General features: G+C 51.8%; 1 protein-coding gene across 10 annotated transcripts; it reads right to left on the minus strand.

Moving 5' to 3' along the window:
• Positions 1 to 15657: 15657 nt before the first annotated feature.
• Positions 15658 to 117571, minus strand: BCL11B (BCL11 transcription factor B). 10 transcript variants are annotated; one of them, XM_042235467.2, is made up of 4 exons: positions 116564 to 117571; positions 102839 to 103204; positions 75867 to 76082; positions 15658 to 22621 (listed from the first exon to the last, which is right to left on the minus strand). In XM_042235467.2, the coding sequence occupies exons 1-4, from the start codon at positions 116619 to 116621 to the stop codon at positions 20547 to 20549; spliced, it is 2715 nt and encodes a 904-aa protein (XP_042091401.1). In that variant the 5' UTR covers positions 116622 to 117571; the 3' UTR covers positions 15658 to 20546. The 10 variants fall into 10 exon arrangements, with proteins under 10 accessions (XP_042091401.1, XP_042091400.1, XP_060257457.1 ...); XM_042235466.2 differs by having other exon boundaries at positions 102839 to 103207; XM_060401474.1 differs by lacking the exon at positions 116564 to 117571 and adding an exon at positions 114932 to 115007 and having other exon boundaries at positions 102839 to 103207.
• Between the last annotated feature and the right edge of the window lie 25864 nt (positions 117572 to 143435).

Here is a 143435-nt window from a genome sequence, read left to right on the forward strand (position 1 = left end):
CTTCTCTCCTTTTCCTAATGAGTCTAGCTAGAGACGTACCAATTTTATTGATCACACAAAGAACTAGATTTTGGTTTTCTTGCTTTTTCTCTATTGCTTTTCTGTTTTCTATTTCAGTGCTTTCTGCTCTTAACTTTATTTTCTTTTTTCTGATTATTTTTTGTTTAGTTTGGTATGCTTTTTCAAGTTTCTTAAAGTGGAAGATTAAGTTGCTGATCTGAGAAATTTTTCCTCAAATAAATATTTAACATTGTAAATTTCTCTTTAAGCACTGCTTTAGCCGTGTCTCACTAATTTTTATGTTTTGCTTACAATTTTATTCATAGCAAAATATTTTTTAAATTTCTTTGTGATTTCTTCTTTGATGTATGATGCCTGAAGTGTGAGATCTACTTTCTATGTATTTAGGGAATATTCCAAATCTCCTTTTGTTATTAACTTAAATTTAATCTTATTGTATTTATAAAACATATTATTATGTTTTATAATCACTAAAGTTTATTGAGACTTGTTATTACAACCCAAGATATCTTCTATCTTGATGAATATTCCTTATGTTCTAAAAAAGAACATGTACTTTGCTTTTGTTGTTGACATGTTCTACAAACGTCAGTTAGGTTGAGGCGATATTATTTGTTAGTAGTAAAGTCTTCTTCATCCTTTCTCACCTTCTATTTGTTCTATCCAGTATCAAGAGAGAAGTATTAAGTTTCCATTGTGATTATAGATTTGTGTATCTTTTTAATTGTTTCAGGTTTTCTGCACATAAAACTCTACTGTTAAATACATATGCATTTAGAATTATTACACCCTCTTCATAAATTCCACTGCTGTGGGTACACTGCCGGGAACTTCTCTGGTAGCTCAGTTGATAAAGAATCTGCCTGCAGTGCAGGAGACCCAGATTCGATCCCTAGGTTGGGAAGATCCCCTGGAGAAGGAAACTGCAAACCACTCCATTGTTGCCTGGAAAAGCCCATGGACAGAGGAGCCTAGCAGGCTGCAGTCCTTGGAATCGCAAGAGCTGGACATGACTAAGCGACTAAACCACCACCACCGCAGTGTTGAGGGTTATCATGGACACTTTTATAGGTGATAGTCAACTTTTGTCTGACGCCCACTTAGATGGAATAAATGATCTTGAAGTTTATTACCCTTCCAATTGCCATTTTCCAAAGCAATCACCAAGAAAAAAAGATTAACACAATGAAAACTCTAAAAGCTATTCTACCAATATATTTACCAATGTGAAACTAGAAACCACAGAAAGCAGCATAATTTAAGACCACACTGATCATTCACTAATAAAAAATGTATTCTGCTTGCTTAGTCACCAAGTCCTGTCCGACTCTTTGCAATCCCATGGACTACTGCCCACCAGGCCCCTCTGTCCATGGGATTTTCCAAGCAAGAATACTGGAGTGGGGTGCCATTCCCTTCTCCAGGGGATCTTCCCAGACCAGGGATCAAACCCTTGTCTCCTGCATTGGAAGGCAGATTCTTGGCCACTGAGCCATCTGGGAAGCCCAAATTAAGGAAATTTCAACTCTTTACCTAAGTTTGTTCTACAGGAATTTGGAATATTAGTGGGAAGTCAGGCTCCTTGATGGAATGCTAAGCTCTTAGTCAACTCCAGTAATGTACTAAATCCAATTTATAAGGACTACATTTGGTAAACTTTCAAGAACTCAATGCATTACTGATAAGTAAACATCAGCCATGCATAACAACAGAAATAAATGGGCTTGTGCATCACTCACGACTAAGAACTGGACTGGAATGTGCATTTCAAATTAGTTTGAGACATTCCAGGAGCCCCTTGCTTCCCACCAGTGGACAGTGGACCACACATTGAGAAACACAACTCCATTCCAGGATTCATTAGAGAGATTGTTTTCAGGTTAAAGTACAGGAAACACTCTGCTTACCTTGAAACACTACAACGGCTCTTCTCACACCAGCAACACCAATCAAGATACTGCTTTTCCCTTTGGGAGCCAGGAAGCTCAGAGACAAACTTGCCAATCAAACTTTAGAACCCTGTGTCTTGAGAGTTTTTATTCTCACTTCCTCTTTTTAAAGCAGCATTTGCCCTAATTTCATTACTCATATTATTCTAGTCTACTAAATGTCTTTCTTATCAGCCATCTCTTTATCTTTTTTCTTATGTGTGTGTGTGGAACAGTGCACTGGAATGAATAAATCAATGCATGACTGTCTGTCGGTTGCATCAGATATTCCCACTAACCTTCCATGTGAAATTCCTGACCTCAGCTTTGCATTCTGTTTATCCACTCAGGCCCCTTGCAAGCTGCTGAAAATACCATTGAGTATTTAACAAGCCTAACTCTTTTAAGTTAGAGGAGCAACAAAGTCAGCTCCCTGCCAGCCATCCCCGAATTGCAGACTTGGCCAGCACCTGGTGGGCATGAAAGTGAAAGTGCCAACCCGTCAGTCATATCTAACTCTTTGTGACCCCATGGACTGCATGCAGCCCACCAGGCTTCTCTGACCATGGAATTCTCCAGGCAAGAATAATGGAGTATTCTTAGTAGCCATTCCCCTCTCCAGGGGATCTTCCCCATCCAGGGATCAAACTTGGGCCTCCTGCATTGGCAGGCAGATTCTTTACCATCTACCCCACCAGGGAAGCATGGTGGGCATGAGACAATGGAGAAATGAGAACCTGTCCTGGCCCCACCGCATGGCAGTGGAAGCCGGCTGCTGGGGGAATGCCTGCTGTGTTGTGCTAGAACGGTTACCAGGGTCTGGAGTCCCAGCAAACATGACATTGTAATCTCAGTTATGTTTTATTTATGGGAAGTGGTGGCACAGCGAGGGTGTGTTAACAAACAAAGATGATTGCTTCTGAGCCACTCTCGTCCTGAGGTAATTAACACACAGCAATGCACCAGTTGGGGGATTCAAAGAGCCCACAACCTTTTCCATAGGAAAATGATCTGCAACACCCAGGCCGAAAGGGTGGAATCTGGAGGAAGAAGGACGTGTTTTATCTTTGGCTAAAGGTGCCTCATTAAAAAGCACTGGCATAAATTACCCTTCCTTTAAAAAAAAAAAATCCATATAACATTAAGAAAACTACAGAGTATAAAATGTCAGAGGCAGAGATGTGTGGATTTGCAGCTGTTGGTAAAGTGGGCTGGGGGCTCCCTGTGTATCTTGCAGGGCATAAATTAAAAATATTGACTGCAACCCAAATAGCATTTGCAATCAGCTCAATGTGGCAATGTGTTATACAGACCATTTGCTTTTAAAAAAATTAAAATATGAATCAAACTTGGATGACAAAGAAGTTCAACTTCTCGGGAAAAATCAAATACATCATCAAAAGGTCACAATTCGTAGACAAATTGCTGTTAAAATTTATGACTTGTTTGCAAAATGTACTGTTGATCGTTGGTAACTGCTAAATGCTTGGGCGCCTTCTGACAAAATAAATAAATAAATAAGGCACTCTGCATTCATTAGGGAGAGAAATATGAAAAACTACCTGGGATGCTAATACCTAGCTGAGGGAGGGTAGCGGACGAGGCTGCTAGTCTGCGCAGAGGAGGAGGAAGGAATCCAAAAGCAAAGGGGAAGGAGCCACGGTCACGCGAACACAGGATCGCCCCTGGGGAAAATCTGAGATGGCCAATTGTCTACAAAGCACAAAAGTCAGAGCATCCAAACATTAAGCAGCAAGGTTCCTTAGGCCCCAAGGGACGTGCTTAGAGATTCTGTGCCGTTCCACCCTTCCCAAGGGTGCCCCCGCTGACCCTCCTCTGGGCCTGGTTCTCCAACATCATTCTCTGCAAATCTCCAAAGTCACTGGTGGCAGAGACCATGCCCAGGCCAGAGGGACTCCCCCCCACCCCAGCCCAGTGCCCAGCAGAGGACCCAGCACGGAGCAGGGCACACCAGAAGGCTGTGGGCTTTCTCGCCAGTGTCTTCCACCCTTCCCTCATTGGGTGGCAGCTATAATCTGGGGCAGGGGTAGAAACGGCCCCCCTCCATTCCCATCCTAGCCTGCCCCGCACCTTGCCATCCTGATTGATTTAGGAAACCAGGATTAACCAGCACCTGACTTTCTTCTGGCCCAGGAACTGATTCAAGAACAGCCACGCAGACCAATGGCTCTGCCTTCTCTCTCAGGCCAATGAGAAGGGAGGGAAAGGCGGCTGGGGAATTCTAGGAAAGAGGGTTCCTTCCTCTTCTGAGAGAGTCCCTGGGAATCTGTGCCCTCCCTCCTGGGGACCACGTGAGGTGAGGCTGAGAAACGAAAGGGAAGGGGGTGGAATGGGGCAGGTACACGGAACCCAGCGGTGACGGAGAACGCCTCAGTGAAGCCTCCTCAGTGCCCTCTGAAGTTAGGTTGAGGCCATGTCATTTGGCCTGCTCAAGGGGATGGGGACAGAAGTGATCGTCTCCAACCCCAGCCCTGACCCAGCGAGGCACCTGCCTGTGACTTCCATTATCTCCCAATGCTGACGGCTCAATGCCGAGGATCCAGCAGAGGCCCCCGAGGAGACTCTAATCGGCAGAGGTGGACATGTCCTGTGTAGGCTGCCCGGTTTGATGGCCACAGGTCACCTGTGGCTACTGAGCCCTCAAAAGGTAGCCAGTGCAACTGAGGAACTGAGTCTTTAATTTTATTGATTTTAAAAATTAATTTGGATTTAAGCAGTTGCCGGTGGCTACCCCAGTTCTAGAACATGTCAGCAAAGCAAGAAAGAACGGGCTGGAATCCCTGAATCTCTCCATAGGAAGCTGCCCAGCAGCCACTTTATGGGACTGTGACATTAACAAGAAGTCAACCTTAATTATCATGGAATGAGTCACTGGGATTTTGAGATCGTGTCAGCAGTGAGTGGTCCTGACTGACGCACTGGTGCTTATTGAGTGCTGACTCAGTGCGCCGTGTGAGCACATCGCATGCCATATCTTATTCACCCATGAGGCTCCCCTAGAGGCTCAGCTGGTAAAGAATCTGCCTGCAATGCAGGAGACTCCGGTTCTATCCCTGGGTTGGGAAGATCTGCTGGAGAAAGGAAAGGCTACCCATTCCAGCATTCTTGGGCTTCCCTTGTGGCTCAGCTGGTAAAGAAGCCGCCTGCAATGGGGAAGACCTGGGCTCGATCCCTGGGTTGGAAAGACCCCCTGGAGAAGGGAAAGGCTACTCACTCAGTATTCTGGCCTGGAGAATTCCATGGACTGTATAGCCCGTGGAGTCGCAAAGAGTCAGACACAACTGAGCAACTCTCACAGCTCACAGCAACAACTGGAGGACATCGGTAGCATTATTATCCACATGTTACAGATGAGGAAACTGAGGCCCCAGGTTGTCACTCGTATAGAAAGAAGCTGAATGAGATCCCCACCCAAGCCATCCAGCCTCAGAACTAAAATCAAGGGACCTATGATGGATGCTCTAGTCGAGGCCCAGAAGGAAGGCAGTGGCTACAATGGAGATGATCCCCAAAAGGTTCTATCATCTAAGGGGGGTTAGAGAAGAAGGCTAATGGCATAAGAGGTGCCAGGGACCTGGTGGTCTCATCCCCGGCTTTGACCTCCTCCCTGGCTGCTGCCTGGGAGGGACAGGCAGCTGGTTCCTGGGGTTTTGCACTCCCCCCTACATCAGGTGGGTGTCCCTCCACCGAGGACAGTGGGACACCTCCTCCTTCCCGAACCCATAGCCCTTCAGGACTTAGGGTGTTAAACACCACAAGGGACCACGCCAGGGCTTAAGTGTCCATAGGTGAGAAAGCATCAGGTTGTCTGCCAAGCAGGAGGTCCAGGAGGGGACCCTGAGCCACGTGTCCCACAGGACACGGGAGGGAGGAGGGGACAAGAGGAGGCAGGGACATCAGGGGGAAGACTGGATGTCTGGGAAGAGCCTGCGGTGTTCCCAGGGGCAGGAGGCTTCCTCTGAGGGAGGCACAGAGGCCAGCGAGGTGGACTTGGGGTTGTCATTCGGTTGCTAAGTGATGTCCAACTGTTTGCAACCCCACAGACTACAGCATGCCAGGCTTCCCTGTCCTTCACTACCTCCCAGAACTTGCTCAAACTCATGTCCATTGAGTCAGTGATGCCATCCAATCATCTCATCCTCTGTCGTCCCCTTTTTCTCCTGCCTTCAATCGTTCCCAGCATTAGGGTCTTTTCCAGTGAGTCAGTTCTTCGCATCAAGGGGCCAAAGGATTGGAACATCAGCATCTGTCCTCCCAATGAATATTGAGGGTTGATTTCCGGGACTTGGGGTGGCCATCTTTTTTGTGGTTGTTTATTTAATACATCTGGGCTTCCCAGATGACTCAGTGCTAAAGAATCCACCTGCCAATGCAGGAGCCCTAGGAGATACGGGTTTGATCCCTGGGTCAGGAGGCTCTCCTAGAAGAGGGCATGGCAACTCACTCCAATATTCTTGCCTGGAGAATCCCATGGACAGAAGGGCCTGATGGGCTACAACCATGGGGTCGTAGAGTCGGGCTTGACTGAGCACACACATTTATCATATCCATTGCTTCCTACCATATGTCTAGGAATGTAAATTCTTCAGAGCCTTTCCTCAAGCATCCATTCATCAATCCTTCAACCATGCTGTAGGGGGAGGGGACACACATCCACCCAGTTTGCACAGAAGGAAACGGGCTGATGGGACTGGCTGGGGCGAAACCTGGGAGAAAACATAGATGAGGAGCCAGGAGGCGTGAGCTGGCGGGGTGGGGGGGTGGTCTGGGGAGAGGTCAGCTCTGAGGATGAGCACTCATTTGACCCACACGGGGCTTCTCACCTGTGAACTCCCCCAAATATCCTGCATCAGAATCTCTCAGGATTTATATTTAAAATGCACATTCCAGGCCCTAGACCTGCTGGCCGAGAATCTCCAAGCAGCGTGAGCTGGGAATGTGTATTTTAAGTGCAAGCTTCACGGGTTTCATGTGGATGCTTTCCAGGTGGCACAGTGGTAAAGAACCGCCTGACAGTACAGGAGACGCAAGAGTCACAGGTTCGATCCCTGGGTCTGGAAGATCCCCTGGAGGAGAAAATGGCTATCCACCACAGTCTTCTCGCCTGGAAAATTCCATGGACAGAGGAGCGTGGCAGGCTGCAGGCCCTGGGGTCACAAACAGCTGGACACAACTGAGCGACCGAGCCCCATGGGTCATCCTCCTACAAGAAAGAGTGTGAGAACTGGCATGCGGACCAAGTCTGGGGGCTCCACGTCCTCAGGGAGCCTGTGGGGCTTTTTCCAGGGAGGAGCAGGCTTCTGGACAGGGTCACCAGTCCCTAGAGCCCTCAGGATGACCCAGATGGGTGTTGCCCAGAGGGACGGTCCCTGAGGTGTATGTACTCAGGGTGTGCAGCGCAGGGGAGGGAGGAAAGGAGCAGAGACGCAAGAACAGAAGGAGAGACGGAGGCAACTCAGCGATGACAGACAGACAGCGAGAAAGCGGAGGGCGAGGGAGGCGGGGGAGCAGGAGAGAGACAGGAAGACAGAGGGAGACTGCAAAGTGATGGCTCCCATCTGCCAAGCCCCGGCCCTTCCCACGAGCAAGGGCAGGCCAGGCGGACCCGCACCCCTCCCGCAGAGCAGCCCCCACCCCACATGCCAGCCACCCCCTGCCCAGCTGCCAGGCGCTCAGGACTGGGCCACGTGGGTGTCTCCATGACTATGCCCGGCAAGGCGCCCCCAGACACACACATGGTGGGGGCGGGGCAGGAGGGGGCAAACCTTCCCAGAGCCCAGGAGCCCAGGGTGGGAGACTGCGGATTCTCTGCAGACGGAGGGGTATGGGCAGGGGTGGGAGGCAGGAGGCAAAGAGGCTGGGGTGACAAGGGGCACGGTCGAGGACTTGCTGGGAAGCTGAGACCACGACCCAAAAATGAAAGGGACAGCAAGTGGAATTTTGTTGGGCACTTTCAGGTACCGGGGGCCTTGGCTACCTTATGCTGTTCAACCCTCGCAGTTCTGTGGTGAGGAGACCTTGTCCCCAGAGTACAGATATGAAACTGAGGCCAAGAGATCACAGACCCCAGAGCCGAGACCCCTGCTCAGTCTCAAGTGCATCCAATTCTAAATCCCGTAGTCTTTCCACTGCATCCAAGTTTCCAAGTTCACAGACAACAAAGAACAGTACAGGGGACTTTGAAAACAGCTCAGATTGACAATACCAGGGCTATCACAAGGTAGCCAGGACCAACCGCAGACAGAGAAGTTCAGGGGTCTGGGGAAGCAAAGCAGTTTCAGCAGAATGTCTTGGGACAGCCCCAGGGGTGGAGGGAGTTATCTATTTATTTATTTACAATTCTCTATCTCACCATCTTCTAGAAAGTATTGAGGAGGTTACAGTAAGATCACATGTCCACTGTGCGTGCTTAGGCATCAGTCGTGTCTGACTCTTTACGACCCCATGGACTGTAGCCCACCAGGCTCCTCTGTCCATGGGATTCTCCAGGCAAGAACACTGGAGTGGGTTGCCATTTCCTCCTCCAGGGGATCTTTCTGACTCAGGGATGGAACCTGCATCCCCTGCACTGGCACTTTGATTCTTTACCACTGAGTCACCTGGGAAGCCACCTCATGTCCAATGAGGCTGTCAAAATAGAAACTCAAAAATAATATTGAAGGAAGGATAGGTTTTTACATCACCACATGGATCAAAGGAGGACTATCTTTTTAATCTCAACCTAACACCGATTCTGTGACTGAATATTGAATTTACAGGGAGCTTCCTGGCAGCTGTGGCATGAAAGGAAACGCAGCAAGACACATGATTCAAATACTAATGAACTCTATGGACTTATCAAAAGAGATATTTATTTCCCAATGCTAAGTCCTAGAATCAGGGATGAGGGTTCCAGATGAATAAAATGTCACAAACACGTGTTTTCCTGTTATATTGTTATACACACAGACCTACAGATACATAACTACTTACATAAAAGATGTGTATATAACAATAGAGTAGCTATATACTTGTATATATAACTCTATATACGCTTATAGTTTCATATATATGATCGTGCAGACCTATATAGCTTTATATACAACTGTAGTTGTAGAATTATACAGTATGTAGTTAAATGGTACATAGTTTTATATAGCATATGCATGCATCTGTGTGTGTATGTATCTAAACTCGAAAGAAAGGGAATCCTTTCATAACAAAACATAATAGAAAAGAATATGAAATGAATATATGTGTGCTGTGCTTAGTTGCTAAGTTGTGTCTGACTCTTTGTGACCCCACGGACTGTGGCCCATCAGGCTCCTCTGTCCATGGGATTCTCCAGGCAAGAAGTCTGGAGTGGGTTGCCATAGCCTCCCCCAGGGGATCTTCCCAACCCAGGAACTGAACCCAGGGCTCCCTCATTGCAGGTGGATTCTTTACCATCTGAGCCACCAGTGTGTTAGTTTCTAGTGTGTATATATAAATCACCATGCTATACACCAGAAACTAACACAATAAAATCACCTGTAATTTAAAAAAAAAAAAATGAAGTTGGATGTAATTTGCCTTCCCTTGTGGCTCAGTGGTAAAAACTCCGTCTTCCATGCAGGAGATGCAAGTTGGATCCCTGGGTCAGGAAGAGCCCTTGGAGGAGGCTATGGCAACCCACTCCAGTATTCTTGCCTGGAGAATCCCATGGACAGAGAGAGGAGCCTGGCGAGCTACGGTCCATAGGGTCTCGGAAGAATGGGACATGACTGAGCGACTAAACAACAGCAATAAAAAGGGGGAATCCTGGAAAGCAAACGGGATCACAGCCAAAGCAGAGAGCGCGGACTCCACAGTGTGTGGGTTGCCAGTCCAGGAACAGAACCTGAGCTACGGGACGAGAGCTCTAGCATCCGTCCCTGTGACGCTGGGCAGCTAGAATGGATCCTTCTTCACAAAGCCTGGATTCTGAAGGACTGCTCTGCCGACAAAAGCCGGACAAGAAATGCTACACCCTCTGGAACACGAGGAAGAAGTGGACCTTGGGTGGAAGAAGTCACTGGGGCCATGTGTATGTGGCATCCAGGGTTACACTCCCTTTCCAGACCAACTGAAGACACTGGGGCCCTTCAGAAGCAGCCATGAATGTGTTCTAAAGAAGTTTTTATAGCAGAAGTCATCAGATTCACCCAGAGGGGAACTCACAATCAGAAACCACAGTCACCGTGGAGTCAGACCCAAACCTGCACTTAGCTAGACCATTTGGAATCACAGCATATGAATATTTTCTCTTCTTCTAAAAGTTAACATCAACTAGACTATTACCAGAGTCTTCAACCCCCTCATTTCCAATGGATATAAATATTCCATTTGAACAAACTCTTTTTCATTCATTCACTCCTTTTTTGTTGAATACAGAGGCCATTTCTAACATCTTGCTGTCATGTACGCCATTCACAGGAATGCTTTCTCCTCATGAATAATAAGCAATGTGTCTCTGTTTCTTTTTTCCCTTTAGGTACCAAGAAATGCGGACTCAGGTCTATGATTTAAGTGTAGCAACATATAGCCTGCTACTCTAGGCTGTAATTTTACATAGGTGTATATGCCTAGCTCATCGTTTCATCTCTTATTTATTTATAACCCTGCTGCTTATTTATATTTTATTATGCTTCCTATTGGCCTCCTCAGAAGTTTGTGGAACTGTTACAAAAGAATTTAATGAAATGTCAAAGTGACCATCTGTAGGCGTATAACTCTTCCTCTCTCTAGGAATTGTTTGGTGGTTCAGATCGTAAAACAATCTGCCTGTAATGTGGGAGACCTGGTTTCAGTCCCTGGGTTGGGAAGATCCCCTGGCGGAGGGCATGGCAACCCACTTCTGAATTTTTGCCTGGAGAATCCCATGGAGAGAGGAGCCTGGCGGGCTGTAGTCCACAGGGTCGCAGACAGTCAGACCCAACTGAGAGACTAAGCACAGCACAGCACATACTTAGTACAGTTGCTGAGGATAACATGAGCAGATCAAATGAGCACAGTATCGTTTAGCTCTTAATACACACTACCCCAGAGCTTGCAAAAGAAGATAGGGGAACGTGGTTGAAACATGATAGAGGCAACAAAAAGGAACCCTCAATTACACCACCAAATGCAGGGCCAAAGACTGAGTCAGGCTGGCGTCAAAGATGAGGTTGGAGGGCTGGGAGTGTCACCTGTGGCCTACCTCTGACTTTCTCCCTTTCACTCACTAGCTCCTCGTTGTACCATAGGGCGTGCAGTAGATGCTTTGTACAATCTTGTCAATGGAAGGAAGGAAGAAGAGCTAGGAAGAAAGAAGGGGCGGGAGATACCATCTCTGAGCCTGAGTAGCTCCTGGCTTTCCTGCACAACCTGCCTACCCTGCCTACCCTGCCTACCCTTTGGAAATTTCAGCCTGCAATGCATTTTGAGCCAAAGACATTTCACACGGCCTGTCCCATGAGCGACATGTCAGGCTCTTTATAGCATCGTGGGGCTTGGACAGAGAGAGTGACCACCCACTTCTAGACAGGACCTCTGGGTTCACATCCTGGGACATGTCCCACACTAGACGTTTCTCAATTTCATAGTTACACATTAAACCTCTCTTAGCTCCAGAGAAATGGCAACCCACTCCAGTACTCTTGCCTGGGAAATCCCATGGACGGAGGAGCCTGGGAGGCTACAGTCCAAGGGGTTGCGAAGAGTCGGACATGACTGAGCTACTTAACTTTCACTTTTCTCTTTCATGCACTGGAGAAGGAAATGGTAACCCACTCCAGTGTTCTTGCCTGGAGAATCCTAGGGATGGGAGCCTGGTGGGCTGCGTTCTATGGGGTCACACAGAGTCAGACACAACTGATGTGACTTAGCAGCAGGAGACGTTTCTCATTTTTTACATCTTTGATTATAAAAGGTCATGGGAACACAGGTATATTCTGATCATGGCCTATGAGAAGGAAACCACAGTAAGGGGAAACAGTTTGGATGGTGGTAAGACACATGGATGCCTGGGACAAGGACTGGGTTTCCTAATCTGTAACAAAGGACACGTCTCCTCCAGCCTCCTGTTGGACTCCGTGCTCCCATCTGAAAGACAGAACTCTGACTGTCGGTTCACTCACTGCCTCCCCAGCTAATTGGGAGTCATCTAAGCCCTGGACTGCATCTTCAGGGCCTAGGAGTATGGGGCACTCAGGAGGAACTCTGGGATCATTAAGGTAATACATAACTGAATAGATGGGTGGATGTCCCTTTCTGCCCACTAAAAGGTAAACCCCAGGAACTCAGAGGTGAGTCTTAATGATCAGTAACTTCCGAGCAGAGTCTGACACAGCATAAATCTTTGATAAATGTTCGTTAATGAACAAGTTGTAGATGGTTGGCTGGATGGATAAATAAATGGATGGATGATGGATAGAATGGATGGATAGATGGATGGATAAAAGGATAAGAGGGTAGATGGATGGATGGATGGACAGGTAGATGGGTGGATGGATAGATAGACAGATGGGTGGATAAACAGGTAGACAGACAGATGGATGGCTGGATAAACGAACAGAGGGATGTACTATATTTAGAGGGGAGAAGATTCCCATATGAGACGAATTTGTACTAGATGCTTTTCAGAGTCCAACTAACTATCTGACTGCTTCTCCGTGGGCTTTACTGTGCTTTCCCAACAACCATGCGTTTTCCTGCGCCATACCTTCTGCAAGACAGGCCATTTCTCCTCACCTGTCCTCATCTTCCTGGTGAATCCTTACACATTTTTCAAAGAGCAGCACAATTTCCCGAATCCTCCCTCTCCACAGCCGATTACCGCCTCCCTCTTCCAGGCTCCTCTCACTGCCCACGTTGCCCCACAGAGCCTTGTTACATAAGGCATTTCTCTCATTAAACAAGGAAGCCCCCAAGAGCAAAGACCAGGCCTGACTTCCCTGTGTGCCCAGGCCTGACCTCCAGCTCAGTCTTGGCTTCGGGAACTAAATAGACTTTTAAGCTCGCTCTGCTTTGACTTCTTTAGCACATCCTGAATGGTCTTTAACCAGAATCCTATAAAATTGTTTTGAAGGTTAGGCAGAGCAGGCAATTAGTGACTAAGATTTTACCAGCACATAAGAAAGTCAGAATTTCATCTTCCCTGGCTTGAAAGTTACAAGTTTCATTATCTGTTTCATCACATTAGCGTTTTTTATAAAAGCTCTATTCATTTTATTTTACCTCCGAAGTAGAAGAGGATGTTTTCCAGCTTTAATTGCTGAACTTACAGCTCAAGAATGAGTTGTTTAGCAGCCTGCTCTGAGGTCCCAGCCATGCTTGGGACCACTTGGAAAAAGAGGAAACGAGACTCTATGACTTGAGACTGGCGACTCCAAGGTACAGCCACCAAAAACACGGGATTTTCTGTTCTTGAGAACCCATTCTCACCCTGATTTTCACTAGCTAAATATGAAACATTTCTGACTTTAACTTTCCCATCAAATTTTGTTCCTCCCTGTGCACACGACATGCTGATCTGAAGGCTAAATGTGTCCTTCCAGATGACCTTAACCCTCCATTTTACAGATAGGGAAACTGAGGCCCAGAAAAGGGAAAGGATTGGCCCGAGGTCACAGAGGCCCTGGTGAGATAACGAAGACTGAGGGGAGCTTTTCCTTTGTTTGCCCTGCTGGTGATCTCTAAACTGGGCCTTCTTAGAAGGGCTGGGCTGGAAGGGACCGGCTGAATGTGAATGACACGTCATCCCAAGTGCTGTTTGCGCGCAGTTTAGGGGTTTGTTCCTCAACCTTCAGATGCAGGTTCGTCCCCAGATGAGCACATTCCCCTGTGCTCTAATCAAAAAGCAGCTGAGCATTTCAATTCTGCTATTTGCTCAGTTTTCTAGGCAGGAAAAGTCACACGGCTCAGACACGGGCATCCTAAAGCCGGTGAGAGAGAGACCTGGAGCCCAGGACCTACAGAAAAGAACGTAACTCTTCGCAGGGAGTTTTTATTCTCTACACCCTAGAAATTTTGTTCATTGGAGCAACTGATGCTGAGGCTGAAGCTCCAATACTTCGGCCACCTGAGGCAAAAAGCCGACTCCCTGGAAAAGACTCTGATGCTGGGAAAGATTGAAGGCAGGAGAAGGGGATGACGGAGGACAAGATGGTTAGATGGCATCACCAACTCACCAACGTGAGTTTGAGCAAGCTCCAGGAGATGGTGAAGAACAGGGAAGCCTGGCATGCTGCCATCCATGGGGTCACAAAGAGTCTGACACAGCTGAGCGACTGGACAAACAAACCAAACAAAAAACAGCCTAGAAATCAGGGCAGGGCTTCTCCTGAATGGTCACCCATTCCATCTTTGGTGCTGGACTTTAAATCCAGCACCTGTATCTTTAAACCCGCATCTACCCAGTGCTTACATACGTTGGGAGAACGGTGACTTTCTGGAGACAGGACACAGAGGCACACATGGCCCTCACTCCTGCCACCACCTCTGTGGGCAGAACCCGAACAGCATCTTCATAAACACAGCTCGGTGCTGCTTTCATTTTTTGCAAAGCCTCCTTGGGAAGATTCCCAGGCTGCCTACCTGGTTTGTGGATGGTGCCCAGAGAGGTGGTGGAAAAGTGACTTGAGTGGAACATTTTTTGTGTCTTATAGAGCCAGAAGCATGAGAAGAGTGGTCAAAGGGGACCTCCCTGACAGTCCAGTGGTTAAGACTTCATGCTTTCACTGCAGAGGGCGCAGGTTCCCTCCCTGGTCGGGCAACTAGGATCCCACATGCCTTGGGATGTGACTAGGAAAAAAAAAAAGAATAGTCGAGAACTCAGTGGGTCTTTGATCCCTTTTCACTCAGTGGTGGGCTCTGCCTCTCACTCATAGAAGGAAAACAGTGGTTTATTAAGTGGCTGAAACCCATCTTCCCCTTCCATCTTGCTGACTGCTCCAAGCCCAGCACTGGGAAAAGCCCAGTGAAAGGCTATTTCCTTCCAAAAGACCATGCCTCTTCCTCTGGATCTGTGATATTATTCCCAAGGAAAGCATGCTCCGATCTATCAACCTCTCACACGGGACGGGGAGAAGGTGGTGCTCCTGTGTGATTCCATTCAAACTCATGGATGGGTGGGGATGCTCTCTACTCGAACAGCCTCCTTCATGATGGGGACCCAAGGGTACCAGACCAAGGACACAGGGCAGCCAGACCTCTGTCCCACTGATTTCTGACCCCTCAAGGCCTCACCCAGTGGCTCTCCCTGGGAATTCAGAAAATGTTAGCTGAAAGAAACTAGACCCAAGTCTTGTCATTCCCAGACGAGGGCTTTTACTTCTAACCCACTTGGTCTCAAACTTGGCTGTTTGCGAGTCACCTGGGTCATTTTCAAAAATACCAGTGCCGAGATCTCTCCTCGAAAGAGTCTGATAGAAATTGGTCTGGGGTGGGGCCTGGACACGGATTTTGAAAAACTCTCACGTGATTCCAGTGTGTAACCAGGAGTGAGAACCACTTTTCCACATCACAGTGCTTCACAGAGGTAAAGAAAAAGCACTGCCGGCCTCTCATGCCATTATTTCCTGTCCTCTCAGATACAAGAGTAACGGCTTTGCGTCAGGAGAAAAATGGAGAAAGACCTTTAATTCACCCTTGGAAATAAGCTGTCCATCCCCTACCCTGGAAAGACACAGAAAAGGACAAGGTTTGGAGATCAAGTTAAATGTCCAATTTATTTTTATAACTTGAAACCAGAACAAACTTGGTTTTGAACAAGCGTACAAATGAAATGGCAGACACATGCTGAACTGAACATCGTGACATTAAGGGGAAAAAAAGAGGCCCAAAATCTTGTACAGAGAATAAAAGGAACAATAAATATTTTACTAAGCCATATTGAAATGACCTCCTGTCATCTCAACATTTTATCCACAATAAAAAAAAAGTGCCCGTTTCTTAAACAGAGCACAAATACCAAGCAATAATAAATAGTTCCAAACTTGTAGTAAAAGACAGAACCTCCAAGTAAACAACAAAAGCTCATACAATAAGTAATAGAAAAGGTAATAAAAATATTTCGCCTTGCCAGTACAAATGCAAGCAATTTGACTCAATGTAACTTTGCTTCGCAGAGCTGATACAAGGAGCACCAAAATTCATGGGTTTGCCTGTGTTCCACGAAAATCCTTGACCGTCACTTAGGACCGGAACGAAAGGCTGACTTCCCTACTTTTCACATTTTTGCTTAGAGGAAGTCAGCCTCCTCCTCCCCCATGAAAGACCCTCAAATGGCAAGTGGCAGGTTCCAATTGGGGGCAACTTTGAACCAAGTTGTGGCAGTGTGGAAAACCGGCCTGGGGTCAGCTGGGTCCCCCCGGGGCCCGGGGCTTCTCTCACTGGGTCATCTGCTTCAGTGTTGGCTTTTTAAACACAAAAAAAGGGAAGCAAAAATGCTCATTTCTCTGCAGTCGTCAGAGACACACTCTTTGTGCTTTGGGATGGCTTGATTCTGGCATCGTGGTGACTTTGCGGAAGCTGGTGAGAGCTGGCTAGCTTTTGTAACTACAGGAGGATTGCCTTGGAGGCTGCTCAAGGACCTCCCCAGGGCACCCAGAGAAAAGCGCAGCCCGTGGGGCTTCAGGTCAAACAGGTAGGAAACAAACATCTCAGCTTGATCTTCTGCCTCCTCCCCCCTTCTTTTCACTTTGCAAAGGTAAGTGGCAAGGAGGAAAAGCGTATCAAACAGAAAAGCGCCCAGAAGAGAGATTTCTGCATTTGGTAAAGAAATTGCCCAAAAGGATGCTTGCTTATACTTTCATAACCTGAAATATAATGGTTTCTTAGAGTTCCTGAAATAAAAAATGGCTTCCTGATATAGGTATTTTTTTTTAAACGTATTATTCCCTCATCCAAAAAACCACCACTTTATTATCTTAAAGCTACTTGGCTTTACAAAAACAAAGGGGGGGGCGGGGGGGACAGAGAGGGAGAAATAAATCAGATAAACATGAGCACACCGAGGACCGACAGGGGTGGGAAGATGGAGAGGAAACACGTGGGAAGGAAAGAGAAAGAACTACGGAAAGGCACCGAATTCGTCCCAGGCCCTAGGCATTTGGAGACTGACGGAATGTAGGTTCCGGAGAGAAAGCAGCAGAGCAGGTAAGAAAGACAGCAGGCCACCACTCTCCACGATGAAAAGGTCCTGGCTGTGATGGGGACCCCTTCCTGAAATTCAATTTGCGCTGGTCCCAGCCGCAGACCACGTCTGAGCTGATACGCCAGCTCCCTTTATCACATTTTGTTTTGTTTTGCTTTGCTTGCTTGTTTGATGTTCTCTCAAGGACTAGAGAAAGCTCGGTTTGCGTTTCTTTCTGCTCTGAAGGGTGGGAGAGGTGGTGGTGGTGGTGGGTGGTGAAGAGAAGGCCTGCGCTCTCTCCTCCACGTCTGACATCTTTACAGATGCCTCGCAGAGAAGGGAGGGCTCTGTGAAATGGTACCGACATCTTGACAAAAAAACTGATTTCTCCACTCAACGCGAATAAAGAATTTCCCATCCGATCTGCTGTGGCCACACCAGGGAGCCTTGATGCAAGGTTCAGGGCACTCAGACTGAAGCCCTATTTCGAACAGTCCTTGGTAGAGGCCAATTCTGACAAAAATATATACAACTAAAATGATTTGTGAACCAAAGCATTTAGCTATTTCCTTTTGTTTCTTTTCCTCGAAGGTTGTCAAACAACCCTTTTTTTTTTTTCCTCCTGTACAATAGGTCTTAACATACAAATTTTTTTTTGCAATATTTTATCCTGCCAAATTAAAAAAATATATTATGGCAGCCTGCTTGTTTTTGTTTTTTTTTTTCTTTTTATTTCCAAATTCACTAACAAAAAGGTACATTAAATCCCTTTAAAAGGACAAGCTTACAGTTAAAAAATTACAAGCTCCAGTAAAAATACAGCAAGTGCCTACATCATATGAACCAACCAATATATCCATTCCAGAGGGAGGTGGGAGGAGAGAATTAAGCACAGATCAGAAATGTGGGGGTTTTTTTCTGCAAAGCAATAACAATATTAAGCACTTTTTTTTCTACATACTTTTTCTACATGGTGTAGCAATCCCCTTTTAATCCCCAAATACAAGTTTCTATACATTTTTTGAAATAAAAATTCAACACCCAAGGCAGAAAAAAATTTACTAAAACTCCGACTTTACAGTTACTGTGACAAGAACAAATTATTATAGACCCACCATTTAAATTTTACTGCAACATTTTCAAGGAAAAGAAAAGGGTTTTTTTTTCTTGTTTTGTCAAATGCCCAGGCATTCTCGATTATTACAAATACTGGTCCACTTTTACAGTAATCAAGAAATTTTCATATATATAATATATACTAAAACCCCGTCACCAAAAGAAAACAATATACACGCAGCCACTGTGGCATTTTTTTTTAATAACCTATTAAGCAAACTTTGAAAAAAACGATCGCTCCAACACACATACACACAATTTTTTTTTTACCCTTGTATGTATCCAATACTGTAAACGTATTTTTAAGACAGAGTGCACTAAATTTAACTTTAGAAAAAAATTAGCCATTGTTCCTGAATTGTTTTTTCATTCAACAATATCAACTTGTACCTTGTGTCACTTGAGTTTTAATTCAGCAGTAAGTCACCTCCACTCCACATCTAAGCAGCGTTGTCCCACAGGCAAAAGGGGCTGAGGTTAATTCAGCTAATGGATATCCAGGGTTGTGCTGGGTTTATTTCTTCATTTGATTGGGTCTTATGGCATTTTCACGTCTTCAACCAGGATTTTTGAAAATTTATTTAAAGTAAATGTGGCTTTGTTTCTAAAGAAATGTACTTTTCTCATTTTATTTTTTTTAAAAAGTCTTTCATTGCAAAAGAAAAAAAAAGTTTTGCATTTGTCTCAAGAGACTCAAATAGGAAGATCAGTTTTCAAGGCACTCACATCAAATTGAATGGCAGTAGAAACACTGTCCAATAAATTATTATTTTATTTTGTTCTTTATAGTGCCAGTACTGTGAATGCCATGCTTAGCAATACTGACACTCAATCTCAGCCATCCCTTACAGTTTAACCCACCTCTGGGCCAAAAAGAAGAAGATGCTGCAATTTCTTGTTGAGAAGCCATTTAATTTAAATGCAAACAAAAGCTTTAAAGTGCGGGTCAACAGAATTCAAATGTCTAATCTGAACAGTCCAATGCTTAGTACCTTCCAACCTAATGGGATAGAAAAAAAAAAAAAAACGGAAGTAGCTCTGGGCACCTTCGGATGGAACTCTTCCCGCTTTGCAGTAAAAGGGAACTGAAATTGGCAAGATTCCGCCCACCCCATCCGTACAATGTCATCAGTGTGCAGAGAGAATACTAACTTCCCTCCAGTCACCATCAGGACACTTGTCTGCTTGAGAAACGGTCTGTTGTCACTGGTAGCAACGTATGACTTAGGATTTCTGTATTGAGGGTGATAAAAAGAGAGAGAAACTGTCAAGCCAGAAGAAGCCTGAAAGAACACGGCTGGTTTCTTTCCTTTCTGTGTTACTGCAGGCCACCACCATCTATCTACCCCCCAAAGTACCCTCAGCCTATTTTATTTCGTCTAATCTATGGCAAATAGCAGAGATGGCATTCCAGGGCACACCAACATTCCAAGAAACGGATGGGATCTGCTGGGAATGCACTATTTTAGAATGCTCTTGGGCCGTTTTCTGGGGCAAAGTCCTCAAAAACTCCTGTTTCTCTGGCAGTGCTGAGTATTTGGGGGGGAGGGGAGGGAAAGCCCACCATTCAAAGGTTTCCTTATGTATGGCAAGGTTGAAGTCAACACAGAAAAGGCCTCCCTTACTCAGGACATCATCAGTGCTACAGCTCCATTTCAATTCTGAAACAAAGTGCTACAACTTTAAAGATTGTTATCGCTGTACATCCACCCCCCTCCCCCCCCCAAAAAAAAACGCATGCCACTTTTTATTTCAGGACAAAAAAAAAAACAGAATAAAAAAGTAAACAACTTTAAAAGTCATTTAAGTGTTGGCTTCTTCACAAGAAATTACACATGCTTAGCTTAGATTTCAAAAAAGCAGCGCCCTCCCCCCCCCAAAAAATTATAATTTAAAAGATAGCTTCCCCTCTACAGAGCTCAGGAGTCATCGCTCAGGCTACTACTGGGTTAAAGAAAAAAAAAAAAAAACTAAAGAAGGGATGGATACCCAACAAAATCTCTTAAAGGAATTTCAACAGAAAGAATAACAATAAAAAGTACCTGCACATGCCAAAAAAATTACAAAACCCAATAAATACAGAAATTATTGCACAGTTAAAAGGCTCCACAATTTTTTTTGTTTGTTTTTACTGCCTTAATCAACCCTCGGGTTTCCATAGGACTTCGCAGACACAGGTTAGGTTGGAGGGCCGCCTCCCCTGGGCCCCGGGGACCCGCGGGGGGCGCCGAGCGGCGGTGACGCGGAGGCAAGTGTCAGGTCAGCATTCTCTCGCTTGGCGACGGGGCGACTGTACAGGTGCGCGGGGTGGGGCCCGGGCCCGCGCGCGCACACACGCGCACACGCGCTTAGCTCCTCTCCGCCTGCTCGATTTTGACGTCGTTAGTCAGCAAGTGCTCGCCGTGCCACTTTTTCATGTGTTTCTCCAGGGTGCTATAGACGCTGAAGGGCATTTGGCAGATGTCGCAGCGGTACACCTCCTTGCCGATCTGCCCGTGCGTCTTCATGTGGCGCGTGAGCTTGCTGCTCTGCGCGCACGCGTAGTTGCACAGCTCGCACTTGTAAGGCCGCTCGCCGGTGTGGCTCCGTCGGTGCACCGTCAGGTTGCTGCAGTTCTTGAACACTTTGCCGCAGTACTCGCACGTGTCGCTGCGCCGGCCCTCCTTGGAGCTCGGCCGCCCGGGGCCCGGGCCGCCCAGGTGCGGCGTGCTGCCCCCGCTGGCCGTGCCGCTGCGGCCCGACAACCCGCCGTCCAGCAGGTCCCCGGGCGGCGTGGAGAAGCGTAGGCTGCCGTTCTCGGACGAGTGCTCGGACGACGTGGCGAAGGGCGACTGGCGCGCGTCCGTGAAGCCCAGGAAGGGGTCCTTCATGAAGTGCCGCGACGCCGCGTAGCCCACCAGCCACTGCGAGTACACATTCTCGGACGGGATGAGCGCGGCAGGCGGCAGCTCTAGGTCCTTCTCCACCTTGATGCGCTTGGCCGCGCTGTTGAGGCCGGGGCTGGGCAGCGGCGCCGGCTTGCGCGGGAAGAGGCCGGGGAAAGGCTCGGCGCCCGGCGCGAAGCCGCCGCCGCGCCCGTTGACCGCACCCCCGGGGCCCGCGTCGCCGCAGCCCCCGGCGTCGTCGTCGTCGCCCGGGTCCCCGCCACCCCCGCCACCGCCGGCCGCGCGCTTCAGGAAGGCGCCGCGCTTCTGCTTGTCGGCCAGCAGGTCGCCGTACGGCGGCAGCGCGCCCAGGCCCACGTTCTCCATGACCTTGCCCAGCACCAGCGCCTTCTCGTCAGCCAGCGCCTTGGCCGCGGCGCCGCCGCCCGCGCCCGGCACGCCGGCCACCCCGCCGCCACCGCCACCGCCGGCGCCGTTCTCCCGGTTGCGGCTGAGCTCCGAGTCCATGCTGAAGCTCGACTCGGGCCGGCTCTCGTTCTCCAGCAGCAGCTCCTCCTCCTCCTCCTCCTCCTCTTCGTCCTCCTCCTCGGGCTCATGGCCCAGGGAAGGGTCGCTCTCGTGGTGGCGGAAGTCACCGTCGGCCGCCTTGAGGCCCTCCCCGGTCAGCTCGCTGGTGCCGGGCTCCGGGGAGCTGGCAGCCGAGAGCCCGTCATCGGAGCGGCCTGCCAGCGAGCCGGCCTTGTGCATGTGCGTCTTCATGTGGCGCTTGAGCTTGCTCGCCTGCGAGCACGCGTGGTCGCACAGCTGGCACTTGTAGGGCTTCTCGCCGGTGTGGCTGCGCCGGTGCACAATGAGATTGCTCTGGAACTTGAAGGTCTTGCCGCAGAACTCACACGACTTGCTCTTGGCCGGCGGCTGCGGTGGCGGCGTGCCACCGGGGGGCATGGGCGGCAGCGGCGGCGTGCTCAGGAACGGGGACTTGGGGCTGGGCTGGAAGGGGTTCAGGAGCCGGTGCATAGGGTTGCCGCGGCCCGGGGACACAGGCGGCGGCGTGGAGCTGTTGCCCGCCAGCTCGCGGAGCCGCCGCGAGAAGTCCATGGCGGGCGAGTCGATGGCCATGGGGTTCAGGCGCATGACTCTGTCGAAGGCACTGGGGTGCTGGGCGACGAGCCCCATCTCCTCGGCGCTGAGGCGGTGCGGGTCCAGGTGGTGGCGTGGCGGCGGGCTGAAGAGCGGCGGCGTGCCGGGCAGGCGGCCCTCGCCAAAGCCCGGGTGGTCCCGCAGGATGGGGCCCGTCATGCGCAGCAGGTTGAAGGGGTTGCTGTCGCCCAGGAAATTCATGAGCGGGGACTGGGCCACGGCCTCGGGCCCCAGCGGCGGCGGGATGGTGAGCCGTGGCGTGAGCGAGCTGCTGGCCGGCCCGGGCTCCAGGTAGATGCGGAAGCCATGCGTGTTCTGCGCGTGCTGCAGCAGGAACCACGCGCTGTTGAAGGGCTGCTTGCATGTGGTGCAAATGTAGCTGGAAGGCTCATCTTTACCTGCGGAGACACACGGACAGAAAGAGGCAGGAGAGACGTGAGATGCGGGCGGCGGCGCGGCTCTCGGGGGCGGCAGCAGACCACTGCCGAGCAGGCCCAGGCCAGCGACCCCCGGCAGACCTCCTGGCGCACAGGCTAAAGAAGCCTCTGTGTGGCTGTTACTCCAATTGGTAGACCTCGCTCTGTGCCCTTGTAACATGGTGTCTTTAAACCCATCATCTCAGAAGCCAAAGGAGATATTTGTGAGAAAGCCTGATTCCAACAATGGCAAGTATACCAAGGCTGGGCTGCCTAAAAGACAGCGGGGCAAAGTTCAGCCATCCTGTAGATCCTGGTAGTTCTTTGAGGGTGGGGTGGGGAGTGGGAGGGGTACTGTCCTGCGCCTTGTAGGATGTTTGGAGGCATACCCACTAGAAGCCAGTCGCACTCCCTCCCCTCCCAGTCATGAGGATCAAAAATCTCTCCAGGCATTGCCAAACCTCTCTGGGGGACAAAACAACTCCCCCCACCTCCCCACCCAGTCATAACTAGGCAAATCTTCAATCCAAGGATGTTCTAAGAAACACAAATCAAACTGAATCACCTCGCAAACATTTTAACAGAACTGGCTGATAACCTCTGCATCATTTGGGAGTGGAACTACTGGAAATCATAGGGTTTCATACACCAGTGCCTGTGCAGAAAGCACCATCCAAGTTAAACAGGGATTCTCGTATGAATAGGACTTCAGCATCGTAAGAACATCACCGCAGCTGCCCACCCCACCCCCCATCACTGCCCTTGCGGCCTCATACACACACACACATACACCCCTAACCACAGCATGGAATCTGGCCTTGAAACCCCCCAGGGCGGGGCACTGGCCTATATGAGGCCCCTTGCCAGAAGGCTGAATGAAAGAGTGTCACCTCTGACAGGGCGATCAGGATGATCAGTGCAAGTGTGAGTTTGTGACAAACTGGGCTCTGGCATCAGGAGCCAGTGTTAGTGGACGTTGGTGGCATGGAGCCAAAACATCCTTGTCTTTGTCCATCGTTGGGGGCGGTCACAAAATGGGAGCCTGGACCTTCCAACCAGCACCTATTTCGTGGCCGACATCCTCAACCTGCGGGTGATACTGGCTATTTCTCCAGCCTGAAGCTCTCCTAACACTCTGTGAAACGGGACAGGTGTGGGCAGGCCCTGCCCTGCCCCCTCACACTCGCTCACTGGCTGGAGAACGGAAAGGGAACATGGCATCACAGCCGAGGTCGTGGAAAAAAAAAAAAAAAACAACCCTTTTTGTTTTTTCAGACTTCCTTGTACCTGGAAGATTTTAACACTGATAAAGTACAGTAGCTGCAAACTCCCCAGTGAAGCCAAAGGTGTCTGTTAGTTTCCAAACCCGGGATCAGGAAGGGAAGGGGAAGTACAGCCCCTCCTCAAAAGAGGAGGGACTTCTGAAATCCCATATAGAGATGGAGTTTTTGTTTCTTTGATTCCCACCCAAGAAGTATGTTTCTTGGGGGCTTCACCCTTAGCAGTCAAAACTCTGTGGACTCTGAGAACAAATACCCCAAGTTCCTTATGGGTTAGACTTGATAGCTTCAAAGGAGCCTGGACCTCGCTGAGCCATGCAGTGTGTGGGGGGTCCTCCAGGAGTCAGGGGTCAGCGTGGAGATTCTCCACAACACAGAACCAACTGGGCCAGATCACCCACCGCTGGGAACTAAGACATGCCTTCCAAGTCTGGTGGTCCACGGTCATTACTGCACACTCGTATCCAACAGGACACGTGTCTCCAGATTTGGTAGTGAGGAGACCAGTGGGTGGGTGATGGGGGAACGGACAGAAAGGGAAAAAGGATTCCAAAGCTCAGCTTCCCCTCATTTTTAAACCCAGCTCCAGGAGAACTTCTGAGGCCATTTTCTTTCTCCGGGGTGTCTGGGAAACTTCCTTCTCCCAGCATGTCTGCATTAATTCAGTTCCCCATGCTGGAGCCCCTCAGGAGAATCCCCCCCACCAGAAACGGGCAGGGAGGCCTTCCCAAGGCCCTGGGCAGCTGTGTTCCTCGCTTTGGGAGCGGTAAGGCCACACTGACACTTCAACCTTCCCTTCCTGTGTGCCTACCCACTATTGCAACAAAAGGCCATTTTTTGGGGGGGTGCATTTCATCGTCACATGACCGCCGAAGGAGGCCAGGCCAGGACCACATCCCTACTGGCACATGACGATGCTACAGCCCAGAGATGCACAGTCTTCTTGGAGGTGCCATCTCCTGTCCTGGCTTATTAGGTGATATATGTGGGGAACGACAGAACAGTTCACCTCAGTCTCACGGGAGAGCTGGCCAGACGCCATAGTGTTTGCTGCTGCTGCTAAGTTGCTTCAGTCTCTGTGCGACCCCATAGATGGCAGCCCACCAGGCTCCCCCATCCCTGGGATTCTCCAGGCAAGAACACTGGAGTGGGTTGCCATTTCCTTCTCCAATGCATGAAAGTGAAAAGTGAAAGTGAAGTCACTCAGTTGTGTCCAACTCTTCGAGACCCCATGGACTGCAGCCTACCAGGCTCCTCCGTCCATGGGATTTTCCAGGCAAGAGTACTGGAGTGGGGTGCCATCGCCCTCCTCAAATCCTTTTCTGAAACAAGGCAGAATAAATATGTAATAAATAAGAAGATAAAGAAAACATCCTTCTCTGGCACCAGGAGCTAATAACACAAATGAGTGCCACCTCCCACAAGGCCATAGATCTTCCAGTTAAAGAGCGCTGGACTCCCTGGTGGCTGGATGGTAATGAAGCCGCCTGCCGGTGCAGGAGACTCGAGTTCGATCCCTGATCCGGGAAGAGCCCACTTGTGGCAGAGCAACTCAGCCCGTGCACCTCAACTACTGCGCCTGTGCTCTGGAGCCCAGGACCCACAAATACCTACCGAGCCCACACGCCCTAGAGACGTGGTCTGCAGCAAGAGAAGCCACCACAGTGAGAACTCGGAGCACCGCAACTAGAAAAAGCGCACACAGCAGCAAAGACCCGGCACAGCCAATAAAACAATTTTAAAAATCCGTTGCTTTCAACTGTAAATCAATAAAAATAAATTTAAAAAAAAAAGAGAGAGAGAGAGCACTCTGGACTCTGCACCTGGACTCCAGCCACTCTCAGTAACCGAGTTCCACACACACAGCAGCTCTGGTTCCTTGTGTTTTCAACTTGGGCCACCTCCTTTCCCCTAATCTCTTTTTTCATCATCTTCATTTCCTTGGGTCTCTCTGGAGCACTTCCTGTTTCTTGTTCTGATGGCCACACACTTTCTGGAAAGTTCTATTGCCCCTGAGGAATGCGGGTATCAGAAGACAGTGCAAAACTCTGGGGCAGGCCAGGAATGAAATGGCCGATTTACATATATTTTTTTAAACTCAAGCAGCAGCTGCTGAGAAGCGTGTAGCTGCACGTTCTAAAGAACTCAGAGGTTTCCATTTCTTGTTTTTTGGTTTTTTTTTTTTTTTAAAGACAAAACAAAAAGAGTGAAAGACATTTATAAGATTCTAACTTAGAGAAGTCTAAGGAGGAAGTTTTGCTTGCTGTAGTCTCATCCTTCAGTCCTGTCCAACTCTTTCGCGACCCCAAGGACTGTAGCCAGCCAGGCTCCTCTGTCCATGAGATTTCCCAGGCAAGAATACTGGAGTGGGTAGCTATTTCCTCCTCCAAGAGTTTCTTTCCCACCCAGGGATCAAACCTGTGTCTCCTGCGTTGGCAGGCAGATTCTTTACCTCTGGGCCACCAGGGAAGCCAGAAGGAGGACGTTAACCTGTTCGGAATTTATCATCAGGTGGGGGAAGAGCTCTGTGCATGCACCCACCAAATCAGATTCCAGGGTCCCAGATCATGCCAGGGTAAGCGCTTTTCCTTGCCTTTGAACAATCTGGTCCCCTCACTTCCCTCCACGCCATGGCAAGATTCACAGCAGGGGACAGTCTATCCCAGGATCTGACAGCTTCCAATGTTTTTAAATCTCCCAGTCCTCAAAGCCCCTTCCTAAACAATGCTCTTTCCACTCTCCCCTTAACTTTTTTTTTTTAATAAAATGTTCATTTCCATACTTCCACTTCACGGTTATCTGTTGCCTAGAAGTAGCCTTGAGCACTGGGACTGCTCACTTTTGAAAACTGAACAATGTCAGAAAGGCTTTGAAGAGCCACTCAGAACATTCTTCTATTCAAAAACTCACTAAATATTTTAAAAGGCAGCACACAGTCACAGACGGCTCATTTTTAAATGTGGCAGAAGCCCCTCGGTGAGAGGGCTGCTTCGGACGCAGGGCTGTCCCTGCTCCTGGAGCTCAGGGCCACTTGCCCAGAGATGAGTTGGAAGCTCCAGCTGGTGCCAGCTTTGCTGATGGCCCAGACAGGGGCCATGCCCCAACACGCTGCCACTGTGGCTGCCACCAAGGTTCCCACCGAGAGGTCAACACCTAGATTATTTTGAAGCGACCTGGAAGTTGAAAAGTGTTAGTTGCTCGGTCGTGTAGGACTCTTTGCAACCCCTTGGGGTGTAGCCCACCAGCCTCCTCTGTCCATAGATTTCTCCAGGCAAGAATACTGGAGTGGGTTGCCATTCCCTTCTCCAGGGGATCCTTCTGACCCATGGATCGAACCCACATCTCCCGCAATGCAGGCAGATTCTTTACCATCTGAGCCACCAGGGAAGCCCTGAAGCAACTTACCCAGCAACATTAAGCCTGGCCTACAGACCTAGAAATGTCAGCTGCATTGGGATCACTACATCGGGCCTGGCAACTCAGAACCCAAGGCCAGCGTGTTTCCTTGTCTGCTTCCGTCCCTTTTCCTTCCTCAGACGCTTTTGGTATCTGTTGGCAGAAACCCACACCGGACCTTCTTCGCTGTACTGGCTTTCAAGAGAGACCCTTGTGTTTTTCTGTAATTCAAAACCCTCCCTGAGATCACTGTTACAAGAACCCTGAACAGCGACACAAGTTCATACCTCGCCATTCCCTGCAGGAAGATGTCAATCAAGGGGCTTCCCAGGTGGCTCAGTGGTAAAGAATCTGCCTACAATGCAGGAAACATGGGTTCAATCCCTGGGTCAGGAGAAGGAAGTGGCAACACACTCCAGTATTCTTGCCTGGGAAATCCCATGGACAGAAGAGCCTGGCAGGCTATGTGTGTTGTGTGTGTTAATTGCTTAGTTGTGTTCGACTCTTTGCAACCCACAGTCTGTAGCCCACCAAGGCTCCCCTGTCCATGGGATTCTCCAGGCAAGAACAGTAAAGTGGGTTGTCATTTCCTTCTCCAAAAGGAACCACAGAAAGAAAGAAAGTGAATTCGCTCAGTCGTGTCCGACTCTTTTTGACCCCATGGACTGCAGCCTACCAGGCTCCTCCATCCATGGAATTTTCCAGGCGAGAGTACTGGAGTGGGTTGCCATTTTCTTAGTCCATGGGGTCACAAAGAGTCGGACATACTTAGCAATTAAACAACAAGGTCAACCAAGTCACTTTACCCCTCTGAGCTTCATTTCCTCATCAGTAGAATGGGAATAACATGCCAGCTTCCGAAGAGGGCTGGGGGAGCAAATGAGATCCCACGCGATCCCTATAAAATCCACACATCACCACACATGCACGTATTATGGTTGGGCTTTGTATGTTTCGTGTTTTATTATCCATCTTGTACCTGGCAGTGGATGTTTCAGGCGGTGCCCTTCTGTGTAACTCTGGCTGTAATAAAACCCTGGAGGAATTTTAATGCAGCCGGCCTAATGCATTAGAGGTTCCAGGGAAATAGAAACTTGCAAACGTTGAGGAAACATCATTTTTTATTGTGACTCTTGGGAACCAACACGCAACTGGGCTCCTGCAATGAAATGCTGCTCTCCCTCCGCCAGTGTGTGTGTGTGTGTGTGTGTGTGTGTGTGTGTGTGCGCGCGCGTGTTTTAATGAGCACTGAAATAATTGTTCCTCCCTATTATGCTGGTTACTCTAATAATACCAATAAAGGTATCAGGGATGTTCAATAAAAAGCACACCTTTAATTGAGTTATTATTCAATAAAAAGGCCGTAATTGAGAGCAATAGTTTAAAAGGGCTCTCCTAAGGCCGAGTGATACCAACTAGAAGGGTATTGCTGCCTGCGGGGGATTTAGTGGTTCAGGGCTTCTCCAGAGCCACAAGCGGACACCGCCACCCAGCTCAAGCAGGGCCTGCGGTGATCCCCAGCCAGGGCCTTCCTCCACCCAAAGGTGGAGGCAAAAGTGAGAGTCCTGACACTTGGATGCTGAAGAACGAACTGAGTCTTGGCTTCACGTGTCCCTCTGTGGCTTGCGAAGCACTTGACAGGTGGTTTGGCATTTTCATAGCGATCAAGGCATTTCGCTCAAATATGACCTCTGAGGGGGCCAGGCCAGGTCCACATCCCTGCTGGCACACAAGGATGCTGCAACTGAGAGAAGCAAGAGCCCTGCCTCCCCTCGAGAGCAAGGGGAGGGCCACACCCCTGCACAGGTTTCCCCACCCCTGGCTCCATCCCGCTGCCCCCCAGCAGCACCTGAGAGATGGACCATTCTCTCCCTTGTCGGGGCCTGTTTCACAATGAAAAGGTCCTCCTGCCACACTGTGTGTGCCCTCCCAGTGAAGGACATTGATTACCCTTTGATGGAAGCCAGTCAGGTCCACCATGGGCTTGTCCCGGGAGTGAAGATGTTTCACAAGAGCAGGCGAGTCCCCGAGACAACAGGTCACTCAGGACCTGGAGAAGGGGTGATGAGATGCTGGGCAGTCAGATGGAAGGGTAGGCCGCTTTCCCTCTCTGGGTTTTATGATGCCCAGTGCCCAAGGAGAGGGCTGGACCCACTGGCCGGCCACCTAGTCCTCCAACAGAATCTATGCCTACTAACAGTGCTGTCTTTTCAGTCCCAAAATGATAATAATTATTATCAATATTATCAGATCCCCTGGATGAGGTCATGGCAATCCACTCTAGTATTCTTGCCTGGAGAATCTCATGGACAGAGAAGCCTACTAGGCTACAGTCCATGGGGTTGCAAAGAGTTGGACACAACTGAAGCAACTAAGGACATTATCTCTAGATATGTGTAGACCCCTTATTAAAGAGTATCTCCCCTTTCATGATCCCAGAAAGAAAACTTTCAATTGGTTTCCTTGGGTGGGGGGGAACCTTTGTAAGTTTCATATTCATATCATTTCTGAGCATAGTCATCTATGAAATCTACAAGCACCCCTGCTTGTTCTGATGTCCCTGTCCATCACCAATTCCCAGAGCTTGCTCAAACTCATGTCCATTGAGCCAGTGATGCCATCCAACCATCTCATCCTCCGTCATCCTCTTCTCCTCCTGCCTTCAATTTTTCCCAGCATCAGGATCTTTTCCAATGAGTCAGTTTTTAGCATCAGGTGGCCAAAGTACTGGAGTTGCAGCTTCAGCATCAGTACTTCCAACACAAGCTACCAAACAAACCTCAGCCTCTCCGAGAGAGGTGGTGGAGCTGGGGGCGGGGGGGGGGGGGGGGAGGGGAAATAATGGCAGCAGTAACAGTCAACTGTCTTTAAAGCCTTCCATGAGCCTCACGCAATTAAGGCGGACTGTCTTCACAACAACCCCCAAGGTCAAGGACTGTCATCAGCACCATTTCACAGATGAGGAAACTGAGGACTAGAAGAGAGAAGGTGATCCGCCCAAAGCCACACAGCCAGCTGTGGTCTGGATAGAAGCCTGGTCAAAAGAGGAAAGGGTGCAGACCCAGGCCCCTCCCAAGTCAAGGGACCCGGGGCAGGAGACGGGGCAGTCGTGTACACCTTGGGATCGCTTACCTTTCCTCCCAGCCACGTGCTAGGCAATGTGCAGACGCGTTGTTCTTGGCGAGAACTGCAACAACTCAGTGAAACCGTGCTGACTATCTCGTGCAGAAGCGGTGGGTGTGCTCTGTTGGGTATTGGTGCCGGTTGGTAGTAACGGCAGTAACAAGACTACTGTGTGTGCCAAGTTGCCCAGCTGCGTCCCACTCTTTGCGACCTGTGGACAGTAGCCCCCAGGCTCCTCTGTCCATGGGATTCTCCAGGCAAGAAGACTGGAGTGGGTTGCCATGCCCTTCTCCAGGGGAACTTCCCAACGCAGGGAGGGAACCTGAGTCTCCTGCCTCTCCTGCCTCTCCTGCTTTGGCAGGCAGGTCCTTTCCCACTAGCACCACCTGGGAAACACTACTGCTACTAAGTGGTCTCCCTGCTGCTGAAGTTGCAGAGCCAGCCTCAGTCCAACACAGCCAAGGCCCCTCTGCCAGCGGCTGTGGCAGACATCAATCGGTCCACCCGCACTTGCCCTGCCAGCCTCGGAATCCTCTTGAACCCAGAGCTCTGGACAGCTGCAACTGCCATCCCTGGACCTCAGCTCATACAAGCCCAGGAAGTGGGGAACCAGGATACAGGGCTGAATGGGCAGGTAGCAGGCTGTGTCCTATACTTGCCTTGCATTCACTCACTGAACAAGCAGGAGCTGGCCACCCTTGATCCACCAGCTATTCTGCTGGTCTCCAGGGATGCAGCTCTCGAATCCCAGAGGAGACAAGAGCACCTGGTAACCCTCTCGATTATTTCATGAAAAAATGAGTGCTAGGGTCAAGTTCAAGGTGCTGGGAGAGAGAAGCATACAAGGGCTTGGCTGACTTGGGGGCTTAGAACCTGCATCACTCCATGTAGTCTGCTAACTCTATGCCTGTGACCATTTGCGACAGAGGCGGCTCAGAGAGCGCAAGCAGGTTGTACGAGACCACCCGACTGGCCTTGGGTTATTTATTTAAAATCCATCATCGGAACAGGAGTCCAGGCTGCCTGAGGACCAAGCTGACCCTCCACTGCCAGGACTCTGGCCACGCACAGGGTGACAAACGCACACGTGCTTCAGAGTCAGGCGTGCCTGTGTTAGCTGAGTTCTGGCTGCTTGCTACCCTGCAGTCGGGGTCCCTGGAATCATCACAGGTAGGAGAAGGGCGTCTGCCCGGGTCTGCGTGAACCTGCCCTCCAGGTGAGGCCCTCCGGGCGAGGCCGCCTGGGGAGCAGGGCTCAGCTCAGCGTTCAACAACACGCCGCTCCCCCGGCTCACTGGGCAGGGCCCCACCCAGCACGCCCACGCCTCCCTGCTGGCTGTGTTCCACCCACCAGAGCACGCTGGGATCCAGGTGACTCTAAAGAATCTAGACACTCTTCCACCGCCCCGACCCACCTCTGAGCCACCCCGGCAGAGTGGGCAAGTAGGCGGGCCAGCGACCCTCCTGAGTCACAGCCTTGATGGTCCTGCTGCCCAGACGAAGCGCCAAGCACTCAGCCTTCAGCATCTGGCTGGACTCACTGCCCACCAGTGCCCTGGCCCCCTGCAACCCTCCTGGTCCTTGCCTTGCCCATGCAACTCACAGCTCCACGCACCTGCCATTCCTGCGACCTGGAAGACCTGCCCTTCCTTCTCACCCCGCAAGCATCTTCTGAGACCTGGTCCCAGGACAGCCCCCTCTGTATCCCCACGGCCTTGCAGGTTTAGCTGCTCAGTCGTGTCCAACTCTTTGCAACCCTATTGACTGTAGCCTGCCAGACTCCTCTGTCCATAAGATTTCTCAAGCGAGAATACTGGAGTGGGGTGCCATTTCCTCCTCCAGGAGATCTTCCCAACCCAGGGATCGAACCAGGGTCTCCTGCCTCTCCTACGCTGGCAGGCAGATTCTTCACTGCTGAGCCACCTGGGACGCCCCTACAGCCTTGGGGGATTGCTACTTGACGTTCATCACTGCCTGTCATCACCTTTCCTTGACTTTGCTGGGCTTGACACACATACAACCTGCACGAGCCAGTGGTGGCTTTGTGCTCTCCAAAGGGCACTCACAGAGACTCTGAAAAGTGGGTTCTAATCCAGGTTCTGCATCAGAAAGAAACTCAGTCTCATCACAGTTAAGTGAGGGGCCCCAGATCAGACAGCTGGGTCACAGAGCCCAGATTCACACCTGGGTCTGAGCCCCAGGCCTGGGTTGTATCCGACACACACCTGGCTGCCCCTCCACCGGGCCTGCAGACTCTGCTGTAACCGGCCTTGAGGTGGGGCCTGAACCCACCACAGCAAACCATTCCACCGGCTTCCGTGCACCCCAGCGAGCTGACCGGTGCCGCAAGCTGTAGGCTGTGTGCAGGAAATGCCACACGGAGCTTGGCTGAGAACAGAGCGGCCTAACACGTGAGAAACCTCACTCCACCACAGTCCACTCACTCTGAGAGCATCCTGCGGTAGAGGTCACCTCTGTGCTCCAGGTGCCCGGAGTTACCCCGGGCTGGGGGACTGGGCCCCCAGCCTCCACCACAGCCTCACACTGAGGCCCCGCCGTCCCCCGAGACAGCCCAGGTGCACAGAAACACGAGCGGAGCGAGAGTGGCATCTTTGGAAGTTACTCCACCCAAGGAGTAATCTTGTCCCAAACGGTCTAGGGACAGGCCTTTCTCATTCATTCATTCGCTCATCCATCCAGTCGACATGTGCTGGGTGCTAGGACCCACAGCAGGACCTACTTGGAGGGATCAGCCAAGACCCCTCCCCACCCCCAGGAGACCACAGGTGGGGACCGGGGAGCAGGAGTGGGCTAAGCTGTGACACAAAGGATTCTGAGGCACACCAGGGCCTGCCGAGTGACCTCAGAGCATCCAGGGAGCAGGCAGGCAGGAAACACCACATGGAGGTGAGTTCCAGACAGAAGGAAAGCAGCACCTGCCCAGATCCAGGGTGGGGGGGCCGTGCATGAGCACCTTTGGGTGAACTGAACAGAAAGCAGCTCTGGTGGCTGCAGATGGAGGCAAGGGGAAGCAGGAAGGGAGAGGCGATGAGGAAGGCCAGGCTCTGCGGAAAATTCTGCAGGCGTTTTCATCCGAGGCTGAAACCTGCTGGCTCTGCAGGGTTCCAGCACAGGGAACATGCACACGCCATCCAAAGCCAGGGCTAACCGGTCAGTGTGAAGAAGGTTCCCAGCTTTCAGTAGTCTTAGTCTCCTCCTAGAAAGCCAGGAGCCCTTCAGGACAACACCCAAGGTCACACTCCACCTCTACCCAGAGACCATACTGAGGAAGCAACAGCCAGGAGGCTTTTCTCAGCACGTCTATACCTTTGTCCCTTCCTCCTTTCTTTCCTTCACACAGGCAGGCAGTGTTGTTCTGCGTGCCAGGCCGACGCTGAGCAGAAGGACACCCACGTGGAGCCTGCAGTCCAGAGCAAGAGGCTACTGACTCCACAAGTGTCCACTAAGGCTCAGGCCACTAGGTCACTAAGAAAGCATGTGCCAGGACCCAGAGGAGGAGAGGGTGACAGGCTGGGAGGACGAGGGGGACTTCTCCCGAGAGGAGACCCTGGGGCTGATCTCGGAAGGAAACGTGAGTCCACGTTGCAGAGAAAGGAAAGAAAGGATGTGCCCTGCAGAGGAAACTGCAGGCCTGAAGGCTTGGAGGTGGGACCCTGGATTGACGGAGGGTAGGGCCTGGATGTGGAACTGAAGAGCGGACGTGGGATCCATCTGCGGAGGCTCTGAAAACAGGCAAGACACTGAGCCGCAGACAGACCACATTCCACTGCTGCGAATTCCATCACAAGGAAAACTTTTTTTTTTTTTTTAATGAAGATTTTCAAGCCCATACTAGAGGCCTTACTCGAATCACAAACTGTTCAGTATAACAAAATCTCAGGACAACGAAAGGATGGAGGTGGACCTCTGGGAGAGTTTGGTTTCAGACCAGACCTGCCCAAAGTATGAAACCATAAGGCATAAAGACATGAAACGGGCGGGGTGGGGGGGGAGGCCAGGTAGAAAACACAAAGAGAGAATTCCAAACCCCATCTATGAGGATCACTAGCCTAGGAAGCGAGGAGGCTTCTAAATCGGCCTCCCCAGCGTAAGTTCTGTTATGCCAGCCAGCCGCTTATCCAAGCACCAAAGTCTGTGAAGCCACCTTCAGGAATGGCTCGGTCCAGATTCTCAGCGGAACAGGGAAGGATGAAAATTGAACCACAGCTGCAAGCACCATGCACCCTAGATTTCCCCGCAAACAGTCTCAATTTCAACTGCTCGATTCTGTGGTCACACCAGGTGTGCAGTTCAGGCTCAGGAAGCAGCCAGCCAGCCCCGAAACAAAGCGACACCGCTAACAGTGGGGACATCTTGGGGCTGGGTGAGAACTGTGGTGTTTGCGAGTCAGATGGAAGAGCCAGAGGCAGGACACACACAGTCAGTTTGTATGCGGCAACTCACTTACGGCATTCTCAGAAACCTGCGGCCCATTCCCCCAGACCATCTTTATATAGTACCCACGCCCCACGTTGCACAGGCATTGGGAATAACATGCCTGCCCTGAGACAGACGAATACACCATCAGAAATCTGCTTTCTGTAGACTTCACTGCAAAGAACCTATACTTTTCCAGTGGGTGCTGGTGAGCTGACAGATGTATATATTCTTCCCCCCACCCCAATGTAAGGCTTTCTGAAAGGATTCTAGAATGCTAGGGACAGGAATTTAGCAGAGAACATGAAGAGGAAGCATAGAGCAGATCATCCTTATCACTTAATGGAAAAATACAGAGCAAATTAAGAAATTAAGGGGCAAAACCAATCATGCGGTAAGCTGCTCGCATGCGTGAATGCTGGCGTGTACACACGGGCGTGTAGCACATCTCACGCACACGTTCTGGCTGACACAGGAAGTCTCCCCTCTCTGAATTCACAACTTCCTTCATGCAGCAGGCCTCCATCCTCTGTTTCCTTAAATCCACAAAAATCTCCACATTTCACCCCAAGAAGTATTACAGGGGCAGTAAATCTCGTTTTAATGGAGTGTACGTTTAGCTCGGAGGAGATAATTGACGTTATGGAGAGCCTCGACGCTGAGCTATATAGGTTAGCTAACGCAGAGGGGACTCATAGCCACACACCACAAACAAGCAGTAATATATGTATATTGTTCTGAGTGGCGTTACAGCAAAAGTGTTCGGGTCCGCAGGGATTGATAAAACACAAGAAAACAGCAGACGCACACTTGTAAATTTGCCTCATTTGTCTCTGAAGTTAAAGGTTATTCCCTTGTTCTGAATCTGTAATAAAAACACGCTAGCCCAAGGTTTGTGGAGAATGTTTGAATATTTAAATTGTGTATAATGATGGGCAATTATAGGGTAAAAACTGGACCTTATGAATGGGGCAGCGCTGTCTGGATCACCAAGTGTTTCCCCAACCAACGACTCATTTATATTTAATGCATAAGCACTTCCAACCCTCCCCCTCCACCCCCACCCGCCTCCCCCACGCCCACCCTGCCAAAGAGCTGGAGGGGCTGTTAACAGATCTCACCGCCACTAACCGGTAACCAACCAAGCTGGGCTTTGCCTGAGTGAACAGATTCCTTTCTTTCTCTTTCCTTTTCTCTTTTTAGTTCTGTTTTCTTAAGTACGCCTAGTATGTCCCTGCAACCAAGAGCTGAGACCGAGGTCGTGACTCTCCAGGACAACTTCTGAGGCATCATCTTTCCCCATGGCCGGTCATTGCCTCTGTGTTGCCTGGGAGCTGAGGCCAGGAGGGTGGGGGTGGGGTGGGGGTCTCCACCCTGAAGGGGGCGCCTGCTCCCCGGCGCCCTCCCTGGAAGACAGCAGAGGGCCCTGCAGGGAGCCCCAGCTGTGCTGCCCTCTGAGGTGGCACCTTGGCTTCTGGGCTGGAACCGAGGTGCCCGGCTGGCCCCAACCAGGTTAACCAACTGCAGTGTTAGAGTAACTGCAGCCAGCTTGTCACCGAGCACAAAAGTCATCAGCAAGTGAATGTTCTTTTCTGCACCACAATTAAGACGAATCAATACGACGTGCCACAAATGGTATTTTACTCTCAATAAGAACTCGAGCTGAGTTTATTCAGAATATTTTAGCGCTTCCCCGGGGGATTTTGGGCCGACGCAGATGGCAAATAAAGTACTCAGCCTAAGGCTACAGCACATTATGGTAATTCTAATGTCAGATGTACTTTAATATACAGCTCTATTTAATCACCCCATTATTTCACATTTCCATATGAAAACCTGCGGCACTTCTGCGACGCCTCGCCTCTGCCACAGCGCCAGCTCCCTCCAACCTGCGGGCAGCGGGGAGATGGCCATCCTCGCCAGGCCCGGCTCCCAGCGCCAGGGTTTCCGGATGCCCTCCGCACAGCAGAGCTGCCCGGCGTGATCGGGAAGTCAGAGGGTTCGGAGAGGCGCCAGACACCTCAGGAGGTGAGGGAAAAGAGGAGGCCAGCTATACACCTGCTGCACACAGGTTCATGCAAAAATGCAGGTGTACACACACACACACCCTCAGATCGGGGAGAGAATTATACCAGGCTCACCCCTCCGCTACTCTCCAAACACCAGCATCGAGGCTGGATGGCCCAGTGGCTAGACCCAACCAAGGATTTAGCAAGGAGGCTGGCAAGACGTGCTTCCTGCCCCGTGGCTGGCACAGCACCACCCACCCACCAGCCCCACGAGGGCAAAGGGAGGCAGCGGCAAGGCCAAGGGTGAGAGGATGTATGCAGGGTGAGCTGAGGCTGTCTGGTGACAAAGGAGATGGGGAGAGCGAGCATTAGGCAGGCATGTGGGGCAAAGGGGCTGCCGCTCAAGCTGCCCATGCGCCTGCAGGCACGAAGCCCCCAGAACGGTCCTGTGGGCTTTGCACCGGACAGTCTGAAGGGGAGGAGCCCGGGCCCCAGGGGAGGTGGAGCCACATGGATTCCAAGTGGCTCGGCACCTCAAGGGCTGGCGCGGGCGGCCAGCTGGCGGGGAGAAGCCGCCGGAAGCCGAGGCTTTGGCTGAGCCCAGGAAATCGCTCACACGCTGTCACATGCAGACTTGGCCACACGGCTGCAGAGAGGCCCAGCACTAAACCCGCTGCCGGCCCAACACGAGATTTCTCAAAGATGGGCTGCTGATGGGCGAAAGGAAACCCGGCACCTGACCCTATTGGGTGCCCTGTGAACGAGTCAACATTTAAAGGCACAGCACAGGATTCCTGGAGACCTTACAGCAGATGTATCCACATGAGACTCCAGCCTGCAAGCAGGCGAGGTTCCACTGCTGACAGGTGCATGGGAGCGGGGGTGGGGCGGGAGGACCACCTCTCAGGGAAGCAGGGAGGCGAGCCGAGAGGAAGGGCTGGGGGGACAGAAGAAAGAAAGAGAAGCAATATAACTGAGACGGTCCTAGCACGTATCTCCAGAAACGCTAGCAAATTCCTCAGAACTGTCCGTTTACCAATAATGCGATCAGATACCTAATTCTAGCAGATATGCCTCGTAAGTGCAGTCAGTGAAAACTTTTTTTTTTTTTTTTAGGAAAACTGCTCGATGACTTGAACGTGCAGATTCTGGCTATTCCAGATCCTGCAGGTACCGCTGTGACCACAGCTCACCACCCACCGTCCACCACCTACCATCCACCACCCCTCAGAGTGGGGTCATCCTGTGACTTCTTTATAAAACACACTTCAGGGGGTAAATTCAACAGTGGGAACTCACTCTTGATATCCAAGGCCTTTGATTCCACCCTATTATTATTGGTGATTCGTGAACCTAAAAATAGATACTAATATTCCCCAGTTCTCTTCCTGGCTGCAGCAACTGCCAGTTTGGCAGCGGGAGGGGGGGTTGGGAAGAGCTAGAACAGTGGTTCTAACTGACGACTATTCTGCACCTCTCTGGGATTTTGGCAATGTCTGGAGATATTTTCAACTGCCGTGATTAGGAGGCTGGGGGTGCTACCAGCATCTAACAGGCAGAGGCAAGGATGCTGCTAAACATCCTGTGGCAAAGAGTGGTCCAGCTCCAAAGGACAGCGGTGCTGGGGTGGCCAGTCCTGAGCGAGATGCTCTGCCTAAGTTAACAGGGCTTCCCAGGAGCACCGTGGCTGCACCCAGCAAAACTGACTGCAAGAGGAAAGTGGGAATCAGGGTGAGGCAGAGTGAGGAGGAGAGGAGAGAGAGGGTGGACAGAAAATCTGAGACCAGAGGGGAGAGAGAGGAGGGGCTCGCATCACTGGCTTTTGGCAGTAAGCAGACTTGTGGAATCCCAGTCAATTTCATCATTATAGAAATCATGTGAATTCCAGAACTGCCTGGAGATGCAAATATCCGGGGCTCCTAGGGAGCTCTGTGCCTCAAAAAGGGGAAACGCCACCCTGCACAGGCAGAGGAGCAAGCAGCCAGTGTGTTAGCACCCTCTCTCCCCGGCCCACCACCAAAAAAAAAAAAAAAAAAATCCATCCATGACGGACACCTCCCCTCCAGAACAGGGCTCAGCCACCAATGCCAGGGACGGCAGGGGCTGCCCTAGATTCAGCTGCTCAGACATGAGCCTTGCAACAGCGGCTGCAGGAGATGAAAACCCAAATATACTTCCTGAAGTCAAAGAGATAAAAATACAATTTCTGCTGCGTACACCACTGTTTAACTCCGGCAGCAATCCTGACACGTGGGGAGCAGGGGGAGGGGGAGTGGGGAGGATGACCACGCAAGCTTAAGTCCATTTAAACACAGACACACACACGTACGATCTGGAGAGATTAAATAAAAAGTACAATTAAGGACCACTCAGAATCCCAAGGCCTTGGAGGACGTGCTGCCTCCGGAATATTTTTAGAACAATCACTAGAGTGATTCTTCTTAGTTGCAGAAACACTCCAAATCAGAAAGTCAATTTTTCCTCTATTTGCAGAAGTGAGCTGGCTCCACTGGACAGAATGTGTGTGTTTTGCTTGGCGGCTGTTCACAACGCTGTCTTGGCAGCGTTTCCTTGGAGCGCGCACGGCGAACCTGGCGCTCACACAGTAGCACTTTCATCTGAAGCGCCCGGGCCACGCTTCCCTAATAACAGCCTGGGAGCTGCAAAACCCCTGCAAGCCCAGCCCTTCACACGGGGAACAGAGCAGGGCTTTCGGGCCCCCTCTCGCCACAATAGGGACTGTAAACTGGGGCTGGTGCTTTGAACAAAACTACTAAAAGGCGGAAAAGAAAACAATGCCAGCGCCTGCTGGCCACCTTTCGCCTCGCCCCCTGCCACACACACACACACACACACACACCCAAGCCCAGTGGTTTCTCCCTCCCTCCCGCTGCCCACACAGGCACCAGATTATCTTCGGATGGGTAGGGACGCGGCCGCTGCAGAGCCACACTGAGGCTGGGTCCCAGGGCCTGACAGATCTGGTTCTCCTGCTTGGTGGCCTTGGCTGAACATGAATGCGTGAACTCAACCCTGAGCTCTGGTTTCCTTCTCCACCAGTGGGGTTAATACCTGTCTTGAGTATCTAGAGCAGGCGTGTCAAGAATCTTAGCATTGGGTCAGTGCCCAAGGGAGGAAGCTCTTCGAGGGTAAGGATGTGAATGGGTGAGTCGGGGAATGAGTGGAAGGATGCACGAGTGAATATATGAGGGAAAGAATGAGTGGGTGAAAGAATGCCCCAGTGGATAGCTGAGTGACTGGGTGAGGGAGTGAACTGAGTGAGCAGTGAATAAATGAGTGAGTGAATGAAGGACTCAGCAGGATGGGGCCAGGGGGAGGAGCAGGAGGAGAGGGAGCTCTCATGAGCCCACCCTGCTCCATCACTGATCAGGAGCCAGCGTCCCGCCCTCCCCATCAGAGGAGCTGTCACTCAAAAAAGGGACTTCCAGGTACCATTTCCGCCCCGCCCTGGCTTCAAGAAACGTAGTTATTTTGGCCTCTTGGAACTGGCTCATCACCACTGTCTCTGCTTCACGCGTTCCTCTTTCTTTCTCTCTGTGTTGTTTACAAAGGTTTCATTATGTTTTCAACTAATCAGAAAGGCCCCGCTAATACACAATTAACATGTGATTATAAAAAAAAATTAAAATAGCTTCCAGAAGAAGGAAATGTAATTAAGTAGAGAATGCTTTTCAATAAGTGCTTGCTTTAACCCATTGTCAGAACACAGTCTGCATTCGTCCACAATGCCTGGAACAGATGCCAAGGGCAGAATGTTAAAAGCAAGTTTAAAAAAAAAAAAAAGGTCATTATTTTCTGGGGGAATAATAACCATCAACTTGGCACACCATGCTAGAAAACTCAGATTCCGGCTGCAGAGGGCTGACCTCCCCCACCCCAAATCCTCTCAGCACCGTTTTCTGCAAAAACACTTCCCTTCTAAAATATAAAATAAATGATTAGACCCAAATCTAACATAATAAGTGAAACAAAAGTGAAGAAACAACAGCCAAACACACACATTTACAAACTCCACCATTAACAGAAGTTCTGGTCCAGACCCTGAAGAGAGCTTGACATCACCACTTTTTAATCATGTCTGGGATCATTTTATTTCAATTATTTCGGCCAAGTTTCAGAAGGAATCTGTCTTTTAAAAGAAAAAAAAAAAACAAATCTAAAATGGATTTTTAACCTCACATTCGAGAAGCAATCTGACAAATCAAAGGGTTTTGTCTTCTCCTCCTTTTCCTGCAGCCACCCCAAATAAATTCTTTATGTCAATTTATGGGCCCTGTTGGAAAACACCCTGATGCTGGGAAAGACTGAAGCCAGGAGGAGAAGGGGATGACAGAGGATGAGATGGTTGGATGGCATCACTGACTTGATGGACATGAGTTTGAGCAGGCTCCGGGAGTTGGTGATGGACACGCAGGCCTAGCGTGCTGCAGTCCATGGGGTCACAAAGAGCTGGACATGACTGAGGGACCAAACTGGCTGACTGATGGGCCCCTATGTTGATGGTTTCTGCCAACCAAGTGGTGCCCCAGTAAACTGGAAGTTCAAGGAGTTCCCTTTTCCTTGAGAGGTCTGAGAAATGTGCGTGTCCCTACACATGAAACGCCTAGTCCTCACCATAATTTTCCCAAAATAATGGAGAAGAAGCAATATTGGAAAGCCCAGGGCTGGTGGCAAGGCCACCACACAAGTCACCTGCCTCCCTCCTTCAAACCTGAGCACAGAGCAAACGCTCCCAGCCCCAGACTATCCCCAGCTGCGGGCGGGCAGGCAGTGAACAGCCCACACCAACCTGGCTGGCCAAGGGGCTGGGGCTTCTGGACACACATCCCACCACGGAGGTCGCCTCTGGGCCCTTCTGGGCACCGTCCAGTGCTGCCCCCAGTACCCTGAGCCAAGCACGAGGCACCAGGCTTCTGCTAATGGCATGGCAGCGGTTAGCTGGGCGATCCTGGGCAAGGTGCTTGACTTCTCTGGATCCAGCGTCTGGTGTGACATTCCCCATCTGTGAAATGGCCCCAAGAGGAAGCAAATTTCTCTTACATGAAGAAAAGTGAGCGTCAAAAGGTTTAGGTGTTTGACCTGAGGTCCTGTAGGAAGTGCGAGCCTGGACGATAGGGCCCAAGAGCCTGTCTTCCTAACTAGGGGGCCAACTGCAGCCCCCTGGAGCCGACAAGACCCTCGGGGGCACTGGGCACCCATGGGCACTGCGTCAGCAGAACCTCACGTCATCCCACAAGGTCTGTGCTCTCACTACAACCCATGGGTGAGGAGCCTGCCCCTGAGGGTTTATTTGTGTCTGCCCAGGGGCCACCCGAAGTGTACAAGTAAGGCAGGTGACCACAAGGTCACTCAGCCCTCCCCACAGTACCAGGTGGGGAAACTGAGGCTGTCCGGTGGAAGAAAGACTTCCCAAGTCACAAGTGGGTTCAGCGAGTCAAGCCCTGGTTCCTAACTCGGGCTTCTAAATCCCTCGGCAAACTCACCCCAGCACCAACAGGCTGGTCCACTCTGACCCAGGGCTCCTTTAGAAGAAAAGGAGGTGAGGTCACCGATGGCTCCCCTCAGCACTCCCATTTCACAGGTGAGACAAGAGAGGAGAAGGCACACAACAGGCCCACAGCCAACGCTTCCCAGCCCAGCACCCTGTCACCACCCCACCCCACACCCACCGAGACTCAGGACTCTTCCCTGGAACCCCTGAGACTATGACCTGCATTATCTTTATGTCTCTTCACTAACTCCTATTGGGGTCATTGCCTTGGGTTCAGATGGAGAATTCCAAGGCTCAGAGAGGTAAAGCAACCTGCCTGAGGTCACACAGCTGGAACCCATCCTGGGGCCAACAGCCCGGATGACCCTCAAAACTAACTGCAAATACGTTTCCCAATAACAGCACCCCAACTCTCCCCTAAAGAACAACAGGTCTCTCCAGAGTGGGAACCTCGATCTATCCATTCCTGAATCCCTTCATCACTCAGCACCGTCTGACACATAGTAGGTGCTCTTTCAACACTGGCTGGACCGAATCCTGCCCGCTGTCCAGAAGAGCCGTTAAAATTCTGCAGCCGGCGCCTGCCCTGCGCGTCTGCACGGCGCAGCAAGAACTGACAATTCTTCCTAGATAAATATCTGGAAAGAAGTCGGGAAACAATTAAAACTAGAAGCTAATAAATGATGGAGAAGCCCAGGAGCCAAGTCCTGGCCCACATCCCAGTCTTCATTCATGCATCAAAAATACCCCAGCAGTCCGAGCCTTCGAGAGGGCAGCTGGGCAGTGGGGCTGTCCAGCGTAATATAAATGGGAATTAGATATGATCGAACGTACTCATTGCATTCCCAACGGCAGACACTATCTCCCAACTCCCCCTCCTGTGTCTCCCCAGCCAAGCCCCCTCCTCAGGAACTCGTGACAGATGATCTTGTAACCAGGCAACCAGGAGGAGGAAAGGGCCCCGAGTTCCTCCACGGGATGTGGACGGCTGCGTTCTGCTGAGGGCGCTCCTGGGATGCAGGGCCATGACACCCCCTTGTGAACTTTAAAAAGTCGCGGGGAGAGGGGTGCACGAGCTATCCCCCCACCAAGAAAACTTTAGCGCTCTGGCTTCCTCCTTCACCTCCTGAGCCAGGCCAGCTTTGCAGGGAAACAGGTTTCCATGTCCCCCACCCAATGACAAGTATAGCTACAGACGAACCGGCAACAGAAGGTCCCAGGCCACGGTCTTTCCAGAAAAGACTCTTGCTCTGCAGCGGCCCATCCTCCTTGACTGTGTGCCACCTGCAGCTGTCTTGACAAATGCTCCCAAGGATTCCAGGGAGCCTCAGAGGCTCAACCCAGTCAGCTGCACTCTGGGCAAATATGTGACTGCAAAGAGAGCGCTCTGTATTCATGGGAGCGCGCGTGCTTAGTCCCTCAGTCGTGTCCAACTCTTTGCGACCCTATGGACTATAGCCCACCAGGCTCCTCTGTCCATGGCATTCTCCAGGCAAGAATACTGGAGTGGACTGCCATACTCTTCTCCAGGATTCATGGGAGGAGACAGAAAAAGGCTCTCAGGGTTCTAGACGGATGAAACGGAAGCTCTGTGAGCAGGGCGCACATATGCCCATCCACTCTGACAAGTCAAAGTACTTTTGAGGCTGTGTTAGACACCTCGAGAGCTCCTTCGCTGGGCATGAGCCAGGTGTCTTCACATCCAAGGTGATGTTGGTCCTCACGGGTTAGGTGGGTGTCACGGTTATCACGCTGATGGTGCTAACAGCGAGGATCGGGGCTAGAGAGCGGAGAAGGAACATGTACCAGGAGCTAGGAAATGGCTAGGAACCTGGCTGGAGGGATTTGCATACATGACGTCGTGAACTTTATTCTCAGCCTGGGACAATGCAGAGACCCAAGATCTACAACCAGGAGGCAACTGCATGGCTTCCTGCCTTCCTCACCTGTGCCCTTCCCACGGTTCAGGACAGAGCTTTTTGCTACCAGTCATCTTGTTTTAGGGAACTGTGCAGGTTTATTGTTGGTGGCACTGAGCAGACGAGTGAGAAGAGGACCACAGGCAGGGGAGCACGTGTACAGAAAGCCCAGCGCCCGCCAGGCACCACCCCAGGGTCTAAAGAACCCTCAGCCCCTTCCTGCCAGCTAGCTGAAGTCGGTATGCAAAGCAGGGTCCAGATGCTCGGAATTCAGGGCAGAGCTGTCAGTTCCTTTCTTTCTCTCCAATAACCATAGTGCACTTAATAAAGAAAAGGAGTGAAGTCGGAAAATTGAAAATTGGAAAAAGAATAATTCTTTTCCGGGAGGCAAGCCTGTAGGAGGTTCCTGTGGGTATCAGAGGGTAAGGGGCACTCAGGGAGGAAATGAAGACCCTGTCTGGGGGGTGGATACGATCCAAGTATCTAATAAGGCTCTTCTGACGATGCTAAGATACACACACAGCCCCGCACGCTCCCTCTTCTGAGCTGCATGAACAGACGCGAATCTTGCTAACATCTCTATCAAAATGGAAATGACCACCGCCAAAGACAGGGCAGACATGGAGCAGAGGAGACGCAGAGACTTGAGTCCATCAGCTCAACAGAGGTCCTCACGATACACGCCCCACCACCTCTGGACCAGGCAGCCCCAGAGGAGGAGGCCCTCTGACTCCCACGTTGGGGCCACAAGAAGGGAATGGAAATCATGGCAATAAAAAGAAGATACCTTCCAAAAGCACAGGTCTCCAAGCCTTTCGTGTTGGTGAGCCATCCATCACCATGGGGGTGACACAGTGTTTTCAGCTCATATCCCCCTGTTTCATCTAAGGGCCGGAAGGTTTTCCAGGAAGTGGGAGGAGCTAATAAAGCCACAAGCTTTGCAGAGCCTGAGGCAGGGTGCCGGGCTAAAAACTTCTCTTTCCAATCAGCCAAAGCCACCACAACTTTAAATCAATGTCACTGCATCTTCTGATTTTTAAAGGGACACTTTCTTCTTGTATTAATAGAAAACTTTACAAATACAGACCAGATACGGAAGAAAAATAGAAACCATCACAGTAAACTGCCGTTAACAATTTGGCTGTCCCTACAGGTCCATTTTCAGTGGACTCACACACACGGACGTCTACCGATTGAGCGCTTGCTGTGTACATTTTTGGTCTGTGCTTTTCTCTCTTGATATTACACTGGATGCATTCCCCCACATCTCTGGAAACACTGTGATATCATTATTTTTCATTGCTATGGGATGTCCTGTTGTATGGCTGGAATGCCGTTCATGGAGTTATTCTCCTCCTGGAATCCACTTGCTTCCAAAACTTTCCACTATGCCAGGTGGCGCAAGTGGTAAAGAAGCCGCCTGCCAATGCAGGAGACACAAGGGATGCGACTTCAATCCCTGGGGTTGGGACGATCCCTTGAAGAAGGAAATGGCAACTCACTCCAGTATTTCTTATCTGGAAAATTCCATGGACAGAGGCACCTGGAAGGCTACAGTCCACAGGGTCCCAGAGTTGGACACGACAAGGACACAGCAGGGGCACGTCCACGTTATCAGGCATATCCCCTGTGAGTCCTCAGGATGGGGACCCTGAAGTGATAATAGAATTCCTGGCTCCAGGGGTTTACAGGATCTCGTTTCTTATTCCCAGTTATGCCTCTGACCCTCCAAATACTGCCCTGCTTGACAACTCACCCTTAAAGGGCACAGGAATACCTACATGTTCTCAAGTCAAGAAAACTTTCCATTTTTTAGTGTCTTTTTGTTTTATGGCTGTGAGATATGTGCGATCTTCATTCCCTGATCAGGGATTGAACCGGCAACCCCTGCATTGGAAGGCGAACTCTTAACCACGGGACCACCAGGAAATCCCTGAAAGCTTTCCATCTGATGGAAAATTTGGGAGAAAAAGCTTTCCCAGCAGGGCTGGCAGGCATGCACGCACGCTCCTGGTCCCTGCCAGTCTGACAACATCTATGGTGCAGTTGGACGGCATCACCAATTCAATGGACATGAGTTTGAGCAAACTCCAGGAGATGGTGAGGGACAAGGAAGCCCAGTTGCAAAGAGTTGGACTCGACTTGGCGACTGAACACCACCACCACCACCATTGTGCAGGACAGCTGTCTTCCCCAGGGCACCCCGGAAGTATGCCAGGGCACCCCGGAAGTATGCCAGGGCACCCTGGAAGCATGCCTAGCCCCAATGACCCACCAGTGTGCCTCTCTGGACACCCTGGACACCACCTCCCTCCCCACGGAATGATACCATTGTCCACAAACAATCACTTTTCAAAAAACAAACAGAAGGAGCATGTCGGCCGGATACTTTTGCGAGATAACTCGTCCGCTTCCTGAAAATGCGAGATAATGAATAAAAATGTTCATTACGGAATTATTCACTTTCCTCCCCGATTCACGTCTTGGTAATTACCGTGACCAGCCTAATAAAAACTGCTACAAACCGAAGGTCAACTGGCAGTTAGAAGTGTTCATTTTCATTTCAATGTATTCATCTCTGGCTCCTAATGGCCTCATTTTCTCCCATGCTCCTTAATAAATACCACTGAATTACAGGTTAAATAGCTAAATTAAATTATTGCAATTACAGCGTGCAGAGCCCTGAATCTGGGTTTACCTTTCCCAGTTCAATTAGAGGCGAAGTTTCAACAGCCGCGGAATTCTGATTGCTGTCAATATTCTCAATTGCTGAGAATCCGCGCGGATGCCCAGATATTTGGTGAGAGGGGCTTTCCCCCCCGCCCCGTTGTTTCCAAGGGGCTGACTGGAGCGCTCTAGACTGAAACAAAATCACACCATCAAAAGTGGTTTTTGGAAAGAGACCACAAGGCGTAATTGATTCTTTTCGACTGAAAAGGGAAAAAACTTAGCAGGGTTCTGGCTAAATGTTCTGTGTGTGTGTGTGTGTGCTTGTGTGTGTGTGTGTGTGTGTGTGTGTGTGTGTGTGTGTACACACAAAAGAAAACCCCATCTTCTGAAGAGGAAAAGTACATTTCAATAAATCCTGACCCCCCCATCCACTGGCCCACAGTGATTTTACGGGTCCACATTAAAGAGCCTCCTCATTATTTAAATATATTTGAACGCTTGTTGCTATTGTCTTGCCACAGGATTAATTATCCAACATTCCTTATAAGACAGAGTGTCTTAATAATACAGAGTGCCTGGGAAGGGAAAAAAACACCCTCGCCAGCTCCGTTTCCCCAAATCCCAAGATATGAGTGTCTATTTCTTGTGAAACAGCTCCCCCTTACTTCTCCATCCCTCTGCTTCGGAAGGCACCACATTCCACCACAGACAGGGACTCTCATCTCAGTGGATTTGGTTTTGTTTTTGAACAATCTTATTAACACACAGCACGGGTGAGCTCAGAAACCCGCTAGCCCCACCCACGAGTGTTTAGAAACCTGCGACATTGCGGGGGTCCATGTCACGGAGAAGAAAGCCCACCCACTTCCCTGCCCCCTGCCCGGAGCCCAGGGATGGTCAGACCTAAAGGGAGGACCAATCCCCCTTGGGTGGGCAGGTGGGCAGGGGAGTTGGGGATGCAGGACGGCTGAAATACCATTTGGAGCTTTCCTGTCCCCGTTCCGAAAGCCCACAGCTGAGCGGGTGCCAAGCACCGCCAGGGCCAGGGGGCGTGGGTGGCAACCGAGACCCCGCCCGCATCGGCTACCAGGGCCAGGGGTCTGCTCCCCGAACTTGGCTTGAGAGCCCACATCTGGAAGCCCTCCCACCACGACAGACGTCCTCCAGAGGCCTGGGCACTTGACGGAGGAAGCTCTGCCCAGGGCCCCAGGAAGACACATTGTCCATGAAGCTGGCATTGGGGGTGGGGGTGGAATCTGTGTTCACACCACGAGGCCCACCCCTCCACCCACGATCGTGGCCAGGACTCTGCCCTGCAAAGGCCTGGGCCTCAGCCCACTGGGGCCCCATGCCCCAGGACACAGGGCAGGAGGCTGGCATGACCGTTTCCAGGTCAACCCAGAAAAGAATCAGAAGCAAGGAGTCCAGACAGGGAGCTCCCCAACGGTGAGGCCTGCATGCAGGTCACCTCTGGGGCCTTCCCCTAGGCCTGGCACAGAGAGGCCCTCAGTCAATATTTGCTGACCCATACTGAATGGGAAGCAGCCTCCCAGCTGTCCACGGGCCGGCCAGACGGAGCCAGGCCTCCCTGCCCACAGCCAGCTGCCTCGGGCAGGCCCTCCACCCACACCAAGCTTTGCTGACATAGAGAAGTGGGCACAGCCAGGCCCGGCGTGGTGAGGAGAGGCCTGGGCACTGAGACAGATCAGAGAATGGACATACATGGTCCCAACTTTCCAAGCCCCCAGCACTTTCCTAAGGACAGGATTAACACCACAGAGCATCCAGTTTCCCAGGAGAGGTGGCCAACGGCCCAGGCAAATATTTCTACAGAGGAAAACCTAACTCCAGCCAGGGATTTCTAACCCTGGAAGCCAAACCATTCATTTTAAAGAATGCCTAAAAAACAAATTGACCATTCACTGCTTAGAGCAGATCAGTAGTTGAAAAGTTGTCACATATAATTAACACGTGAAATACTGGGGCTTTGCGGGGGCAGAGGAAGACACTGGAGATACAGCAGCCCTCCCGTGTACGAGGCTGGAGCCCACCTAGATCCTCATTCGAGCCTTGCAACAATCTGAGGACGCATCACCGCCATCACCATCATCCTCCAATTTTCCGACGACAACCTAAGATTCAGAGAGGGGCAGGGACTTATCCAAGGTCACACAGCTGCGGGCCCTCCATCTCCCATGGGAGGGCTGCCCCCTGGAGAAACAGCATACCGCCCCCCCAGCCTGGCACCGAGGTGCCTCTTGAAGTGCTGCCAGCAGCCTGCTCCACCCGCTCTGCACCTTGGCCGAGGCCCCAGAGTCAAGCCAGCAGCTTGTAGAGTCGGAGGGCCTTCTCCCTCACACCCGGTAAGCTGTCACTCATTCCCTCTGCCTCCAGGGACCTCCCATCCTCCGTGCAGACTGGGGAGGGACTCATGGCCGCCTTCATGCCCTGAGTCAGACCTGCTTGCAGAGCTCTCAGCCTCCCTTGATGGTTCCTAGACCCATCACACAGTCTCTCGGTCCTGTACCTGCTGTCTCCAAGGATCACATCCCTTGTCTCCGCATCCCACTGCCCAGAACACAGAAGGGCCTGAACAAGACCCTTCCCCTCCCTGGGCCTGGGTCTCTGGCTGCAGAGGGAGCCAGGCAGACAACTCCCCCACCCTCCACCGCGAACCCAGGGCCCCTCAGCCCGAGTGCTCTGGGGCAGGTGCGGCCACTGCAAAGCTATGTCCAGGGAGAATCACGGGGCCTCCCCTGGTCCCTGTCCTCTGCCGTCCAATACCGATGGGTCACTTGGACAGAACAGATGAGAGCTGCCTTCCCCAAGCCTCCAGCACGCCCAGGCACCAGGCTGGGCCCTTCCACACGTCATCTCAAATAACTCTCCACTTCCTGGAGGAGGAAACTGAGGCTCAGAGATGGGAAAAAGGTTCCCAGCTACCGAGGGGGAAGGTAGCGGCTACTGCACTGCCCAGCAGCCCTGCTCTCATCCCTGAGGCCTCAGTAGGCAGAGCAGGCCTCGACAGCCACGTGAGCAAGGACCCACCAGACGGTCCGCCCCTGCACATCTCACCATCATGGATGTAGTCAATTAATTACTCAGTTTAGTCACTCAGTCGTGTCCGACTCTCTATGACCCCATGGACTGCAGCACGCCAGGCCTCCCTGTCTATCACCAACTCCCAGAGCTTACTTAAACTCAGTTCCATCGAGTCGGTGATGCCATCCAACCATCTCATCCTCTTTCATCCCCTCCTCCTCCCACCTTCAATCTTTCCCAGCATCATGGGTATAAACAGTGTGTAAATGATGCAGACATCCCCAGGCTCTGAGCTGGGTGGGGCATGCAATTATAACAGGAGTCCCCCCACACACATGCATCACACACGCATTACGGCACAGCAGGAGGCAAGCACCTCTGCCCCTGGAGACCTGATCAATCCTCTGCAGCACCCCCACCCCAGCGCCTCTCACCCCCATCTTTGGGCCAATGGACACGGCCAAAATGTCCCGGGTACCACACGGCCGCCCAGTCTTCCCAAGACCCTGCAGATGGAAAGGCTTCTTCCCTTGGCTGGGATCACCGCCCCTGCCCCTGACCTCCAGGCCCTGCCCAGTCCTCAGAGCGTGGGCCCTCTGGGACCCCACTCAGTCTGAGCTAGCCTTGGAACAGAAAAGGCTGCATCGGGCAGGATGGTGGGGTGTGCGGATAAAGGAGGGGGTGATAGTTCGGTCCTGGGCGGTTGCTGCAGACAGGATCCAAGCCTCAGCTGTGGGGTGGCCCCTGGGGAACTCTGGAGAACTAGCTATTCCTGGGGGTCTGGGGGTGAAGGCTGCATGCTCCCTGGCACAGCACAGAGGCTGAGGCTTCGGTGAAGCCCCAGCTGGCCTGAGCTGAGCGCCCTGAGCTCCCCCTGTCTACAGTGACAGAAGGCATCTCACCCTACAGCACAGGGTGGGCACAGAGGCGTGGGGGCAGGGAGGCAGGTGGAGGACCCAGGACTTTGCTCCCCTCCTCCCGGCATTTCATCCCAGCAGCACACAGGTAAGGGCTGCACGGAGACCCCTTTCCCCGCCGACATGGCTCCACACATGTCCAGCCAGTTGCCCACCTTGACCCTGAGCTGCTCACCCCAGAGCTGTTCAGTGCAGCCCCAGTGACGGGGCCAGGGCTGGGCAGCTGGGAGCCGGACACGGTCACATGCCTAACAAAGTGTCTTGACCCTTCTCCCTGAAAGGTGACTGACTGCCTTCCTCCCATGAACCCAGGCAGAGGGTGAGCTTGAGCCCAAGTAGGGGAAGAAATGTTTCATACTAAACTGAGCGTTAACATCCTGGTCACTCCCTTGGGCCCCTGAAGGTAGTCCTGAAGTACATTCTTTGTTCAAAAAGGTCAAAAAAGAAAAAAAAAACACCTTAATAAACTCACGAACTCATCCCCAGTAAGGCCACACGGGCAACATGAACATAGTCACTTGAAGTGCAGTCGTTCAGTCATATCTGACTCTTTGCGACCCTGTGGACTGTAGCCCACCAGGCTCCTCCGTCCATGGGATTTTCCAAGCAAGAGTATTGGAGTGGGTTGCCATTTCTTTCTCCAGGGGATCTTCCCAACCCAGGGACTGAACCCAGGTCTCCCTCATTGTAGGCAGATGCCTTTTTGTCTGAGCCACTAGGGAAGTACAAGTTACTTGGTTTGGGCCCTAACTTAAGCCCACGTGGTGTGACAACTTCTCTTATCAAGGGTACCTGGGACAGGACAGGTGAGCCAGGCCCCAGACCTGTGGGCAGGTGTTCAGAAGATGTACCTCCATCAAATTACTTTGAAAGGGAGGATGAAATGATTGTTGCTTAATGAAATGTGATTTTTCACAGCAGCGGAAAGGGAGAATTAAAACAGGTCCTTGAAGGAACAGTGGGACTGTCCTGGGAAGGTGAGCGTGAATTCTGGGGCTGGTAACTTTGACTGTGATTTATTCTCAGGCTTCTCTTCAGGGTAGTGTGGCCAGTGATTCTCCAGACCCCAAAAGTGAGAATTCGGGAACAACTCTAACACAGACACCAGGGCCAGCTAGGCCCACGGAGAGATCCCATTCACTCTGGGTGCCCCATCCAGGTTGCACACAGTCTGGGGAAATTCAGGGATTTTCCCCCAAAGCCTGTACCAGCCACTTCTGACAACAGTTAGCTAAAAGCAGCCACTCTGCAAGGTGTCGGCCACACAGACATCCAGGGAAAGGGGAAAAGTCAATTCCTGCACCTCCTATGTGCCAGGCCCCACCCCAGCAGCTTTACAAACCTCCACTTTCCAGAGGAGGAAAAGGAGCTCAAAGTATATCTATGCAGTCCTGCCCCTTCGCAGCCCTTATAGAATGAGGTCAGGAATAAGTTAATAAGCAAACTGAGCGTAAGTGGTAATGAGCAGAATTCACAGAAATCTATTGCCTCCAACCATCAGAAAAAAAAGAAACTAGCCCAACTACATCTTAATCGTTGTGGAGCCATAAAGCCGGCCCCAAGGCCTTCCTTCAAACTCCTTTCCTTTGCGGAACAACTGCCGAAGGAGCGTCAAGGTCGCCCTGCGAGGGGAGCCCTTTACAGGAAGCAAGCCTGTAGGACCAGGGCTGCCTTACCACCTGAGGCTGGGGCTCTGGCAAGGGAGCACACGAGCCAGCGAGGTTCACCTGCCCGGAGCTGGAGCCACTGGGGTCCTTCACCGGACTCTCTCTCCAGGGACGAAGAAGCGGAATGACGTCTGGGGATGCGGAATAAGAGCACCAGGCCCCCCAGCACAAGACGGTTCTGACGGTGCCATTTAGTGTGTGAATAATGTTTCGTCTCAACTTCGACCGGCGTCAGTCTGAGAACCTGTCTCCAACTTCTGTATGCTAAAATGCCATCATGATCCGTCCCTGTGATATTCTCTGTTCCTTATCTCGGGGATCCTCAAACTACAAGTCATGGAATGGCTGCTGCTTTTGCAAATAAAGTTCTATTGAAACAGCCACCCTCATCCAGTACGCATCATCCACGGATGCTCTTGCCCTGTGATGGCAGAGCTGAGTAGCTGCAGCAGAGATGGTTGGGGCCCACAGAGCCTAAAATACCTACTATCTGGACCTTTATCTCAGATAAAGCCCTATCTCATCAAAAAAAAAAAAAAAAAAAAAAGCCCTGTGATCAAGTCTCCCAGACTTGAAGTTGATGCAAAAATCTCTCTATCCTAAACCATGATGCTTCCTTTCATAAACAAATCAGAACTCATCATGTCTCCCTTTTTGCCAAGGCTGCCAGGAAGCTCAGAACTAAAGTCTGTGCTCCACTGCAGTGTGGGTTACTGGAACAACCTTCCCCATCCCTTGAAGGTAGGACTCCTGTTGTCTCATCATCATTCTAACGCTTCTGTTACTGGTTTACTTAAAGTAAGAGACTCCCTATTCCTTCATTAAGGAAGCGGCTATCGTATAAATATTAAACAGAGAAAGAGCATGAGGACAGGAAGACGCTGCAGCTCAGGGGTCCCTCTGCACCATGATAAGTCTTTGCAGAGACCCCATTCTCAGAATTCACCCAGGGAAGGGAGCCCCATTTCTTCCCTTTCAATCTCAACTTCCTCCAGCTGAGTCCTCTGGACCATGAAGCTGGGTGAGCTCCAGACACTTACTGTGGTCTCTTCCAGTGCCCTACCAGCTTCTGACGGGCAAGACACTCAGGCACTCAGACCTTCCTGGGCAGGGTCTGAGGGATAAGACCCGGAGACAGAAATACAAAACACAAAGACACAAACATAGTCCATGCCCTGGGAGCCTCCCGCTCCTCCACACAAGGGTACATGGTGAAGGGCTCAGTCCAGAGGTGTGTACTGCGTGCCGCCCAGCGGAGCCAATCCTATCCCAGGGATGCGTCTCTGTGGGAGTAAGCAGGCTGCCCAGAGTGACTCCAGAGCTTGCCGGGTGGAGTGCAGCCAGGCCAAAGGGCAGAGATACCCAGGGCCCAGAAAGGAGGCCAAGCTCAGACACTCCCCAACCACCACCAGGGCTGAACGATGGGGTTCTGGCCAAGCTCCAGCATCTCACGGCTCCACCTGGAAACCAGGTGCGTGGACGGGGTGACCCTGAGCTAACGCCCTCACACCAATGTCACAGCAGCAGCCTTCGGAACACTCAAGTATTTCATCAAACAAAGCTACAACAGGCGGCTTGGTACAAGGGGTGGAACCCAGTGGCAGCTCTAGGAGGTGAACTCCAAAGGCTCCAGAGAAGTTTACTTCCCCCTGGGCACTCCAGAGGGTCCCAACACTTAAAAGCAAGAGCTCAGGGTCCAGTCCCTTGACCTCCTAAGCAGAACAGTTTGAACCTGAGCTCAGCCAAGGCTGCCACCCCTTCCCCCTGCAGAAAAGCCCATAGGGTGTCGCGAGGGTGTCGGCCACAGACCCTGGGACTTCACTGAGCCCTGGATCCCAGGTGTGGACAGGGGCCTGCCCTCAACAGAGGCCAGTGTCTCCAGGGCCACCATCCACCAATCACCGCGTTGCTTACTCAGAGTTTATCAGGCGGTTGCTGCCACTGCTTGCTGGCAGGCTCTCCTATTTACACCTAGCTTTCTCAAGGTCTCCCCAAGTGCAGAGGTAATAAAAGAGCCATTCCTTCGCAATGCAGACAGGGAGACTAACCCAAGCAAAGCCTAGCAAGGGCTGTGTTTAACAAGAGAAGAGGGGCTTTGGGACTCCCTCTGGCTCGACTTGGGAATTCTGGTTAATAGCGCTCGCCTGGGAAGTGACCTGCCCAGCTGCCTCCATCCCATCCAGGGAGGCTGGGGGCAGAGCCTCCACCCAGAATTCAGTCGGACTTGTTTGAGGCACTCCTAGCCCAGGGCACCATGGGCGGCATGAAGGGGTGTTCACTGGAAGGACCACTCTGCTTGTCCACCCACTCATCCCCCAGACCTCAGCAGGCCCCTTCAGTGAGCCAGGCAGGATGCTCACGTCAGAGAGGCAGAAGTGACTGAGTGGTCTCTGCCTCAGTCTTGAGGTGGAGGGGCCGGGGGGAGACGGGACACACAGCAGGAAACTACACCGCAGCCAGCAGCCAGGCCAGGACACCCAAGAGGAGAGAAGGAGCGGCTCCCTGCAGGCAGAGAGCAGAGACAGCTGCACGGGAGGGAGGCGGCTTCAAGCCAGGTCTGAGTGAGTGAGTGAGTGAGTGTGTGTATGTTCTCAGCCATGTCCAACTCTTTGCAACCCCATGGACTGTAGCCCACCAGGCTCCTCTGTCCAAGGGAGTCTCCAGGCAAGAAGACTGGAGTGGGTTGCCACGCCCTCCTCCCAGGGATCTCCCCAACACAGGGATTGAACTGGTGTCTCTTGTGTCTCCTGCGTTGGCAGGCAGATTCTGTACTACGTCTAGAGGGAGGGAAAGAGGGCTGGGGCCCTAGAAACCTGGGACGAGCCTCCCTCTGCTGCTGCTTCATACCCTTGTGGTTCTACAGGAGATCCTCGACCCATCTGAGCCTCAGTTTCCACATCTGTAAGATGGGAGTGGCCACCCCATCTCAGGGAGGCTATGGTGAGGATTCAAGAGGTAAGGGGTTGGAAAGATGGGCCCCACAGGGCCCCCATCTCTCTCAGCTCACATTCCTACTGGACCCCAAAACTCTTCTTGTTGATCAAAACATACAGCCTCCGCTGACATCAGCAGGGAATTCTCAGGCGACCGAAGAGCAGGCCACGGCTCTAGGGTGGAAACCCCTGGAGACCACGGAGGCCACGTGACAGAACAAGACAAGTCCCAAACCAGGATCAGGTCAGCGGGAGGGCCTCCCCAGCCCACAGCAGCTGTGACGAGCCGCAGAGAGAAGCAGGCAGCCGCACTCCCACACCCGCCCCCAGGGCTCAAGATAATCTCAATCAGGGACTGGCGAACACAGGTCCCCAGGTGCCGGGTGGGGGGAATCCTCAGCCTCGGGTGGACCAGCTCCCACTTCTCCAGGCAGCCGAGTCAGAACAAGACCCGGGGTGGGGCCAGGACACCAATGAGCTCAATGAGCTCACCTGCAGCTCAGGAGAGAGGCCTGGGATCGAACTGGCTGGGTCCACCATCCTCTCTGCCTCTCGGTCAGTGCCCTTCAGAACACTCGAGTATTTTATCAAATGAAGCTACAACAGGTGGCCTAGTATGAGGCGTGGAGCCCAGCGGCAGCTCTGGGAGGTGGGAGGAAAGGCCAGGCCTTTCCCTCTCTGCATGTTGACTGCATCGCTGCCCCAGAGCGTCAGACTGGCCCCAACACACACCAGCCCACAGCAGAGCAGCCATCATCTTTACAACTACATTTAAGCCAAGGCCTCTCAACTACCTCCCCCAAGATGTCCAGTAAACCCAGAAAGACCCACAAGACCCAGAGGTTCCCCTCAAGCAATGAGGAAATGGGGCAAGGTGTGTCTCCTCTCCCATCATATTCCCTCACAGCAAAGTCATGGCAGGGTGGAAATGAAATTTCAACTTCTGGGCTGATGTGGTCGACTAGTGCCCAGGCCCAAAGGAGAGAGGTGCTATGACTGACTAGTAATGTCTACCACGGGTACAGCAAGGGGCAAATGGAGGCACACGTGCTATATATACACCTGATCTTAACACATCTCTGGACAACAGCATTCCTTCAGGGAGAAATAAACACAGACAGAACACGGATCATAGAAAATAGGAAAGCTGGGACAGTTGGTCCAGAAGAATGGCCAAGACCAGGGAGGAGAGGAAGAAGAGTTGCCTAGAATTTCCGTAAATCTCTGAACGACTGTGGTTCAGTCGCTCAGTCATGTCCAACTCTTTGTGACCCCATGGACTGCAGCACGCCATCACCAACTATCCAACCTGTCCATCACCAACTCCCAAAGTTGCTCAAGCTCGTGTCCATTGAGTCAGTGATGCCTTCCAACCATCTTGTCCTCTGCCCGCCCCTTCTTCTCCTGCCTTCAATCTTTCCCAGCATCAGAGTCTCTTCACATCAGGTGGCCAAAGTATTGGAGCTTCAGCTTCACCATCAGTCCTTCCAGTGAATATTCAGGACTGATTTCCTTTAGAATGGACTGGTTGGATCTCCTTGCAGTCCAAGGGACTCTCAAGAGTCTTCAACACCACAGTTCAAGAGCATCAATTCTGAACTTTACCAGCCAACAGTAAACACAAGGCCACGGGTTTTCTAGTCCATCTTGCCTGCAGAGGTGTTTACAGAGAAGGTTTTCTCCAGGGAGAAATAATGGAGAATAGATCTCTCTGCTCAGCTAGCCACCTCCCTGGCTTCAACCCCTTCACTCTGGGTCTGGAACAGGCTCCCAGAGGACCCAAGCAGCTTGCACCCAAGCACCGAGAAACCACCATCCTGAGAACTGGGCTCATGGCAAAGTGCAGAGGGCCTCTCAAGGGTAGAGACACAGGCAGCAAAATTGGGAAGCTGGCAGAGGGCAGGGGCTCCCAAGCAGGGTACTGAGGACATAGCTTCCCAAGGGGCACAAGGAGGTCCAGGAGAGCCCCTCAGAGCAGCTCACACTGGTCCAGTAGGGACACTTGGGTACTCCAAAGCCTGGGGTCTCCACACACAGCATGGGGGTGGATTCCGGGGCAGGGGTCCAGCCTTCATCACCACACCCTCCCTCAGCCCAGCTACACCTTCCCCTCTGCCGACAATGACAATGATAGTCCTAGGACGATGCGCAAAGGTGCCCTTCCTGGGGCCTCAGTGCCAGGCCCCGTGCTAAGCACCGCGCACACACTGGAACCTAGGTAACTCCCTCACCTCCGTTCAGTAAGTGAGGAAACCCAGGCTGCAAGACCGAGGTAAAGGGCCACCATTACCCAGTTAGCAAGGGGCAGAGCTGGGACAAGCCCACGCCTGGAGACACCCCGCTAGGGCTCTCTGCTCACCCAGCTCTGCCCCTGAAAGCACCAGCAGGGTGGCCAGCGTGCACCAGGAGAGAAAGATCCAGGGTCCCCAAGAGGGCCTGCAGTCATGCTCGAGGGCATCATCTGGGCACCTCACTCCCTCTTGGTCCTGTGTTTCTCTCACTGCTTCCTGGCCCTTCGCAAAGCACCAGAGAAGCTGGCCACGGATCTCAGGGTGGACAGTGGACACACCATTCATGCACACGCATGCACATGCATCCACGCATGCAAACACACAGACCTGCACACGCGTGGATACACGTTTACATATGCTTATGTGTACCTGCCTGCACACACACATGCCTCCTTCTGGATACTCAAGTCTACAGCCCTTACTCCCCAGGGTGACTTTCCTAACATAAATAGACCTGCTGCTTTGGGTCCGGAGGCTCTGACATGCTAGCCCGTCTCCAGCCCAGAGGTTCTCTTCAAACACTAACCCCCAATTGCGTCCTCCACCGTGGGTACCTCCATTCTAAACCCTTGTTTATTTTCTGGGAAATTTAATGGATAAACAACCTGCTTTTCCAGCCTGTGCTTCTCATGGTCTACATTTCTTCTTACTCATAAAAACAGGAAACTTCAACTTGACGGAGGTAAATGAACTTGAACCTGTGCCCACTCTTACTCCACCACATACATCCCCCAAAAGATGCGATGATTCCAAACTTAAGAAACCACACTCCATGTCCAATTCCAAAGCAAGAATCTTCCCCTATCCTGGTCACTGACTTCAGGTCCGTCTCCCCCATCCCCTTCCATCTCGGTCTTTCTCAGATGTGTCCCAAAGCACTGTCCTCATACCCGGGGGTTCACCTGAGCAGCGGGCGGGCTGGAGCACCTTGCAGAAGAAAGGGAAGCGGAAGCAGGATGGACCCCTCACACACAAAAAAAAGACTAAATCTCCAAAAACTCAAGTGGTGCACCCAAGCCAGAGAAACGCAACTCCAGGCTGGTCTGACAGCAGCATCCTACAGGGCTCAAATCTCAGGTTTCTTCAATATGCAAGGCTGCCGAGACTCCCCAGGGGACCCCGCCTCCCTCCCTCCCTGCTCCCACAAGCTACATGTGGGGCTGGAGGCCAGCCCACCTATTGCCCAGGCCCCTGGTGAGAGAGTAAGCAGGTGGGCAGCACAGGAGACCACAGCCCGGGGGGCTAACCCCAGCCTCACTGCATTCTCCATCCTTCCCGCCTGCCTTGGTTTTGCTCCCCCAAAGTAGGGTGCAGACAAGAAGTCTCTGGGTCCACCCCTTCCCTCCAGGGACACCTCTCCACCTGGGTTTAGGACTTAAGACACTGGAAGTTCCCAGGAAAGAGATACCAAATCCAAAGGCCAATTTCTTGTTTGCTTTCTCTTTTTTATTTAAGGCTGCGCTTGGAAACTTGTATGATCTTACTTCCCCAATCAGGGTTCAAACCCAGGATCCAGGGGTAAAAGAGCAGAGTCCTAACCACTGGACCACCAGGAAATTCCCAAGACCAGTTTCTTAGAGGGAACAAAACCTAGCCTAGTTTCTGCACCCACCATCTGAGCAGGAAACACATGAGGGAGAGGGGACCCTGAGATTCTGTGCCAGGGCCAGGCCCAGAGCGAGGAGTCCACTGTACCCCACACCCATCTGCTTCCAATTCACATAAGCAGACAAGATAGGGAATCTTTTCAACTGGACGTTAATCATTGGCAGCAATTAGATCCCCGAGACCTCGCAGAGGGTGTGCAATGAGTCCAGGAACGCAGGAGGCCCTGGAGCGCTGAACAGCAGGGCTGCACCAACCTAGGTGTGCCCACACCCAGGGAAAGAGGGGCCCCGGGTCTGCTCCGCTCAGGTGCCGCCTGCAAAGCCCCGACTGTGATCAGATGGCAGAGGGCTGCGATGCAGAACGCCCGGCGGATTATTCAGCAATAAGGTGTAATTGAAAGGATTAACGTGAATGCGAGTTTCCCTTCCAAAAATTCGAGGAACGCCAAAGCAACTCTCATCTGGGCTGGTATGACTCATGATTTAATAGAGGAACTTAATTTTCACTTCTGAGGAATCTGGGCTCCGGGAAACATTGTCTAAGAAACACTCATTTTGCTCTGCTGACAACAAGTACCGCCACCTCGAGAGTAAAAATAAAGATTTCCCCAGCCGGCACCCCCCCCTAGCCTCCCCGTCTTCCAGAATCCACCGTCAGCCAGCGGGTGGACCCTCCATGGGCCTGGGCAGAGGCCATGGTGTCAGAGGAAAGGGTGCGGTCTGAGGTCCACCAGGCAGGTCCTAACTCGATGGGGTGGCGGGGACCAAGCCCTTCCCGTCTCGGAGGCACTGCTCAGGCTGGCCCGCCCGGAGGCGCCTGGCAACACTGCACAGGGAGGGCCCCCGGCCCAGCGCCCCATGTGGGCAGGACGTGAGGCTGCCCACCAGCACGACGGGCACAAGGGCATCTTCCTCCTGATGCCCGAGGGCTCCATATGCAGCAGCTCCCGGCACCTCCTGAAGATGGAAGGGCTCAGTGCCTGGAGCCCGAGGCATCGTCCTCCCAGCAGCACCGGCTCCCAGGAGACAGAGCCCCAAACCCCCTGCCCCCACTCCCACTGCCTGACGCTGGTCCTCACACCCAACAGGGGCCGATGGGACCAGGGCTCCGAGGTCAGAGTAACCTGTCACCACCCACCAGCTGCCTAGTTAGTGGAGGTGGGATTCCCCACCTCCATGACCAGAAGCTGGAGAAACGCCCAACCCCTCCCTCCTGGCTCAGTCCCTGTGCCCACACCCACAATGTCCCTGCCTCCCAAGGACCTTCCAGACCGGCCCAACTCCGCTCCAGATTCCAATGAGCGTTGAGTTTTACGGAAAAACTGGACCCATGGTGAGCATCTGGGGTGCAGATTTCTGCAAGCAGCGGTACCTGGCAGGCCCCTGTTATCCTGCCTCTTTACCATCCCAGCTGTATTTTCTTATTTACATGGCCCCAGCAGGTCCCCATGCCCACAGCTTCTAGCTGAGGAATGGTTCCTGAAGGGGAGGAGAGATCAAGGGAGCTGGCTTGAGGCCACAGCACCCGAGTACCACCATCACACCACAGAAGGGCCCTGAGTACCACGCTCACAACAAGGAAAAGCCCTGCAGGTGAGAATTTCCCATCAAGCATGACTAGACACAGGATGCTCCAAGATACCACAGATCCTCAGATGCTCACTGCCGCGTCCTGGCAGCTCTGTCACCTGGCCAGTTGCAGCCAAGGGTCCCTTCTCTATGCTGCGCACCACTCACCAAGGTTTCCACAGGACCCAACAGAAACCCCTGCCCCGACCTTGCAATGGACAGTAGATACCCAGATCCCCTCCCCAACTCTTCCTCACTTCTGCTCGGGCCAGGGGAGAGGCATTCATTTATAAGTTGCCGATAATGTCACCCACCATTCATCCAAATGTGTCACTTACATCCCATTAGACTGTAATTATTTTTTAATTAAAACTAAGAAAACTGGCATGCCTGTGCCGACTTTATGCATCTGTTATGGGTTAAAATAGCTTTTAAAAAATGTTTCGGAGACCACAGTCTATTGTGGCCACGGCCTCTGCCAAGGAAAACGCAAGCTTGCTTATTTTCTCCGTGGGGCGCAAGAGCGCCTGTGTGCGCCGGAACAGAATCGGCTGGCCGTGAAAAGAATTCTAAATAAAACACAAACATGGAATTTGGCAACGCCACAGAAGCAAGCTTAAGACTAATTCCAGCATGCGGACGGCTCTCACATAGTAAGTCTGGCTCCAGCATAAATGAAACCAGGCACTGTAAAATACCAAGCAAGTTGGAGTCTCAACTTAAAGAGACAGAACGCTGGTTCCAGGTATAAAAGCTTATTAAGCTGGGCTCGCGCTGGCTCCATAAATCCATAGGTTATTAGCTGTTTGCTTTCAGCCAATGCCTCCTTTCAGAGATGCATATGAGGAGAGAGAGAAAGAGAGAGAACAAGAAATGAAAACCATCGCTTTGCACTTGACTTTTAGTGCAGCGGTTCTGGAAATACTGTGTTCATTATCTCGATTAGAGGAGAGAGATTATCAGACCTCAAATACACACAGACTGAAACAGGAGGGGGAGATGCAGTAGGGACTGAGTGATGCCAGGGAAGAGCACCCACTGCACTGGAAACCAGAGACAACAGGAGGCGGGACTCGGCCACCGGGGGAAAGCCGTGTGGGTGCTGGAGTCCCTCCACCCGGGGAGACGGCAATGGTAAGCCTTGTGATAATTAGTTACAGCAACAGTAAAAATAGTAGAGTAATACCTGCTACTATTCGCCCCCTTTCGTATACCATCTGCAGTTGAAGGCAGTATAGAATTGATAAAGCAAGGACGGTTCTCAAGTCTAATCAAGTGGTTAAGGGCTCTGAAGTCAGACTCGCCTTGGTTTCCAAGTCTGTAAAATGGGATAACAGCTTGCCTTCCTTGCAGGGCTGGGCTGAGGGATACTGAGGATGGAGCCCACAGTGAGCGTTTAGCAAAGCACCCCTAACAGAGTCAGGACTTTGAGCCCAGCTCTCTAAGGGCAAAGTTGAACACCCCCCTCACCCCAGCACGCTCTCCTGGATGGGGCACCCTCCAGACTGGCCAAGTTTCCCAGGACTGGGAACTTTGGGCTCCCTCTGAGACTGGGGTGGGGCTGGGGACACAGTCTCCTCCATTAGGCCCAAAGAAGGGCACTTCATCCACGGGGAGAGACTTGCCCTCAAAGGCTTCAGCGGGCCTCAGCACTGAAACTTGATCACACACACCGCAATCCAGGAAGAACTGCAAAGTTCAGGGAGGAAAAATAATCAGAAGTGTCTCCACATAAACACCCGGTCCTGGGCGGAACAGGGGCTCAGGGGAGGGCCCTGTTCTATGCTGACAGTGTTTCCATGCCACCACACACACACACACACACACACACACACACACACGCACAGACATGTACACACACGCACATATATGTACAGCCAAATGCACGTACAGACACAGACTCACATATAAACACACACATGTACACTTATCTACCCTCACATATAGGGCTTCCCACATGGTTCAGATGGTCAAGAATCTGCCTCTCAACGCAGGAGACACAGATTCGATCCCTGGGTCGGGAAGATCCCCCCGAGAAGGGAATGGCAACCCTCTCCAATATTCCTGCCTGGGAAATCCCATGGACAGAGGAGCCTGGTGGGTTACAGTCCAACAGGTCTCAAAGAGTCAGACACGACTTAGCACTAAACAACAACACTCACGTGTACACAAATACACACATACCCGTGAATACACAATGACACACATTCACATACACACAAACACACACCGAGGCACAAACACTCAGGGCCTTCTATTACGGAGTCTGTGCCAGGCCCCAGGACCCTGGCAGAGGCAATGGGAAAAACCAGGGAGAAAATTACATGAGGCAACGTTTGGCTCCAACTGAAAAAGCCACGGAACGTTTTCCCTCTAATGTCTTGGTTATTCCTGCAGGTCCACTCAGACCCAGATCATCACCGCCCTGACCATCTTGGTCCCAGAGCTGAACCAGCGTCAGTCCTCCCGGTGCACCCGGTGTGGTCACAGTCAGGCCCCGCAGGGACTATCCTCCCAGCAGAGGCACGCACGGCCACACGGCCAGGCTCCCGATGCTCTCACTCCCCCATGGACCGCCTTGCTCCAGAGGCCCCTGCAGCCTGACATGATGACATCACACACGTGCGTCTTCCTAAAAAGATGCTGGACGTCTTAGAAGATGCACACTAAAAATACTCCTGGCTTCTTAGAGCCGGTGTACAAAAATAATTGTATTTTCTTAAAAAAATAAATAATAAGATTATAGGCGAGTATGTGTCCAGCTATTTTTAGCTTCTCTTCAACTCTACTAATTTTTTTTCTCATAACAATCATTGTAGACTAGTTTTTAAAGCCACCCCCTCTGTGTTAATACGTGCGTTCTAAATTGGCATGAGGCCAGAACTGGGGGGGCGCAGGGGGCAAGGGGCACACAGCCTTCCATAAACCACGCAGGTCGGAGTGCTGTCCACAGAGGACCGTGTCGGAGAATCATCACCTCCTGGAGAAAGGAACATGTCATCATTCCACTGGCGGTCAGCTCCAAGTTCAACCCACCACGCTTTTGGGGGGTGCCCTGCCTGTGCCTGAATCTGTGCCAGGCATTGGGCGTTCACAGAGGGCACCGATTGGAGTTCCTGTCCTGGAGGGGCTCACAACCCGGGAAGGGGTTACATGGCCACCCCTGAAATGAAGCGTCCTTAGATGTTTCTAACCAAATCCTTAGAATCTGTGAATGCGACCTTATTTGGGAAAAGGGTCACTGCAGACAGAATTAAGCTCAAGATGTGAGATGACATCATCCCAGATTATCCGGGTGGGCTCAATGATAGTTGCCCTTTTCATTTTAATTATCCCAGAGAGCAGACAGATCCCAAGGAGGAGGCCACGTGACCACAGCAGCAGAGACAGGAAGGATGCGGCTGCAAGCCAAGGGATGCCCGGAGCCCCCGAAGCTGGAATATTCTTCCCTTTGGAAGGAGCGCGGCCCTACTGACACCATGCTTGTGGACTGGCAGCGTTCAGAACTGTGAGATAGCCAACTCCTGCTGTTGGAAGGCACCCAGACCGTGGTCATTTGCTACAGCAACCCTAGGGCCGCAGAGAGCAATCACAGCTCTGCGTGATAACCCCCACCCCATCCCACCAGGGCCTCCCTGCTGGCTCAGAAGGAAGAGAATCCACCTGCGATGCGGGAGACCCAGGTTCGATCCCTGGGTCCGGAGGATCCCCTGGAGAAGGGTATGGCTACCCACTCCAGTATTCTTGCCTGGAGAATCCCCATGGACAGAGGAGCCTGGCGGGCTACAGTCCACGGGGTCACAAAGAGTCGGACACGACGGAGAGACTAACAATTTCACTATTGCCCCTTTAACAAGGACCCGAGGCCTCTTGATCAGAGGAGCAGACCCAGGGAGTTGCCCATAGTCCAACTCAGGATGCCTGTTCTTCAACCCCTCCCATGCCAGCAAGGCTGGCATGATGATGACCCCCTGCAGACAGGAGAGGTTCAGAGAGGGGCCACGGGGACCCTCAGACACCAACCAGCTCTCCCTGGCCCCCAAGGGCCCCCACCCTAAATACACGCTCTTCCTGTTGACCTGAACCCGAAGCAACGACCTGAGGACACAGCAGAAAGGACAGCGAAAACTGTCCATTTGCAAAATCTTCTTCCCCCAAGGCTCAAGCTAACGAAATGCTTAGTGACAGCTGAAAAGCAGCGCCGGGGAGATGGGGCCGCTGAGGGGAAGCCTTTACAAGGGACGTTAGAGACCCTCAGAGGGACCGAAGACACTGGCCCAGGACCACAGCCGCAGGCACCAAGTCTGAGTCCAGAGGCCGGTTCCTGCCCGGACTCTCAGGCTTTCTAACCTCATAAGCTGGGCCAGCTGGTGTCCACATCCCTGAAGCTTGGAGTCCTCAGCTATACACCCCAACCAACGGTCAGCTACAGGTGAGGAGGTGGAAATGCTGGGCCCCTTGAGCACTGATGGTGGGAATGTAAGAGGATGCAGACGCCGTGGGAAACAGGTGGGTGTTTCCTCAATGAGCAGAATTACCATGTGATCCAGCAATTCCACCCTGGGTACTCACCACCCTGAAAGCAGGGTCTCCAACCATTACGCACACACCCACATTCCCAGCAGCACCATTCACAGTAGCCAAAGGTGGAAATAAACCAGTGTCCATCACAGGATGAATGGCTCAACTGTGGTCCACCCGCACAATGAGTATGACTCAGCCTTCAACAGGAAGGTGTAACACATACGGGAAAAGAATCAGAAGGAGAATGGGTATGGTCATGCGTACAACTGAACCACTTAGCTGGACACCCACAACTCAGAGAACATCGTAAATCAGCTACACTCCAGTAAAGCAAAATTTAAAAGGATAAATAGAAAGCAAGGCGATCCGAACACAGGCCGTGACGTGGAGGAACCCTGAGGACGCGGTGCTGAGTGACCCGCAAGGCCAGCACTGCGTGACTCCACTCACAGGAGGCCCCCAGAGCGGCCAAGTTCAGAGAGACAGGGGGGAGTGAAAGGCGGTCGCGGGCTGGGAGGGGGCGGATGGGCAGTGAGCGTTTAACAGGCACAGAGTTTCGATCTGGGGTGACGAAGTGCCTGCGATGGATAGGGGTGATGGTAGCAGAAGAAGCTGAGTGGATTTAATGCCACTTGACTAAAAATCATTAAGATGCTAAATTTCATGCTTTGTGTCATTTACCACAATAATTAAAAAATATTTTCAACACACACAGCCTCACACTGTTGTGAGAAAGAATCGGTGGAGACGGCTATACACAGCCCAGAGCACACAGCGGGCCCTCAGGCCATGGTTTCCCTGCTGTTAAAGCAAGACAGAATCATGCATGCCGGCTCACTCACTAAGTTGCACCCGACTCTTTGCAACCCCATGGACTGAGCCCACCCGGCTATTCTGTCCATGGAGTTTTCCAGGCAAAGAATACTGCAGTGGGTGGCCATTTCCTCCTCCAGGGAATCTTCTTGACCCAGGGATCGAACCTGTGTCTCCTGCGGATTCTTTACCACTGAGCCACCAGGGAAGTGAGAAAAAGCTCGATGCTGGTTCATAAAACACCAGGAAATTCACGAAGAGGGCGCCTGCCTCAGGAAACACTGGTTACATGTGGCTCCAAGGCCGACTCAGGCGCCAAGGGCCTGGTCTCACCAGCCCTTCCTCACCTCTCGTGAACAAAAGGCCATCATTAAAAATGTCTGGGCTTAGGAAAAGATTCCAACTGCTCCCGTCTCTGCAGGGAGTGACTCCACTGTTACACTGACCTCCTTGGAGAAGAACTTCCGAGCCCTCTGACCCCTTGTGTTAAAACCATAAATCACAGGTCCTCCAGTCAGCCAGCTCCCCTGATTCATTACCTTGCCCCTCTCCCTCACACCTGCCAGGTGGAAGGCCAGCGGGGTGGGCAGTCCAGAGCCAGAGAGGGAGAAGAGCAGCATGTGGCCCCCACACCCAAGGGGACCTGGGTTCAAATCCCACCTCTGCTCTCTAGCAGCTGTGCTATGTGGGGAAGTCAAATTACCTCTCTGGTCAAGGTCACCTCACTGGTGACCTACAGAATAGGTTACCTTCCTAAGAGAGATGCTTAAGTATGTGGGAAGGCCCCCAGCAGAGAGGCTGAGGCTGGGGGGTGGGGGGGGGGACACACGGAAATGATGACCTGGCCGTGACCTGATGGCGCCCTGCTGCCTGTAAGCACCCTGATGGGAGAGGAACTCACCGTGGTCGTATAACCCAGCCCGACCACACACATGGCCACACGTCATCCCCCACCCCGGGCTCTCGGATTATTATTAAATAACGCCCCCAAGGAGGGAGTGGGCGCCTCGGGCAGGCTACACATTCCACCACCCCCCCACGCCTGCCAGTACGATGTTGGGTGGCAGAGCACCACAGAGGGACCCCTGCCCGCCAAGGGTTTCTTCCCACTGCTTTTTGGATTAAATTGGCCAGCCCTGATTATGTTTGGATAAACTTTATTTCATGGTTTAGACGATTTTGGTTTGATTGTGAAATATGTACAGCACGCAGTCCCTCCTCTGCCCCGCCCGGCCCTCGGGTTTGAAAAGTCAAGGACATCTTGTTCCCCCCACCAAAAAAAAAAAAAAGCAGCCACGAACACCTCCAGCTATAAGGACGACGAAAGCCGGTTTCTTCTGGAGGAGAAATTGCTTCCGGGAAACCACGTGGAAACCTGAGGCGCGCATGGTACCCCAGTGTGCTTCCGTCCGCTTGCTCTCACAGATGGGAACACGGCTCTGCGGGGTCTCAGCGCCCACCAGCTCCAGAGGGCTGGGCCAACTCAAGTGCTGGGAAGACTCAGACGGGGCTCCAAGTTCACCCAGGACGAGAAGGAACTCGAGGGCAATCTGATGACACAACTTCCCCCATGCTCGAGGCCTCTTCTTCAGTGTCAAAACTTCCCCATGGGGGGTCTGAGGGTCCGATACTCTGTCCTTTCATAAGTTACTAACAAGTCGGACCCCTTGGGGGCCAGCTGGGGCTACAGGGGGGCTCACGGGGTCAGTGGGATGCCCCCACACACATCTGTCACCCGGCCACGCCTGGGAAGGAGTCTGTTCCCCACCCCGCACCTCACCTCCAGGAGGAGAATCCCAGTGGCCCTCCAAGACCCTCCCAACTCCCACGAGCCCAGTTGTGTAATTTCCCTTAAGCAGAGAAAGGCCTTAAGGAACGTGTACCTCCCAGTGTCTGTCCACGCCCACCACCACTGCGAGGTCCTCTAAAGCAGAGACCCAGGCCGCTTACTCCTGGACCTCCACGTCCAGCCCAGATCAGGCAGCCGCAGGACCCTCAGAGGAGGGGAGACCCAGGGGACTCTCCCAGGACTGTATCCAAACGCAACCTGACTTCCCACGGGTGACCTGCCTTTCTGTCGCCTGCCTCTGAGCCACCAAGCGGCCCAACAACATGAAGCCGGGGGGGACAGCCCAGAACACAACTCCAGGGGGGGCCAGATCCACGTTCCAATCTCAGTTCAGCTCTTTGTGTGCTGTGGGAGCCTTTGTGCCTTGCATAGCCTCTCTGAGCCCCAGTATCCTCATGAGAAAAGGATGGGGCTGGACTTCCCTGTGGCCCAGCCCTTAAGACGCTGCACTTCCACTACAAGGGGCTGCAAGTTCAATTCCTGGCCGGGGAACTAAACTCCCACATGTCACATTAAAGGAAAAAAAAAAAAAATCTGCAAAACAGAAAGGATGCAGCTGCCTTCCTTCCAGGTGTTACAAGGATGGGTGCCCGAGTGAGGTACGCACAGCGCCCAGAACGGTGCTGGGTCCTGTCAGGCCCCTGAGACATAGTGGCAAGTCTTAGGGGCAGTGATAGCACTGGGCCTTCCTCCTCTTTCATTCCTGCTAAGAAAACCTCCCAGGACAGACGTCTAAAGAGATGGCAACCAAGTCACTGGGGTACGGAGCACCCAAGGCCAGGCTTCTCTTTCCTGCCCCCCAAATGTCCCTTTGTCTGTGCTTCCCCACATGCTGGCAATCAGCTGTGGCCACCCCAGGATGGAGGCCAATCAGGGGACCCTCCAAGGCAGGGATGGAGAGTGGGTGCTTCCAGGGTCCCCATTTCTCAGATGGGTAAACTGAGGCTTGGAGAAAGACAGCAGCTAGCCCAGGGTCACATATTAACACCAGCGCACCTTGAGAACAAGGAGCAAGCACGGTCCCGTCTCTGGAGCCTCCCACAATGCCTGCAGCTCTTCCACAGATGTGTGTCCACAACGGCATTTAATTTTTTAATTATGCCACAATGGCATAAATCCATGCCCCAGAAGAGATGAGCCACAGAAGGGATGGGGCAGCCAGCAATCAAAGGACAACGACAGAAAGTCTCAAAGCTGGGACACATGGACGCAGGTCCCCACCGCAGGTGGCAAAACTGGGGGTCCAAGAGGCTAGGTTCAGGGCTCCCCAAAACAAAAATTCTAGCAGTTGCCAAATCTAACTGCACGTATCAAGCGGCTTCAGCCAGATGACGAGTCTCCCTCTCCAGTTTCCAATATGAACTCAAGAGGGGCAATGATGTCTAGTGGGCAGAGGCTGGGGGAAGGACAGAGCGGTGCCACAGCACATCCTGCGGCCTCTCCCCCAGTCTATACCTCAGTGTCCCCCCTCCGGATGACCAACGAGTTGGGTAAGATGATCTCTCAGGACCCCTGGTCCCAGATCATTAAAAAATTAACTCAACTCTTCGGTCACTGGAGGCAGACCCATTTCTGGGCCACTCCATCCACGCAGAGGGCGCCCAGCCTCCTCTGCCCCGTTCAGATCTCCTTTCAAGCTACAGAACGTGGCCGCCCTGTTCGGAGATCTGTGATGTCGGTGGCCAGTGCTGGTCCTTCTCATCCACTAACAGCTTTAAAGCGCTGCACCCAGCGCTGCATTAAAAATTAATTACACATGCTATTTTATTGCCAGTGCATAATGTAATGAGCACCAGCTGTGCTAAACAGCCAAACTCCTTTTTAAGACAGCTATAAAAAAAAAAAAAAGGAAAGAAAGAAAGAAAGAAACTGCACTTCCAAATGCCTCTCCTGTCAGAGCAGAAAAACAGCAACATCTTGTGCGGATTTTGAACAGAATTCTTTGATTTAGCTCTGCCTTCAGAACGTCTGAAGGGCCGGCTCGGAGAGGCAAGTGGAATCTGGCGAGGCAGTGCAGCGGCCTCCAGTCGGGGATGTTGCCGGGACCCTCCTTTTATCTAAGGACAGTCACACGGGTAGGTGCCCCAGCCCCCACCCCACACCAGGGAGCACAGGCCCCTCCTGGCCCCCAAACCCCCTCTGATGCCTGGTGGTGTCGGACAAGATCTGGGTCTGCAGCTCTGGGGGACAGGGGACTGCCCTGGAGTCCACTCGAGCCCTACTGCCCTTGGCCACCTCCGCCAGGCTGGAGGGGCGGCTTCCTCTGACCGGGGAGCCATGCAGCTCCCAGGAAGCCGGCAGACAGACACCGGAGCAGACGCCAGTCACCACCGACGGAGGGATAGCCGGCGCCCTCCAGCGATGTAGACATCAGCACAGGGCATACAGATGACCCTTTACATTTTTAATAACTCCCCTGACAGCCCTTCCTCCAACAGTTAGCTAACCCCCCACGGCCCCTGGGACCCGGTGAGCCCAGAAAGACCCCACAAGGCATGCCAACTCTGCAGCAAGAATCAGGAGAAAGGCAAGGGCGTGTCTGGAACCTTCCCAGACAGAGGGCTTCTGTCCACACACGTGTGCCCACACTCAACTTCTCTTCCTCATCCCATACTCACCCCTCCCTCCAAGGTCTCCATGGAGGCCCCCACGCCCCAGCAGGGCGCCTCTGTACCCACCCCCACCCCAGGATGGAGGCGGTGCCCCAGCGGGGACCTGGTGAGCACTGCCATCTTGGTCCACATCGCCCTGTGGCTGCCCACTGATCCTCCGGTGTTAATCAAACCCAGTCCGAAATGAAACTACGGCTCGCTTCTCGTTCTAGTATGAAATGTGCAAAGCGCAGACCATATCATTAACATAAAACTTCCAGAAATAAGGCCACTTTCCAGACAGACTGTATTAATTGCATCAAGCTTCCACAGCTAGGGTGGTCTCCTTCACGGCGTCCCATTGGAAGGCTCCAGTTATAAAAACCAACACAAAATGAACACTGGGATATAATTGAAGGAGGAGAAAAACGATAGATTCTACTGTGAAACCCTACTATTTACTTACAGGTATTCTTTTATCTTTATTGTCCTTTTAACCCATGCCAAGAAACCCCAGACTGGTTAAATAACACAGCAAGCACAATTTCAGTAGAAAAGTAAATTGAATTTAACTTTACAAGATTGCCCTGTGATTTCAGCATATACTAATGACTGCAACTGACTCCTTCTATTAAATCCAAACACTTCACTTCCCCGAGCCGGGATCCTGTGTGTTCTTGCTGGAGACCTTGAACTTCACCACGCGCATGTATTAATCAATGTGGCTGATGACCATTTGCGGCTTTTAAATATGCAATGAAGTTTCTCGATTCCTTCACCACCTCCCAAAGCTGGTACACCGCCTGAGCCAGCCAAGAGGCTAAATGCCTTTAAGAATGGAAACTAGGGATCCAGCTTCAAGTTAGATTCCAAATGGAGCCAGGCAGGTAATGAAATAATGATGTGAGATTCATCCTGCTTGAGCGTGAATCAGAATGTCTGGAGGGCTCGCCCAGCAACAGGCATTGTTCTCAGCACCTGGCGAGCATGACCTCATCCAAACTTCAGAACACACTTTCAATGACCCCATTTTACAGGTGACAAAACGGAGGCAGAGGGGTAGAAATGACTTGTCCAAGGTCACACAGCCATACAGGACAAAGCTGTCTTCACTCCGCAGTCTGATACTATTTCTAACGACTGCCTCCCCATCATGGAAGCCTCAGATCAGGGAAAGGTTTGGGAGTCCAAAACCCAGTGGTTCTTTGAAAACCCCACCCCCACCTCGGGAACCCTAGCCAAATCTCACTCAGGCAACCCCCGCATCTCAGTAATCGAAACTGATCAGTATGTTCTGCTCTGAAGATCAGTATGAGAGAGGAGCCTGGTTTTTAAATGCTACATATGTACCACATGCAGAAGGCGATGGCACCCTACTCCAGTGCTCTCGCCTGGAAAATCCCATGGAGGGAGGAGCCTGGTGGGCTGCAGTCCATGGGGTCGCTAAGAGTCAGATATGACTAAGCATCTTCACTTTCACTTTTCACTTTCACGCATTGCAGAAGGAAATGGCAACCCACTCCAGCGTTCTTGCCTGGAGAATTCCAGGGACAGGGGAGCCTGGGGGGCTGCGGTCTATGGGGTCGCACAGAGTCGGACACGACTGAAGCAACCCAGCAGCAGCAGCGGCAGCGTGCTTTACACAGGTTTCCCTGGTGGCTCAGTGCTAAAGAATCAGCCAGACGCAGGTTCCATCCCCGGTCTGGGAAAGTGCCCTGGAGAAGGAAATGGAAACCCAGTGCACGATTCTTGTCTGGAAAACCCCACGGACAGAGCCGCCTGGAGGGCTACAGCCCATGGGGTCACAAGAGTCAGACACATATATACAAACATAAATATATATATGCATGCTAAGTCACTTAAGTAGTGTCCAACTCTGCCAGGCTCCCCTGTCCAAGGGATTCTCCAGGCAAGAATCCTGGAGCGGGTTGCCATGCCCTCCTCCAGGGGATCTCCCCGACCCAGGGATCAAACCCACATCTCCTACATCTCATACATTGGCAGGCGATTCTTTACCACGGGCTCCACCTGGCAAGGCCAGAGGGGGAAACTGACGTCCAGAGAAAGGAAATGACTTATTCAAGGTCACCATCCAGGTGGAGTCAGGGCCTGGACCAGAGCCCCAGACCTTTGACTCCCCAGGCACCTTGGAGAAGTTCGTATGTGGAATTTGCCAGGGAAGATATTTCAGTTTCCAGGAACACCCCTAAGTCAACAGTCATAAAGCAAAGGGGACCCCTAGTCCCTTCTCCTTCCTGTGACGATCAGAAGACCTGGCATTGGGGTCCTGGGAGGCAGGGCTGTTCAGGGTGCTGCCAGAGGGAAAGGTACACACACACACACATACTTGTGTGGTTCTCTCCCCCATAAAATCTCATCCTTCCATAAATAACCTCGAATACATTCACCGGCATGCGACTAACCTGGGTGAACACGGTTACACCGGGGTTTCCCATATTAATTTGAAGAGAGAGGTTCAGCGCATCCTGATCCAAAAAGGAACAAGACAAAGTTAAGGACAGAAGCCCCTTTCCGTCTTTATAGAGGACCGCTTCTTCCTAACGGGTTACTGGGAATTTAATGACTCCATTCAAACTACTAATTAAACAGGCACTAAAAACACTTTAGCAAACAGCCCAGTGCCAGGGGCAGAAGCCACAAAGGGACAAACACCACCGGAATAGGATATTTTTCAGGTCCTGACACTGATCTGAAAATATGATGGCACAACCTCACACAGGCTAATTACCGCAGACCCAGGGAGGAAAGACCGGGGCTAGGGATCGGGGCAGAGCGTCCGAAGCTGAGAGCCGGCCCCTGAGCAGGTCAGGAGAGGCCCAGGGACCCAAGGGACAGACATGGCCCCATCTCGCCCCCACTCCCCGGCACTGCCAGCAACCACAGGGGCTGCTCACAAGTTCTGAACCCTGATGGCATCGAGTTCTAAAGTCCAGGAAGGCCTCTGAGCCAGGTGAGCCAAGGCCAAAGGGGAATCGGGTGCAGGATGGGTAGCCGGGAATCAAAGCCTGCCTCTGCCCTCCCAGCCCCTCCCTCTGGTCGCCATTCCCGGTCCACCACCTGGCCCATCACACTGCAGGTCACAGGAGGGCTGGGACCCGTGACTGCACCTAGGTTTGCACAAGAATGAGTGAACGCATGATTGAACGCATGATGGGAGCTTCAATACCTCACATCTCCGGGGGTCATCCACAAAGTGGGAGCAGGAAAGCTACCTCCTAAGGCGACCGTGAGGACTAAATTCAAGAAGGCACACCACATGCCTAGCACAGGGCAGCACACAGTAGGCCCTCAGTTCATGTTCCCTACAAGGAAAGCGGGCTGCACTGTGGCTGAGCAGGACAGAGTAAGAACATTCCCCAGGACGTTGGCCCGCACGGCCCAGCGGGAAGAGGGGCGGCCTTGTTGGGAGACGGCCTAATGGCAAATCCCAGTTCACAGCCCAGGCCCAGCCACTGGCCCCCCCGCTGAGCCTTGGCTTTCCCATCTGTAAAATGGGATTAATTAACTCATGCTCAGCCATAGCTTCTAAGCAGAGCCAGAGATTAAGCACAGCGGAAGGCTGAGCCAAGCCCCAGGCAACTCCACTGCCAGGGAGAGCCTGTTCCTGCACCAACTTGACCAAGTCCAGTCATGAACACTCAGGCTGACCGTCAACAGTACGACCCCCCTCCCCCAACAGCTGCAGCACGAATTACGGGAGGTCAAGAGAGCCACATGGCCACCCGGACGGAGCAGGTGCCCTGCACTCAGCAAGCAGGGGTCAGAGCACAGACCCACGGAGCTGGGACAGAATGCCCCATCGCCCTGAGCACCCGGGCAGCTCAGGACAGGGAGCCGCCCTCTTTGCAAACTGTTCAGATGCCTTCCTGGGTGATTCAGTCTATGCTCTGTGCATTCAGGACCCAATCCCGGTACCTATGACATCAGCATCTGTCACAGGAAGGGGCGCTGAAGCCTGCAGGCCGCCATCCCACCAGCAGGAAGGCCTGGGGCTGGGCTGCCCACGGTCCTCTGCAGAGCTACATCTCTAACAGGGGCCACTCCTTGGGACAGCTTCAGCTAAAAATACAAGCTGCCCCCAAAAAAAACACAAGTCTCTCTTTCAGTGCTCGAGTCAAGAGAAAGCCAGCAACACGCCTGGTGCCAAAGCAGGGACACACGGAACCTGCCCTGGCGGGGCACTCACCCTGTCCTTTCCTGGTCCCTGTGGGGCACCCGCCACCACCCATGTCTGTATCAGCGTCAAGGCTCCTGCAGCCTCAGTGTCTTTTACATCAGGCTCTGCTGAGATATTAAGCAGGAGAGGCTGGGATGAGGGGCCCCCGCCTGCACATCCCAGGGGCCCCAGGCAGGAGCAGGAGTTTGGGTTTTGTTTGTGGAGGGAGAAGGGAGGTAACAGCACAGGTCGGGTGGCTGCATTGCCCTGTCTGCCCATCTGTGTAATAGGTGACCACGCCAACCCCGGAGCTGGGCGCTCAGCCCCACCCCCTGCCCTGCGCGCCCCGCCCCCCCTCTCCCCGCACACCCCAAAATGTTTCACTCCGTCCCAGAGCCGAAGCTAAAAGGCTCCTCCAGATAAACCTTTTTCTAAAAGTTAATGGGCAACATATTCTCGCAAAGAGAAACTCAGCATTTTGGAGGGCTCCGGCGATGTACGCAGACAACCAAAGAATCATCTCCTGGCCGTGTCTTGGAGGGAGGGGCGGGGCGGGGGCGGTGGGTAGTGGCTGGAGTGGGGAGAGCAGTGGCGAGGGCAGAAGAAAACCTCAGATGTTAAGCGTTATCCAATTAAACTTTAGCTAAACAGCCGGAAGAGATGAAATTTGGAGGCTGGGAGTGAGATCTCGGAAGGGGCAGAGGCTTGGGGGGTGGGGACCTCCTGACCGATGGGGACCAGGGCACCGGCGTAGAGCTGTGTCATCATCCTTGGCATCTCTCCCCTGGGGCCCCACACCTTTGCCCCAGCCCACCTGCGAGAGAGGTAGCCGCCAGCCCTGCCCAGGGCACCCCCGCACCCCCCGGGAGCCCGCCCCCCACTCCACCGCGGCGGTCGGTTACCTGACAACTGACACTGACATCCAAAGGGAGCCTCCGTCTGACCCTCACCCTGAGTCCCGTCACCCGAGACAGGGAGCGCGCTGCAGCACGGCAGGGGGACGCAGGGCGGCAGAGCGCCCAGGGCGCGCAGAGGCGAAGTAATCGCGGATGGGTGAGGGTGGGAGGAGGTGGCAGCTATGGGGGCCATCGCTGGCAGCTGGGCAGGCCTGCACGGCCCTGGAGAGAAAACAATAGAAAAGGCTGGTCAGTCGGACCCTGGACTGTGCGAGGGCTTCGGGGAGTGGAAGGAACGGGGCCCGGGGCAGAGAAGGCTGCAGGCCACCCTTGCAGCAAAGGGGTGCAGGGTGCCAGCCCCTGCCGTGGGGGCGGGGAGGGGGGCGCAGCCAGGACTGAGGGCGGGGTCAGGGAAGTAGGCGGGGCCTGGAGGGGCCTGACGGGTTCCTGAGGCTACAGCTGCCATGTGGGTACCAGACTCCCATCCTGGGGAGGTCTAACGCCCGGGGCTGGGGCACCCAGGGGGGGTCAGGACCCCTGATCTCAGGCTGGTCTCCACAGGTGGGGGCTTCTGGTGTGTCCCGGAGCAGACTCCACTGGGGGATCTGTTTTCCCCCACATCTGGGCCACCCCCTCTGGAAGAGCCAGGAAGAGCCAGGAAGTCCCAGGCCGCCACTGTGTACTCTGTCAGGATGGGCTGTCTGTGCAAGCCTGGGGCACCCCCAGGTGGTCCCCTCCCAGCGCCTGGGCACTGCCCAGCCTCCCGCCTGGAGGAGGGCCAGCCGGTGCCCTTTCCAGCCCAGAGCAACTGACACCAACACACAGCACCCAAGCTCCAAGGTCTTTTCAAAGGCTTTGAACCCCGTCCTCCTTCTCGCCCCAGAGAGCCCTGGCACCACTCAGCACCCCCTCTTCACACCTCCCCGTTTCTGACAGCGGCGACGCCCGGCCAGGGGCCTGCCGGTCTCCACCCAGCCCCACAGCTTGCCCCGGCTCCCCGGCAAGGTCTGCGTTTGATTTGGCCGTTTATCTTAAATGGCTAAGAGACCACCAGGGCAAAACATTTGTGTGAAGCCCTTGCCAAAACCACAAGTGAAGAAGCCCAAATTCCCTGGGTAAATAATTGAGCAGGGAAGCATCAGAGAGACAAGAGGAAAACATCAACAAGATGACGGGCAGCTGGGCTCCGGGGCCGGCTCTGCCAGGGACTCACCCCCCCACCCCCAGGCTGCTCTGTGCCCCGCACAGGTCTAAGGGGGTGGGGATGTGCCCGCTCTACAGCCATCACGAGGGAGCCACAGAGCCCTGCAAACCCTCTGCAAGCCAGCAGCCTGCCAGTCTTCATCATGAGCGAGCTTCCCAGCATGCCCTGGGGGCAGGGCTCAGCAGACCCATTGCACAGACCAGGAAACTGATGACATGACCACAGAGAACTGCAGACAGCAGCAGCCAGACCCACCAAAGCCCTGCTGGCTGTCTGGCTCCAGAACCAGGGCTCTTTCTCAGTACCTCCTGGGTCTCCAAAACAGGTATTATCTTGGACCAAGGGTATCAGAGCATGTAAAGACCACCTGCACGTGTCCTGCCAAGAGGCCAAAGCTTAACACCCGCACCAACACCCGGTCCTTCTGGGCCAATGAGGACAGTGTGCTAGGCTAGGCTCTGAGCCAAGCCATTTCTGAGCCCAGGACAGCCCTGGAACGTGTGGCCAAGACCTCGTGTGCTGTTCCAGCCACAAATGCTGAGCGGAAGGCTGTGCCCCAGATTTGATGCAGGAACCTCAAGAAAGGTCACCGGCCTCCTCCCAGTAGCCTGCCCTGCCTGACCTTTGCCCAAAACTCCCCAGCACTGGAGACAGCACACTCATCCTTGTCCACACCTGCCTTCACACCACGGAAGGCACAGTGGCTTTGTGCCCAGCACCTGTCACAAGGAGCTGGACTCACCTGCTCCACAGGGAAGACCACCTCCAATCTAGGGGGCAGGAGTGAGGGGGACTGAGGCTTGGGGAGGTCTGGACTTGAACCTGGAGTGTCTCCAAAGTGTGGAAGTGCCCTGCCTCCTCTGGGGGGTGAGGAGGGGTGCTGCAGCAGGGATGGGGGGACCAGGGTGCCCCAGGATCCTGAGAGGCAGGGCCATGAGGGTTGGGAGGAAGCCAGAGGGTCCTTGGGCTGAGTTGGGCCTCCTGAGCTTGCAAAGAACAACTTCCGGCCCCCAGGTTCCGGGTGAGGCCACGGCACACAAGCCACCACCGTTTCCCACGGCTGAGAAAACCAGCTGGAGCATCCAGGTAACAAGCGTCCAGTCCTAGGCTCGAAGGGAGCAGAGCCTGTGTGTCCGCGGTTGGGAAGAAGGACCAAAGGGCAGGTCCAGCCACACCCCTCTCCTTCTGGAAAGGTCGGGCTTCAGGAGGCCAGAGTCTACAGGCAAAGTCATCCTCCAACTCGGACGGGGGTGGGGGGGCTGGGCTGGCCCCCAGAGGGGCTCCTGGGTGACCTCATTAGACTTCTGGCCTCCTCGAAGTCCACCTGCTCTGAGGAGCCTCTCCATGGAGGAAGAGGAGGGCGCAGCAAGGGTTAGGGGGCTTCCAATTCTAAGTGGCCCACAGAGGCCCCTCACGGTGCTCTCACAAGACCCCTCTGCCCTGGGGAAGGTCCCCCTATCCCACCCAGAGAAGGTTAAGCCAGAACCCCACCCACAGGCGGAACTCCAAAAGAGCCTCTTTCTGAAGCTGCAAAAGCCAAAGATGATACGAGGAGCCACCTATTGTATGATGACAGGAAGTGTCCAGAAGAGCAAATTCAGGGAGACGACGGAAAAGGAGAGGAGTAGCTGTCATGGGCCCGGAGCGGGGTAGGCCGAAGGAGGTCAGGGCTAAAGAGCACAGGATTTCTCTGGGGGTGATGGAGACACTCTGGCATCAGAGACTGCCGACAGCTGCACAGCCTTGTGAACAAACTCCAAACCACCGACTGCACACGCTAAACTGGTGTATCTTTCATTATGTGAACCTTATCTCAATTTTTATTTTTTAAGCTCGACATGAAGACTGGCCGCAGCATCGGTCCCAGACCACCTCCCAGCCATGGGCGTGGCTACCTCGCAAAGGGCAGCCAGGGAATCCAGAATGCCCTGGATAGAGCACTCGAGACCCTGTGACCAGACTATGCACCTACAGGCGGGCAGAGGAAGCGCTGAGCGCAGAGGCCCCGCTGCCTCGGAGTCCGGCTTCTGCCCTGCCATCTCCCGGCCGCGTGACCCGGGCTGAGTCACCGTTTCAGAGCCTCGCCTTTTAAGGATGGTCAGGACACGCCTGGCCAGAGCCAGGCTGCCAGTAAACACCCAATAACCGTCACTATCATTCATTTATTTTCCGTTCTGGAACTTTCCCTAACTCCCTATGCCCCCACCACCACCACCACCGCCGCTACAACCTGGCAGCGATGGCCCCCTACAAAGCCCTGCAAGTCACTCCTTTTAAAAAGACGCTTTCTTCTGAGGTCCAGGCCGGCTTCCCTCTGGACCTGTTAGAGACACACGTGCACCGAGGTATGTGGTGGAGGGACGCACAGACGCCATCTCGGCTTTACAAGGGATCCAAGGTGGCTTAGAAATAAGACCTCTGCTGGCTCCACTCCTTGTCGTGGAAGTTCACTTTCCTTAAAGGAAAGAGAAGCCAAAAATGGCTGCGCATGTCATCTGGTTGAAGCCCAGCAGCTTTTCTATCAGATGGCTATCAGACACCTCCTGTCCACGAACAAGGAAACTGAGGCTGAATGTCCGAAACCACAAAGCCCAGAGAGGTGGGACTCTCGCTCCATGCATACAAGGAGGGACAAAATGTCCAGAAACAAGACCACTAACACGTTTCTGAAGCTTCAAATCCGGAAGATTCTGAACGCCTCCCTCCGGAGGGGGAGTCTGTGACCAAGTCCCTTCTGGAGGGGGGTCCCTGCAGATGGTCCTCCACCCTCACTCCGCACACATGCGCAGTACCCGGCAAACACGCCCACACCGACCGAGGCAGACACAAAAAAACTGCCTGGAAAAGCCCCAGCCTGGTTTCGAGGCGAAGGCTCGCCTTTTTCCCATGGCTGCATCCTCGTATCCCTTCCCACATGGGAGGATTACAGATCTCTAGCTAGCAAAGAGGGGCTGTAGAACACACGGGTGCAGGAGATGTATATTTTTCTCCCTACTGCTGCCTCTCAATCGATACATTTTTTAAGCCAAGAACTCCTACCCGTAGTGCAAAAATGAGTCATAGATCAAGGAGGGGAGACAGACAGGGAGCGAGTGTGTGTGAGTGCGGACCACTGGCAAGACCTGACAGCCCCCGCGCCCCCTCCCCCCACGCCAAGACATTAATTCTCACAAGTCGGAGAAAATTACTATGCATGAATGCAAAAAGCATGATCAGGAGTAATTAACATGGCTTCATATGCAAATTTTATTAATGCAGAAGTACAAAGTCATTATGCAAATGAGACTTACGTCAACTCTCTTGACAAATATTCATCTCTGAGGCTCAAGTTTCTTCCTTTTTATTTATTTATTTAATTTCTCCACCCCCCCCCCCCACCAATACACACTTTTTTTTTTTCCTGGTTGTTTGGTTTGGTTTTCTTGTTTTGTTTTTTTGCAGGTGGGGGCAGGTAGCGCTGGTGGCCACTTCAGTGGCAGCAAACCACGAGGACTGTTTGACAAGTTTGCAGAGTTGTTTTTCAACCAGAGAAATTTATTCCTGCATTGTTGATTTTTTTTTTAGAGGTGGGGGGGCTGCTGCTGGCAGGTACAAGACAGCTCATAGGAGAAGAGGAAAAAAAAAAAAAAAAGCTCTGGGCAGCAGCAGCCAATCACAACGCCAGAGCCTATAATGAGGGCGATTGATGGCTGTTTGGCTTTTACTGCAGGGTAATGAACGAGACACCAGTCTGAGGAGGGGGAAAATATGAATATTCATGAGACTGTGCTCCTGCCTTTGATGATTAAAGAAATTTTTAATATTCAAATAAGCACTTGCCAAGTGATTAACAAAGAACATGCACGCAGAAATATGGAAATGGGAGCCGGGAAAGATTTGAGAGGCAAACAGACTGCAGGAAAGGCAGCCCCGAATTTCATAAACAAGATAGGCAGATAACCCAATTCGCACGCAGGCAAATAAAAACATTTCTTTCGGATCGCTTCAATATTTTGCCAGCTACTTTGTCTTAAGGATGATTTAAAAAAAAAAAAAAAGCTATGTATTAAGCAGGGCAGAGGGGGTTGAGGGGAGAGAGAAAGAGAGAGGAACCACAGGAAGTCAAATGCTACGCTCTCACTGAAGAATCCTGGTTCTGGTCCTAGCCCAGCCCCCCTCCAACCCTGATGGGGAATCAGGACTCCTTCCGGTTCGGTAGTGGAGAAGGAAATGGCAACCCACGCCAGTAGTCTTGCCTGGGAAATCCCACGGACAGAGGAGCCTGGTGGGCTACAGTCCACGGGGTCACAAAGAGTCAGACCTGACTGAACGAGCCGCTGGTCGGGTTTGGTAGAGGGGAGACGGAGGGAGACCAGCTAAGACTTGCAAACCCAGCGCTGGAGGTTCTGGCCTGCCTGTCTGGGGCACCTCGTGGCGGGGATACAGCCTGGGGTCGCCAGGTCTATCTACAGCACGTGGTCATTTGTTGCTTCGAGGCCAAAGCAGGGGACCATGATGTCTAAAGCAAGAGAGGGTGTGATTCTCGGGGTCTTCAACCTGGAGAGCTCAGGGCCTCCTCTACTGAGGCCCTGGTCAAATCATCTAAGGCAGGTAGTCATTGAGGAAGATGGGGACCTCTCTGGGAGGCGAGTGGACTCAGACTCCAGCACGGAGTCCAGCGTGGTCCCTATGGGGCCACAGAAGGAAAGGGGTCCATGGATCCCACAGCCTCCCTGAGCTGTCTGCCAGGACCACAGGCTCCTATTTTACCAGCTCCACCATGGGTTCACAGTGAAGCACATAATAAGGGTATTAGCTGGTAAAACGATCCCGCAGTTAAAATACATCTAATTAGCAGCCGATGACATCCATTTTGGCAATTTCCTATTTGAAAGAAGCAGAGTGCTACCTTAAATGAGACAGGCAGTGGGTACTCACCCGACAAGCCCTAGCTTTCCCATCTTCTGTGTTCTTTCTCTGTCTTCCTTTTAGGGGAGGAACAAGGGGCAAGGTAGGGAGTGGGGCAGATGGCGGAAGAGACAAGACAGAGTCTAAGCAGTCTTCTTTGTTACTCAGTTTCGGAGCTATATGGGTCCCCAGGGAGGGGTACTGGGCGGGGGGGGGGGGGGTGGCGATAAATTCCTTCACTCTACAGGTATTATTTCACGTCTTTTTCTTAGTTTTCAATAACCAAGTTCTGGGAACCAGCAAAAACTAGAACTCGTTCTGCGTTTCATTATAAAATATGTAACAATAAGTCAAAGCAGAAAGGGAAGTGGACGCGGTCAGTCACCATGAGAACCTGCAAGCCTAAGGTCAGGTCCCCAACCCCGGGTGAGTGGGTGTGAGGCACGGCTGGGTCACTGCACCAGAGCATTTGGGGGACCCGGAAATCCTCTATGGGAGCTGGGAGTCCCCAAGTTCCTAGCTAAAATCAAATTTAGTCACGTGAGTCTGAGCACCCATCAGGGAGTCCTGGCTGCCGTGGCTTTGGGCTTGGGGATATACATGGGTAAGTATCCTTTAGAAAAGAAGCAAGGAAAAGGAGAAATGAAGCCTCACGGGGTTTGCACAGCTGCGTTTCAAGCCTTCCTTCAGGGTCATTCTAGCTCCCATCCATTTTGGCCTTTACTGGGGCCCCATGCTGCAAAAAGGCGTCCTCTACCTGGCTGGGAGGTGGGAATCCCAATGCAGGCGGAAGGGGCTGCTTGGAGTCCCTCATCGCAGCCTGGGTCGGGCCAGGCTTAGAGAGAAACAAACGTGGGTACCCGATGCCAGGCAGCAGAGAGGGAGGAGCCTGCAAGAACATCTCTGGGCTTAAAGCCCCATCCACTGCCATTCCCCCAAGGACCATCCAGAGACCATTTGGAGCCCACAGTGACCTCAGGGCATCTTCCTGCCCGCACATTCTCAAGAAGACCCGGCCTCTGCGAGGTCAGAAGCACAGCCCTCCTGACACCCCAAGCCAGGCAGCCTCCCGCTGAGCACGCCCCCACCACCCACCCAGCGCGCTCCTGAGATCCGACACGCTGAATCACCCGCTTCAACTATTTTTGCTCCCTAGACCCCAGAAAAGGGAGAGGCGAGGACGGGAACAACCATGCCCCCCAACCCCACCACCAAGCTCACTGTCTTCCCTCCACCAGGGCTCAAAAAGGGAACACCCCCCCCCACCCAGCAGCTGTGTCTTGCAATTAGAAGCAGGCACATGGTTCCCCCCGCCCCCGCCAGGTCCAAAAGCAACTGTTCCAATGCCTCCAATCCCAATATCCGTAAGATGCCAGCAGCTAGAATACACCGGGCAGCAAAACCCTTCCCACGCCCTGAGTCAAGAATTGGTGAGCTTAGATCACCAATTCCAGAACCTTCGATGGCCCTTCCAAAGGGCCCAGTGAGGGAGCAGAGGAGACTTCAGGCGCTGCTGGGGAGGCAGGCTGAACCACACCCTGAGGACTATTCGGGGTAAGACAGAGGCAGCTGACCAACTACTCGGGGCTGACCAGCAGGAAAGAGCACACAGCTTAGACTCCCCTTTTGCTGTCTTTTGCGGAAATCTGTGGAGCTCTCTGAACTGCTGGCACGCCAGTAAAGACAATCACTTGACCTCCAACCGGGAAGTGAGGCCTGTGTACCATGGCTTCCGGCTACACACAGATAAACAGGTATGAATCCTCTGGGGTGACCTCAGCAGGAAGGGTCGGCCAAAGGAGGACCCACAATCCTGGAATGGGCAGGCCTGGGGACAACAGAAGGTGAAACCATGTGTCTAACTAGCTAGAAAAATGCATGCATGCACATCTATTACAGAGAGATTACACATACACGCATACACGCATGCACGCATGCACGCATACACGCATGCACGCATACATCAGCACATGGACATGTTAAAACGTCTGCATGTATTCCATGCAAACTACAGAGGCCGAGGACAAACCCGAGTTGACAGATTCTGTGAGTCTCGCCAGCAGGAACAGCCGACCAATACCTAGCAGAGGAATGCCCCTTCCCCCTGATCTGGGCCTTCTGATTAGAAGCTGGGCAGCAGCTTCCATCTTGAGCAGTTTCTGCCCTGAAACACAACACATCCAAGAACCTCCAGTAATTTTCTCTTGGGCGGCATCAGGAGCCACAGTCGACTACACGTATCTTCACAAAGCAGCCCTGGCCGAAAAGCTCAGTCTACATGTGGAAATCAGAAACTGGTTAGATCCTTCGGATTTCAAGCAGGAAGAATCTGGGACTTGGGGTCAGGACGCTGTGACTCTTTCCCTGATGGCCAGGGTCCAATGACCAGCTTGGCCAGGCAGGCCTTAGACACGTCCCCATTCATTTAAGGCGGAGGGGAGGGGTGGGGAGGAATCCACAGCCAAGACAGAAGTCACGTGTCACATGAAGGGAAGTAAGCCAGGAAGTGATTCTTCAGATTCGGTGCCTACAGTGGGTTTTAAACTAAGGGCATGTTTATCTTTTGCATCAGCATCCACTCTGCCTGGCACGTGAGGGAATCCTGGGAATACTGAATCCTGACACTCGTTCACAAACTGGTGAGCTCACGGGGGGTCGTGGTTTGCAGATCCCACCAACTCCAACACTGGCTCTGCCGTGCACAGAGTGCACGATGGAATCACAAGGACCGAGTCTGAACTGTGAGAGTCCCAGAGAATTTGAGAACAAACGCAAAGCAGCACAACCAATGAGAAGAACTTCAAGTCAACGCAGCCCCCAGCAAGGAGGTTCCCGAGATCACTCAGTCCGAGAGGAGCAGGCAGGCAAAAGGGACCAGCAGGTGCAGATGGAGTTGCGGATTTGAAGAAGGTAGGCATCATGAACCACCCAGCTGGCTCAATAGTAAAGACTCCTCCTGCCAATGCAGGAAATGCAGGTTTAATCCCTGGGTCAGGAAGATCCCCTGAAAAAGGGAATGGCCAACCCACTCCGGTATTCTTGCCTGGAGAATCCCATGGACGGAGGAGCCTGGCAGGCTGTTACAGTCCATGGGGTCGCAGAGTCGGACACAACTGAGCACACACTTGCACACACAGGCATCATCAACCTTTTTTTATGATCAGACCATAAAATTCTCTACCTGGGAAGTAAGAAAATATGCAACCACTAGGGCCAGCAGAGTTCCTTGTTTTATAAGGACTAGAAATTTAACTCGATTAGTGGAATGCTTAAAAACAATAAATAATAAAGGAAGGGAGGAAGAGAAGGAGTAAGGGAAAGGAAAAAATAGAAAAATCTAATTGTATTTAAAAAAAAAAAAAACCTGCTATAACAAAAATGCCTTTTCTGGTTTTAGTTCTATTTATTAGAGTTACCTGCAATTGATCTCTACTATTGTAATAAAAACCCCAGCTCCCCCCTGCATTTGTTGTTGACTGAGTCTTTTTTTTTTTTTCCTTTCACTTCTTTTTTACCTTTTGCTAATGGACATATAGAATGTGAGGTTCAATGCTTTGCATCACGTAAGAACAAAATCTTTCTATGGCCTCTTTATGTTTCTAAGCCAAGTCTGAAATGTCACTGACTAAAATGTGAACAGGCCTGTAATTACTTTCAACAAAGTAGTTCCCTTTAACTGAGTTTTCTGTATGTAGATGGCATTTCACATACATATTGTGAGCCTTCCTTTCAGCGCAGGTAGCATTTGATGGTGAAAATCACAAATTTCTCTTCTAAGGGAGCCGTCTGACAGCCACCTTCTTACTTCCTTTTCGACATGAAATCATTTTCCTCTCCCAACACACCAACGGTGACGTACAGTGTATGCACAACAAAATTTGTAAAAATTAACACTTCGCAGGATTAATTTAATAAAGATTGTTAGCACATTAACACCAGTAACATTGCTCCTTGCGATTCAATCTAGCCTCACTCGCAGTGCCGCTGTAACAGGGGTTTACGTTCAGCTGAGGTTTATACCGCTATTTAATGTAATTAAAGAAACCGGTAATGCACTCCTCAATGGAAATATCATTTCTGTTGCAGAGTATTCCCATTAGAAACTGGGGGGAAATCAGACCACGCTGACTTTGATTTTGTTGTCATTTTTTTCCCCCCTCGGCTGTCTTTGAAGCAGAGCCGATGTCCTGCACTCGGACTGAATTCACTGCAAAGACTCCTTGATAAGACCAGCCTCGCCTCCTGGCAGGAACACCCAACATTTCTGTACCACTGTTTTGATTTTGAAACTGTTTAAAAAAAAACTGTATTTTTTTAAATCTGTAGTTAATATATTCAGCTGTAACTCTCTGCCCAGCAAACAGCCTCACACAGTGAAAATGACTTTTCAGAGACCGACCAAACAGCATTGTGGATAAAAACCCAGAGGAAGGGATGCCTCCCTGGCTGCTCTTCTATAGAAACAATGATAGTCTAGCTAGAATCCCAACAAGCTCCCCTCTCCGAACCCGGACCAGACTCGAGCTTATAACCTGAGTGTGATCACAGCCAGCACGCTCAGGAGGCCTCTGAAACTAAACAGACACAGAATCAACTCGAAAACAGGGCGGGGGGGAGAAATCGTGTATCACATCGTCCAAAATGGCAAAGAAAATTAAGTCTTGGGGCTGAAATGAACCTGACTCAGCTCTCCGGGCCGAGACAGCCCCTTCTTATCCACCGGCTGCCTCTGGCCCCTGGGGCGGCCAAGAGCGAACAAAAGTGAGACCCTTTCTAAATCTGCTAGCCGTAGGTCCCCATGCTGTGGAGTGGGAGTGATTGGTTGGGTTTTCTTTTCCCCCCCTTCCCTAAGTGCATTTTAATACCCTCAGTCTACATCCTAATTTCTTTGGGGAAGAAAAAAAAAAAAATTAGTGTCACTTAAAAAAACGTCACTCTGTTTTGCAAAATGCAGCAGCTTCCTTGGCAGAGAGAGAGGCTGGCTGGCATTATCCCCTCGTTTGACAAAACTACTATTTCTGGGCATGTGCTCAAAAACAGGTAGGAAGCAAATGCTGAGAAATAAGGAAGTAAAAACAGCCAACAGATTTTTCACTCCCAAGAACGCCAAGCGTAAACATGATTTATTTAGCTGTGTTTAGCGTCTGTCCTCCACGCAACTACGAGCCCACTTGGGTTGAAGGAAGGGTGGGAGGAGGGGACGATGTTGAGGGGAGGGGACACGGAGGGGGACAGTGGGGGACAGAGAGAAGAAGGGGGGCAGCCCGGAACCCAGGATAGATGAGGACTTTCTGAATGGTTTCGCTCAGAGTTTTAGGAGAACAAGAATCTTTTTGCCCCAATATACATGCATGTGTCAAAAGAAGGCAGCAGTAATCGGCTGCTTAATTAACGAGCTGCCACTAACAAAAGATAGAAGACACAGTTCATACAAACAGTATTTACACGGGTGCAGCGCAATCCTGTACACCACCCGCCCCCTACCCAGCTCCCATTTGCCTTCCTCTTTTGCAAACCAGGTGAGGTGGGTGCAGGGACCTGGGAGGAAGCCCTCCGGGTTGGGGGGTTCTGGGCTTCCAAGTCCAAGGGGAAATATCAGTGCCTTCACAGCCTTCGCTGCCCACCCCTGCATGCCCACGTGGAATTGACTGAGATCTGTATTCAATTAAGGAGCACCAGCCAGCTTCTGGCTCCAAGCCTGCACCAACACAGGCTACACGGATCTGCCATGCCCCCGACACCCGACTCCAGCTCCCACGCCGATGCCAGGGAACCAGGGCTCCACCATGTCCCCCGTGGAGAAGGCAGAGTGCCACACTCGCCTCAATCCCACCTTCAAGTCTGGGGTCTTGGCCCTCCTGGAGGGAACCAACCAGATATACCAAGAAAGCATTGGTATTTTCCAACTAGCTAACTTAAAAAGCCAGAGGTTTGGGGCCTTGCCAGAGGTGATTCCTATTAAAAATCGAATTCAGGTCATTCAGGATTTGCTGGAAAAAAGACTCAAAGCCTCATCGAAAGAAAAACAACAACAAAAATGTAAGAGGAAGCCCCAACAGGACACGTGGGCCTCCCATTTCCCTTGTGAAGGTACCATTTCAGGGGAGCCAGCTGTGTGCTCAGTGGGCATAAATGCCAATTTCTGTTAGCTTTGCGATGCAGTGGCATAGCAAACCGAGAATTTCCTCACCAGTCTGCACCGAGCACTTTCCTCACCTGCACCAAGCAAGACTGTGCACTTACAGGCTGCCTGCTGTATGCATTCCTCCCCAACCCAAATCTACACTCCCTTTATGCTCCTCTCCTCGGGCTAGACACCGAATATCAGGAAAGACACGTTTTCTGGGGTGTTCAGGTCAAGGACAACAGCTCTGTACTAGGCTTCTGAGTCACATGGCAGCCCCCAACAACAACCAGGAGCTGAGGGAGAGGGAGCAGCTCCTTAAAATGAAAGAGGATGAGGAAAGGGCTCTCCTATTGCTATCAGGTCCCTCAATTGGAAATTCAAGTCCTGCCCCTCACACCCCTCCTCAATCCCCTAATTCCTTCCCCTCGTGGAGAATGACAGGCTACACAAGTAGCTGTTTGGTTCCTTTCCCTTTTGCAAATTAGTCATCCTGCCCCGTGGATTAAACAAAAACAGTCAACACTTTCATGATGTCTTTGCAGTCAACAATTACTGTACTTCACTCCTCCAGAATGGTGTGTTTTCATATCTGGATGGTGGCAGGAGTGTAAACAATGGGATAGCCCCATTTTACAGATGAAGAAATGAAGAGATGAACTGGTCTGCCCTGGGTTGTTTAAGAACAAACCCATTTCAGCCCTGTAGGTGTTTTTGTCTCTATATCAGGGGTGCTCTTACACCCATCAGCACAGGGCAAAGACAAGTTTAACCCAGAGTCAGACGCTGCCTTGGAGGGCACGCTCCTAGAAAACCCTCTAAGAAAATCTAGATTGCCCAAAGTAATAACACTGAAGATGCTTAATGCACCTCTGGAGGAGGCCTGCCTGGGATCCCTGCGGCTACCAATTCCACGAGTATTTCAACACGATCCAACCCACAAAATCCCTCATTCTCAAGCAAAGCTTCCACACGTGACAAGCTAGCCTCTTGGGCCCTGCAGACCTGTCCCACGGCTCAGAACAACATGCCTCAAAGGCAGCCGACCGGCCACTCGGACACAGAAAGGTGTGTGTCCGCCAGAGGAGGACGAGGACTCGGGGGGCTGTGGGCTCACTCTGAGGATTCTAAACGAGAATCTTCCACCACTCTGCCCCAAACCTTTACTGAAATCGAGAGGGAGAAATCACTCATAATTTTCCTCACTGTTGAGTCGTCAAAATAAAGAAAACAGAAAAAAGGTGGCCTGCTCCTCCCTGTGACAGGCATTAAATCACCAATCGCACATTTACCTGTCTTGCAAGCAAAACCTGAACAGTCACCCCACGCCCCCACCCCACACACACACCTTGTCTCCAAAAATCCCGAAATGGACATCTCTCTAAAGGAACTGCATAGACCCAGGACGGGGCCCCTGGAACACACACCCATAATTAGTGTTTCTTCTTTCTTTCTGTAAAGGAATCCGGTAACATAAATATTAATCAAACACGAGAATCTGCCTCTTCAGTTTTGGACCATTATGCGTGCGGGATTGTGATCTTTACCCGTATTTACAGATATTCAAAGGCAGATTCTATCTTGTTAGAACTGTTATAAATGGACGTCTGAGAAATCAACGAGCAAGTTCAGGCACATAAGAAAACCTTCCTGTCCAGGACTGGCAGCGGCTTTGAGTTCCCAAGTGTTGAATTTGTTACCTTTTCCGTAGGCCTTTCAAAAAAAAAATTGACAAATGTCTTCAGATTCCTCCAGCAGAAAAAAAAAGCAAGCTGCTCAAAAGTTCGGGTAAGCTAAATCTGAGATTTTTTTAAGATCAACTCTTACTCAAAATGCCATGAAGGCATTGTTTACAAAAAACGTTAGCCTCTGAGAGCAGAGAGCGTGCATATTAATATTCTGTTATGATTTGGGCCAGCCCAAATCATAAATATATATGTATATACATATTTTTTCAAATTATCTTGACTCTCGTTACAGCAAATATATTCTGCTTGATTCAGACCTATTTCTGAAATAATGGGAAATAGAGACATGGTTCCAATTCTAGCTAGAAAAGCTGTCATGGTGAAGGTAAACTTTTAATCTTCTATAGGCAAACAGCATACATTTTTATTTCCAGAGCAACAGCTTTGGGAAAATGTTTGAACATTCTCTTAAGAGCTTTGTGGTAAATACATTGGGCGTCCAACCAATGCTTTTCTGGGTCTTTAAGGGCCTGTTGGAGTGCTTTAAACAATTGGAGGCCAATTTTTAGGAAGCAAAAATAAAGAGAGACTCCTAGCAAGGTGACCATTTGCATTCAAATTCTCTTTGGGGGAGTTATTGTAAGAGGTCGGCCTGGAGGAAGGGCTGACATTAATTCCCTGTAATTCCAGGGGGCTTTGTGCCCCATTCTGGTGGAGGGTTGCATTCCCACACAATTGGGAAAACACTTTTGTTCTTGAGTGTTTTAAATCCCAGCCCCAGGAATTCCCTCTAGAAAAACAGGCTCCCTCTCCTCCCCTGCAAAAAAAAAAAAAACAAAAAAACTCCGAAGAACACCACTTTTGGACAGGGCTTTTTGGCTCCGGATGGACACAAATTATGCACAACCGGACCCTGAGGAAGGCGCCTTCCAACCGAGCCTCACCTGAATCTAGGGAACCGCCGGGCTCTGTCGGGCCAAGGCGGGTGGATGAGGGCGGCACGACCCTCTAGAGCTTAGGCAGCAGGAGTGGAGACGCCCCCCGCCCCAGCCCCTCGCCAAGATCCGGGACCAAAGCCCGCAAAGGAAAGCCACCCCAGCCCAGGAGGCCCGCCCCTTGTGCACGGCGGCTGGGGAAGGGGGGCCGCTCGCAGGACTTTTCATGGGTCCTGAAATGCAGTTCCCCACGCCCCGGGAAGGTCACCAGCGCGGGCGCCCACCGGGGGTCCGGGGAGGGAGCAGCGGCAGCGGTGGGAGGAGGGGGCGGCCCAGAGCTCACAAAGGGGCCCCCCGGCCGGCGGCCTCCCCGCCCTTGACCTTGGGTCTCCGCCTCCATCCATCTCCCAGCGCTGCCAGGGAAGGGGGCTGGCCTGGGGCCAGGGGCGAGCTCGCTGGGCGGGTTCGGAGCAGGGGGCCGCCAGGGGGCCGCCTAGGGCTGGGGGGAGGGTGGGGGAGGGTCTCGGAAAGAAAGACTCCGGGCCAGCCAAGTGCTCCCAAGAAACCTGCATTCCAAGTCCGCGCCTGGTGGGTCTCGGATTCACTGCACGCCTCCACCCCCAGGGAAAAGTGGCCTGGAGGCGCGAAGGAAGCCCCCTTCCCCTAGGCCGACCGGAGGACTCGGCCGCCCCCCGCCCTCCTCGGACACCGGGCCCCGAGGGGGGAGGGGAGCTGTCACGGGAGGAAGAAAGGAGCGCGCCTTCCCGGTGAGGCCAGACTCGAGCAGGGTCAGCTGCGCCTCCTCCGCCCGCCCCTCGCCGCCCAGCTCGGGCAGCTGGTCCATTAAGCTCCCGAATTATGCATGGGCCTGGAGCCCCCCTCGGCCCTCCCGCCCCTGGAAGACACAGTCTACGCGCGCCGCCGCGGCCCGGGACCTGGAGGGCAGGAAGGAACGGCTGATGGTCGCACAGCCCGCGCGCCCGGGGCGCAGGCCGGAGTGGCCGCGGGAGAGTCGGCCAGCCCGGCTGCCCCCAGCGGGGCCCAGACGTGCCCAAAGACCCTCGAGCGGAGCCTCGGCATGCCCGATCAGGAGAGGGGCACCGGCTGCAGGGGAGGCCCTGGAGCCATTAGGAAGTTGCCAGTGTCCACCCATTTCCCGTACGGGGTCGGGGTGGAGCCCTGCGCCCCCGCTGGAGGTCGGCGTTACCCGCCACGGAAAAGGCTATTGTGTGCCTGGTCTTGGCTAGGAAGAGGGACTATGAGACCCCCACCTTGCAGGGCCCCCCGGGGGGCGGGGCCTCAAGTGCTGTCCCCGCCCCCCTCCCACGGAGGGAGCGGATGATTTGCAGGTGGTGGGCGCCGTCGGGGGAGGGGTGGGGGAGTCATTGGAGATCCTGGGGGGACGGGGGGCGGGGGGCGCGGCCAGAGGAGTCTTATACGTGCCAACCGTCCGGACACACGGACAGTTGCATTAGTGGTAGGGCAGGTGGCGCCCGGTTTCAGGAGAGCGGGAAAGAGGTTCAGTCTCAAGAGTGGGGCGGAGTTAAGAGGTCCATCTTCCCACTGTCCCTGCTAAGAGGCCGACGACCCAGGCCCCACCAGCGACCCCGGCCCCAAAGCGTGGGGGCAGCCTCGCCCGACTTGGGGAGCCAGGCACCGCCCGCACAGGAAGGCTGCTTTCCGCGTCTGGGACCGCGGAGCCGCGGGCGGCACGACCCCGACGCCAGAGCGCGGACCTTGTTTGTGTCTCAGGCCCCATTTGCGTCTCTTCTCCCCCTCCAGATCTCAAGCAAAGGCCAGGTCAGGAAAATTACATACTTCTTTTTCCCCGGGGAATCAAGTCGCCTCGCCTCCTTCTGCAGGGAAAGTTTTACAAGCCAGTGATGTCAGCGATGCCGGGAGAAGACCACACTGTTTAGGGTTCTTAATTGGCTGGCTTTGAACTCCGGGTGGGAGGGGGAAAGACTCCACTGGCTCCCTTGGAGAACTTGGTTTTGTGGGGTCTAGCAGCCTCAACTTTTTCAGCCAGTCTCTGGGGTGGGAGGGGCCCATCAAAGGTTTGTCCTGCTTCTCCTTTAGGGAGAGGAAGGCCCCTAGATGACTGTGGTTATACTAAACCCAGGACAGGCAGTCCCTGACCTCCAGCCCCAGGGGAGGACCCCTAGAACCCTGCTGGTTGGGGGGGCGGGGGGGGGGGGAGCGCGCTAAACTCTCCAGATGCCATTCTCTGGCCCAAAAAACCCAGAGGACCAGGTACCAGAAAAAGCAGGCCAGCTACCTGCTTCCAAGGCAAGGGATGCAGGTAAGATCCCTGGTCCCTTTATTTTTTGAAATAAAGCCAGTGCTTTCTCTGCTACTTTCCTGGATCCCTTTGGTACCTGGTGTCGGGAGTGACAAGCATGTTTTCTGGACACGGCTGGGTTAGACAGACGTACTCCCCCACACACCATCGCAGCTCAGGCACTGGGGCTGACAGGCTGCAGTCTCTGCACATGCAGGTTCATCGTGGGTGGCCAAGGACCTGTTTACACCTTTGAGTCTGGACTCACCTGCCTACACCTAAGGCTGTGTCCACACTGGCAACATGGGCCATGGAAGCTGCCCAAGGGTCAGCAGCCCTGACCAAACAGTGCCTTGACTTAGAAAAGGAGCTGGCTGTCGCAGGCTGGGGGGTCCACCCGCTTTGGAAGTCATATCCAAGTAACTGTCCTCTCCTCTCCACCAGGAAGGGAGGAGTCTGACTTCTCACCTCCAACCAAAGACCCTTGCGTTGCTATTTTTCCACCCCAAGGAGCCTGGGGGTCCCAGTTTCCATGCTGTCTGAGCAGCAACCAGCAACCCCTCTCCCAGAGGGGTCTCTCATTCACAAGGTCCCACCTCTCCTCCCCAGGCCTCCTCCTCCCACATGACCCAGCCTCCCCACAGACTCCTCCTTCCTGGGGACAGCCCCCTCCCCCTAAGGGCTGGGGGAGGGGGCCTCCAGATCAAAACCAGTAGATGAAGAGGACCCTAAGGAAACCCACTTAAAAATAAAATAAAGCAGAGCCTTGAGACGTCCCTGGCGGTTAGGACTCTGTGCTCCCAATGCAGGGGGTGTGGGTTAGACCCCTGGTCCACAACCAGGATCTTGCACGCTGCCACAAACAAACAAGATGAAGTATTACATTCTCCAAAAAGGCCTCCCCCACCCCCGAGTCCTGATCCACCGCGCCATCTGGAGCGCCTCCCTGGGCTCAATTCCAGCAAAGCTGACACTCCTGCCCGCTTAGGTCCCTGGTTGCCTCCTAGCAGTGCCTGGGCCAGGGTGGGTCCATGTTTTGTGGGGACTGAGGTTTATACACTTGGGGAAGGAGAGGTCCTCTTAACAACCACACCACCAGCCCCCATCGACAGGATGAGGGACAGTACCCAGAAGGGGCCAGGTCACTCGAGGGACCCAGAGTCTAAACTCGATGACTGTCAGAGGGCAGCACCAAATCCTCCCAGAAGAATCGTCACAGCGCAGAAAGAGACCCCGTGTATCCTTTAAGGTAATACTTATCATTTTCAGTCACCAATATCTTCAAAGAAAACTTACTTCCTAAGCCCACTATGTAACAAATGAGGAAAGTCCTGGAATGAACTTTCTTTATTCAACAAAATTAAACTTTTAGGCTTCTTTTAGAAGAAAAAAAATAAAAAAAGGGAAGGGGATTTAGGTGGGAAGTTGGAGTCTGCCCCTCACCCTGTACAGGCTCTTGCACCTGTTAGAAACCGCCGGTCACTCCTTTTCCACTAGGGAAGCGCAGGCCCAGAGACGGGAGGGTCTGCTCAAGGTCACACGGCATGCAGGGGCCTGTCTCTCCCCAGGCTTCATGCAATAAACCCACAGGCCTGTTGCTAACCCAATCCTGACCCTGGGGGTCAGCTCCTAGTAAGATGGCTTTTGCGCAGACGGCAGAAGGCACAAGCAATCCACAGACAGGCATAGGACGGCAGTGGGGTGCACCCCACACTGCATCCCGGGTTCCTTCACGGAGCTGCACCCTTGGGAAACAGGGAGCAGAAGAGGCCCTGCCAGCCACAAAGACCCACAGGAACCCCGAGTGCCTGGGCTCCCAGGAGATGACCGGGTGAGGACCCCCATGCCACCCTGTGAAAGTTACTTGCTGGCTGAAAGTCAGGAGCCTGGTTTCTAGACACAACCATGCCACTGACTCACAGGACACAGGCAGGTTAGGCAGGCATCATCCCTTTCCCTCCGACTCAGCACAGCACAGGGTGGCTGAGCAAGGCACCCACCCTCACTGTGACTCAGTTTCCTCATCTACAAAATGAAAGTAGTATCTGATTTACCGCCCTAGTGGGGTGAGACGGTAGATGGGAACGAGGGGTGAAATATGACCATGGGCAGCACGGGCTTCACCACAGGAAAGAACACGACTGCCAGAGTCCACACCTGGGGCCCCGCTCGCTGGCTGTGTGGCCCTGGGCAGCCGGAGTCCACATCCGGGCCCTGCTCACTGGCCGTGTGGCTGGGCCAGTGACTTCACGTCTCTGTGCTCCAGCTTTCTCTTCTGCACAGTGAGGCTGCTGGGAGGATTACATCAGTGAGCATGTGTAAAGCCCTTCAAACAGTGACTGGCACGTTGTAAGCTCTAATGAAGACGTGTTAAATTAAAAACCCAAATACGAAGAACTCAGATCTTTTTGTCTCCTCGGTGAAAGAGGAATCCAAGGGCACAGGGTGATAGCCAGGCTGCCTTATTTATGGAGCTGTCTTAGCCCACTCCTGAGAGATTCTGGAGCTGCTGGTTATGCATTAGTCAGCCATGAAAATTAGGGGAGGGGGGGAGCTGTCAAAAGGCTAATAAAAAACTTAAGTCAACTGCTAACTATTTACTGTCAAATAAAAACCCTAATAATAATAATAATTGAGGCTGAATGTTGGTTAGGTTCTCCTCTTGAGAGCCCAGTGCCTTTTTCTCTCTCTTCCTTTACTTTCCTTCCCCTTTTCTGCACTCCTGCTGGAAGTATGGATCCACCTATATAAATCAGATCGTAAGGTCCCTAACCTAAAAGGGGGAGGAACTGACCCTTTCACTGACCGGTATTTTGCGTCTCCATCTTAGTTCAATACAACTTCCAGCTACGACGCAGCGGTACAGTCACGTTGCGGAGCTTACTGACACTCTTTGCCATGGTGTGAACAGAGTACAAAGGTTACCTGCTGTCTCTCGCCTCCCTGAGACCGCCCATCCCCGTTTACAAGAGAGGAAACCAAGACTCCAAGAGAGGAAACGGCTTGCCTTGAGCTGCAGGGCTGGGCAGCCTGGTGTGGCCAGAGCCCTGCCAACAACCAAGTACGCAAGCTCAGACAGGTCTCTAAACAGGCGAGGATGGGCAAAGGCAGAGATCCTTCCGGCTCAGGCCGGAACCCCGCTCACTCCACTGGCGATTACTATTTAACAGTTGCAAACACACAGGGACCTAGTAACAGGCGTGTGTGTGTGCCTGTGTGTGTATGGGTGTGTTCTCAGTCGCGTCCGACTCTTTGCGAACCCATGGACTGTAGCCTGCCAGGCTCCTCTGTCCGTGGGATCCTCCAAGCAAGAATACTGGAGTGGGGTGCCATTTCCTTCTCCAAGGGAACTTCCTGACCCAGGGATCCAACCCGCGTCTCCTGCACTGCAGGCAGATCTGTAACCACTGAGCCACCTGGGAAGCCAGTATACACATACATGGTTTAAACCACACCTTAGAACAAGCCTGACCAATAAGAAAGGTTAGCTCCATTTTACAGGAAACTGAGATTTGGAGAGGTGGAAGGTCCTACAACAAGTCACCGGCAAAATACCAGTTCTAGCCCTGGTGCATCTGAATTATTGCTTTTATGTTATTGCTCTTCTGCCACCTGTCTCTCCAAACCTTCACCAGAAAGTGTGGGCAACTGTATGAGCATGCCTGGGACTGCATCAAGGTTTCTGGGGGCCTCAGGTTTCCTGGCAGTGTTTCCAAGGGTCACACCTGGGACAGGCTTCAAAGACCACCTTGAATGAGGTCTGGAGATAGTACCTGCCGTCAATAGCTCCACCAGCCAAGCAAATCAGAATCCCTCTCCCTAAAAGCCTCCATACTCTGTGCTGTATGAAGAAGCCAGGCAGCCCTGAGTCTGATTCCACTTTGCTGTGCGACCTCAGGCAAGCCCTTAACCCCTCTGAGCCCCAACTCAAAGTGGGATTAGAAACATCTATTTCAGAGTGGGGTTAATAGTATCTGTTTCAAGGTGAGATTTCAACCCAAGAAAAGCACCTAGCTCAGTGGGTGACCAGGTTGGTTCCCTCTGCCCCACCACCCAGCAGCCCTGCCCAAGATCTGAGGTCAGTCCTGCAATGCCCAGCTTACCCCAGCCAGAAACTAGGGCCATGTCCCTCAGACAGAACAGTCCACAACCCCTTGGTGCAGACAGAACTAATAATTAGCTGTCATGATTTAATAATAAAAAAATATAATCCATGCCACAACACACATGGATTTAACTAATCTTAATTTGAAGGGAAAATAACAACTCTAAATATATCAAATGCAGGGTTTTTTTTTTTTAAGACAACCTGCAAGTGGGGTTTATCTCCAGTTTCCAGCACGAGCAAGTTATTTAGTTTCTGCCACTGGCCAAGCTAATATCCTTTTCTCACACTTATTTTATTTATTTTTTACAGTCTGAAACGAACGTTTTCCGAGAAGCAGTGTAAATCCCCTGGCTGAGCAGAAGCCCTTTTCTGCAATGCATTTTGTGGCTGGGACCCCAAACCAAAGCCCTGGTGTGTGCCCTGCCCGCCACGTGAACCCTGCCCTCCACCCCCAGGAGCATCTCCAGCCCTTCCCGGTTCCTGATAAAGGAACCAGGTGGAGCCATCACGGCATGGACCTGCCGCCGCCTCCAGCCCAGGGGGCCTGCCAACCCCTGTCGGCTGCTGCTTGTCTCCTGCATTTCTCCAGAAAGCTGACACTTGGCGTTTGGGGGAAGGAGCAAAGAAAAGGCCAACCTATGGCTGACAGCTGATGGCTCATTCCTCCCTTGATAGCTTCATTTGGTTGTGGAAGGGGTGGTAACGCCCAAAAATGAAATACCTGTGATCAGGGGCTATCCAATGGGAATTCTAAGGCGGAATCTGGAGGAAATGGCTGAGAGACAGCCAATAAAAGTTTTCAGGACACTGACTCCGAAAGGCAAGCATCTCACACCACCAAGCGGGGTCCGCGCTCTTTTCAAAGCTTTCCAGATGCTTCCATTTCTCAGGGGTCTATCTGAGCCCAGACCCTGTGCCGGGTGGGTGCTTAACACTCTCATCTCATTGAATTCTGAGCATGAAGCCAAAAAAGCAGGTGCAGACGAGGAAACCAGGATCTAGAAAAGCGAAGCAAGTTGCCTGGGTGGGCTCGGAAATCCCACCCTGGGCTACCGGCACCAGAGCAGCTCGTGCCTTCAACCCTCCAGACCCCTCCTCCTGGGCAGCCTGCCCTCGAGTTGTGACCAGATGACAGTAATGTGACCAGAGACGGGAAAGGAGTGGCCACACGCCAGACAGGACCCGCGACTGTCGTCCTGAGGTTGTTTCTGACGGGCAGCCTCAGAACCCAGTGGAAATTTCTCCCAGATCCCAGGGAAACCAGTGGTCACCATTCTAACACCGGGAGATGATGGAGCCGGAGAGAGACAGCAGAGCATCTCTGAAGGAGGAGGGGCCCACTCGTATCCGCAGCATGCACGCCACGCACACGTCCTTTCTAAGCATCACGATTATCGTTAGGTAGATGAGGACCCTGCAGCTCAGAAGGGCACGTCACACTGCAAGTGGCCGGCAGAAAGCAGGGTGGGCGCAGACTTGGGCTCCCCAGTGCGGATGGCAAACCCAGACACCCCTAACCCCACTCCGCCACACCCTTCCTCGAGACGCCCATCCCAGAGAAGAGCTCAGAGACTCACGCTCTTGGCAAAGCCTGGACCCTGCTCATCGCTCCTCCCAGGGTTCACTGTTCCTGCTGCCCTCGATGGATGGGTCCCCGAGCTCCATCAGAACCCTCCTCAGAGGCAGGGAGGATGTGGCGGGAAGGGATCGTAAGAAACAGGAAGAACTCCTAGACAGGTAGACATGTATCAGATGCCTGCCCCTGGGTCGGATCTCCAGCCAAAGCCCCTACCTCTGGCCAGCACCAGCCCTCCATCTGCAGGGGGGCCTTGGACAGAAGCTCGAGGGACCTCCTCCAGCCCCGGCACACCGTCAAAACACAGCACCCCCGAACTCGACCATGCACATCAAGGGCAGGGCAGCTCACACCCTGGCCATGCCCCCACGTGACCACCTCCCACCATGCTCCTGCCCCACGGGGGCGCTTTCCAGTGGGGATGTCCAGGGTCGGGGAAGGGCAGGAGGTTCTAGTTGAATGAATGAATGAAGGCAATGGGACAGGGGTCCCCAACCTCCAGAATCTACTGCCTGATGATCTGAGGTGGAGCTGATGTAACAATAACAGCAGTAAAGTGCACAAGAAATGCAATGTGCTTGAATCATCCCCAAACCACCCCCCACCCCACCCTGGTCAGTGGAAAAACTGTCTTCCACGAAATCAGTCCCTGAGGCCACAAAGGTTGGGGACTGCAGCCCCAGGAGACAAGGCTTCAGAAACATCCTCTCTCCACTCTCCTACTCCTCCATCGTTTAAAAAAAAAAAAAAAAGTAGTTAACTAATGTCTTTATACCCATCTCCAGAATACCATCCCAAGGAACAAGTGCCACTCTGGGGTAATGACTCACAGAATTCCAGCTCAGTTCTCACCCTGGGGATGTCCTTAATAGTGGAAGTGCACGCATGGCTCAGTAACTTCTTTGCAACCCAGTGGACCGCAGCCCACCAGGCTCCTCTGTCCATGGGATTCTCCAGGCAAGAATACTGGAGTGGGTTGCCATTCTCCCTCCTACAAGGGATCCTTCCAGTCCAGGAGTCGAACCCATGTCTCCTGCATCGCCTGTGTTGGCAGGCGGATTCTTAACTACTGAACCACTCAGGAAGCCCCTAACAGTGGAAGGGACCCCCCACATATTTACAGGCCAGCCCTGCCCAGCCCATCTCTAGAGCCCAGCCTCTAGAAGCACCTGGTAGGAAGAGAGTTGGGACCTGCCTGTCTAGACCACGCTCAGATTGTGGGCTCCAGGACAAGCAGGACCCTCACAGCCACGTGGGCGCCCCACCTCAGACCACCAAGCCAGAGGCCAAGTCCTAGGAATCAGTACCACCCACACCAGCTACCGACCAGGGCCAACTCCGGGGATGACAGGGGTGCATGGACAGGCTGGAGCATCCCCTCCCACCACGGCCAGGAAGCAGGGACAGGAAAGGCCTGAGCAAGGCCAGCAGTGCCCGGGGCTGGGGCAACAGCTGGGTAGATTTCCGGAAGCCCAGGCAGAGAAGCGCCTGGAATTCCTAGTCCCCCTCTTAAAATATAAAGACTCAATTATCTTTGAGCAGCTTGCTTTACACATGAATTGACACATTTATTTTACAATAAATAACTAAAAGTTATCTGTGTTTCCTTTACTGTTAATCTACACAGAGAAATAATAAACAGGGCTTGTCTACAAAAATGCAACTACTACAGTCCTCAGAATTCAATTAAGCTAAAATAATTAATGCTCCCACCATATTAAATGACTTTAAACATTTGAGCTACTGAAGTTTTTATTCTTTAATCTTTCCTTTTTATTAAATTTAAAAAAAAAAAAAGAAGAAGAGGAAGAAGGAAAAAGTTGGTGTCAAAGTAGGGAGGGGAAAAGGCAAAAAAGGAGCCTGGGAAGGAAAAATCATGATGGGCTGTTAAAACGGAATGGTCGCCTTTAGCTGACACAGCACGGAGACTGTCTCGTGCCTTTGATTAAAATAACATTTTAAATGCTTTGAACAAACATATCTCCTTAGACTTCTAAGGGATTATTTTACATATTTTTTCGAGAATGAAGAAATCCATTTGTCCTGTTGCTGAACAGAAAAGGCCAAGAATATCTTTCGTCACACACAGAATAAAAATACTGTAGGCCGCTGCAGTATTACAACCTCGAAAAAGGGAGGGGGGCAGAGGGCGCCGGGGGTGTGGGGGTTGAGGACAAAGCCGCCTTGGAGATTAACTTTGCCTTTTATGAAATCATATTTAGTCGCTTTCTTAAACAAACCTACCCACAACGATCTGCAGCCTCTCATTGGAAAATACCTTCTCTGTGAAATGAGGATTTGGATGGGCCCTGGCAAAAGCAGAAAGCCTTCCCACTGAACCATGAATGGGACCCCTCTCGTAGGCAGAAGCCACTCCCAAAAGGTCTGTGTGAGCTGATGCCAGGTGTCTGTGCCACTGGTGAAAACTGTCTCTCAGCGTCGGACAAAGGAAAGAAACACAGACACAAGGGACCCAACACCTTCCTCGCGTCAGGGCTCCGGCCCTAAGGAAGGTGGGATCACTCAGACCTGCTTGGCGCTCTGAGAAACCGGGGCAGACGGGACTTTGGCCTGAACACGTCAGACACTTTTCTCAACGCCCTGGGCAAGTTGAGAGTGTGGGAGATTTCACGCTAGGACGCCAGCCAGAAGGCCAGCCCCACAGGCCAGTCTGGTTGCACAGGGTCTCCCCAGGGCCCAGCCCATGCCTGCAGGACTCAGCACTCCACTGCAGGCCAGAGACAGAGTTCATTAACCCCACTGTGCAGATGGGCAAAGGGAGGCTCAGGGTCACAGAGCTGCCCGGTGGCTGCCCCAGAGCAGCTGGCCTTGCTGCGTCATCTGACTGTCTCCTGGGTGACGGCAGGGTGGGGCTGGGGGGTCTCCTGGCCACACTCATCTGTCCCACCCATGGGAGCAGAATGTCCTGGTTCCACCAGGTTCACCTGCCCACCCCAAGTAGCACCCAAAGCCTCCGTCCGCCCAGCACCTCCGCTGGTTTCCATGACCCAGACGTGGTGGAGATGGATACAATCTTCTCCGCCAGCCAACTGCTTGCGAGCTGCAGTGCCAGAAAGTACCCCCAGGAGGAAAGCCACACTGGCAAAGCATTTACGGAGCTCCTGCTCTTTGAACCTACCCACTCGGCCCGCCAGGACTGTCCCTCCTGGTGACACCAGGAGAAACTGAGGCTCGGACCCCGAAGGAGTTCATCCAAAGTCTCCTGGCAGGATCTGAGCCCTGCACGCGCTCCGATAGCGTCCTGCCGCTTCTAGGAAACCCGGGCCAACCTGGGCCCTGAGCTCAGTAGGACAAACCAGAAGCCACCACTCTGGGCTGCATGGGGCACGGGTTCCCTGAAGGAGGCCCTGGCAAGCCGTGGCCTTGACCCGAACAGAACTTGAGGCCAACTCCCTAGGCCTGCCCGAGGACGCCAGCCCCTGCACCTCTTCTTCAGGTGATCAAAGCCAGCCATCCAGGTGGCCCACCAGGTGAGCGTGCCAGAGGTGATGGCCAACCTCCCTCAAGGAGCACCGGCTCCAGCCAGGTTCCCACGAGCCCCTCCCTGGGCCCACTTCTAGCACCAGGCAACATCAGAAGGGGCCTCTTTAGACAGATGGGAAACCGAAGCCAGAGAGTGGATGAGAAAAACAAGGGCCCCCAGCAGGCCCTGCCCACACGCCATATCTCATCAAGCCTCACAACAACCCCCAACAGATAGGTCTCATTCGCTCCGTTTCACAGATGGGGAAACTGACTTTGTCCAAGATATGAAGAAGAGATTCCAACTCGATACGGTCGGGCTCCAAAGCCGGAGACTAAGCCAAGAACACCAGCAAAGTCAGGGCCAGCTAGCCTTCCCAAGGTCCATCCTGCCCTCCCAGCCAGCTGTGGATGAGGCCCCCACCACAGAGTCCATTGCCAAAAGCAAAGCAACCCTCAGCCCTCCGGGCCTCTCCGAGCCCCAAGTCTGTCTCCCCCTGAGACACCCGAATGGTAGCCCCTAGGTGAGGGCGAGCCCATCCTGGTAGCCCCTCGGGCCCTCCCAGCACCGCCACCCTCAGACAGAGGGTGAGCCACCCCCGCCCCCAGCACAGCGAGGGGCGAGGGCGGGCCTGGGACCCGAGGCGTTGGGGTGGCTTCTGCAGCGGCCGGGCGAGGGCAACGTTCCATACCTGCAAGGTTCTCCTGTTTGGGGCAGACGCCTTTCGTAGGTGACAGCAGGTGGTCATCCTCATCGGGGGTCACCTGGATCCCGATCTCCACCGGCTCAGACACTTTCCTGAGCTCAGAGCGCGAGGAGGGCGGAGGGCTGCCCTTGTCCAGGCCTTTGTCATAGCAGGCCCCCAGGCTGCCGCCACACTGCTTCTTCTTGTGCTCTATAAAAACCAGGATGTCTCCCAGGGGGAAGTTCATCTGACACTGTCCACAGGTGAGCAGGTCAGGGTCGGGGCCACCCACCATCAGCCCCAGGCTGCCGGGCTCCTCTATCTCCAGACCCTCGTCTTCCTCGAGGATGGCGGCCTCCACATGCTCAGGCTCTGCTGGAGAGAGAAAGCACAAGGGGAGGGGCAGAGAAGACAAGATGGGCTTAAGGAGTCACAAGACCCATCATTCATTCCAACCCTTCCCCACCGAGAGGCAGGCCCCTCCGCTGTGGGATGCGAAGGGCTCACCACGTTCCCCACCCAAGACTCCTGGAGGTAAGGGGTTCGCCATCCTACATGCCACAGATGGGCAAACTGAGGCTCTGGGTGCAGCCCTTGCAGCTCCCAGAGGTTGCCCCTTAAGCAGTGCGGATCTTACGGCTTTCTAGTTTATTTCCTGCCAATTTCCCTTCAGTTCAGCATACGGACACACACATGACCACCTGCACATCCACACACATCCTGGTTCCACCAGGGGCTAGACCATCCCCAGCCTGGTGGCAGCATGATGGAGAGGCATCTCGAAAACTCTGCGACATCTCAGAACCACCTGGGACCTTTGAAAACCCCCAGGCACCCAGGCAGTACCCCAGACCAATGACACCGGGAGTCAAGCTTCAGGCTGTCTTTTTTTTTTTTTTTAAGGCTCTCAGGTGATTCCGATGGGCAGCCAAGGCTTAGAACAGTGAGCCAGAGCTGTTTCTCCCTGCTCTGGCGGGAGTCGCACACCCCTCTTCCCTCCCACCTTTCATTCAGGTCCTCCCCATTCATGAGCGCCCCTGCTTGCATTCCTCTACCTGAGACCTGGCTGCACACCAGACAGGAAAACAGAAACCCAGACGGGCGTCCCGGGGCTGGTCTTTCCAAGAGAAAGAAAGGACCCGGGCTCAGAAAGCAACAAGTGAGCATTGGTTCAGAAAGAAATATCGAAGGGAAAGAAAAAAAAAATAAAACAGGGAAGAGACGCGGCTAGTCAGCTGAACGAGGCAGCCAGCTTCCCTGCCAAACACTCTGCTTCTGGTCAGACTTCCATCGCTTTGTAGATTTTGCCGACATTCACCAACTCCCTACTGTCCCTTTTTGTTGGTCGGTTTTTATTTCACTCCCAGTAAAAAGAAAAGAAAGAAAAAAAACTCTTCAGACTCCAAAAGCATTTCTTGGCAGATGACAAACCACACTTGCAATGGGCTGTATGTTTTCATATTTCTTTAGCCGCCAATCTACCTACCTCCTTTCATTTTTGTTTTGTAGGGGGCAAGGGACCCAAACATTTTGAAGCTAATAAACGCCTCAAAAAGCAGCAACCCCCTCAGGAAAACCTGGGAGACACAGTCAACCAACAGGTCATAAATAAGGCAACTGGACAGCGAAGTTGCATCCACGCTCAGGGTCTGAGCAAACTCGAGGTGAAATTTGTCAAGAGCAAATGTTAACGGCCATGTAGACAGCGCCAGTGGTGGGGTCTTCCGAGAAGCCAGGGGGCAGCCAGGGGGTCTGAAACCCGAGGAGGCAGGTACGGTTTAAGTTGTGTGGCATTTAAGAAAGGATGATGAAAACCACAGAAGAACAGAGGGAAGAAACAGACTGGAGGAAAACACATTCCGTGGCAGTGAAGTTATTGACGGGCCAGAGCCAAAGAACAGATAATTTAAGGAAAAAATCCTGTGGCATCTTCCATCCTACATTATAAATCACGGCTCTGTGTGTTCTGAGCACAAGCTTCTTCAGGGCCTGCGAGAGTCCGTGTGGAAGACCCAGCAGACAGCACAGGACATGGAACACGCGTGAACTCTGCACGCAGGGGTAGGCGCCCAGGTGTTGCGGAGAAGGGAAGTGACCATCTGAGATCCCGCCCGTGCTTCCAGAAAAGCAGACGGAGCCCTCGATGAATTACGTGTAGAAATGCACGGGCGATGCGCCCTCCCAAAAACACCCCGAAGATGAAGAAATCCGAAATCTCTTGTCTGCATACCTCTAACAAAAAAAAAAAAAAGAACCTAGAAGGTAAGAAAAACCAGTGTGCACAAAGGCGGCCCCAGAAACCATTAATTACACTTTAAAAAGAAACCAGAGTTTACTTAAAAAGGAGTTGGAAGACAATGCTACATAATTAATTTACCAATTTATTTTATGAAAAGATGCTTTGCTATGGTTAAAATGTAATCACAACCCTCACCCCGAACAGTGTTTCTAGGGGTACCGGGTTCCCTGCACACGGTTTGTCAGAATGTTAAAGGTAATTATTCGGTGCCTCTTTTCCCTTTAATGATCTAACATTGAGCAATACTGTTTATATTGAAAAGCTCGCACCTTTAATTACCAATTACATATACATAATTTCAGAGCCAAAGGAGAAGGGCTGTGAAAACAGTTCTTTAGAAATATAAGGATGTATTGTGCACCATTGCCAGAGAAGGAACTCTTAATAAATGGGAGGAGGATGTCAAAATACTGTTTTGTTAAAAAAAGAGAGAGAGAGAGAGAGAGAGAAAGAGAGGCACAAAGGAAATGAGCTGAAAAAGCAAAAAAAAAAAAAAAAAGGACAAAATGAAATCGAGAATTCAAATCAAACAGGGGTGAGTTCTGTGGTAGAAAGAGTGGAGGTACCTGGTCCTTCTGAGCGGACCTGGCACTCAGCAGCATCTGTAAGGGCATTTGATAAAAAATAAACAAAGACAATATTTCATCCATCCGAACCCCAACTTGATCATCCTTTCTGTGGACAGGGAGATGTTTTCTGTCATCTAATTTCATCTTGGCTTCCCCCGTCTTGGTTTTGCGTTTCATTAAACTTTTTCAGCCGAGTCCATCAGTCTGTTCTCCCCGGTGGGAATTTTGAGAAGCCTGAATAGTTCCTCTCTGCTGCGGGATTTTAAGCTACATAATCTCAAACTTCTTTTCTCTTGCAAAAGAAACAGGCTAATTTAAAAATGAGCAAAGCTCACGCAGGCCTGTTCATAGGTATTCATCCTTCTCCTTGCCATCTTTTGCTAAGGGACTCTGTACCAACACTTTTCCTTTTTCCTCCTTTTTTTTTTTGTTTTGTTTTGTTTTGGTAACATCTGGTATTCCTTCCTTTATTTGGCAGTCTCTGCCTTTTCACTTTCCTCCTGCTGCAAGCCTCGTGAGCCCCAGTAATTGAGTCTGAAAGTATCCGAAGCCGTTGACTGGGCCGCAGGTCTGAGTTCTGCCTCCAGCCCTCTTGCAGCCAGCCAGCCTGGGCAGCCAGGCCCCGCTAGAGTCCCATCCAGAAGACAGCTCTGAACTCAGGTCCCCAGACCCAGGGTCCAGCCCTCTGCCTCCTCCAAAGGCGCCCAGGAGGAAAAGAAACAAAAATGTGTCCTTCCCCCGCCACGTGCAGTGCTGAAAGTAAAACTCCTGGAGATGACAGGGGGTGTTCGCCCAACTTCAAGGATCCGGGTTTCCTCTGCCCACCCCACCCCACCCCACCCCCTTGGGGCGTGGAGCCCTGGGCTCTGGCTGCTGCGGGAGGAGCTTCCCAGGAAAGTAGCAACGTCACCCCGAACCCCCAAACTGTCAAGCTTTTAGGTCAGAGCAGGTGGACCAAGACAGCTTGCTGAATCTCATGCTTGAGGGCTTCGGAGACACCCCCAAAGGCGGGCTGTGGTTTCATTTCCTCTGCAGGCGGATACTGAGCTGGGCGTGGGGGTGCGTGTGTATGTGTGTATGCGCGCGCCTGTGTCCCTTCTTAGAAGCCGATCGCTCACAGAAGAAATAAAAGGAGAAAGAACCACTTGCCCAGGCTCAGAGAAGGGCACAGCGAAATGGGGCCTGCCCCCCACAAACCCTCCTTCCTCAGTCCTGTGGGCACGGGTGGAGACCCACTGCCCCACACAGGCTCAGAGGACCAGGCCCCTGCCTGACAGGCAGAGTCGCCCAAACTGCCACCTAGAGATGAGAAAGCACCAGGAAAGAGAAAAGTCACATATACACAAAGCAGCCTTTCAAACTCCCAGACCCTACAAACCAGCCCCTCCGGCTGCCTTGCCCCACAAACTCCAGCCTTTAAAAAAAAAAAAAAAAAGAAGGCAAAGATGAGGTCCTTTCCTCCAAGAGGATTTCCACTTTCACGCAAAGCTCCCCCAAGAGTCAGCAGCTCTGGAAAACCCTGTTGCCCTCACTCTCATGAGCCAAATAAAGTCGATGGATCGCTGCGACATTTGACTCAACGGGAGGAAAGATGACTGAGTGCAGCTGATGACTTGTTCCAACAGCAGGTACCTGGCTGGGGTGGGTTCTGAAACGTGACATCCTAAAGCACATGGACAAACATATATTTACACACAGTTACATGTTTGTTGTCATTTTCTTTTACAACAAAACCACATTTCATTTACAAGGCGAGGACTCCTCCCAGCTCATAAATACACTTAGAAGCAATGAAATCAGGGTTCACAGATACTAATGGACATTCCTGTTAAGTGGACGGGAAACACTTGATCCTCAGACCAGTTCCCCCATGCCTCGGGCTGGCCGGGAAGGAATTTGGGCAGAAGACGGAAATGGAAAGACATCATTAACACCGACCAGGCCAAGCAGCCCACAGGCCCCCCAGCAGCTGCAGAGGCTTAGCGGGCCCTACCTGGCCAGGGACCCCCACCCCCATCACACGCTGGCTCCAAGGGCCCTGCCCGCCCTGGGTCTCCTCTAACAATTGCCCCTGCACCTGCCCTTCGGGGAATTCCAACCAAGGGGCTGGCCTCCTGCTGTCCCCAGAGCCCAGAGCATGTTCCCTGCCACACACACAGCACACAGGCCTGCGTCCCCTTAACCCTGCGTCGATTCAAATCCCAATCTTGTCCCTTAATGGCTAAGCCACAGACCAGGAGAAACCCATGGAGAATTACTGTTTCGGTGATCGGGGTGGGGTGGGTAGGGGAAGGAGGTGGGGGGAGGGGTGCCAGGCTCTCAAAATCCTGTGCCACCGACGTCACCGCAGCCATCCTATTTGTACGCGTGTTTACAAGAGACGCTGAGCATCCACGCGCTGGAGCGCCGCATCCGCCGGGAGGACAGGTTACACCTGCTTCCTACGAAGACAGCCTCCGCCAGCCAGCTCCAAACCAACAATCTGCGAAAGGATTTGCCACTCTCCTCCCCGTGAACATCCAGGGAGGGGCCGAGACCTCTAAATGCCACCAAAATGCACCCCTCGACGGAGCACACTTTCTGAACCGCCATCAACGTTTAATTTATTGGATCCAAGAGAAAATGACAGTCGTTGCGGGCGGAGGTCGGGGGGCGGTGGAGATGGGAGAGAGAAGGAATCAATTCTTGGCAGAGAAAATAATCTATGACTAGAGGACGCCTAAAGGCTCGACAAGAGGTTTATGAAGTTCTCCGCTCGGAGGGAATCACGCGGGGCCAGCAGAGGAGTCGGAGAGGAGCCTCAGCCGAGCCAGGCACGTGTTTTGAACGTCCTCATGGGGCCACGAAGGGTTAGGACCCAGCCCCATCTGGCCTCTAGGAAAGCCTTGGGGCTGCTGCTGGACCCGGGGAGGGGGCAGCCAGGCTGGTCCCAGGCAGGTCCCACAGATCTGGGCTCTCTCTTCCTGGACCACTCGTCCTCCCGGGAGGAGCAGGAGGAGGACTCCAGCCGGCTCCAGGTGTCACATCGCTGGGGGCCCAGGCCCCGTGCCACATTCATACTCGAGGGAAGGGCACAGGCTGGGGCCCGCCACCAATCCCACCAGACCCTGCCTGCTCCGCGCCAAACGCAGCACCCACCTCAAAGTGAAATCTCCCATATTTCTGACATCGCGACAGAAAGAAGGAGGCCGGGGCACAACCTCATCTGTAATGTGGATTTCCCTGTCCGTGAAGATGACCTGGGGTCTGGCTGACCGGGCCCATCGCCAGAAGACCCAGGCTTGACCTGCATTTCAGGGAAGTGGGGACTCCTGATCCAAGGAGATGTTTGGGACACAGGAAGAACCCAGTCAGCACTCTTCAGGAAAGGTGTGGGGAGGGGGTTCTGAGGGTAGGAAGAACACCCCCCTCCACATACACAAACTGTCCTCTATGCCCCCAGCCTGCTTTCAGGATACTTAAGCATGTTAAAATCGGCTCCCTGAAAACTCCCCTAACTTGCTTGACAGACTTGGTCCAAACTCCCCACCTCCCTCAGTGCACCCGCCTCTCCAGATCCCCCAAAACTGAGCTCCGGAGGCCGGGTCTCACACATCCAAAAGGAAGAAAAAGACCCCACGAACAAGGAAAGCACCGCTCAGGTGTATTCACAGAGCCCACTCACTACCACAAGGTGACTAAGAACAAAGTCAAGCCCACGATACCAAAGCACGGAGTGACCTATGTTTTGAGAAATCAGATAGTTCTTTAAAGAAAAATGCTTTGCTACAGAAATCCTTCTAAACACATTCAGAAGATTCAAGAAACCTGCAAACACCTTAAATTTTCAGACACGACAAAGCTCGTAATAAAACATATAAAAGCATTCTTCGAGGCCCAATGAAGAGATTTGTTTTCTTTAATGCTGTGCCTTTTCAAAGGTGCCAAACAGAAGAAAAGGACCGTCCACACAGGATGCTGAACTGAGAGCCTTTAACTGGAGGCGAGGCTCTGAGGCTCACAGCAAAACAACAAGAGTGAAAACTGCTTCCAACATCTCGTTTCCAAGGTAGAAATTTAAACTTGATTCCCCCCGCTTTTTAATTCTCAGCAGTGCATCCATTTCTGAGGCTCACGTTCATCACAATAACGCTGGCACTCAACTTTCCTGAGTCATTTTTGCTTGCTGTTTTAGTATAGAACTCGTTAGAACATTCTCAAGTGTATCTGCATTTCAGCAGTTCAGTCGAAGGGGGTCATAAAAAAGTTGTGTAAAACAGAGGATTTTTTTTTTTTTTCACTTTGAAGTTACCTAATTCGGTGTGGTCTGGGATTTCATTATCGTAGCAGAGCTCGGGCTGGCTAATTCAACACCCAAGCAGATTATCAGCTGCCTCGGAAAAAAAGAAATAAAGAATGAATTTCTTGAATTTCAGCAACTACACAAAAGACTTGCATATGTCAAAATGCCGGACGAGAGTCCCCGTGAATGTAGCACCATTAATCAAACCGCGATCTGGTGTCACTTTTGCCAGTAAAAAAACGATGCTTCTCCCCTCGCTCCCCTCACTGGCTCGTGCGGAAGACACTCGAAGTGTGTCCCTCGGCTTTCATGTGCCTCCAAATAGCCTGCTCTCGGCACTTTTTATACATGCCTGGGGAAAACCACTGCTCGAGGGAGCCGGTCAGCAAATGGCTTTTCTTGGGGAGGGGAACAACAGCTCGGGTAGATCTCACTGACGTTTGGCTGTCTGGGAAGGAAGGGTTGTGAGATGAGGAAGAGGGCCTTGCCAGGCCCCCAGGCCCCATCGTGGGATTAAACAGAGAGCTGGAAAATGACAAAGCCACACTCAGAGCAGCCGGGTGACACAGACATCCATCCCTGATGTTCTGCCGTGCCCTCTCCCTTAAAAAAAAAAAAAAAATGCCAGTAGGCCCAAAGCTAACACTACCTTCAGAGAAGGATGCTTGGCCAGCATCAACAACTTGACTGTGGCCACAGTTCCCAAAGAGCATTTATTTTCCCCCGTCCTTGCAAATGTGACAACAGCATCAAACCCAGCCCAAAGCCCTTGGAGAGTTTTAGCTAAAGGTAGGACCTAACCAGACAGCCAGAGGGTCCTTCCTTAAGCCATAGGAGATGCAGGAGATGGTCCCCAAAGGTCAGGAACCCCATCCTGACCCTCCTCCTCGTATAATTATTTTCTTCACACACTGTCGAACCTGTAGTCTGTATTTAGTTACAGCTTGTGAAACTCCCCCAAGTTCCAAGGGAAAGGATTGGGGATTTTTGAAATGACTTTTTTTTTTTTTAACGGTTTTCTGCAGGCCAGAGGCCACGGCCCCAGCCCAAGGGTTCAAGACAACAGTGGTGTTTTATCTCTGAGTTGTCAAATGAGCTCACTGCCGCAATGTGCTTACAACAGGCTTGATTCAAACATTAAATGAAGTAGAGAAATCATCAGATAAATTGCTGGCCCTCTGTACTGCAGAGTGAAGGCTCTTTCCCCGGCTGATGACAGCGCTAGGCTTTTGTCTGACCTAATTTATTTCTCTTTTAGGTTAGAATAAAGCACTCCTTTCCTGTCTCCACGTAACCTCTTCTGCCCATGGACTGAACTCAGTACAGGAGACTCAGGGTTAACTGTGCTGTCTGCAGATTTCTTGAACTTGGAGAAGAAGACATTATAGATCCAGAAATCCTGTGATCAGAAGCCCACATATCCCCCAGCACGAAATTACACGGTTAGGGGAGAAATCATCTCGTTAAAGGCCGTCCATTAAGGGCACCGTTCGGGGTGAAAAGCATTAGCAAAGCTGGGTCTCGCAAGCACATACTCCTCTCAAACAAAGTTTTACATGTTATTTGAGTTGGCATTTTATCTCTTTGGGGACTGATGCTTTTTCCCTTAGTACAGTGGGAACATTACCTAATAAATGGACTTGAGAATCCGAGTGTTATAAAATCTGAGCTGAAAGGATTTCCATTCATCAAGCTGTTTTAGACACGACTCCCCAAGGCAGCGGCAGATCGCGGGGTCTGTGACATGCAACACAGGAACGGACAGAACGAGGTTCACGCTTCCCAGACACCCCCCGCCACAGCCCATCCCGTGTGCCTCGACGACCTAATGGAATTCATAAAGTCAAGACCACAGACTAACTAGAGGAAACACACCCGCTCAAAAAACTAAGCACTGCAATTGTTTTCCAAAAAAAAATTAAAAAGAAAAATTGTCCCCCCATCTGCCTAGTGAAGGCTTGTAAATCAATGCCGATAGCTTGAAAATAGATTTCTCAAACTTATATTCTCATTTTGTCCTGCTCGACTCTCTGCAGGAAAATCAATATTACAACTTCACACTTAAGACATTTTGCAGCAACGTAAACGGCTCTCGCGGCTGATGGAAGCCTGGTCCCGGCCTCTCGCGGCGCCGGCTCCGCGCATGACACGGGCACGGAGCTCCCCCTAGCTGCCAAGTGGCGCCAGGCACCGCTGGGCGTTGCAGCCTTGCCATCCACCAAAAGCCTATTCAACTGAAAGTTTATTTTGGAAAGTCTTTTATCACAACAAGCGACAGAGAATGCAAAAAAGATCGGAGAAAGGAGATGAAAAGGAAAAAGGGAAGGTGAGGGCAAGCCGTGTTCTGAGCCCAAAGGCAAGGGCCAAGAGCTCGATTCTGACAAGCAGCTAGAAACTGGTGCGCTATGCAGCGGGAAACCGGTCTGTGGGAACCCAACTGCTCAGCCTGCTTCCAGTTCCCCTGAGACAGAAGGCTAATTACTGCCCAGTGCACCCAAAGCTGGCCTGCCCTTTGGAACCCTAAGACCCAGTTAGCCCTGCACAGTGGCCACCAAAGCACCGCACCCAATCTGACCTCAGCCTCCCTCCATGTTCCTAAGGCTGGCTTCCCCAAAGCAGCTGTATTCACTCCGGCATTTGAGAAATGACTCGCTTTTCTGTTACGACATATTTTGAAGGCCAGACAAAAATCTCCAAGGCCAAAGCACAGACAGAGAGCAAACCCCCGCCCCCGCACCTCCCACCCTCAAAAAAAAAAAAAATGCCACTGTACATAATTTTCAGGGAGGGAAAGACTACCCTTTAAAAATACTAGCGGTTGTTAAAATATGCTCATGGCTGTCTTCTCTCAGGTGTGAATTACAAATGAATAGAATCAGCCGGGCATAACACCTTGGATGAACACGGTTTTTTACTCTCCCTTAGAATCAGAGCAGCTGACTTATGTCACACTTCTAATGATATGGGGTTCCCTTCTGTGCAGAAGGGGGACAAACTTCACTCCCCCCACCTCCCAGAATTATCAAAAAAACAGAGGGGCCTAGATCTGATGAAATTTATCAAAGGCCCAATTTTGAAACATACGTGGACACCTGGAGATACACTCTACCCTGGGGAGTTAAGATAATTGTAAGCACAGCGGCCTTCAAAACATACAGCTACAGCAAAACCTAATTTAAAAGGCAACCATGGAATTAACACGGTGAGCCTAACTTCTGCATCAAATCTTGGGTCTCTCTAGTTGTTCTGCAAAATCGTGAACTCATACAGAAAATTACTAATCTTCCAAGGAAACCTGTTGGGGGGGTTGTTGAAAAATAAAATCACCTGCACTGGAGTTGAGTTATCTACCCCGGACTTGTTATTTCCTTCGGAAAGTCTCAGGCTGGGGTTCATCTGCCTCTCCACTCACCTTGCCTGGCACCACCGGCTCACGGCCCTTTCCTCTCTGCCTGGTCAGTCCACTGTCCCTCATCCTCCCCTCTTCACTATTGTCACTGAGTTGTTTTGTGTTTGTTTTTATTAATAGCTGTGTCTGTCCTCCGGCTTTAAAAGCCACATCCATCTGGGTCAAACATTTTGAAACAAACCAGAAGCCTAGGTCTTCATCCCCAGCTGTCTCCCACACTCTCCTCCCGGGCTCCTCTTCTCTCTGACCTGTCTGTAAATTTAACTAGCTCATTATGGAGTCCTTCTCCGCCTTGCCAGCCCCCCACCCCCAAGATTATCGATGCCGTTTGTGTGCTCTCTGTGTCTCAGACCATCAGTTATCCCAAGTTGCATCATCTCGAAAGAACCTGAAGCCAGCGGGCTGCCACCCAACTGAAGATGTACCACGCTTTAGGTGGTTTCTTTTCACATTTAAAAGCTAAAACGTGGGTCCCCAATCAGGGCTGTGACAGCACCCATTTGGCTGGCCACAGCTCCAGAGCACCTGAGACCCACGACTCCTGCATCGTTGAGGAGACACACTTGTACAGGCCTTAAGCCTAAACTGCATCCCATTCTTGCCTTTTCCCCTGCCTGCATTCCCACCTCCTGGGTGACACAGGACAGACAGAAAAGCCAGCTGCTTTGGGGATAATAAATAGCCTTGTCTGAGAACTGGTTGGACCACTCTCCCTTCTTAAACCCCTGCACATGCCCTGGGCTCCATGGGCCCCTGAAAAGCAGGCAGGATATCCTTTGCCCCCCACCCCCTGGTCTCCTTCTCCCCATTTCTCCTTCCCAGCCACTGCTCCAGGGTCAGCCGGGCTTTCCCCAGCACTGCTCTGAGCAAGGCTGAGACAGCCATGGAACCAACGAAGGAGGGAAGGATGTCACACCAGGCACCCCTGGCCCCCCCATGCCACCCAGCCGCCACCAGTGCTCCCGGCCAGGGCTTGTTCCCGAGGTCCCAGGAATGCCAGAAGGGGAGAGAGCAAAAGCAAAGCGAACCTACCTGCTTCTTTCCCCCTTTACACACAAGTGCAAACACTCCTGGCTTCTTCGCTGCTGCCAGCTTGGCAATGCACCCCCCATAACTCCCCCTTACCGGAGCACCCCCCCCCAACGTCCCCCTCCTCAAAAACAACCCTTGCAATTATACAGAGGCTCTGTGGGGCAAATTGCCTCCTGGAGAAATTAGGTGTCTGCAACTACAGACATTCTAACAGCCGCTCCACCATCTAAAGGGGGGAGTGGGGGTGTAGAATAAGAGATTGCTAAAGGCTCGATAAAGGACTAAATGTCAACGGGTGAAAAGGACCTTGATCAAACCAGGCTAAAATCTGGTTGCAAAACATTTTGTTTTAAATGCAACCAGCAAGTCTTCTTTGATGTTACAATGGTGAAAAATATAAGAGAAGCCCTCTTCCCTCCCTCTAGAAAGGCGTCCCTCTCCCAAGGCAAGCCCACTTTCATATCTATTCCCCTCCCCAAAAAATAATCATAAATCCACAAATTCTTACTAATGTATGTGCTGTAACAAAGGAGAGATGGCAGCAGCGGAGGCTCCGAGCAGATGGCTCCTATGCTGGGTTTTCCGGGGAGGGGAGAACCCCTTTATATATTTATTTATTTATTTAAATTTTTTAAAATATAACATAAATATTCGGCTCTTGGCCGCCCCGCAGCCAGTCCTCGGCGACGGATGGGCGCACAGCCCTCTCCAGCTCCGCGCCGGCAGCCGGGCCCCAGCCTGACAAGGTGATCCGAGGATGGCAAGGAACACAACCTGCCCGCGGTTTCGATGGCACCCAGAGGATGTTTTATTTCTATTGCAATTTAAAAGAAAAATTTAAAAAAAAAAAAAAAAAAGCAACGGCGACTCTGGCACCGCGAGAGAAAGGACCGCGGGGAAAGGTTTGCGCGCGGCGGAGCAGCGGCCCCGCGGGCTGCGGCGGGCAGGGAGCGCGGCGAGCAGACCTTCCCGGTGCAAGTGTGCAGGCACCCGGGCGAGCTCCCCTGCCAACCCCGTACCTGGCCCGCTCCCGCACGCTTCTTCCCTTCGCTAAATAAACCCGACCGGGACGCTGGAAGCGGCTGCGTCTCTGCCCCCTTGACTGACTTTGCCTTCCCCGCCACTTGCTTGAAACCCACATGATTTCAGCCGGTGGATTTCCACTGCGACCTGCCTTGTTTATTTAGACAGGGGAAGATGAAAGATCTGAGATAGGCAGATGGGTAAGAGATGGATAGGTCTCTTTCCCTTTTTTTCCTCTTTTCTTTCTTTTATTTTTTTTTTTCCACTATTTTACAAGCACGTCCCTCTCTTCCCACTCCGAGCTGACAACCCTTTCCCCCCAGCCCCCTCGTGGAGGGGATTTTTCACCAGCCCCCGATGTCCCCCACCTTTTTTTTGGAGTGGGGGGGAAAGAAGACAAGAACATCCCAGGAGACAGACGGAGGTGGGGAAATGGGGGTGGGGGTGCAGGAGCCCAGCAAACAGCCGCGCAGCTGGATTCTTTTGCAAATAGCACGAGGAGGGGAGAGAAAGGCGGCAGCGGAATCCGAGGACCGGCGTGGCCGGCGCCCTGCCCGGCCGGGTGCCGCGACTGGGGGAACTCGGAGCCAGCGGCCACCCTTCGCCCTGCGTCTCCCCCAGGCCCGAGCGCACCCCGCTCCCCTCCGCCGGCGCCGTCAGCGCGGACCCACGCGCTCGCCAACTTTTCCCCACTTCCCGGCTCCCCCCTCCCCCTCCGCTCCCCCAACCCCCTCCCCCCTCCTCTCCAAACCCCGCCACCAGCGCCGCCGCCGCCACACACGCCGCTCGGAGGGGCGAGCGTCCAGCCGGGCTCCGCGCGCACACACACACACCTCCTCCAGCCTGCGCGCCCCCTCCCCGGCCCCGGAGCCCGCTCCGCAGGCCCCCAAGCCCCGGGCGCATCGGACTGCGCAGCGCCCGGATTCCCCGGGCTGCAAAGAAACTTTCCTAAGGCCCTCCCGCCCCCCAACCAGGCTCTGGGCCGACGCCGCTGCCCCTGTGCGAGCCCGCGGGCCGCCCGGGCACCCGGCCCGGCTGCGCCCGGCTCGGTGTCCCCAGCCCTGGGCGCCCGGAGCCCCACGCTCCGGCCCCTCGCGCGCACGCCGCAGACACTTACGGGTGATGATCTCCCTCTGGGACAAGTGCTGCGGGTTGCCCTGTTTGCGGCGGGACATTGCCCCGGCATCTATTCTGACATCGCCCGGAGAGCTGGACCGATGGGGGGAGCCGGGGGAGGGGGTCCGAGCCGCCGCCGCTGCCGCCGCGCCGCTGCCGCCGCCGCACCTCCTCCTCTGCCCGGGTTGGTGTTTTGGTTTTTTTTTTTTTTCCTTCCTCTCTTGCCCTCTCTTCCTCCTCTTCTTCTTCTTTATTTTGCGCTTTCTTCTATGCTGTTTTTTCTTTTATTTGCAAAAAGAAAAAGAAGGAAAAAGAAAAAGCAAAACCTCTCGATCTAAAATAGGAGAAAGGAAAAAAAATCTGCTGCTGCTTGCCGCGGACTGGCTTGCTTCTTCAAAAATATATTCTTTTCAAGGAAAAAAAAAAATTGCATACACTTCTTCAAACTGCTTGGCCTCCTGGACTTCCAAATGTCTCGAACTTAAACCGGATTTTGCACCGGCTCCTGACACTTTGAGGGTCTGGTAGGTGTAAAGCGCACTTCTACCAGGAAGGGGGGGGGGGAGGGGGGAAAATGCAAACAAATAAAAAATAAAAGAAGAAAAAGAAAAGAAAAAAAGCCAAGAAAACTTGAGGACTTGTCTCGTACCCCCTCACCCCGCCCCCTCAAAAAACCCAAAGCAATGTAAAACTGCCCCGGTTCGGTGGTTTCTGGGTTTTCTGCGGGCTGCCTGTTTTTTTCTCGGAGACTGACCCTTCCGAGGCTCTGGGGGGACTCCAGGAGCGGCTCCTTCCCAGTTCACCTGGCAGGCTGGCGCCGGCCGGAGAGGCTGCCGGGTCCCCGCGAGCGCTCCCCAGCGCTCCCCTGGAGCCGCTGGCCCGGGGGGAGCTGGGCTGCGGGGCGGCTCACCCAGTGCGCCTGGGTCGGTGCGGGCGCGGACTGGGAGCTATAGATTGCAACGTGAAGATGGCGGAGTCCGGGTTCTCTGGGAGCTCTCGGTCTCTCTATGGCTGGGGCTGCCTCTGTACAATGGGATAAAATTCAAGTTCAAGTGCGGACGTGACGTTTAATCTGCACTAGAGACAAAAAGACCCAGAGAGTCGGAGCACTGGGGGCGACTAGCGGTGGCTTTTTAACATTGTACCCTGTAAGAGAACAAGAAAGCACACACACACAGAGACACACTCGCGCGCGCGCGCGCACACACACACACACACACACACACTCGCCCGTGCGCACACCCGCAGTTCAGGCCGGCCACACGTGCGGCGTTTTTTTTGTGTGCGCTCGTCTCCTCCCGGTGCACTGGCAGCGCAAAATGGGGGGAGAGAGGGAGGGCCGTGGGCAAGATATTTTTAAATAAAAGAAAATCCTCTCCATCCCTCCTCCCCTCTAGGGAGCTGGACCCCCAGAGAAGGGGGGCGGAGTGCGGTGTGCGTGGAAGTAAGTTGAAGCAACGCAAGTCCCCACCCACTCACTGGAAAGCTCTTGGGGGGTGGGGGATGGCTATGAAAGAGTGTTGGGGTCGACACGAGGACTAGGACCACATGGTCAATTACTCCGTCTCCCTAGGAAAGTAGTTTGGTTGTTTTCACTTTTATTGAGGGGTCGGGGTTAAACTTCCAAAAAGTGTCTCCATATCAATCCTAATATTTCAAACTGGGAGAGCCAAGGGGAGAAGATAAAAGATACTAAGAGGAAAGAATTCGGGGCACATTGAGGGGCAGGGAAACGTGAGACCTTGTCTGAGTCCCATTCCGGAAGGCATGTCCACCCGAAATCTTTGCGCTCCCTGCACCTCATCCCATTCAGTCTTGGGGTCAAACACGGAGCCCACCCCTAACGCCAAGGTTTTTCGGAAGCATGGGGGTGAGGGGCACGGGTGCTTCACGTGGGAGAGTGTCTCATAGTTGCCGACCCAGAAGTAGGTGTGGCCGGATCTTTGGACACACTCGCGTGGGTGACCCCCCTCGGGTCCCCCAGTCCCTTCCCACCCCTTGACAATTATTGCAGCCTGGAAGTAACGCCCCCCACCCCCAGGGCTCCTCCGCCCAGGGCAGGACTTGAAATTGCCCGTCAGTCTGGAAAGGAAGGACACAGCTGCCTTGTCAGCCGTTTGATCTCCAGCCGGCGAGGCTGAGAGGAGGTGTGGGGGCCTGTCCGTGGCCCGGGGACAAGGCCAGGACGCGGGCCGCGTGGACATCTACAACCCCCCCTCCAACCTCCCAGTCCCTCCTCCAGCCGCGGCCAACTTCATCCGTTTCGCGACTTGACCTCCGGGCTGGACGCGCCACGCGGCCGGCCCCCTCGCCCTTCCCAGGGTTTCTCGGGTCTGGGGCAGGAGGCGGCCAGGGCGGGTCCGGGCCTGGCTCGGGGCTGGGCTTCGCGCGAGCCCAGCTGCACCCACCCCACCCCGCCCCCCAGGCCGGGCTCTGGCGGCCTCCTGGGAGCGCAAGGCTGGGCCGTGACGCCTCCGGGCGCGCCGCCTCCCTCGGGGCCTTTTCCTTGGAGGGGTACGGGGCGGGGGCGGGGGCGGAGGGGGGGGCGTTGTTCCCCCCCAAGGTCTTGGGTGGGGCGACGGCACCGACAACTTACCGGAGCGAAGCGCCCATTAGCGAGGACAGAAAGAGCTCCCTGCCCAAGCCACCCCCCACTAAAAAATAACAATAAAATATGTTCTAGCAGGCAGTTTTGCGGACCGGGCTTCAGGGTCGGGGGACGAGCTGGTAGAGACTGGGCGGAGGGGGTGAAAGGGGGCGAGCGAAGAGCCAGTCCGCATGACCTCCCCACCCGGGACTGCATGCCCACCACCCACCACCGACACCCCACCTCCACGTGGTCCAAAGTCTGGAAGCACCTCCCTCTCCTCCCATCCAGCCCCGCCACGAAAATCTTTCCAGGAAAGTGGCCTAAGTAAGAAAGAAAAAAAAAAATGCCGACACGCACCTTTAATAAACTTCTCAAGAATACCGTACACCGGCCATCCCAACTCGCCCACATTCTTAAACTTGGGAGAGTTTGGTTTGTTTGTTTTTTTTTAAGCTGAGAACTGGCGGTGTGAAGTCCAGAGAGGGTTAGCGTGTGGCCCAAGGTCACACAGCGCAAGGAGGCAGGTCTGGACTCAAATTGCCGGCGGTTCCCCGCCGCCTGCGCTCAGGCGCCCGAAATCCCAGCAGGCCGACCCTCGCCCTCCCGGGGTTGATTGCAAGGATGGGGACTCGGGTCTGCGGGCAGTCGGGGTGGGACTGGGTAACCCCCCTCCAAGAAAGCACCCCCCCCCCGACTGTAGACTGCGCGAGGCGCCCGGGGTCGGGAGTGGGGAGGGGGCGCAGCGGCAGCTGCTAAGTCGCGCGCACTCGGGCGGCGGCGTCTGGGGAGGGGGCACCCCGCCCCACCCCCAGCAGGAAGTAGCGGGCGAGGGGCGGCGCGGGCCGCGACTGACCCGGGGAGCACTTCCTCATTGGCCCCGCGCTGCCCCGACGGCGGGAAGAAGGACGCGCGGGCGGGCCGGCGCAGGGCTGGACACGCCGCCGCCCGCCGGCGCGCTCCACCTCGCGGCGGCCGGGGAGAGGCTGCCCTGCCCCTGCCCGGCCCTGCGCTGGCCGCTTCGCCTTCCTCCTCCTCCTCCTCCTCTCGGGAGAGGCGGCCGGGCGCAGGCAGCGAGCGATCCCAGCTGCCGCTCCAGTCTCCTTTTTTTCCCTCTGCCCGTCTGGCACGGGCATCATTAGCGCTGAAAGCTGTTAATGTCTGGTCTCACAGCTCCCCCTTTAGTCTTGCTGGGCTCCCTGTCTCGCGTTCCAAGCCGGATCAATAGCCGCCTCTCCGCCGACCTTGACCTCTCCCTCGACCCCTCCCGGCTTCGGCAGCTGGCCCGCGCTAATGTTTCCCCACTCGCCTGATGCCCAGACAACAGGCAGGCGAAGCGGGAGGCGGGTGGCAGAGCTCGGGCCCCAGCCCCATCCCTGTTACCCTCCCCAGGACCCCAGGCAGGCCAGCGATCCAAGACCCTTCTGAGAAGGTTACTGCACCCGCGCGAGCGCGGGGGCGCGCGCGCGCGCGCACGCACACACACACACACACACACACACCATACCCTGATCTACACACACACACACACCATACCCTGATCTACACACACACACACACACACACACACACACACACCATACCCTGATCTACCGAGGCTTTGTTTAGAATAAAAGTCACTCCCTTCCCCAAAATGGAGGGGAAGGGGGTGCAGGTGCTTGACATATGAAAATAAAAGGGGAAAGTGCAAGTACAAATATGGCGCTAAATACCACAATACAACCAACTGGGTTCTCCAAAACCTGCTGCAGACCTACTGTGTGCTGGGCCCAGAGCTGGGTCTTTGTGCAGACAGGAATCAGATGGAAAGAAACGCCACATTTGCTGCACTCTTAAAATAAAAAAAAAAAAAAAAAAAGACCACGGTGTCAGAAAGCTTTTTGAACTCACAAATATTTCCAGCTTCGCAGTGCATTCCAGCAGATAATCCTTCATATTTTTCAGTCTCTTTAAATTTCTTTATTGAGGAATAGTTCGAGAATCATAAATCGTTTTGTCAAATCAAAGTGCATTTTTATTAACCTTGTGTGGGGCTCTGGTTCCCAGTGTGGCTGCAGGGCCCAGGCCATGCAGTGGGGGCACATTAAACAGTCACATTACACCCCCTCCCTCCAAGCCAGGCTTTTTAAAAATTCTTTGAACAATTCTCAGTACTTAACTCTTAGCGCTATTTGAGATTCTGCAATGCTATCTTTGCCTTCTGAGCTGTTATATTTTGTATTACGTCTTTACTAAAAAACCGGAACCAATCAAGATGTGTAGTGTCAGTAAAAATGGGAATTCTCAAAATTTCTGCAGAAAGAAAACGGATGTTTCATTTGTTTTTTACACAAGGCTCCACCCTCTAAAATGTAGTCAGATAACTTTGAGGCAACATAAAAATTCAACGACCTGTCTTATCAAATTGTCTTGGATTTTATTTCCGGTGCTTAAAAAGAAAAATCCAGGCAAAGAGAAGGCAAATCTTTTCATATTCACAGGTGGGCAAACACAGAAGCAAACTGCATCTACTGAATTCTATTCCTCAGCATCTGTAAATGCTATTGACTGTGAAGGTGAGGATAAATAAAATGCACCCATCTGATGGGTGGATTGACTTGTTTTAAACTTTTTAGGAAACTGCAATGGAAGTCCTAAGCAAATCATATTTACATACATATTAATAAGGCCCCCAAGATGGTCCTTATCTCCTTCTTCACTGCTCCCGAATCTCTAGGAGTTTTCAATTCCAAAAGACAAAAAAGGCATCTTAAGCTTCCTGGCATATCTTCTAGAATTATTTTATGCCATTTCTGAATATTACAGCAAATTTCTAGGACCCAGTAGCTCTTGATGAAAGCTTTGCTAGATTTGGAGTTTGGTTTTTGTTTTGTTTGTGTGTGTGTGTGTGTGTGTGTTTTGGGTTTTTTTGTTGTTGTTTTTGTTGTTGTTGTTTTTGCATTGTCACCTTATAGCAGAGGCTGAACCGCAAAACTTGCCTTCCAACAAGTGTTGGGTTGATTCTTTCCATCCACTGAAAGTACAGCATTGCTTTTCTTAAAGCATGACATCATTCACACCTTCTTCATCTCTGCAGTAATACCTGGGCTTGATACTGACTCCCGGAAGGATGGAAGCTCTTGGAAATCTGTGAGGCTTCCCTGCCTGCTGTTTTCATAGCTGCAGCCTATGAGGGGTTAAACCAAAGTCGCTGTTCCTGATTCATGTATTATTTTCCTTAAAAAAAAAAAAAATACTTACCCAGCTCTCCGTATATGAAAAAGACTTACACCCACATCGAATGTTCCTAGCTCTGTCCCTGTCATCAGAAATGATATTGAATGGCTCAGTACTAGGGGATCTGGAACTATTTCTACAGCTTTCTCACCTCATTTGGAATTTTCTTGCCTTGCTAATTTTAATTCTTTAGTTGAGTCATCAATTCAAATTTGGTCGGGATTGGCATCACCCAGTTGGTCGTTTTGATGGGAATACTGTTCACAAGGATGGTCAGACTTCACCAGATCCCACCCACCATGTCCACAGAGATCAGCGTGGCTGTGGTGAGTGTGTGTGTGTGTGTGTGTGTGTGTTGCACAGAAAGGGTCTCTCCACTGCTTTCTGTCTTGTCATCAACTCTCCAAATTGCATATCTGAAAATGCAAAACACACACACAGACACCAGCTTGAAGTCAGTGGTTTAGTGACCGTCAATCTACCCTCTTTAGAGCACAGACAAGGAAGAGAGAGTTAAAATGATTCATCTGGGGAAAGAAACTGGGATTCAGAAGAGTGTTTTCAGACCCAGCTCCGGCTGTCAGAGGCTGTCGTAGGAACTGGAGCTACAGTGAGGTGTCTGCTGATAGGAAATGGGGCAGGGGGTGGCCAGCAAAGGAGGCAATAATGATCACCTTATTAACAAGGGTTTTATGAGGCCGTGAGGATTAATTAGTTTGCATCCTTAAGCAGTTCGAGAAAAAGGAAGTTTCAATAAATGCTAAGCTGGAGTTGTAGATGCATCTGAGTCAGTTGTGAGCTCGCCCCCCCCACCCCCCCATTCTGAACGCAGGCTCTGAACACTCCTGTCTGCGCTGTGATGCTCTACAAAGGAAGTGGTGAAAAAGGGAAGTGAGGGGGAAGCACTCGCTTAGGCAGGAACAGAGGAGAGAGGCATGAGTCAGGCAAAGGCACCGCTAATGAAGATGCTGCAAGGGGGCGCTTACCAAAAAATAAAACTAAAAACCGGCCAATACCTCGCTTCGGCTCTGCCTTCCAGAGCTGGAAAAGACAGGGGGATCTGGGAGACCTCATCTGCAGTCTCATAGGTTTAGAAGCAGCCACGTAGGCTTTCGAGTGAATTCAACAAAGGTAGCTTGTATCCTAGAAAATATTTAAGGGCCATGCCCTCTCCTCACTAGAGGAGGGTGAAGGCTGCAAGCTGACAAATAAGCAAGCCTCTGCAACTCAAAGTTTGAACTGCAGACGCATTGGTGGAGACGGAATAATATGTCTACAGAAGGTGGAAGTTGTCAAAGTTCTTCCATTCTGTGCTTTCTAAAACACTGTCTCTACTTGAAGACACACAATTTACAAAGCTCAATTTACAAGGCAGACAATTTGCAACAACAAAAGGTAATTAATGCTGCCCAGGGAAAACTGAGATGCTGGATTGCTGTGCATTCTGGTATTAGTTTAAACTGGGTCCTTTTAAAAAAAAAATGATTTTGGTGTGACTCTAAGCCTTTGGAATCATTGAAACAAGAATGGCTTCTAAAATATGGATGTGGCAGTAACGTTTCCCATTGAACTTGCGGCAAAGCCCCTCAGCTTCTCCCTCTGCCTGTCTTTCTCTCTCTCTCTCTCCCTCCCACGTGTCCTGAAATGGACCCTGCACAAGAGCAAAAACATCGATCTCTGACCTGTCTCTGATGGTCTACCATCTACACACGGCAGGTTTATGGTCGATTTTTTGCCACATCTGAATTTGGACCTCCGGATTCCAACGCATAGATTCATCAGCTGCTAGGATTTAGCACAGGCATCTGCAGTTTCATTATTTGTATCTGCTTAACAGGAACAATTAGAGAACTGAGGAGTGAGGACGCCTGTTTGGGGACCGTTTCGGTATTGTACCCAGACCACACATTCCAGCCGGGTAGGAACACAGTAATGTAGAAAGCATTAGTGGATTTAACGCTCTGCGTCGTGTTCGGGGAATCGAATTGTCGTTGTTTCTGGCAAGAACTCATACTTCAACTGATATCTATCAAACACCTTAATTAGCTCCAGTGGCGCTAGTGGTAAAGAATCTGCCTGCTAATGCAGGAGATGGAAGAGACGTGCGTTCAATCCCTGGGTGGGGAAGATCTCCTGGAGGAGGAAATGGCAGCCCACCCCAGTATTCTTGCCTGAAGAATCCCATGGACAGAGGAAGCTGCTGGGCTATGGTCCACAGGGTCACAAAGAGTCGGGCACGACTGAAGCAACAAGGCCCGCACACACCTAAAGGCCCCCAACCCAGAAGCAAGCCAGGTAGCAGGAGACAAAGCAGGAGCTGGGCCGGGGGGCCCAGGCCCCCCTGACTTCCCCCAGGGCCCCGTGGCCACCGTCTGGGGACTGGGATGCACAGGCCATGGTCCAAAGTCAGACCAGCCCTGGCTCTCGCCGCCGCGGCCACAGGGGACAAGCTGGAGGGTGTTTGGACGGTTTGACGGGTGTATGCCACCAGGGTGGGAAGAGGCCGCAGTGACACGCGCCGTTGCCGACGGTAACTGAAGTCTTTTCCTCAGCCAACCGTTCCACCTGGACTTCAGCACAAATTATTGTTTTCAATTACCACCTGTGTATTCCTTCCCATGCAACTTATTGATGTAAAATTACAGCTACACCGGTATAAATAAGTTATGCTGCAGTTGTAAAATGGAAGAAATTTTGTTGTAGCAATTATGTTCAGCAAGATGACAAAATAAATTTCCAGAGCTGTGCCTGCAGTAACCTGGGGAATTTAAACCTCATAATTTCCATTCATTTCAGATAATTTGGAGTAATTTCTATATGTAATAACTTTGTAATGAAAAACACAGCGGTACTGAAGTGATTTCGCTCCGTTTTTTTTTTCTCCTATGGTATACATGGCACAAAATAAATGATAAAAATAATATTTCCTTTTTATATGTGTGTGTGTTGAGTAATTCCTTCAGCAAAAGAAAAGAATCATAAACTAATACCCAGACTAAATCTCTGTCCACAAAATGAAAAATAAATTGAGTTAAAGAAAGTGAAAAAGTATGAAAGGCTTTGGATGTTTTATTGTGACTTTATTGAATTGTCTTATTCCCAGGTTTCTTCCGATCTCTAAGGGTTACACTTCCTAAGTAAAGGGTTGAATGCAGGCCAGCCCTCAGGTTCCTAGGAGAGGGCCACAGGGAGACTCTCCCCCCCCCACCCGCCCCCGAAAGCTGGAATATCCAGGCCAGGTGGCGATGTCATTCCCGGAAACTGTTAGGAAAGACAGTCTCGTCCTGAGATGAGCTAGGCTGTTCTGAGTTGCTGCTTCCCATCGGGTCTTTAATAGCAACTTTCTCCGCAACTGGAGACAACTTATTAGGCTGAACAGTGGTCACAAGAGGGCCTCATTTAATTAAAGACGTGGCCAGAAGGCGCCGCTTCCCTGGTTGCCCCGTGCCCTGACGGACCTCTGACAGTGACACTCACCAAGAATGCAGACGGCCCCCGAATGCCTGGTGTGATCCCCCGGAAGCTCCCACTGTGCCGTTAGAGGTGACAGGAATTACAGCAGCTGCATTACTCCCAGCGCCGTGCAATTAGCCTCCAGCGCCCATCAAGGCTCTCCTCCACACGAAGAATGGAGGCTGGTTCTGGATGAGTCATCAGCCCCTTAAACGCTGCCTGCCAGGAGAGAAGGCCAGACCTCTTGTCGGTGCCCAGGAGAGCTGTCTGCCACCTCCAACTCGAAGTTTCTCCCTCTGACCCTGCCGCTGCATGCAGCTGGGGGTGAGGGAGCAGACCTGGGATCTCAGGCTATATACCGGGTGCCCACTGGCCGGTTGGTCCAGAGAGAGGGGAGAGGACCTTCCTTCTCAGCTCAGTGGCCTCCCTGGTCCGATGGGGCTCCAGAGCACCTGCGGGCTGACAGTCTGAGCAGAGGTGAGCACCGGCCCGGTCACTGGCACCCAGCAGTCAGCACATAGCATCACTGTGGCTCACACATTGAGATCACACGTAGATGGGGTGGATGGGGGGCTTGCCACGCGCCAAGCAGGTACATGGCACCGAGACAGCTGTATGGTTCCTCATCCAGACAGACCTGAATTTGCTCTCTACCCCTGCTCCATGGACTGTGCGGTGAAGCAGACCCAGGATAGGACCATAGTGGCCTTGTCACAGCCCACCGAAGGTTCCCATGGTCGGCCTCCCAAGTGCCATGGGAACAAAGCAGGGGAGGGGTCAGGGGTCCCAAACACCGAGTACAGAGTTCTTCCCAGACCCTCAAGGCCTGCTAGGTCAGAAATTTGAGAAGTTTATCTTATCTGATCCTGGGAAGAGAAGGACCTTCATCCCCAGGAAGTCCAAGGCCAGTCTCAAAGACGCAGAGCAAGAATCACTGCCGGGTTGGTGTCTGGTACAAACATGCCACCAGGCTCGGGCCAGGTTGGATTTCCAGCCACCCTGCAAGGCGGCCCCTGGCGGCCCCCCTGGGAGTGGAATTAAGTCAGCAAAGGAAAGTGAGAGCAGGCAGGACCGGAACCCAGGGAGAAAAAGGAAATGTAAAGAGGACCAAAGATGAGGTTAGTAGAGGAATCCCCCACACACACCCTGGGGAAACAGCAAAATTCAGAAAACGTAACCACGGCTCTGAAACCAAATCATCTAGAAATGGGACGAAGGAGCAGAAAGAATGAAGGTCTGGAGATGCTGAGTGTCATAACGGACTCAGCAGAGGAAAGGGGCTTGACGCACAGCACAAGAGAATGGGGGTGGACAGAGGGGTCTGCTGGTTAAAGTTTAGGTCAGACAAATCACTAATCCTGGCACAGATTGTTATAGAGTGCAGAGCCCGGTCCCTTCCCTGACTTGGGTTTGTCCTTCCAGCAACCTCTCGAGATGCACAAGCTTCTTGATCCACACCTCCGAGAAGCACAGGGGTTGGGTCTCCCCTGCCCCTGCTACATGCTGGGAGACCTCAGGTGAGCTGCTTCCCTTCCCAGCGTCCCAGGTCTTCCTATCCCAGTCCTCCAAGACTCTCAGCAAGGATTACATCACATAATCTGTTTGAAAGCCTGGAGCATGGGACCTGGCTCATAGTAGGAATAGAGCAAATTATAGATATTATTATCACGGAGCCTTAAGCTGAGGTCAAGAGGAAACTCACATCCAGCCCAACCTATGGTATATATAGGAGTATTTTGTTTCAGGAGTGAAAAGAGTAAAGTTCCCTGGACTTCCTTCTTGAGCATATTTGTGCTGGTGAAGCACCTGCTATGTACTGGAGACCTTGTCTTTATCAGCACACAGGCTGTAGCAAATCACTGGGCTCTGAGCTCCTTAAAGCAGACGGCAGGGTCTGCCTTCTCTCCGTGGACAGTGACAGACACATAGTGGCTTTGCATGAACGAGGCAGCAAGACCTCAACGCAAGACCTAAAAACGCCTACACGAGGGCCCTGAAAAAGCCAAGCACACAAAACTACGGCTGAGAGATTCGCGAGCATCATCTCGGAGATGGGGGCCAGAGGCTCGCCATTCATTTCCTTCTGTTAATCTCCAGATCCCCCAGAGTCGACACTTACGTGTTTATAATCAGCCACAAGAAATTAAAAATTAAAAGTTGTGGCTCCTATATACTTTGTGTTAGGGAGCAAGAGGGGAGAAAAACTGACCACCTATGAAAAAAAGACTGGAAAGAGAGACAGAAATGACAACCAATATTGTGTTAGGATGATGGGATTAGCAGGGCTTTAAAAAGGGCTTCCTAGTAGCTCAGAAGGTAAGGAATCTGCCTATAATGCAGGACCCTGGGTTCAATCCTTGGGTTGGGAAGATCCTCTGGAGAAGAGAATGGCAACCCACTCCAGTATTCTAGCTTGGAGAATTCCATGGACAGAGGAGCTTGGTGGGCTACAGCCCATGGGGGTCACAAAGATTTGGATACTACTGAGTGACTAACAGCGCTTTTATAAGAACCTATTATTTCAAACCTTCTAAAATGTCATAGAAGACCTACCTTGCATTTTTTGTAAAAGAATCAGGGGAGCAGTGATTGGACCCTGAAGAGCTCTGTGGTGGGAGGGCGGGGGGTGCGGCACGCACCTGGCTTTGAGATGCAGTGAACACTGTCTTAGCAGGGCACCATCCTGGGGTCAGGGGCCACTGAGGGACGAGGTTAGGTGGGACCCTTTTTAAAAAGCTGCCTTTCCCCACTTCTTTGCCTTCTGTTTGGGGGCCTCCGTTGCCTGATGCTGCATGCCGGATTCTCTGAAGTCCAAAGGGGCAGGTATTAAAAGCACTTCTCCCCACCTGCCAGGGATGCTAGGAAGCTGGGGTTGTCCCCTTCTCATCGGTGTCCGCTGCCTGGCTGGGTTCTGCGCAGGGTTCGTGCTAAGTGGGGGGTGGGGGGTATTCTTAAACAGGCACAATAAAGAATGTCCTCTCGAAGCTTCCCCCTCCTTCCCACCTTCTGTCATCCGGGGAGATAATTCATTTATGCAGCTTTCACAGAAGACTGACATTTTCGACTTTTTTAGCAGAATAAATTTATAAGGTAAATTAGGGGGTGGGAGCCCTAGTGTCCTAGACAGATTCAAACTGGTAATTACAGAGGGCCTAATTATGTATTCACCGTGGATCTTTCTGGAACAGGGAAGGCTACAGGGTAGCTCTTGTTCCTCCTGCCGAGGACAGTCTCCCCTAGAAACTTCACAACCAGCGTTTGAGACGCTTTTGCTTCCAGCCCCAAGCCATCGTGCGGAAGAGCTGTCAGCCGTACCCATGGCCTGGTATTTGCAGAGAAAATCCGGATCCTAGTCAGGCTGCCCAGATTTTCCCCAGAGATGGTGAGGTCAAGTATTCTTCAGATCAGGGTAGGGGGGCCTGACTTGGATAAAATAAAATAAAAAAATTTTAAACCACAGTTTTTAAAAAGCCCTGCTCTGCCACATCTTACCGCGATTCCACTTCGAATTCGAGACCTACATCTACAGCCTATGGTATCAAAATTACCACCCAGCCATCTTCCCTGCTTGGCTGGGAGCTCCTTGGGAGTTGAAACTCTATCTTTCACTTCTCCTTCTCATTAAAACCTGGCTTGGGGTCTGGTCTCTCTATAGTCAATGAATAGAAAGGCCTAGAAAAGGGCACAAGTGGCTCTCAGAAGCGAAGGACCCCAGGCCTCAAAGTGGTGAACTGGTGAAGGCCAGCCTTTCTCAGGCATCCGAGCACATGCAATGTTTGGACGTATCTGAGGATCTTACTCCCAAAGTCCCCCTGTCTATGTTTGGACGTATCTGAGCATCTTAGTTCCAGAGTCCCCCTGTCTAGAGCCAGCTGCCCCTCCTTTTCCAGAGCGCTCTCTGCTCCCCTGGTGTCTGATCATTCACTTGGTAAATATGGGCTGTGCCCTGTTATGGATTGAATTGCGTCCCCGCCCACCCCCAAATATGTTGAAATCCTAACACCTGTACCTGGGTATGTAACCTTATTTGGGAAGAGTCTTTATAGATATCACTAGTTAAGGCAACCTTACGCTGGATTAGGGTGAACCGTTAATCCAATATGACTTGAGTCATTATAAGAAAAGGAGAAGGCGCACAGAGAGAAACACAGAGAAGGCAGGATGTCCATGGAGACCAAGATCAGCCCAGCAGCCATCTGAAACTAGAGCAGCAAGGAAGCATCGTCCCCTAGACCTCCGGCAGGGGTATGGTCCTGCTGACACCTTGATTTCAGACTTCTGCCTCCCCTCCCAGAATGGTGAGACAGTAAATGTTTGCTGTTGTGAGTCCTCCAATCTGTGATACTTTTGTCACAGGGGCCCTCGGAAGCTGGTACACCCTCCCGTCCTGTGCCAAGCCAGGATCGAGGCACGGAGAACAGAGCAGAAGCTGAGATGATGTATGGCAGGTTCCTCCTTCCATCCTGGACCCCCAGGTGTACACCTCTGCTGGCCTCTTGCTCCCGCTTGGCACTTGCACGAACTTCAGACTCCCATCATAAAGGCAGGACTTGGGGAGGAGCAGAAAGTCAGTGGGGGAAATTCTAGGGGTGCAGAAGGGCCTTCCCATCAGCCCTCAGATCACATCCCCCCAAGTAAACTCGCACCCAGCATCTCCACAAAGTTGACTCTAAAACATGAGCCTGATTCTCTGAAATCATTCAGCCGCTTGAGGTGTTAGCTTGGCGTGTGGTCAGGTTTCATTTTCATTTGGGGGTTTAATAAACAAAGAATTTTTAAAAGTCAGAGACAACAGAGAACTAACTACTTTGCAGTGTAGCCAACGACCACGCAGGACTAAGGCTAAGGGTTTGGATAACAGTTGGGTCTCTGGAGTTTTACTGAAAAGCATTCGGGGTGAAATAGAAGACCCACTGCCCTCTCCTCCCCCACCACCCCCCACACTAGTGAATCATCCAAGCCAACAAAACCAGCCCAGCTCCTACACGTGCCAGATGGGAAAGAAAATTCTTTTCTTCCCTCCCACCCCCCACCTCCCATGGACCCCTCTTAGGAAAGCTTCAGCCTGGGCAGGACTGACTCCGGATGGCTCTGCCACCTTCCAGCCTGTGTGTGCAGCCGTAGGGGAGCCGATTAGAGAGTTCACACTTCTGAGAAGTGCTGGGTCCTCGCCCAGACACAGGCGTCTGCAGCTTTGACCAAACGTAGGCTTGAATGACGTAGATGTAACAGGACTGTCTTCCTGTTAGGCTGAGAAGGAGTGGACAGGGAGGGGCTTCCAGACAAGAACAGACACAATCTGGGCCCCTACTATACGCCAAGCATGGGCTGGACTGTTGACATCTGCCCTTCCAACGTTCCTACCCACCAGTTGGATATCAGTTAGTTTCCAGGAGGGGAAACCAAGTTCTACAGCCAGCCCAGTGCTCTAGGCAGCAGCTTCAGGGTTAGGACTCCCAGTCTGGTGACGTGGGTACCGTTCATTTCTACATCCTCACATTAGTCAGCCTCAGACAGGCTGTGATGCAGAAACAAAATAACCTCTAATGGTGAGAGTTTGACACAAGAAAGGCAGTTTCACTGATGTCCTATACTTTGCATGTTAGCGGCCCTCCTGCCTCTCTAAACCACTCCTGGTGACCTCCAGGGCCATAGCAGGAGAAGAGGGATATCAAAAAGTCCCATTGCCTCTTCAGTGCCACAACCCAGAAGGCACACATGTCACTTTTACTCACAGCCCATTGGTCAGAGCTAGTCATGTGACCCAACATAACCTCAAAGGAGGCTGGGAAACGTGAACCAGCATCTGGAATGCTGCAGGGCTGTGCCTGTCAGTCACCATAACCAGAAACAGCATGAGCTTGAATAAAAGGGCAAATGGACCTTAACTGGAAATACCTCCACCAGTCAATCTGGGGAGCAGAAGTATGGCTCCATGAGAATAATAGCATGCCTGATTTGTTACATAACTGTACTTAGGATTCTTATCCTGAGCTTCCCCACACTCCACCCCACCCCCCACCCCACCCCCCCGCCATCCTCTGATATTTACTGATGGCACTACTTTTTTATCCATCTCTCACTGAGCTTCCCCCCATCACATTGAAGACGTGAGGGCCTTCAGAGTAACACAGAGACCTTCATCACTGCGCAACTTCCCACTGGGAGCAAACAGCCCTACAGGATGTACAGGGGGCTAGTCAGCTCCTCAGAAAAAGAGGCTCACGAGACAGAGCCCCTCTGGCCCAGAAGTGTGTTCGTCTGAGACGCTTGTCAAAAGAGACCTTCAAACTCTGGAAGGTGTGAGATAACTGTCGAGAGTCATGTAAGACTTTTTACGACCCCATGGACTGCAGCATGCCAGGCTCCTGTGTCCTCCAGGATCTCCCAGAGTTTGTTCAGATTCACGTCCACTGAGTTGGTGATGTTATCTAACCAACTCATCCTCTGCCGCCCCCTTCTCCTCCTGCCTTCAATCCTTCCCAGCACCAGGGTCTTTTCCAATGAGTCAGTTCTTCGCATCAGGTGGCCAAAGGATTGGAGTTTCAGCTTCAGCATCAGTCCTTCCGATGAATATTCAGGGTAGGTGTGTAGGTTGATGTAAAACACCCAGGCTTCACTTCAGAACCCTCAAAATAGTGTTTGATGGATGGATTTAGATCAGAGAACTTTTCAACTGGGAGGAGCCAAGAGATGATGCAGCCCACCTACCTCAGAGGGAATCTGAGGCCGGGGAGGGGCTCACCCTCAGAGGGAGACCCCGAGCCCTGGGGGGTTGCCCCCCGCCCCTGGCTCCCAGGCGGTGGCCGCAGCCCCAGAGGCCCCAGGTCCCCTTTCCAACTGTCAGTCAACACATGAGAAATGATCACTTAAGAAGCCACAGGACTTTGTCTCCTGTAAGCCTGACAACAGCTTAGGAAAGCTCACAAACCTCAGCCACCTCGGATGACAATGGGTGACAGGAAAATGAAGGGCGTGATGGGAACCTTCCATCTTCAGGGGAAGAAAGGGGCAACTCAACACAGGGTTTCCCTCCCCCTACGTCTCCCTGCATCCACCCCTGGGTACCACCTGCGCCCTGCTCGAGGTCAGACAGGCAGCCCTCACCTGAGCAGGGTGTTGCCTTCAGGGAGGCCACCAGGTCCTAAAGAACCAAGAACTGACTCAGGAGGGACGAGGGCATGGAGGTGGGGGGTGGGGCCCTCACTGAGCCCTGCTGATATCCCGGTCGGGGCAGGGGTCTTGCCTCAGCATGCAGGCCACCCAGAGGCAAGCCTCTCCACTCTGCCATGTCCTTGTGGGTCATGAGGCCCAGCATCCCTCCGAGTGAGAAACGGAAGCCCCAGACTGCCCCAGAATCGCCATCCTGACGGGTCGGAATGGACACCTCGAGAGCTGAAGGAATCCCAGGATGAGTGGCTGAGCCCCAGTTGGTGACAGATGGGGAAACTGAGGCCCACTGAAGCCCCATCCCCAGCCGCATCCCCTCCCTGCAAACCAAGCACGGCCTTCCTTCCTGCATCCCTTCCCTCTCCCTGGGGTGGGGCAGGGGTCTCCGGCCCAGCTCCTGCACTCTGGAAGCTCGTCCCCCTCACCGCCCCCCTCCTCAGGGTTTGGCTCCGTCCTCCTGCCTCCAAACCTCTTAGCCCTGCTCCAGGGGCTGCCACCCCAACCCCTTCCCAGGCTTCAAGAATTTTCCCTCTGCCCTGAGTAACTGCAGGCAGAGACCAGGGCTCACTTGCCTGTGTGTGGCCAGCCTTCCTTCCGAGGAGGCCCCCAGGATTAATGAAAGGAGCCGCGAGGGGAGGGGCAGCAGGTGGAGGCGAGGACTCGGGGCTGCAACACGCCTGCGGGGGCAGGGCGGGATGCAGGGCCGGAGGACCAGGAGTGACTCAGCGCGGAGCTGCCCGCCCTGGAGGAGGAGGCAGTCTGCTCCCTCACCAAACACAGCACCCAACACCCTGCGTGATCGCAGCTAAGAAAAAGAAGCGTACGAAGGAAAATCTTCTCGGTCATTTTTAATAAAAGGAAAAGAAAGAAAAAGAAAAAAGGGAGAGCAAGATTTAAAGGCAGAAAGAAGGAAAAAAAGGGGAAGGAAGGAAGGGAACTTCCCCGCTGGTCCAGCGGCTAAGACTCCAAGCTCCCAATGCAGGGGACCCAGGTTCAACCACTGGTCAGGGAACCAGATCCCAGCCGCCACAACTAAGAGTTCACATGCCCCAAGTAGAGGCCTTGCAGGCCACAGCAAAGGCCAAAGAGCACGAGCGGCAACAAAGGCCCAGTGCAGACAAATAAAAGTAAGCACTTTTTTTTTAAGAAAAAGAAGGAGGGGATGGAGGGGAGGGGAGGGGAGGGAGGGGAGGGGAGGGGATGGATGGGGAGAGGCCACACAGGGCCCCCTGGAATTACCTTCAGTTTTCCCCAAGGCTCACTCACCTCTTGGCCCAGGCTACAGGTATAAACCACTCAGCTCCCCGCAGCAGGTCCTGTGAAGGATTACCAGGGATGCAAGCTGTATCTGTGCAGCCAGGAGCCAGTCTCCTCCTCTGGCCTCGGAAAAAAAGCCTCACTTTGTTTTTGTGTCATCTCAAAAAAAAAAAAAAACCATTTCCTGAGCCCCTGCTATGTATAAAGGCCTTTGACGTGAAGTACAAAGGTTGCTAGATAGAGACCAAACCGAATTCATATCAGAGCTCTGATACTGCCTGGCAAGCTGACCTCGGACAAGGTACTTCACCTCCAGCATCTCAGTTTGCTCATCCGTAAAGCGGGAGTCCTAACCAGACGTCAAAGCCCCTGAGAACTCACTGAGCTAAAACAGGTGAAGGTACTAAGCATCTGGGTATGGCAGATCCTGTGCACAGAAATGGGCTCCAGATAAATAACCAGTACCAAGCAGAACGAAGCAAGTTCCAAGTAGCTGAAGATGCGGGATGTTGTGCAAAAGCAAAGGCATGATACCTCTGAATAGGCAGATCAGGGAAGGCTTCCTGGTAGGGGGGGGCTCCTTGCCTTCCTTTCAAGACTCATCACAGTGCCACTTCCTCCAGGAAGACTTCTGTGCCTGCTCAGCTGGGTCAGGCCCCTCTACAGGGCTTCCACCAGCCCCTAGGGCTTCTTCCCTCACACTCCAACCCGCCTTGGGGTGTAAATCTCTGTAGGTCCATCACTGCTGCTAAAATGCATGGGGGGCAGAGATGGTGGCTCCTTACCTCTGAGTTTCATGTGAATGACACATCCTAGGTATGGAGTAAACAGCTCCTGTATTGGGGGTTATAATTAAAACATGCTGTGATTTCCCCACACCTCTCCCAGGGTACCACCCCATTTCTCCAAGGAATGCAGATTTTTGGACGTGATCCACTCTTGCTCAGTTGAGTTGCTGCCTCCCATCCCCTCCAGAAGCCACTCCATCAGCTTTGGCTCAGTCAGCTCCAGCCAGCTGCTCTTGACAAGGTCACCACTGCCCTCCATGCTGCTAAACCCAATGATCACACTTGGTCCACATGTACCAGACCCCTCAGCAACCTACAGTTCAGCCAACCACTCCCCGTTCTTCCATGGGCTTCCAGGAGGCCACGGGGCCCCAGTCTTTTTAAAACCCATTGCACTAGTCAGCAGTCTTCTTTCTGGCCCCTCCCCATCTCTCCATCTCTGGACACAGAACAACCCCAGAGTTCATGTCTTGGACCTCTTCTCAATTTACACTCACCCATTTGGTGACATCAGCTTTACAAGTCCTTTCAAAGCTACACGGCACTGACTCCCAAATTTATATCACCATCCCCTGCACTCTGACTCCATCCACCCAAACACCTGCTTGATCTCCTCAAGGGGTCCCTAACAGGCACCTGACTCTTCAGCTCTCCAAAACCACGTCCTGGACATCCTCCCCAAACCTGTCCCCAAACCGAGCAAATGGTTATAGCTCAGGCTAAAGTCCAGAGAGTCATCCTGACCTCTCTCTTTCTCCCACACGTGACATCCACTCCGTCAGTCCATCCCATCAGTTCTACCTTTAAAGTCATTCCAGACACGACCGGTTCTCACCACCTCCTCTGTTACCTCCCTGGACCAAGAGCCTTCCATCTAAGCTTTCCCTCTCTACCCTTGAGTCTGAATAGAATATAGCTGAGATCTCACTTACTTTTTGAACAGCCAGTCTGACTGTTCGAAACGTAAGTGAGATCTCAGCTATATTCTATTCAAAGCCCTCAGTAAAAGCCAAAGACCCTGCAATGGCCTGGATGCTCACAGGTGGTCTGGACTCCATTACCTGTCTGACCTCACCTCCATCACTCTTCATCTCTCTTGCTCTCCACTGGCCTGCATTTTTTGTTTTCAATTTACTGGGGACGTGCAGGCCTCAGGGCCTTTGCACCTCCTGTCTCCTCTCTCTGCTATACCCGCCCCCCTCCCCAATATCTGCATGATGTGCTGCCTTCTTCCTTCAGATCTCTGCTCAGTGAGCCCTGCTCCTCCCCACCTCCAGCCTATTTTTACACTGAAATACAGATAACACAGATGAAATGAACTAATTTCTTTAAAAACACGACAACCGAAATTGACATAAAAGCAAGCAAAAAATCTCAACACTTGTGTCTGTTAAAGATTAAATCTATACCTTAAAATCTTTCTCCCCTCCTGCCTCTTCCCCTTGCTCTCCCCACCCCAAGCAAAAACAAAAACAAACCTTTAGGTCCAGAAGAATTCACTGGTGGATTTTCCCCAACATTTAAAGAAGAGATGATACCAATTTCACACAAACTCTTCCAGGAAACAGAGAGGGAACACTTCCTACCTCATTTGATTAGGACAAATATAATGATACACTTGATCTTAGACAAAAGGCCAAGAAGCAATAGGACAAATAATGCTCATAATTATACCTGACAAAGATACTGTAAGAAAAAAAATGACAGTCCTTTATCCCTCATGAACACAGAGGTGAAAATCCTAAACAAATTATTAGAAAACTTGATATCACCATGTATTCAAAGGAAAATACACCGTGACCAAGTGGAATTTATTCAAGTAATGCATACTTGCCTCCTTATTCAGCAATTGATGTACTGATGTGGAATGATCTCTAGCATATGGTAGAGGGTGATAAAGTAAAGGAGAATCTATGGTATATTACATTTGGTGTAAAAGAAAGTGAAAAATAAGAAAATATACATTCATCTGCTCATCTGAACAAAAAGGAACAAGAAAGATAAACCAGGGACCAATAACACTGATTCCTGTACTAGCTTTCTAGAACTGTCATTACGAAGTACCGCAGACTGAGGGGCTCAAACTATTGACACTGATTTCCTCATCAGTCTGGGGGATAGAAGTCCAAGATCAAGGTGTCCATAAGGTTGGACTCTTCTGCAGCCTCTCCCCCTTGGCTTGTGGGTGGCCGCCTTCTCTTGGAGGCGTGTCTGTGTTTCATTCGCCTCTTTGAGAAGGCCAGCCCATCCACACGACCTCATTTCAGCGTAGTTACGTCTTTAAAGCCTCTATCTCTGGATACAGCCACATTCTGAGGTACTCAGGGTTAAGACTTTACCATAGAATTTGTAGGTTTTGCAGTTCAGTCCATAACAGTTACCCACAGAGCTTGGGTGAGAATGGGGTGGGAAGGATGGAGGGATGGCAGATGGCAGAAGAGCATCTCTGAGTGTGTGTGTTTTAGTCTCTCAGTCGTGTCTGACTCTTTGCAAACCCAGGTTCTGTAGCCCACCAGGCTCCTCTGCCCATGGGATTCTCCAGGCACAAATACTGAACCGGATAGCCATTTCTTTCTCCAGGGACTTTCCCCACCCAGGGATGAAACCCGGGTCTCCTACATTGCAGGCAGATTCTTTACCATCTGAGCTACCGGGAAACCCTTCTCTGAGTATATTATTTCATATAATCCTGACCATATTAATGTTTCACATTCTCAAAAAACAGATTAAAAATCAACGAGGATGGAGGGAGAGCTCTAAATTAGAATAGAAATGAAACAAGAGCTGAATTTAAAACAATAACTACACTGAAGGGAGAGAACTAAGCAACTTCTGGACCCAGTATTTGCATTACATGCCCGCAGACAATAGAAAAAAGAATTTGAAGCAAATATTGAATTTTAATTAGTAAACCTCCTTTTTGCAGAGGTGGTTGTCGTTCAGCAGCTAAGTCGTGTCCGGCTCGTCGAGACCCCGTGGACTGCAGCTGCTACCCATGGGGTCACAAAGAGTCAGACACAGCTTAGCAACTGAACAACAACAACAACCGCTTCTGCAAAAAGGAAGCTTACTAATTAGAATTCAGGGTGGGTTAGCAATTTTGAAACTACTCTCCGCACATTCTGCTGCTGCTAAGACGCTTCAGTCGTGTCTGACTCTGTGCGACCCCATAGACCACAGCCCACCAGGCTCCCCCCATCCCTGGGATTCTCCAGGCAAGAACACTGGAGTGGGTTGCCATTTCCTTCTCCAATGCAGGAAAGTGAAAGTGAAGTCGCTCAGTCGTATCCGACTCTCAGCGACCCCATGGACTGCAGCCTACCAGGCTCTCCCGTCCATGGGATTTCCCAGGCAAGAGTACTGGAGGGGGGTGCCATTGCCTTCTCCCTCCGCACATTCTAGGATGGGACAAATAAGTGAGTAGATTATTGATAACAGGAGCCAGGCTTTCCACTGTTGAGAAGGCAGTTACAGATTTGGAAAGAGGGAGGGGAACTTCCCAGGTGGTCCAGTGGCTAAGACTCCAGGCTCCCTATGCAGGCTGCCCAGGTTTAATCCCAGGTCAGGGAACTAGATCCCACATGCCACAGCTAGGAGTCTGCATGCTGCCACTAAAGATCCTGCGTGGCACAACAAAGATCACAATCCTGCATGTGGCAACTAAGACCCAGTGCAGTCAAATAGGGAAATTAATTAACAATATAAATATTTTAAAAATACAAATATGGAAAGAGGGAGAGAACATCAACATGAGATCTTGTGGGAAATTGGAGTTGTTAGTGTAAACTCATAGTTTTTAATATATGTATAGATAGTTAAATACAGAAATAAGTATAAAGGCACGTAGACATGTATGTATGTATGTGTGTGTGTGTGTATACAAAGTTTCCCAGCTCTACTGATAACAGAGCTGAGTAGCAATGAGCATACACAAAGAAGAGATCTTGTTTTATAAATAATATTCTCCACTCAAAGGAACCACTGGCTGATTCCACTGGTGTAGGGGAAGCACAGATGAACAACTTAAAGCAAAAAGCAAGAAAATATTCCAAAAGACCAAAGGGGTTTCCACTAGGCCAGTCTGGGACAATTAAAGCATCAAAATAAATAATGATAACAGATGATTATAACCTACAGAATAAAGTAAGACTCTGAGTCCATATGATTCATAAATAAACAAAAAGAAGGACTCCCTTAGAGCAGAAAGTCAACTAATAAAGGTAGAAAGAAGACATTGTTAGAAAATCACTATTTGGTAGTAGTAATAATAATAACAACCCATTCTATCAGTAGAATAAATGCATAGAATAAAAGCCACTTTAAAACATAAGTGGCCTGTGCTCTTTAAAAGTATCAGTGCCACAAAACAGGAGGCTGACTGGAGAGGTGTGATAAATTTGTCCAGTAGATGACCTTGGGTTTCCTTCTAGAATAAAGGACATTATAGTGACAATTTGTGAAATGGTGAAATCTAAACGATGATTTAGACAACAGTTTTGCACCAATATTCATTTCCTGATTTTGATGACCGGACCATGGATACATATGCACATGTATAGATGGATAGATAGATAGAGATATATAAATATATTGATAGGTATCTGTATATGTATGTATATATGAGAAATTCTTATTTTTAGGAAGTACAGACTCTGAAATATTTAGAGATAAAGAACCATCATATCTACATCTTACTGTTGAATAATTCAGGAGAGAGAAAGAAGGACAGAGAAATGTAACTGTAGGAAGATATTAGCATTTGAGGAGTTTGGATGACGAGCATCTGAGAATCTCTTGTACTGTTCTTACAGACTTTCTGTGTATCTTCGTTGTTGTTCAGTCACACAGTCATGTCTGACTCTTTGCGACCCCATGGACTGTAAATCTGAAATTTTGTTAAATAATTAGTCAGTGCGGTAAATTGAATACCATTCTTGACACTTTCCATCTCCTTCCTGTGCTTTCTTTTCTTCGGCTGCAGATATCGACATATATCAGTGTAGTATATTTTACTAATTCTGTTTGTTGCCTGTCTTCACTTGCCAGAATATAAGCTCGTGAGGGCAGGAAGTGGGATCTACTTTGTTCTCTGCTGTGCCTCCAGCAACTAAAACAGGGATTGCCGCAGAATTTTAACAATAAATGTTTAAATAAATCATTTGCCCAGAGCTGTGCTCAACATATACTTGTTGAGTGCATTAGTTGGGGGGGGGGGGGAATGAATGTTAAGTTGGGCTTGAGTGCAGCGTTCCTGTGGCCTCAAGTTTAACATGTGAATGCAAAGGTTAATGGAAAGCACCCGCTACATTCCATCAGGCTTCCCAGATGGATCAGTAAAGAACCCGCCAGCCAATGCAGGAGACGCAGTTTCGATCCCTGGGTAAGGAAGAGACCCTGGAGGAGGAAATGGCAGCCCACTCCAGTAGTCTTGCCTGGAGAATCCCACGGACAGAGGAGCCTGGCAGGCTACAGTCCATGGGGTCGCAAAGAGTCCGACACGACTGAGCTATTGAGCGCGCGCGCGCACACACACACACACACACACACACACACCCCACATCCTGTCCCTGGAGCTTGCTCTCCAGTGCTGCTGCCTAAACCTGGCTTTGATGAGTCTATTCCCACCTCCACGATGGCACTGTTGGCCCCAGAAGAAATGTCTGAGTCTTAGCTGTCCTTAGCTCCCAAGGTGAAATGGAAATAAATTCTCTAGCAGCCACCAGAACTCACCAAGATCCAATCACAATCCCAGGACTATGAGTCAAACCTTCCCAAATATTCTCTCTGAGTGTACTCACTGCTCCTCCTCGTAGGCAAGACTGGAGGGCAAAGGAAGATCTAAGAATGCCTGATTTCTAGCTCAATTTGGGGAACAACTTGGGAAGATGCAAAGGGAACCGAGGAAGTTAAGGTAGCAGAAAAAAATACCTGCTCCCTCCTCTCTGTCTCCCCTCCTGCCCAGAGAATTTGTAATTCCCGATGCTCTAGCATTCCTGGTCAGTTTCTCATCATAACCTCCACTCCTATTTTAAAACAGTTGTTCTCCAATTTGTAGGCCTGTGAGACTCACCTTAACTTCTATGCAGAGTACATCATGAGAAATGCTGGGCTGGATGAAGCACAAGCTGGAATCAAGATTGCCAGGAGAAATATCAATAACTTCTGATATGCAGATAACACCACCCTTATGGCAGAAAATGAAGAAGAACTAAAGAGCCTCTTGATGAAAGTGAAAGTGGAGAGTGAAAAAGTTGGCTTAAAGCTCAACATTCAGAAAACGAAGATCATGGCATCCAGTCCCATCACTTCATAGGAAATAGATGGGGAAACAGTGGAAACAGTGTCAGACTTTATATTTTGGGGCTCCAAAATCACTGCAGATGGTGGTTGCAGCCATGAAATTAAAAGATGCTTACTCCTTGGAAGGAAAGTTATGACCAACCTAGACAGCATATTCAAAAGCAGAGAAATTAAAAAAAAAAAAAGTCAGAGAAATTTCTTTGCCAACCAAGGTCCATCTAGTCAAGGTTATGGTTTTTCCAGTAGTCATGTATGGATGTCAGAGTTGGACTCTAAAGAAAGCTGAGTGCCAAAGAATTGATGCTTTTGAACTGTGGTGTTGGAGAAGACTCTTGAGAGTCCCTTGGACTGCAAGGAGATCCAATCAGTCCATTCTAAAGGAGATCAGTCCTGGGTGTTCGTTGGAGGGACTGATGTTGAAGCTGAAACTCCAATACTTTGGCCACCTGATGCAAAGAGCTGACTCATTTGAAAAGACCCTGATGCTGGGAAAGATTGAGGGCAGGAGGAGAAGGGGACGACAGAGGATGAGATGGTTGGATGGCATCACCGACTCAACAGACATGAGTTTGAGTAAGCTCCAGGAGTTGGTGATGGACAGGGAGGCCTGGCGTGCTGCAGTTCATAGGGTCTCAGAGAGTCGAACACGACTGAGTGAGTGAATTGAACTGAACTGAGACTCACCTGGGATACTGATGCAATAGGTCTGATGAGAAGTCCTGGAATGTGTATTTTTAACAAGATAAAGGACCAGAACTCAAATCCGGGAATCTGCCTCAGAGCACATGCCCTCAACCGCTATGCTATGCTCTTGTAATATAATTTATTTTTTAAGGGTGCAAAAAGTAATTACTAGGATGTCCACTACAGGATTTTCCAGCATTACAAATACTGGAAACAAACTAAATGTTTACCAACAAAAGAGTGATTCATTAAATTACGATGCAGTGGGATTCTGCTCAGGATGGAGAAGCTTTCAGGAGACCAATGTGTCTGTTAAGAACAAGTATAAAATCCAGATAAAATTTTAGAAATTCTTCTTAAAGGCATCATGGCTATAAGCAAGAATGTAAAGCAGGTCTCAACAAATCTGAAAATACCTAAGTCATTTAAAGTTTGTTCTTGATCAATGGTGTAATTAAGTCAGAATTCAATAACAAGAGAAAAACCTGAAGTGCTGAAAATGAAGCCAAACATTGAAAGGTCGAAACTTCCTGACCTAAGTATCTATTTCAAGTTAGGGAAAATAAAAGCATACCAAACACAAAGAAAAATAGGAAATGATAAAGAATGAAGCAGAAATAAAAAGAAAACAAGCATATACTAGAAAATCAGCAAAAATAAAAATTAGTTCTTTGAAAAAAGATTAAAATGCATAAACATTCAGCAAAATCAATCAAGAATCAAAGAGAGAGAAAATGAATTACCAACATTAGAAATGAAAAGAAGACTTCAGTACAGATCTTATAGACATCGAATAATCACTTTCTGAAATATCTGAATGCTTAGATGAAATGTCCAAAGGCCTGGAAAAGTGCAACTTTTCAAAATGACTCAAGAAGAAATAGAAAATGTGGCTAGTATACTAATATTTTTTAATTGTTTTGTAATTCAAAATCTTTCCCAAAATAAATATCCAAGCACATATAGCTTCCCTTGTTAATTTTTTTGAACATTTAAAGGAGAAGTAATGTCATAACACTACACAAACTTTTCCAGAGAACAAAAATAGGGAGATTATTTCCCAATGAATTTTATAAGACCAGCTTTATCTTGATGTCAAAATTCTGATGAAGGCATATCAAGAATATAAAATTATAAGTCAATTCCTCTCATGAAGAGAGATGCTAAACTCCTAAACAAAACTTAAGCAAGTTGAATCAAATGATTTATAAACTGGCCACATGTGGTTTATCTCAAAATTGCAAGGATGGTTTAATGTTTGAAAATTAACCAATTTGATTCACTAAATTCTCAGAAAATGTGGCAAAATTATAATATCATTTGATAAAATTCAGCATCCTTTCCTAAGGAAAAAAAATTCTTAGAATTCTTAGAACACAGCTTTCATATCCTGATAAAAATTATCTATAAAAAACTGA

This window comes from Ovis aries, chromosome 18, assembly GCF_016772045.2.
Source record: "Ovis aries strain OAR_USU_Benz2616 breed Rambouillet chromosome 18, ARS-UI_Ramb_v3.0, whole genome shotgun sequence".
In the NCBI taxonomy this organism is placed as follows: Eukaryota; Metazoa; Chordata; class Mammalia; order Artiodactyla; family Bovidae; genus Ovis; species Ovis aries.

Coding starts and splice junctions, on each gene's coding strand:
- BCL11B (XM_042235466.2), bottom strand. CDS start 116,621: ATGTCCCGCCGCAAACAGGGCAACCCGCAGCACTTGTCCCAGAGGGAG. Junction 103,208..116,563: donor CCAGAGGGAGATCATCACCC/GTAAGTGTCTGC, acceptor TTCTCTCTCCAG/CAGAGCCTGAGCATGTGGAG. Junction 22,622..75,866: donor ATGTCAGTGTCAGTTGTCAG/GTAACCGACCGC, acceptor GTGTCTCCGCAG/GTAAAGATGAGCCTTCCAGC.